At 39.1% G+C, this 107,189-nt stretch overlaps 9 protein-coding genes and 2 pseudogenes across 17 annotated transcripts; 7 read left to right on the forward strand and 4 right to left on the reverse strand.

The window, feature by feature from the left end:
* Positions 1–2,242: 2,242 nt before the first annotated feature.
* On the reverse strand, positions 2,243–3,210 carry LOC103704648 (60S ribosomal protein L29-1-like). The gene is made up of 3 exons (XM_008788018.4): positions 3,062–3,210; positions 2,780–2,883; positions 2,243–2,545 (listed from the first exon to the last, which is right to left on the reverse strand). Exons 2-3 carry the CDS (start codon positions 2,879–2,881, stop codon positions 2,459–2,461), a joined length of 189 nt encoding a protein of 62 aa, XP_008786240.1. The 5' UTR covers positions 2,882–2,883; positions 3,062–3,210; the 3' UTR covers positions 2,243–2,458.
* Positions 3,211–4,662: 1,452 nt separating this feature from the next.
* Positions 4,663–11,145, forward strand: LOC103704647 (GTP-binding protein SAR1A-like). The gene is made up of 3 exons (XM_008788017.3): positions 4,663–5,100; positions 5,270–5,401; positions 10,614–11,145. Exons 1-3 carry the CDS (start codon positions 4,972–4,974, stop codon positions 10,932–10,934), a joined length of 582 nt encoding a protein of 193 aa, XP_008786239.1. The 5' UTR covers positions 4,663–4,971; the 3' UTR covers positions 10,935–11,145.
* Positions 11,146–14,632: 3,487 nt separating this feature from the next.
* Positions 14,633–15,847, forward strand: LOC103704646. Its single transcript, XM_008788016.4, has one exon. The coding sequence runs from the start codon at positions 15,184–15,186 to the stop codon at positions 15,667–15,669; it is 486 nt and encodes a 161-aa protein (XP_008786238.1). The 5' UTR covers positions 14,633–15,183; the 3' UTR covers positions 15,670–15,847.
* Positions 15,848–16,714: 867 nt separating this feature from the next.
* On the forward strand, positions 16,715–17,955 carry LOC103704730. The gene is made up of 2 exons (XM_008788143.1): positions 16,715–16,929; positions 17,358–17,955. Exons 1-2 carry the CDS (start codon positions 16,715–16,717, stop codon positions 17,953–17,955), a joined length of 813 nt encoding a protein of 270 aa, XP_008786365.1.
* A 3,160-nt stretch (positions 17,956–21,115) lies between these two features.
* Positions 21,116–22,006, forward strand: LOC103704729. Its single transcript, XM_008788142.4, has one exon. It carries the CDS (start codon positions 21,229–21,231, stop codon positions 21,802–21,804), a length of 576 nt encoding a protein of 191 aa, XP_008786364.1. The 5' UTR covers positions 21,116–21,228; the 3' UTR covers positions 21,805–22,006.
* A 1,003-nt stretch (positions 22,007–23,009) lies between these two features.
* LOC103704645 (serine/threonine-protein kinase TIO) lies at positions 23,010–39,970 on the reverse strand. Of its 2 annotated transcripts, none has more exons than XM_008788015.3 (23): positions 39,869–39,970; positions 39,173–39,313; positions 38,988–39,062; positions 37,945–38,037; positions 37,765–37,839; positions 37,604–37,696; positions 35,083–35,146; positions 34,370–34,454; positions 32,903–32,975; positions 32,747–32,815; positions 32,560–32,640; positions 32,326–32,434; positions 32,099–32,245; positions 29,647–29,785; positions 27,641–27,812; positions 27,375–27,473; positions 26,747–27,277; positions 25,190–26,335; positions 24,882–25,115; positions 24,456–24,599; positions 24,256–24,336; positions 23,825–24,013; positions 23,010–23,531 (listed from the first exon to the last, which is right to left on the reverse strand). In XM_008788015.3, exons 2-23 carry the CDS (start codon positions 39,260–39,262, stop codon positions 23,271–23,273), a joined length of 4,050 nt encoding a protein of 1,349 aa, XP_008786237.1. In that variant the 5' UTR covers positions 39,263–39,313; positions 39,869–39,970; the 3' UTR covers positions 23,010–23,270. The 2 variants fall into 2 exon arrangements, with proteins under 2 accessions (XP_008786237.1, XP_038973803.1); XM_039117875.1 differs by having other exon boundaries at positions 39,173–39,305; positions 39,869–39,921.
* Positions 39,971–41,841: 1,871 nt separating this feature from the next.
* LOC103704644 (calmodulin-binding transcription activator CBT) lies at positions 41,842–65,709 on the reverse strand. 7 transcript variants are annotated; one of them, XM_039117877.1, is made up of 13 exons: positions 65,555–65,709; positions 64,908–65,066; positions 59,757–59,872; positions 55,175–55,263; positions 51,786–51,831; positions 50,374–50,560; positions 49,868–50,002; positions 49,739–49,797; positions 47,964–48,413; positions 46,220–46,938; positions 43,255–43,816; positions 42,706–43,014; positions 41,842–42,236 (listed from the first exon to the last, which is right to left on the reverse strand). In XM_039117877.1, the coding sequence occupies exons 1-13, from the start codon at positions 65,616–65,618 to the stop codon at positions 42,204–42,206; spliced, it is 2,928 nt and encodes a 975-aa protein (XP_038973805.1). In that variant the 5' UTR covers positions 65,619–65,709; the 3' UTR covers positions 41,842–42,203. The 7 variants fall into 7 exon arrangements, with proteins under 7 accessions (XP_038973805.1, XP_026659467.1, XP_038973806.1 ...); XM_026803666.2 differs by lacking the exon at positions 41,842–42,236 and having other exon boundaries at positions 42,281–43,014; positions 64,941–65,066; XM_039117878.1 differs by lacking the exon at positions 41,842–42,236 and having other exon boundaries at positions 42,281–43,014; positions 49,877–50,002.
* Positions 65,710–72,004: 6,295 nt separating this feature from the next.
* On the forward strand, positions 72,005–78,968 carry LOC103704643 (acetate/butyrate--CoA ligase AAE7, peroxisomal). Its single transcript, XM_008788010.3, has 3 exons — positions 72,005–72,315; positions 74,871–75,461; positions 77,754–78,968. The coding sequence occupies exons 1-3, from the start codon at positions 72,094–72,096 to the stop codon at positions 78,648–78,650; spliced, it is 1,710 nt and encodes a 569-aa protein (XP_008786232.2). The 5' UTR covers positions 72,005–72,093; the 3' UTR covers positions 78,651–78,968.
* A 1,971-nt stretch (positions 78,969–80,939) lies between these two features.
* On the forward strand, positions 80,940–84,745 carry LOC103704642. Of its 2 annotated transcripts, XM_008788009.4 has the most exons (8): positions 80,940–81,133; positions 81,263–81,332; positions 83,149–83,208; positions 83,567–83,620; positions 83,698–83,745; positions 84,135–84,191; positions 84,356–84,418; positions 84,513–84,745. In XM_008788009.4, exons 1-8 carry the CDS (start codon positions 81,057–81,059, stop codon positions 84,516–84,518), a joined length of 435 nt encoding a protein of 144 aa, XP_008786231.2. In that variant the 5' UTR covers positions 80,940–81,056; the 3' UTR covers positions 84,519–84,745. The 2 variants fall into 2 exon arrangements, with proteins under 2 accessions (XP_008786231.2, XP_017697657.1); XM_017842168.3 differs by lacking the exon at positions 83,567–83,620 and having other exon boundaries at positions 80,950–81,133.
* A 9,318-nt stretch (positions 84,746–94,063) lies between these two features.
* On the forward strand, positions 94,064–97,571 carry LOC103704641 (annotated as a pseudogene).
* Positions 97,572–103,932: 6,361 nt separating this feature from the next.
* Positions 103,933–105,793, reverse strand: LOC103704728 (annotated as a pseudogene).
* Positions 105,794–107,189: the final 1,396 nt, after the last annotated feature.

The raw sequence follows: 107,189 nt of genomic DNA on the forward strand, positions 1-107,189 counted from the left end.
AGAAACTGCATATACTTGATCGATGTGACAAAAACATGTAGCAACTTTGATCCATAATCAGACCACACTAAATGACCACTAGAGAAATCCAAATGAGAAGTTAAATCTTATGTCATAATTTTATGCCAGATCGAAGGAATAAACATCCTTCCACTGTAGCACAAAAAATTCTCAGTCTACCACTTCTTCCATTATCTATTGTTTTCATAGTCTCAAAAAATTTCCAATCTGCACCTAGCCTTGGTCACTCTATCATGCTAACTATACAGATCCGGTCTCTTCCATGAAATCAACCTCTAAAATGACTAGTTAGTCTATGAATCTCAGTTATTTCTTGACAGTTCTAATCAATCAACTTTGTCAAGAGGACTGCCAAGTACCTATAATGAACCTACATTCATTCACAATTAAACTCTTACTGCCAATGCCCACCAAGAGCACGAACGGAACACCTGATCTGCCAGCTGATGCTATCGCATTAGGACCATAGCACTTCATCTTCACCTAAAGAAACAATTTATACAATAGCAAAAGAACTAACCATCCCCAACAACAGAAAATTCCAAACAAGAATAAGCATAGCACTTGAAGTAACCAGCATGCATTAAAGATGCATTAGTAATAATGACTATCACCAGATACATTAGTAAGAATGTTTATCACCAAATCTTCTCTCGTTAAAGCTTCCACAGTGATATTTTGATGTCTTAATTACAGGTCTAGATGGAAATATTGAAAAGTTATTAGACTAAATATTAGATGTCTCATTCAAACAGAGATTTTTGCTGGTGACAGAACCCAGACCCAGCAACAGTTGCCATCAAAGAGTACATCCAGTATTCCACAAAATAATCACCAAATAATGTAACCAAACATCTACAAATTATACACATCCATACAACAAACAACCTGTTGGTGAAAACATTATTGGAACATATACCAGCCATACATTAATTTAAATATCAAACAAGATAATATGAATAGACAACTATATATCCATCAGGTTGATGTTCGTATCTTGAACTACATGGAAATGCTGTAAGACAGTATATGTTTATCGAGAAAAACCTAAAAAGACTAACTCTAATCACACGTGCACAACTAGACAATGTTCTGTTTGGAAGTTATAATGCCAACAATAATGTTCAGGCTCATATTATTTGTTTCATTAAAGCATTTTCACCGAAACAATGCAATCCACTTGTTGACAAGTAAGAAAACCTTAAAAATATGATATGTACCAGCATATGATCTTAAAAGCAAATAAAAGGAAAACCTTTGAATCTAAGTTTTGATGCATAGCTACTGAAAAAGATCATAGCTTCCCATGTCTTTGCACAATGCTAGAAATGAACATTCACCAGAAATCAGCTTAAATTAATCGCTACGCATTGGAAGCATGCCGAGATACTACACGGGTCAATCTGACCTGAGTTTTGCACTACCATACTTCCCCAAGTAACGTCTTCTTTGATGAGAGAAACCAATGAGAACAAGAGTAAATAGTGTCCTCATTAAGGAAAAAGCTTATAGATGACATGTAAAAAATAAAATAGGAACATAGACTTCTGCAGCAAAGCAGCCTATATGGCAGCTGTAAGCCAAGAACATTTTGTTTGGAATTATAACCATACTTCCATGATTTTAGTTAAAGGAAACATTCATATAACAACAAGAGAAATGATGGAGCAAAACCCCGTGTCCCCCAACAGTCACTAATATTAAGCAGCATACTTCCCCAGTTTCTTTCCATGAAAGAACAAACAAGAATTAAAAAAGTATACCACAGTCCACGACCACATGAAATCTCCACAAAAACATCTAAATGCCAACAGGCATGGCTCAAATGATTAAGAAAACTCGCAAGTTTTCGAGCTAAACTGAATAAGAATATACGTTAGCAGCCTATAGGATAGATAGTATATCAAAGCAGTGTCCAGAAGTGAGATAAAACTTGTACCAGTTATCGCTATCCACACCCAAAATGGGTGAAATCTAAGAACCATTGCGAAAGAATGATGTATATCCGACTCAGCACTCAGCATATGAAGTTAGGGTGACTTCTTTCATATACTGGTTACACCCAGAGCCAAAATTAGTTCACCGCATGGGAAAATAAGCCATCTAACTTCACCACAATTACAGGCATTTTCCTTCACATGCAAGAAACCATCACGATAACCTTGTAATTGGAACTCAGACTCATCAGAACCAATAAAAAGAAAAGGAAAGAAAAAGATAATTGGCACAGTAAAAAGACTCAATATGTAACTAAACTTTAACAAAAATAATTGCTGAAACAAGTTCCCAGTATCAGCTGCTAGTGCATATCAAGTTGAAATAAAACGTTAGCATACGCAATTTTCAGAAGAATTCGCGAGTCAATACGGAGGTGCAATTAGAACAAAACTCTAGTTTGCGACAATTCTAAAAGAAACCCCATCTTATATTCCATGCTCTACTCCTCAGCTTCAGAGCCCGACGCTCCGTTATTCTTGTTGTGCTTCCTCGCGTACCTTTGGTTCCTCAGAAACTTCGGATCCATCTACGAATATATGAAATAAAACAGAGATATAAAATCAAACAAAAAAATAAAAGCCATAGAAATAAGCGTTGATAAAAATTAATAAAAACAGGAAAAAAAGACAACGTTTTTAGATCTATCAAGTAGACAAAAGAAAAACGTGTAAATAAAGATCCAAGATGGCGAACTAGAAAAAATGAAAAGTAGAAATAAGAATAGATTAAAAAGAGAGGCAAAAGAGAAAGAGAGCCATACCCCCTTGGTGGAAGTTTGCCTGTGCCTCCGGGGCTTCTTGATCCCGTTCTTATGGGCCTTGTAGGACTGGTTGTGAGCCGTGTGGTTCTTCGACTTCGCCATTTCTGAACCCCCCCCCCCACAAAAAAAAAAAAAAAAAAAAAAAAAAAAAAATCAAATAAAAAGTAAATACAAAGCAAATTCGGGGGGGAAGAAGATCGATATTAGAAACAATAATTTGCCATCTTGCCGCATAGCAGATCTAACGAAGCGAAAGAAGGTGGATCGGATGGAAGGTGATACCTGAGAAGGCCGAAACAAAGCGTAGATCTCTCACGGAACCAGGTCGATTTCGGCTAGGTTAGGGTTTTGGAGTAGAGGAAATTATTTCTCGGTACCCTTCTTGAGCTAGCTAGTCACGCAGGAGGCACGTGCCAATGTTTAGTAATTTTTAGTCCGTAGAGGGGGTTGCAAGCAAAATACCCCGGGGCGAGGGCCAGCAAAATGTGACCCAATTGTTGTTTCGACCCAGGTTCAACCTGCAATAGCCAGATTGCAATTTAAGTTAAGCAAGTTCGGACCATAAATAAATTATTCTATTTAAATTATTTAACAATTAAATTAGGTTCAGATTACGATCTTCTAGCTCATTTATATGGGCCTATTTTATTACATATGCTAATAGATTAACATGTTAGATAAATCATATAGATTAGACTAACAAGTTGAGAAGATTACTTATTTATTAACTAAGTTGGATTTTTTTCGTGACCCAATTGCTATCCCTGTATGCAAAGGACTGCTAATAAAATAAAGTTAAAATAAATGTTATTAATAAATATGATATGCTGATAATGAAATTTCAAATATGTGAGGAAGAGGAAATTGAATCAGCAAATAAATACGGTATATTTAAAAATTAAGATAAGTTGGATAAAAATTTCAGTTTCTCCCGATGGTTTTTGGAACCAAATTTCCGACCGCTCGGACAATCCCGAAGGGCTGTGAAAGATCGCATCAACTCGCCTTACAGCGTTGACCAAAAGTCAAATAACACGTCCGCTCCCTATTTCAACACACGTGCATCGCGTGAGTCAGACGCCCACGTCATGCAACGATCACCTCGTAGATCCCAAGGCCCTTCCAAATTTCCGATACGGAATCCCCACCGCCCAAACAAACTCCAGAATGACGACTCCGTTCCTCTGCTCCCCAGGAATAAGATCTCGGATATACATCCCCACATCTGTGCGTCGCTTGTCGAGTTGTCGTTGCTCATATGCAAAGGCAACGGGCCGCATATTTTGTTACTGCGAGACATTATAACCCACGATCTCGCCGGATTCTACTCAGTATTTTTTAAAAAAATGACTTCCAGCCGTTCGTTTCCAATCCAACGTCTCAAGAGTTCCTTTAGTTGTCAACTTCCGGGTAAGCGTCGAAGGTTGATGGTTAACGCTGTCATCAGATGATCTAAAACATCAGTAGTGTCATCTATCTAATGAACGATGGTGATTGATGCTTCCACTCAACACCCGCTTTCTCACGGGCCAATTACATCATCCACCGTCCGTATTGCATGGACCGTTTTGTGCGGTCGTTTGATAACTTTTTTTAGGGGGACTGGAGAAACTGACTGACGGAAAATATCTATTGGGACCTAAAAGAAATTATGCCGTTAGATTCTAAATGGACGGAGGTGAATTCGGTTGATGACGAGGCGCTCACCCGTCCTCGCTTTCCTATTGGTCGCCGACTCACGACCACAGGAACCGGAACTTCCCGGTCCCCAACCGGTCTCCAGCGAGCGAAACGGCGAATTCGGTCGAGGTACAGTGGATCGCGAAACCGGCCGATCAAGTCAAGGGAATACAGCTCACCATTTATAAATGGCCCTAAAGTCTAAACAGAGTTCGTAGAAGGCCACGTAATCTCCCACCTTCCCCCTGCGCGTTCGTCTCCATTCGAAGCCTCTCTCTCCCTCTCTGTAGCTCTCTCTCTCTCTTTAGGGTTTCGTCGCTCTGCGGCTCTCCGTCTCCTATCGTTCTCGGGTTTTTTTTTCTGCTGGGGTTTTCTTGGATTTCCGGCGATCAGATCGGGATCGGAAGGGCCTCCGATCGGCGGATCCGATCTCATCCGGCCGAATTTCCGGCTGAGTTTTTCGGTGACTTGAGCGATCCGTCCGCGTCGGTGGTAAATTCTCGCCGGCGACGATGTTCCTTATAGACTGGTTCTACGGCGTCCTAGCCTCGTTGGGACTCTGGCAGAAAGAGGCCAAGATCTTGTTCCTCGGCCTCGATAATGCCGGAAAGACGACGCTTCTCCACATGCTCAAGGACGAGGTTCTCTGAAGATTTCTTTTTTATTATTTTTCTTACTTTCTTCTTGATTTGTTTTGATCCGGTGGTTATTTTTAGTTCTTGCAGACATTATCAGTTTTTCAGATTATTTAGTTTCTCTTTTTTTTTGGATTTTTTTTTGGGAAATTTTCTTGGATATTGGTATGAGTAGAGACTGGTTCAGCATCAGCCGACCCAGTATCCGACGTCAGAGGAGCTGAGCATCGGGAAGATCAAGTTCAAGGCTTTCGATCTTGGCGGCCATCAGATCGCACGCCGTGTCTGGAAGGATTACTATGCCAAGGTTCGATTCTCTTCTTAAGCTGACCTCAAATATGTTTCTCTCAGGCTTATTTACGTTATAGTTTCTGCTGAGTTATGTGATCCATGTTTTGATTCGTCGGAAGATTGGCGTTGTTATTTGTTGATTTCTACTTTTTGCAACGGTTCCGTGGATTTGTTTTCTTTAATATTGACGATTATTATTTAAAACGATCTTTTTGAGCAGGAGTTCTTTAAGAATAAGCAGCGCCGTTTTTATTATTTCCCAAATTCTCACAGAGAGAGGGCTGCAATGTTAGTTTGGTCACTAGTTTCCTATGAGCTTTTTCGTATATACACAGTACAAAGGTGGATTTATTTCCCTTTACCATGACCAGATGCTGGTGGAAATTGTAGATAGAGATAGCAACTTGAAGTGTTTGTGGTTCTTTAAATTTTCTCATTCTCCACATGTTTGGTATATAAATGGTATATAAACGTGAAAATTTGCTGTTTCTATTACTTTTCTGCTCTGAAAAGACATTTTCTTTTCTTCCCAAAGATGCAACTTCATTAAACTTCTTAATCAACATGTCTGACTTGTATGCAGCTGCTAAAAGTCAGGCCTTTGAGTTTAACCACACTGAATTATCGTATTCTGTTTCACTGGTGCTCGATAGGCTATAGATGATTAATGTTTGGAAGTTAGGAGCATGAGTGTGGTGTCTGGTGTATGTATTTGTTAAATATCTGGATGACTGGATGTAGTTATGCAATAGGTTATACCACTAAATTGGTTTTGTTTTAAAGTCATTTTTTTCCCTCATCATATGCTTGTCTGATCTTATAGTTTTCCCCCAATTTTGCTTTTCTTGTGTCGATGCCACCTGATAAAATTCATTTGAATTGAGTTATCACTTAATTTTTCCAACCTCATTGCATTGCAGTCGCTTGTGCCCAACCTTCTTTATTAGCTTTGAAGCAGGAAAAGTTCAAGTTGCAACTATGGTAGACCATTCTTGTTTTATTCTCAAGACTTAATTAGGTTAGACATTTGCAACAGTGCACAATCTTTATTTACTTATTGTCATAATAAGCAAAGCAAAGTTTCATTGATATAGTAAGCTTTGCTTTTTTGCCATGGTGAAGACTTAAGCCAAGCATTCACCTATATATCTCTAACTTTTCCTGAATCTAGTGCTCTATTTTCTCCAAAGTGGGAATTAAAATCTATATCTCAATCTTAAAAGATAATATAAAACCTCAATGAAAAGCCTTATCAAATTGTGTTTTGGTTGTGTTGACCAAATTTACTGTTTCTTCCAATTCAAGGCCATGCCCTTCAAAATTGGAAGTGTTTTTCTATTATATTTCATTGTATTATCCAATTTTGATTTCATCTTCCCCTTCTATATCAATTTTTTTTCACCTTTGAGATCCTTGATTAAGTGCATCTATAGTGACACTCATCAATGCTACGCTCAACTTCTTAGATGCCTGGAGGTTGGGGGAGAATGATATTAATGGAGCAAGGGATAAGTCCTATGCCACTTACAATTTAAAGTAACACAAGGATAAGTCCTATGCCACTTGCAATTTAAAGTGACACAAGGAATGTCACCAAGGGAGTAGTCTGATTACATCTTTGTGGCCACTTGCCCCAATGGCAGTGATGATTCATTTTATAGAAATTGTATTGATGTTATTTGATGCTTGGATAAAATATGTGTCTGCATCTCCATATCATCCATCCTTTAGAGATATCCTCTTTCACCCTTCCAATCTTTATGTAGAATATATATCATATTGATAGTATTTGTTGGGGTAAGGGTAGTCTTTCATGAAGATATTCTTTCGTTTGTATATTCTCTTTAAAAGTGCTCAACTTCTATTTTTCTTCTTGTTGGGGCACATCTAACCTTCTGAGGTATTTCTAAGCTGTCAGGAAACAATAATCTCTTGATGAGCCTAAGGTTATCTTCCATTATGGTTCTATGGCTATAGTTCCTCAGAGATGAATCAGTATTTATATATTGAGCCTCAATATAGAGTGTGTAATGAAAAGCTAGCTCTTTATTATCACTAACATTTCTTTCTAAAATTTTATAGACAAGGCATTAATTCTATACTAATTTACAGGTGGCAGACATCTGGTTCATAGTCAAAGTTTGCAATTCTTGATTTCATACTGTGATTTGTACAGCTGGGTAATATTATGAATTAACACTGATCACCTAGCCTTATCATCTATGTTGCTCATCTCCTGGGGTTTCTGACGAATATTTTCTGATCTTATCTCTAACTTTATCCTTCATAATCTCTCATCAATATTTGTTCGCTATTATTTTTGATGCACTTCTTTTATGCCTATGGACCTTGAATGCCCAGCATTCTTCTCCATACAGCATAGTTAGTTTTAGAATTTTTTAAATAATCATTGTTACAAGATGTAGGAAATTCAATTGCTGTTTAACACTATGATGTGCATTTCCATTTCATGTATTCTTTGGAGAAACTTCCACTCATCTCTAGCTGTTCCTATACTGGATCCAAGGTGGTCTGTATTTGGGGAACCTCTTGTTCCAAGTGCTAAGTGCACCTTTAACTTCATATATTTTCTAAGAGTTTGTACTTGATGTAATTGGTATTGATTTGAGTACCTTATTTCCAGAATTTTTTTCCATTGTGCTAACATAGTGTTTTCTTTCTAAGTCTACTACATGGACAAATGTTCGGGGAGCTTGAACCAAAGAGAATCCTGTTAGATGTCATCATTTGGGTTTCATCAGTTATTTTGTTCATAAAAAATTCAGGAATTTTAAATGTTACAATGCCCAAGACTGATTGTCACAAAGGGTGTAAATGAGCTGAGATGGAGCCAGTTAAGATCGAGTCATCTCATTAAATTTTGAGCGTTACTCTAACTGATCAGGAACAGCCTCTTTAAGAGATACAGCAAGAGCCTGAAGTCCCTCAAGGCTCTGCAAGCGCTCGTGCACACACACACACACATAGAGAGAGAGCTTTGGCTACTTTCTGCTGTTATATTTCAATGTTATAGTTGAAGGACCTGACCTATATATGTATATATATAGTTAATTAACTATATATATCGTTAAGATACATTCTTTACATGTAAAAGTTTTCTGTCTTTAGTAAACATCATAATAATATATCAATAGATAAAATAACTAAAATAATATATAAAATTATATTGATTAATGATTTATTCATATTTCAAGCTTAAGTGGGCTGGCTAAAGCAACCTAGGTCGGTTCTAGCTTGGTGTGCTTCCTAATCAAGTGAAGTGGATTTTGAGCTGATCATAAGGGTTCCTATCAACAGCTTGCTCATTCGATGGTCCTCTCTACAACCTAAAGTAAGCCTGCTAAGATGAAGGTCTGTTGCCATAAAGGGTTCCCTAATATCTCCCAAAGTGGGTCGTACACTTATAATTGCTTTGACATTAGCACTTACCATGCTTGTCCAAATACAGTCTATAGACCTTTCCAGATCACTGGACAAATAAGTTTTCTTGGTCCTTTGTAATAGATTTATCATAATTGTTTGCCAAATAATTATTTGAATAATGTAAATTACATGATCTTTGTCTTTTGAAGATGAATATCCATTTTGTGGAGTCAAATGACTTGTGCTGTCACCTCCACTATTAAGTATTTTCATTCATTATATTAAAAAAATATGGTGCATAATTGCATATTTGATTTTAAAAAAGAAAATAAGAAGAAGAAGACATGGATTTTGAACATAGAACATTGTTATGGTTTATTAGTTTATTTATTGTTGTGTCACAGGCTTAACTATTTGGAATCTTTTGTCTTCTCTTGTTCGTGAAGTCTTCAATTTATGTCAAAGTTCTTGCTGTGTTTCATGGTAAGACATGTACGAGGCTTCTATAAGTGCTATTGTTTTGCATCTTATCATGTTTGAAGCATAGGCTAAAAACTAATGCCTGCTTTAATGTTGTAACAACCATTCTGGCAGTTTTGGAGGAGGTCCAGTATGTTATTTACATGCGTAGTGGGTAAATAAATAAGGGCTATTCTGATTGTTACTCAGTTATAACAGTTGTTATATAATGGGAATAATAGTTTTTATTTAACACTTGCATCGCTTACTCAAATAAAATATTTTTTTAAAGTTCAAATATTTATACATACAAATTTAACATAGAAGTTGTTTTGTCAAGAGATATCCTTTGAACATCCAAGTTTAACAATGACCCAGGTTGAATGGTTTGTATAAGTTAATGACTCTTTGTTTGTCCCGCTGCTGGTATCTTGTTTATCCCCCATTGGTTTAATCTGAGGATATCTGCAGAAGCGATGTATCTGATTATAATACTTAAGATTCTAACTATACGTCTCTTTATTGCAATTTATTAAAAAAACTCTTAACACCTTGCTGAATTTGAGCTTTGGAATGACATAGCAAAAAGTAAGCATAATAACAAGTCTTGACTTCTGCAGCAGGAAACATCTCTCTAGGGCATTGTACCCACCAAGGAAACTCTTAGGAAGCTCGCTATTGTACTTGCTTCCTAGGTTTTTCCTCCTCTCTCTCTCTCTCTCTCATCAAAAAAAGGTTCAAGGGATGCGCTTCTTTGAACCTGCACCCAGTATCGTCTCTGCATCTGCTCCCACTTTAGGTAACTAGGGCCTTGAACCATGATCCGATGATGTTTGTGTGCTGCAAAGGTCAAATTAAGCATTATAATAAAAAATTCTGTAAAACAACCAACAATAGAGTGATTATTTTAAAAGTTCATAAAAAGTTAAATGTAGAGATGAATTGCATGATGGGTATACCATAGAACCCATGGATGTCTACAATATATGTTCATTGTAAAGCTGTCGAATAATGTTTGAACAAGCGTATGGCATGCTAACTCTATTATATATGCTGAGTTACAAGGCAATCGTTGGCATTTGGTCTCTCATTTATATGGTCCTACTTACCTGACCCCGAGGGAAAGGTTAGATGGTTGTGGTTGTCGTTATGGTTCTTTAGATGGTCCCGCTTGCCGCTGCTTTTTGGTCAAATGATCTTTCATGTCTCTTGCACAGATCAAGCTTCCTATGTGATGATCCAGTGGGATCTTTTTTATGCCGACATTGGTTATTCCTTCTGCAATCGTTGCCTGTAGTTTTGGCCCAGTGTTGATTCTGAAGTGTTGCAGGTTGGTTCTTTGATTTCCATGTCTAAAAACAGTTGGTGCGTTATTTTGTTGGCAGGTGGATGCGGTGGTTTACCTAGTGGATGCCTTTGACAAGGAGAGATTTGCAGAGTCAAAGAAGGAGCTGGATGCCCTCCTCTCAGATGACTCCCTGGTGAACGTGCCGTTCCTCATATTGGGTAACAAGATTGATATTCCATATGCAGCATCCGAGGAGGAGCTTCGCTACCATCTAGGCCTGAGCAACTTCACCACCGGCAAGGGTAAGGTGAATCTGGCGGACTCCAATGTCCGCCCCCTTGAGGTCTTCATGTGCAGCATCGTGCGCAAGATGGGCTATGGCGATGGCTTCAAGTGGCTGTCACAGTACATCAAGTAGACCGAACAAAACCTCACAACCATCGTCTGCCATGATTTTTATCAGTCGGGTTTCGATTGAAACTGTTTCTTTTCTTAGGCTTTCTGCTTTCCATTGGGTTGTTGAACCAGCAGTTGCGACGGTACGGTATATTTAAATGGAATGTCAAAACAGTGTAAAGTGTCATGTAATGTTATTTCTGCTGATGAGTCAAGTTGCTCATTCATGTTTATTTTTTCCTCCTTTCACGGACACAGTTTTGATGGCCCTTGCATGGTTCAAGGTTTCAATCCCCTTAATTTTTTGTCCACAGGCCGCTACGCATGGCTGTTTGGACGTAAGCTGCAGGCATGTTTGAGCAGGGGTGTGCGCTGGTTGCGTCGATTTAGAGGTTACACTTTGAAACCCAACCGATTTTAATTGATTTCATAAATTTGAGAGTTGAAGATGATTTGGATATAGATTGTATATACTTTTGTATTTATATTTTTTTATGATACAAATATGGATATTACATAAATATCAAAATAAATATTCATAATGAACAAGGATATAAATTAGATATATTTGTTTTAAATAAAAATAGATATGAGTCGGATATTAATTATATTTATTTTTTCATCTGAATATGGATATAAGTCGTACATCATTTGGATATAAATTGGATGTCCACTAGAAATTCAATATGAAAAATTAAATAAATGACATAATTATACATGATGGGCATAAAATTTATTATCAAAAGATAGCAAATAAAGCTCTAAGATGTAATTAACATAATTATTAAACTTATTTGGAGATCTATTTGACCAAAAGTTTGGTTCATGGATCCAACCTGATTTGTTTTAAAAATATATTAAGATTTAAAACTACTAAAAATATATTAAGATTTAAAACTACTTAAATGACATATATAATATATAAAGTATTAAAAATATATATTAAATGCTATTATTATCTTTTAATTGCAGCATGAATAAAAGAATCATGATTTATCTGTTTTTAAGTAACGTTAAAAAATATATGGCTATAGAAATATGTTGAAATTATTGATATTTTTAGATATCAATACAAAAAGATTTTAGAAAGGAGACGATTAATTTTTCATAAAAATTAATTATTAAACTGTAAAATACCATAATATATTTAGGATTATCATATTTTATGATGCAAACAAGTTTTGAATCAGTATAATAAATCATAATTATATGCTAGAAGTTAATGTTGTCATGGTGTTCACGTAGCAAGCAACAATCCAAGAGATTTTGTATGTGATCCCTTGTATAAGTGTATATAGAATTTTCCGGACCAGAAAGTATAGCCACCAATTAGATCAGAAAGATACCATCTTTAAATATATGTACTTCCTATCAAAAGAACTTAAAAGTTGCATCTATTTAAGGTAGAGATATCATTTGGATCTAGGAACTATACCTTTGTAGTCCTTTGCTCTGGACACTCAAAAAAGGAAAATCAAATCACCATAGGAGCGGAATTATCGGATCTGAATTCTGAAGACTAGGGAAGATAAGCTGCCATACCTCCGGTCCATCTACAATCAAGATAGCTATAGCTCCACTCAGAAGTCAAGTACGTAGTTGTTTCTTCACCAAAGATTAGCAAGGAGGAGGGATTTCAAAAACGAGCTCAATAGTTCCTCGAGAACATGAGAAAGGTGCATCAGAAGGTTACGGCATAGCTGTATAGATCACAAATATAAGGATTGACACGATAAATATGGTGTGAAATGCAACTTCCAAGAGTGGGAGCTAGTTTTATATTGGATGAAGCTATTTGGTCCTATATGAGATGCAGACCAAGGCCAGGAACTACTACGATCAGCTGTGGATGATCTACTGGTAGCGCAAAAAAAAGTTATTAGATGATAATTGTGTCATCAAGAAGAAGGTCACAGAACTCAGATGAAGGAGGATTGGGCCTTTTCGAATGATCAAAAGAGTCAGTTTTCAAAGAAAAGCTAATTGGTTCAACTACAAAAATCAAAAGCAAGTGTTTTTCTATCTCTAATTCTAATTTAGCAAAAGCTAAAATGCCTTAATAAAAAGAGCCTTGATTTAGAAGGATTATTGGATTTAATATAAATCACTTTGGCTAGTACGGAGAAGATTAGAAAGTCCAAGAGTAAGATTTGCCGTATCAAGATGTCAAATCATATACCAAATTTTTGGTGGCCATAATTTGCTTAGGCGTCATTCAATTGGGATGTTCTTTTTTTGAAATTGATAATTTTTCGAGCTCTTTAAACTTATTATACATTTGGCGATCAAAGCCAAATTTTTTTTATGTGGATCTTGAAATTGGCCGGTCAATAAAAAAATTGATTAGGCGTATCTCCAAGACAAATACATTCTTTCCTTTTTTTTGGGTGAGAAAATGTTTTCTTTCGCATTCATTCTATATGCATTAATTTGTCCCGGATGTGGGGGGTGGGACACCCACCGGCCCGATCAGATGTTCGGGAGCCACTTGCGGAGCGGATACGGTCGCTGCCGATTCCGGGGCACCCCTTCTCTGACGTCAGAGTTTGAAGTTCCTCGAGCAGGACTGGAGTCAGAGTAGCCGATGTCCTCTACATGGTTCATGATGGTGGGCAGTTGGGGATGGACCTTGGTTAGATTTGGCGGTTGGGGCTACACCCTAGGGTGACGTTATTTCTTTGAAAAGTTACCTGGGGTATGCTGCCGACGAGACTTTTGCTGTTCGAGAGGGCATAGGTATCCACCTCCAGTGCCCGGAGTGCCAGACCGATGAGTCCTTGGACCATGCAATCTTCCAGTGTCACCGGACTAGACAGTCCTGGGGGCGAGCGGAGTTCCCCACGGAGCTTTGGCGGCATGCGGAGGCCTTTCTCCAGGTTCTTTGACGCCTGTCCGAGGCCTCGCAGTCTAGACCAGAGGCAGTGCGGGCGACCTACACTGCTTATCAGATCTGGCCTGTGAGGAATGCATGGACCTTTGGAAACAGTTGCCCCCCACCGAAGGTGGTAGTGGAGAGAGCACGATTGCTGGCGACGGAGGCCTCTCAAGAGATCTGGTCGGATAGACCTTCAACAATTCGGGACATCTGGGGCTCTACATTTGCTCGTGAAGCGCCCCGCTTGGTGTTTTCACTTGGGAGCTCTCACCCTCGAGTTTCCTCAAAGTCAACTTCGATGGATGTGTCTTGCAGGACGGTAGAAGTGGAGGTGCGGGTTTCGTTGTCAGGAGCCTGGACTCTAGGATGATTGCGGATGAGGGTTGCCACTTATTTGATACCTCGGTACCAAGAGTGGAGCTAAGAGCGGCCTGGCTTGGCATGCGGTATGTTTGGTGTGCTATGCAGGGGAGGGATGTCCTCTTGGAGGGGAACTCTACGACGGTGATTGGATGGATCATGCAGGTCTCGGGGGGCTCGATGATTACCACCCCTTGCTACGAGATATCCGGGCCATGGCTTGTGGAGGGCTGAGGATTCAGGCAAAGCATATTTTCATAGAGGCTAATGGGGCGGTAGATTGGGTGGCTTCCTTTGTTGCCAGCCATTCAGAAGATCTCCTGTGGGAGGGAGAGGCATACTTGCCTGCCGATTTTCGTGATGTTTTGTTTTTTGACTTTCTTGGCTGTATCCGTATACGTTATGTATGATACTTCCAATTTTAGCAAAAAAATAAATAAATACATAAGTGAAAAAATATACTATAATCTAAATATTGACCAATAAGATTACAACATTGGTCCAATATTCTCATTTTAAATTGTTGGGTGCATTTTACATGTGTAATACTAGTGCACGTCAAACTCAACATTGGCTTTTGATGAATATAAGTCACACTTTCTGCCATTTCCTCGTGTCAGTCCGAAGCGGAGCCGAACAACGTGAGAAACAGCACAAGAAAAAGCAGGGATTAAGCGCGTCCAAATAAACCTCTCTGCCACATTAGAGTTTGGCCGACGGTTGACCCCGGTCTCTCAAGAAGACACGGGAGACGTCAGAGATCTCCACTTGACCGCCAGGCGCCAGCAGAGCAAATCCTTTTCCACTCCGCGGCCTCACCACTAGGTTTCCACACGCCACTCTCGCTGCCTTTCTCTTCCTCTTCCTCTTCCTCTTCCTCTTCCTCATCCCTATATATACTCTACCCTCGTCCCCAACTCCTCACCCATCTCCCAAGCCGAGCTCTCGTCTTCACAGCTGAAGATTCGAGATTTTCCTCGAGAAGAATTAAAGCTAGAGAGTAGAGACTGCTAGAGCACGGTCTTCGAAAATATCCATGGGCAACCACGCCTCGTGCATTCCGAGGAGCACCAGACCGCGCACGGCCAAGCTGGTGGATGCCGAGGGGAATCTCCGGCGCGTCGATATTCCCGCCGTCACGGCAGAGCTGATGCTGGAGGCCCCCGGCCATGTGGTGGCGCGTGCCGAGGAGGTGGTGAGGACGCGACGCGTGTCCGGTCTCCGGGCCCACGAGGAGCTGCGGCCCGGGGAGGTGTACCTGCTGCTTCCGGCGGAACGCGTCGGGTCCAGGCTTTCCGATCTGCAGATGGCGGTCGTGGTCGGGGCCGTCGAGGGTGGGCGGAGGAGGAGGAGGAGGAAGGGAAACAAGTCCCTTGGGTTTGGGAGCCGGGTGCTCCCGGAGGCAGCCGGTAGAGAGGAGGAGGGGTTTTTGGAGGGGACGGTCACCGGATTTTCCGGTCAAAGGATTGGTGGTTACCGGCAGTGGAGACCCGTGCTTGATACCATCCACGAATCCAATTAGGGTTTTTCCGTCTTGGGTTTTCTTGTTTACATGTAGAACATGAGAGATTTTTTATTTTATCTTGCATTCTTTTTGCTTCGCAATTGTACAGAGGATGATGGGAGCCCAACTTATATGTGTTATTTTGTTAGAACAACGATAATTATTAACACGAGAAAGTAGCAATGTTATTCTATAATTATCCTTTTGTTTTCTTTTTTTTTTGTTGAGATTTTTACATGTTAGTCCTCTTTTCTTCTTCTTCTTCTTCTTCTTCTTCTCTCTCTCTCTCTCTCTCTCTCTCTCTCTCTCTCTCTCTCTGCTAAGGCAGGTGGATTATACTTGACGAGTACGGATGCACCCGATAAAATCAAAAAACAGAATACTCGGAGTGCCAGAAGCAGCTCTCCATCACCAACCCACAGGATACTACTGGAGTGATTGGCTACATAAGCAGCCACCCAAACTGCAGCCCTATTAGCTTCATGAAAAACATGCTTGGCCTGAAACGCCCCTCCGTCCCTCCCCATTGTCCAGATATCTCGGAGCAAAAGGTGGACACAACCATTACCCCTTGGGCCCCTCTGGATCCAACTGATGACAGTGGTCGAGCCTCCTCCAGGGCGATGGAGCGGGCTGTAAAACACACCGAGTGTGACGAAGGCCCGCCCAAACGGCCCGCAGCTCCGCACCTGAAATCGATATGTCGAAGAGTTGAGTGCCCCCTGCAGCCACGACCCTAGCAGACGAGTTTCAAATAATAAAACCCGCACCACCCCTCGTACTTCCGTCCAAGACAAACCTATCGAAATTGATCTTGAGGAAACTCGAGGGTGAGGGCTTCTAGGTGAAAAACACCGGGATGCTGCCGCAGCAGAATGGGAACTTCAGATGTCCCAAGCTGTCAAGGTCCCTTCAACATGTATGATAAGACTTAGCTCCACCGCCTGCACACAAGTACTCTCTACTACAAGTCTCGACGACATTCTGCGATCGCCAAAGATTTGAGCGTTGAGCAGCGTTGGTGCTTCCGGAGATCAGATGGGCTATTGGGGACGGGTGGTCCATGGATGTTTTGGAGGATAGCTGGGTGACTGAGCAGCCGATCAACCAACTCCCGACCATGGTAGACTCGACGAGGATTGCTGGATATAGGGTTTGCGACCTAATGGACCCAGATGGGGGCCGGTGGAGGGAGGAATTGATCCAGGAGGTGTTTAGGGAGCAGTTGGCAGTGATGATTATGGGTCTTCCAGTTCCTATTCGGGAGGTGCCTGACAGGTTAGTATGGTTGCGACGGGTCGGTCGCAGGTACGAGCCAGGGATCTCCACACTTTGATTAGTAGGGCACCAGATTGGCAAATCGAGGGATGATGGATATGGAGGATGCGGGTTCACCCACAGGTGGCGCTCTTCGTCTAGAAGATGGCATAGAGCTGCCTAACGACCAGGAGCCTGTTAGCGAGCCGGGGCATGCAGATTTCTCAGTACTGTGATTTGTGTACAAATACAGAAGAGATCATTGATCATGTTCTATTACAGTGCCCCAGGGCCAGAGAGATATAGAGTAGGTCTCCTGTTCCACTTCCTCCTTCGGTGGAGTCGGCACAGGACCTTCTTCTTGTGCTGAGGGCATCAGTGCGGAGCCCAAGTTTTGTTGAGGCAGGCATTTTATTCACACACTTGGCTTATTATATCTAGTTGGATAGAAATGCTGGACTCTTTGAGGGGAGGAGGTGGTCTTCGAGGATGGTGGTGGATCGAGCTGTGTTACATGCAGGGGAGGTCACCGGTGCTACCGCTTTGTTCTCTTCTGGGATGGCTAGGGACATCTGGGATACTCTCTCCGCTGTTACAGCGCCCAAGTTCGCCCTTGTTTCATGGGTGCCCCCACCCCATGGTCATCTCAAGGTAAACTTTAATGACAGTCGGTCGATGGACGGTGGTTCTAAAGGTGTGGATTTTGTGATCAGAGACTCCCTGGGCAGGTTGATAGCTGCTGAGGGCCGTCGCATGCCAGGGCTCACCGTTATTGGGGCAGAGCTGCGGGCTGCTTGGGAGGGCTTATCCTATGTGATGAGGGTCCTCGGTGCCGTGCGGGTGCATCTCGAAGAGGACTCTTCTGCGATGATCGACTGGATCCAAGATGCGGATAGATACGGTGACGGTCACCCGCTCATCTTAGAGATCCGGAGATTTGTTCAGGAGATGGGTGATTTTCAGGTAGCACATATGTACCGGAAGGCGAACAGAGCAGTTGACTGGGTCGTCTCCTACGTCGCCCGGCACTCCGAGGAGTTCCTTTAGATATATGTAGACATTCCCACCTTTTTGTACTCTTTACTTTCTTTGGATTTGGCTGGATGTACTCAAGTTAGAGCTATATGAATTGCCATTTTCACCATAAAAAAAAAGTTTGAGCGTTCCTAACTAGCCATATCTGGTAGGATGTGCAAATCACTCGAACCGCCTCCTGGCAAAGTAGTGGAAACTCCGAAAATCGGCGTCTGGCCTGTAAGAATAGGTTTCTTCGGCTCTGAACATATTAGTCCTCCTTTCTTAGTGTCCTAGCATGGTCCACCTTTTTATAAAAACAAATTCAAAATCAGACATTTGTAAATAGGACAAAATGGTCTCTATTTAATGAATAAATTTATGGATTCAATAAAGTTAAACAAGGATTGTGACCTTTGTGTATGCGACTTTTATAATCCTAAAATAATGATAGCGGCGACGTGGTCACCAAAAGGAGTATGAGTTTCTATGATAAAATATCAACACTGTATTTTTCATATAATATAAAAATATTAAAGGAATGGATCATTAATCGAATGTTAGGGACTACCGTCCCATCAATCAAATATTGATCTATCTCTTATTTGTCATTTTACTAGAGATTGAACTATTTTGGTATTAGACTGAGAAAGAGTGAGTAATCCGTCAAAATTCCTTCATTGATTAGGTGCAAAGGTAATCGTCTATATCGATCCTTTTTAATATATTGCTGCAGCTTGTAAGAATATCTGAAGTTGTCAACTTACCGGTAAATTTCCATATGGCTATACCATGAAGTTGAATTTGAAGATCAGCTTCCCCAAGATTGAGATGATTGGGAGAATTATAGATATTGGAGACGTGCTAGGTCCCATAATGTAACCCACTGTTTTAAGGCGTGAACTAAAATTCCCCAGCCCATGACCTAAAAGCGTGTTAGGATTGGATTTAGCCAAAATATGTAAAGCCCATAAATTTACCATCCGTTGACTTGGACTAGTCAATTGCTTTTTAGGATTAGATCGAATTTGATTTTAGCCAAGACAAGAACTTGCCATTCTAAGTCCAATAGCTTTGGTGGTTGTTGCCACCCTAAGTTGCTTACGTTATATATAATTTGTCATATATTTATTTCTAAAATTTAAAAATATTTATGATATTCAAATGTTATCTATTTAATTTATTTATGATATCATGGGTCAATGCATCAATCCATGCTCCTTCTGTGCCTGAATCACTAACTTATAGAGACACGATAGTTGGCAACCCACCCAAACCAGCCCCCAAAAAGAATGAAAAAGAAAAACAGAACTGAAAAGAACAAAAAAAAAATACATTCGATTCTTCAACATATATAAATAATGGCGGGATTAAAATCATGTGGAAATTCCAATGCCAAGTTGAGATGCTCGAGTTAACATTTATCATGTCAAACCTCAAGGTCTAAGGCAGAAAGCTCATCACAAGTTTTAGCTTATGAACAAGTGACGTGCAGAGGCTTGATAGTTCTTCTTTAATATTCTTGATACAGATCTGTTGTTTTAGGAGCATCATCCTTGCATAGACTCATTCCTATTCTTCTCTAAATTCATTAAATTGATGGTAAAACTTTGAATCTGTCAAGAAATTACAAGGATTTGGTCTTTGATATTAGTACATAGACCGTGATAAAAGCATAATGGTAATTTAAGTGCAATTGGTTGTATGTCAAAAAACTATTTGCTAGTCTCATCAATACAGATCCTTTTTTTTTTTTTTGCTTTTTCTTCTTAAAAAGGAACAATTATGTGTTTCCCTACCTTTGAAGATCAATTAAAATGCTGGAACTACGGATGAAAACAATAATTGGTTAAATTATCATAGCTAAGGGGCAGCTAAATATATTCATCAGCAATTTCACAAAAATGTAATTAAAGCTACTTCAATCTCAGCTCTATGCAATTTCAATTGCCCACTCTCTATGAGCCTGTTCGTTAGTTTTGGCCATGCAATTGACAGTTTAACCTACCTATTTGCATATAAAAACTATCGCGTCTCTCTCGTTGCGTAGATAACAATAAATTCTTCTATAAAACACCATCAAAGTTGTTGGGCAATTAGCCTATCTACAACTTGACAGATCTTTCCCTCGCGATATTACGTTCGCAATTCTGAAGGAGTCTACAAATCGAAGGGAGTTGTTGGATCGGGAGAAGCTGTCAAAGATCTTCTTCTCGTTGGATTTTAATATCCTAAAACTCCAGTACTCGTGAGATTCACAGCTTCCTCACCTCCTCTTTCCACTTGCGTAAGTGAGGTGTTTTCGATACCAAATGCACGCGTCCAATCAGGACCTTCGTGGATTTTCTACACGAAAAAAGAGCATGCATACTGTGCCCTTCCTCGAGTCCACAGCCTCTAAAACACGGTGTCGAGAAAGAAAAGTCATGGCGTCCAGAAGCCAATGCTTGTTCTGTGGACACTGTTCCAATGGAAATGGAAGTCTGACATTTCTATTCTATTATGGAAGTGCACCGAACTCGCCAAACATCCAATTATGATCATCTCAAGGATCAAATCCACCAACCCGAATTAATACTCAGTAGGACGTCGTTCTCAGGCCACCTAAATTCCCAAGGCAAAAAAGACACGACAAACCACGGTCTCCTCCCGCTCCATTGCCTCGACAGCACGCCCCGGGACTCGCGGGTCAGCCATGGGACACTCGTGGAATCCGAGCACCGACTCCATTTGTTTCCGCTCCATCGCATCGGCTGGTCCACGACACAACAGCAAATATCACATCCACCCAATAATAAGCTGACACGTAACCACGATTTCCAGATTATGGGCCCGCCAAAGGATTACACGTGTCATGCGGTGGAAAGCGTGGGCCAATCGTCGCACCCGACCCACTCACGAGTGCACCGCGTCGACGACTAAAAGGAGCAGTTTAGCGAACCCCCGACCAACTTGAAAGAAAAAACAAAACAAAAAAAAAAAAAAACGAGACCGGTTCAGACTGCGAGTCACCCACCAGCAGTGGATTCCTCCAATTAGAAGCTGCCACGTAACCAAGACAAGACAGGTCGTGTCCTACGTAACTCGGCAGCATCTGCTTGGCGAAATTTATCGTACGTTGAAAGGTTCGGCTTACCTTGGACTATTTCCCCAACTAAACCGATGAACGCGTTCAACTCACACCCTGGAGCACTTCAAATTTAATCACCCAGCGGTGCTTGCACGCTGAACAACCGCTCCCCATATTCCCTTTTACCCTCTCCATTGCACCACCACCTTGGCTTGCTTACCTTCCATCCCTCCTCCATGGGAAACTTTGTTTCCTGCCGGACACTGGATGCTGGTGGCGGGAAGGTCGTGCTCTTCGATGGGACGATCCATGAGTTCGACCGCCCGATCTCGGTAGCGGAGCTCATGCTCGAGCACCCGAGGCAGTTCGTGGTCGACATGCAATCGCTCTCCGCCGGCGCGACCAAGGTGACCCCGTTGCCGGCCGACCACACGCTGGACACCAACAAGATCTACCTGATGCTCCCTATGACACGCAGGAAGGTGTCGGCCGACGAGGCCCGAAGAATCCTGTCGCTGGCTCGGTCGGTGCTGCGGTCGCGGTCTTTGCCGTTTTGGGCGAAGAACCATGGCCTGGTCCCTGGCATTTGCATGGAAGGTGTGGGTGAGAAGGAAAAGGCGGTGCCTGCTGGGAGAAAAGACGACAGCTTGATGGAGAGAGAGGAGGCGGGAGGGGCCGAAGAGTCGCCGGAGGTCTTCGGGGCCAGGTCGGAGTTTCTCGGAAGGACGGTTTCAGGCAAGGGGTGGAAGCCAAGTCTACGTACCATAGAGGAGAAGGCCTTGGAGAGGAAGGTGTCTCACTGGTTGTTCTGAAGAGAGCGGGGAGTTGACCCGTTAAGATTTATGGAGTTTATGAAGGTATTTCTTTCCCAGGTGCCGGTAGTTCAGGGTTATGTATGTACAATGAAGAAATGCAACTGTTTGCTTACCAAAAAAAAAAAAGAAATGTAACAGTTTTTAGAGTAGCCTCAGAGATGTACAATTGGCCAGAGAGAGAAATGGTTCTCGCCTATTATGTCTGTTTTAATGCCCATATCATGATCTTTTTAAGTTATAAATATTAGGAGTCAAAAATCTGCGGCCCGCCTAAGTATTAGCTGGAAAATTTCTATGCAGGTGTGGATATTACAATTCGCAAAATACGTATATATTAGTAAAGTAACAATAATAAAAACCATGCAGGTGATGTACCAGTTATCTGCATTGCGCTTGTGGTACATCTTGCTGCTGCATGGGCTGGTTGCATTGTATCTTATTTCACTGTACAATGGAGCAATGCGAATACGAGTTGAACAGTATGGAATAATTAAACCATAGACAATTTCTGTGGATCGTCCAGAAGCGTTTTCTTAGCATCCTTGATTGCATTAGTCACAGGCACACATGAAAGAAAACACCCATGGGTCAGAATGATATTTATACCAAGAGAAGTCCTCCAAAAGTCGAAATGGTATGCCTGTAAAATTCTGCACGATGGCTCAAATAGGCTAAGCAAAAGGGTAAGTGGCAGGCAGTAAAGTAAGCGAGCCAAACAGTCATGAATAATAAGCCATACACAGTGAGAACGGCTCAAATGTCCTAAAGTTTCTTCAATAAAAAACTATCAGCAGTTAGTAACAAGACAGACAGACATGAATAAGAGAGGAGACAGACTTGGAGAGGAAGAATAGTTACAGGAAACAGGCAGCAAATCCCCAAATATCTTTCAAAGAAAGGTTGAGAAATAGTAAGACAAATCAGGAAAAATATTAATAATATCTGCACTGTGGTAACTGACAAAGGAATGGTAAAAACAATGTGCAGTGCCACGCTTTGATCTTGAAACAATGTTGCTCACTAGTTCAAGATTTATATAAACTTAATTGACTACTATAGCATACATATGAGACGCTAAATAGATTCACAAACTGGCAGCATTCAGTGAATTTTACAAGCTTTCAAGTTCCTTTCAATATCAGGACATACACTTCAATCCAGGATTCTGGAGACAAAGGTACATGCATTCACATGCAACAATCTTGATGTAAACCAATCATTCTTTTCTGACCATTATTAGGGAGCGTCTTCCATTATGTTGCACGTGTAAGTTTCATGCTTAATAACAGACAATACCATATACACAATTGTCAATAGTGGAACCAATGCAACAACATCTCTGTGATCCATGTTCTTGCATAAGAGCCTTAGATCCAGTATGGTACAAAATGTTGATTGAGAGTGGCAATAGTATGCGTGAGTATATTTACATTGTTAGGCAAGCAGATAGCCGTTACTACAATTTACTCATGGTCACTATGTTTGGGGGTGGCTTTGCTCATAATAACTGAGGCATATTCAGCAATGGTTGAATCAGGCGACCGCTTTAGCTGAGCAAGGTGAGGGTATAACTCAGAAGAACGGAGGAAGCATCTGCAGATAGCATGGTCACACATTTTACGTAAAGCAAATAGAACGATCTTGAGAGGCGACTCATTGAGAGCATCCCCTCTGGTTGGGCTCAACACTACAGTGGAATAGTTGCTAACCAGCTTCAATAAAGCCTGAGAGAAACACAAGAGCAGTGAGTGAGAGAAGCTTGCTCAGCAGTGCAATAAGAAAATTATAACAGCTAGTCAGCTACTGAAATAGGTATTTTGCAGCCGAGCAATCATGTTGTGGCCCCAGGACAACCTTATAACTAGAGCACTATGACTAAGATGGTAATTATCAAAAACACATACAAACCAGATCAACAGAACTATGTGACGGTTAGTAGATGATTAGTGAAACATCTTTTAAGATGTCACAAAAACCCAACACAATCAGGAAAAAGGAGCCACTACTACGGACGAACCTGCATGGCACCTTGGGAGATGATGTCTTCACATAGAACATTAGAATTTCGCACAAGGTTACTGAGTGCACCAGCAGCATTGGCTTTGGTTTTATCTTCCTCAGGTGAGAGTAAAAGTTTTGTAAGCTGAGGTATGGATCTTCTGAGCTTTTCATATAGAACATCATTGTGGTATGCAGCATTTCCAACCTGGAAAGAAACAACAGTAAGCTAAATGTGACCAGATAACATTATGAGCATGTCCCCATTAAGAAAAAAAGTTAACAAAAAAAAAAATAAAGCATCAATTCTTGAGTTAGCATACAGTTAATATTGCCAGTTAAACCAATCTTAAAGAGTTTCTGAGGCATTTATGCCTTCTCTATGGTTTACTTTCAATAGACACAAGTTGTTTTTATTGACAGACAAAAGCAAATCTGACAGAAACTTACAGCAAAACATGCAAATTTTCGAGTTCGTTTGTCTGGGTCAGCACATCTATCAATAAGGAGATCAATGATGCTATGCCTTGCCTGGCAAAAAAAAACATAAGATATATCAACCACTACAAGACATTCCACATAATAAATCTTACATAATTTGTGAAAAATTATGTTAAGCACTGAGAAACAATCTACATAATAAATCTTACAAGTGAGATATAAAAATAGGGACTGTGACGGCACATATTTCCAATAGCACTGCAAGCTTTTGCACGGATATCAGCATCATCATTGATTAGGAAATCTTTCAGAAACTCTAGCAAGCCTGCCTTGTCGATGGGTTCATAAAAATCCTGTAACAATAAAACAAAAATCATTTTATTGACATTTTATTGATAGTGCAATATATATAAAGATTGTGAAAATCACCAGTGCCTTGTCAGTTATAAGCTCATAAGCATAAAATTAAGCTCATTGCCTTTGTTAATTTTTCCCTTCTTTATATGTCAAAAAGCTTTTACGAACCATGGCATAAGTAAGAAATTCAATAGCATTCCAGACCAGACAACTGAGTTGAATGGTTGGAAATAACATTTCTCTTGACAGATAACCATTACAAGAGCTTAAGTTTGGACCTTTGACATTCGAGCAAGATCAGAAATTGTCATTAGGAAGTCAAGAACAGCATCCTTTGGAACTGAACTGTCAAGCAGTTTTCTCACGTTGTTTGGATTTAGAAGACCTTCTCTAAGAAGCTGCAAAGCCAGTGGACGATAGCCCACCATTTTTGCAATGATAGCTACAGACCTTGTGATATCGTTCAAATCAATATAGTCCAGGCCCCTAAGAATGCGTGCCGGGAATCCAACCTGAAAGTCAAACATCTGTTAGAAAAAATGTTGACAAACAGTAAGTGTAACAACAGTGAAAGCTTTGAGATAACCTCCACAAGAATTTGAACATACTGAGGCAAATGTGCCTCGATTGCTTTTAACATTTCCTTATTATCCACTCCTATTCTCCCACCAGGTGACCCAACATTTAGAAGGAAACCACTGTTGATGGACGCAGATGTTGATGGCATGTTGGGAGAGTTCTGTACTGCAACAAAAGGAAATGCCAAAAGATCAACCACTGCATTTATTAGATCTCTAACCCCATTGTTTCCACCGCCAAGCCCTCTCCAGCTTTTTATTGCCTTAAGGTGTGCATCAGACATCAAGTCAGTTATGAGCTTGACATGTTCTCTCCTAAACAAGATCTCACGGAAAACACCACCACAGAGGCAATGAGACAAGGAAAAAAGTGTCCACACTACACCCATTGGTGATAAACCAACATGAAATTTTGCAGTATCATTTCCATCTGAGGCATCTTTCATAAGCCCATCAGCCAATAAATATATAAGAAGCTGTGGTATGCCATTTGAACATGCTTGCTCAATGGCTAGTGGTCCCCCCCACATTAGTCTTGTTTGTAGCAACCCAACACACCCATCCCTGAGGCCATGCCAATTTGACACCACCCCATTATAATTTGCTTGTGCTTCACTGTCACCTGATAACCAAAGTTTGAGGAGGGTACGCAGTGTTGCCATGGGAGGAAATAAAGCCAGAGCAGTTTCAGAAATAGAAGACTTTGAATGCCCCCCATTTTCAAGGGATAAAAGAAATGATAGTGCCAACATAGCTGATGCATTGTGTGGTTGAATGGAGCTTGTCACAGTATCATCAGATGAAGATAGGTGTGCAAGGACTGAAAGCCGTGCTCGCTGTTTTTTCTGGGAACTAGTAAGAATATTTGATGCCGAACATTTTCCATCTGACCTCAAACAATTAGCAATTGTTGCCAAGGCAAGGCAACAGTGTAGCACAAGGGCACGAGGATTGGATAATTTACATTTTTGGTTACGCGTTTCTCCTGACTCTTTGTTTAAGCATGACGCACAAAGAGATAATAAGGAAAACATATCTGATATAATGGTTCCATCTCCAGCCACATCTGTTTCATTAGCAGCAGTCAAAGAATTTGGCAAACCGCAAAGCACATTGCAGACTGAAGTATTTGATAGACAGATCCTTGACATAAGCTGAAAAGAAATGGATACAGAGAAATATGACAAAGGTCAAAATATTACAAAATTAAAAGCTTTCAATAGTCTACAACTTCAATTGACAATAATTTCACAGAGTTAAATGACAAAGTTTCTGCTTTCCAAGGTCTAAAATATTATAAAATATTCGCAGATCTCAAAAATACATAGTGGTCAGTCAAATATTTAGTACTACACAACAGATTTGTAGATAATATAAAACAGCACCGCATGTTGTAAATTCAGTGGTTTTGTACCTATATTGGTATATGACAAAGTGTGTGGTTACATGAATACAAAGATCAGGTATTTGTATAAGTCCAATTAAAATCCTTTTGGATGGGTGATTACAATTATGTAAATTCAAGGTATGTAATATAAAGAAATTAGAGAGAGAGAGAGAGGGACCTGAAGAGCAGCATGTAGTGCAGATTCTAGACCATTGTGAAAGCAATAATAAATAGCAAGCTGCACAGGCTTTGATTCAAGAAATAATTTTACAACCATCTCAATTATTTTGGCTGATTCTGTATCAATCCATAAACCTTGGTCATGTGTCTTGACATCAGGCTGAGATAGAGGATGCTGCTGTGAATAAACTAATGGAAAGATATAGACTTGTCCTTTCACAGAAATAATCTCCAGTGCATTGGTTAGATACCAAATGGCTTTGCATGTTTCACATGCTGCTGGCACCATACTGGAAGTTCCTGACATTAGACTTGATCCTGAAGCTGCTAAACATTCAAGCAAGAGTTCAACAACTCCAGATGTTCTGGCATGATCAACTATCTGATGGAGAGTTTCGTCCACTGCTTTTGATCCCTCAGATGTCATGGATGTTTTAAGCCCCCAAACAACACGAGATAACATTACGGCAATGCATGCAGTGGACTCATAGTGGATCCTTCCAGAAGCATCTCTAATTGTGACTAAAATCTGCAGAATAAAGTTGCAACAAGAAAATATATAAACCAATGACCATAGATTTAATGATAATAGTGTAAACATCAGTTACTGGACAACACGAAGCGACCTGTGAATAAAGATCACTGAGAGCAATCCAGTGGCTACTATAAGAACTTCCAATCCCACTTCCACTATTATCCAGTAATTTTTTTAAAATGGAAAGACTCTGCAAGAATAAAAAGCAGTAGCATCCATCATAAATTGGTTAACATCTCCTTGTACATGGTTGTAAATAAATTGTCCTATATATACCAAAACCCATCATCATCATGGAATCAAAGAGACAACCATGAGAGTATCTGAGAGTCCTATTTAAACAGAGTTTAGAAAGACCTTCACTGCTAAACCATGAGCATCAGAAAGCTTCAGTTTGACAATGGTAGCTGTAAATTCAAGAAGAATGCATATCATTTCATCTAATGCTGCACAACTTTGATGTGCACCAGCAGCAAGCAAATTTGTAAGAATTCTGAATGACTGATTTACAGAATCAATATTCAGATCCCTGTAAAGATTTGAAAAGTCGATCAGAATTGATTAGTATGAAAAAGGCTAAGTAATATAAAGCACATAACAATAACTATAACCATCTAGTCTTTTCCAAACTATCTGAGGTAGGCTTTATGGATCCTCACTCAACAAGTCTTCAACATAATGAAGATATAATTATTAAAAAAAGGTAATCATTTGATACAGAAAAGACCCTCTATGTAGGACAAAGACTCAGCAAGCAATTTGATAATATATTAATAATATAGAAAAAAAGATAAACGAATGGAAATGCATCAGTACCGTAAATAGACCGGTATGCTTTAAGGGTATGAAAAGAATTACTTTCAAATTTAATTTAAATTAACAATTAAATTTGGGTTATAGTTACTTTATCAAGAATTAAGATCATACCAACAGAAAAGAGCCAAATCACTTCTGATTTTGATTGAAATGTTAAGATCAAAAACTGACCACAGAATGGAATTTTAAAATTAAAAGCTTGAACAATGATCCTGCTTAGTCTTGGGAATCAAATGATGTAAATCAACCATCAATCATCAGATCTCCATATAGTATAGATTAGACTTTCAAATAAGATCTTGAAAAGAAAATTTAAAAATAGATTGGGATTACAATCACAATCATGGCGGAGAATTCTCTAAACTAGGAAAGACAAAGTCAAAATTTTCTATCAACCCAAGCAAAAGAAAAGGGGGAATGTAAGAATTGGAACCCAATATAAGTCATCTTTAATCTCTTGAGGATATTACCCCTTAGGCCTTTGACTTAAACTAAATATCGATTTTATCAAGTCAATCCAAAAATCAACCAAACTGGTGACCAGAAAAGGACACTTATATTTCTAATCATGCCATGGCAACTTCATGCCAACATAACTTTGCGGAAACAAAAACCTGTTTGGTTCATCTAAGGCATCATGGATGATCCAGATAAATCAGACTTCCTAATCTTAAACATGAAACCTAAAATGTACGATTATGATTAGATTTCAAATTTTTTTTAAAAAAGCAGAAATATAGTATCTGAAATCTAAACCTAAAGATTCATCTTTCCTTAGATACGTCAAACCAAAACCTTGGCAAGAGATCCCTCATCTATATGCCTATGGCTAGTATGAGTAACTATGGTGAAACAAAGATCTTTTCTTTAGTAAAGCAGTCGAACAATTTTTCACATGAATAAAAAGAATGATGAAAAAGTAGTTCGTCATAAGTAGCAATTGTTTTAAAAACATCATAAGTAGCATTCTTAGGTTTATTCAGGGCAAATTTAATCCCGAATCTCATAAGGTTTTGCAATATGTTCATATCTGACATCAAGAGCAATTATTTGCAGTTTCTAATGCATGTAAATTATGTAGTTATCTTAGGATCCATTTACACACTCTGAAACAATAAAACATTAATAGAGAAATTGCAGACATGTTTCTTCAGCATGAAACCATTATGCAGAGCTCAATTTATTGTTACTGCCTTAGAATGACATGATGAAGCATCACAGAGAGAAGCACTGATCAATAGAAAATATTGCATTTCAGCAAAAGACCTGACAGGCCCATCACCAGGTGGTTCTAAAAAATTTCCTGTAAAGGATTGTATATGATCTCCAAGCAATGTTCAATTAAAAAAGTCCACTCAGCACTTCAGCCAAACAAGGTATATTCTGCTATGCCAGGACCGTCAACACAATCACTGTCAAAGCTGACTACAAATGTTGTCCACTAAATCATATCATGTTTATGCAAAATTCCAACTATTCCATTCCATGATTAATTAATAGTTCTGCTGGTAAGGTACGTAAAATCACATAAGAGACTATAGCTTTACCTGAAAGAACTAGAGGATCTGTTGGACCAACTTTTCAAGGGATGCAGAATAGCTGATATTGCTTCATTTTCTTGACCAATATAGTTTGCTCCTTTCACTGTACGTGAATTTTTTTCCAGCGTGTCTAAAATTTGGCAATCTGAAAGCAGGCAACAATGGTTAGATTGTCATAATATTATTAAATATGGCACAGATTTTTCATATAGAAACTTAATACTATTACCATATGCAGCTTAGTGCCATTTAGCAAGTAGGCTACATGTTTAAACATACATGTTTTCTCACTAAATTTACTCATCTAGATCAAATATAACTTGAAATAGCACCACTGGGTTTACTATCTTCTAAATATCTACCTTCAGCGTCTTAGAATACTGCTAAAGAAAATGCATCCATAAATTTGATAGCAGCACTAACATATTATACCATGATATGGTTGATGCAAGCTTGCAATTCTAGAAGCATTGTGGCATTATATTGATTTCAACAACTGGTAAGCAAAACCAAACAGCAAATATAGACATTAGTAGATTAGTTTTAGTTTCTGTTTTGAATTATATAATTCTTAAATGAAATGATGCAACCAAGGTCATTTTACCAGACCCAAGGCCAGCCATGTCTAAATTAATAGAAAAGGTGATAAGTAACTGAAGAAAAAAGTCAAGAGCGGTTTGAGAAAAAAAAATACTCTCAGGATATCAAATAAAAGTTAAGCTTACGATCCAAGAAATATAACACAAACACATGCATGCAGTTTCATATTCTCATATATCAGCTTTAACTAGTTCATAGATTTAGGCAGATATTGCGAACCAAATGTTTTACCACAACCAAATACCATTATAAGCTGATTACAATCAAGCTTTTTCCTCCAAAAGAGGAGACAAATATTAGAAGCCAAATATCCTAATCGAAGTAAGAGAAACCGTGTTGGTCTGTGGGAGAGAAGAGGGTGGTAGATAGAATGAACAGTCGACTGCTATGGGAGAGAGAATCAGCTAGAATACAGCATCTCCTGGTCCCTTCCAACCATTAGAGGTATGTGCTTACTACAGACAGTGTGGATATTTTTTCCCCTTTTTCTACATAAAGGAACACTAGAATTAGTCCTGGTCAACTGGAATTTGTATTATCCGTAGGCGTATATAAATTATCAGAAGTCATATACAAGTCAGAAATAATTATAATGTTGGGCATGCCTAGGTTTTCAATAAAATTGTTAATATGCCATCAAAGACATACATGTAATTGGCGTTATTTAGCATGATAAGTTTAGGATGGACTCCTAGTCTTTTAACTTGTTATCCAACGAAGAACTGCAGAAGTAAAAGAGACGAGTATATCCACTACCAACTCCACATAGTTGCAATTTTGTGTACGCACCTTGAAGAATATATAAATGACCTCATTTGAAATTCTAATGCACATAAATCATGTAAAAGAGTCAGATACTCCTAATACTTGATCTTGGGCTCAAATTTTTTGCATTCCAGTCTGACTTTTATATTTTGTCCATCTTCAATGTTGTGATGGAGAATGCAAGTTTCCTTTTGTGAAACGAAGTATCTTGATAGTCCCAAATCTCTTAATCGGACATTGGCCAAGGAAATATATAAAAGTTGCAAACTGTTGTACGCCACTCATTTCCCTCATTAGGATCTTCATACACATAGAATAGGATACTTAAAGACTCAAAGGTGCGCTTCTAATAATTAAACCTATTGGACATGATCTTCATAACCATCTTCTATTGATAGTTATGAAAAGCTTAAATACTTGATATGTTTGAATTAGTCATCATTTTACGTTTTTGAGACATCATAGTGGCAATAAATATTTTAAAGAAAATAGTAAAACAAATTTTAAATTCAGCAATCTCTAAAGCTAACACTTTATGCTAGTTTTAGAGTGTTCACTTATATCAGATCATGCAATATCGCCATTATATGTTTTTATGTGACTCTAACAAATGCATGTGTAATTTGTTTTAGCTTTGAAAGAACAAAGTTATAAATTTATTTTTTTCCAGGTTAAATCTATCTTAAAGTGATGATATCTAGAAATGACAATAAGTTTCAATATAGTGAGAAACTTATATACAGTACCGGTATAAGGTGCATCTAAGGGCTCTAATAATGACATACTTGAACATTATCTAGTGTTGGCTGAGATATTGACACCAATCAATGAATTATCTTCTTCGATAAAAACAGTTTTTCTTTTATATAGAAAGCATTTATCAACCATAATATGTGACATTCCCAATTATTGAAACTTATCACCATATTAATGAATATACCCAGCATTCAGTTTTTTCGAGCTTCTTAATTGAGTAAAAGGTCAAAACACCAACAACTTTGCATGAACACAGACATACATAATCCCAAACACTAGCATGAAAAATTCAAGTTTTGTGCAACTAGCTTTTGATCATTGTGACAATATGTCCTACCTGATGGAAGAATGCCATCAAAAACCGGAACTGTTGAAGAAACTTGATGTTGATTGTCAAGTATTGGTGTAGACCCATCTACTTTACCATCATTTGAGAGATTTTGAATTTTGTCGCTCTCAAGATGAACAGGAGAATTGTTTTTACCTGTCACGGAGTATGTTATGGGTCTGAAGTCTGAAAAGTATGTAGCCTGAGAAAAAACAATGGGTGATTTAATATCAGACCTTCAGGATTGGCATTAGATGATTCAGTCGTTGAAGCAGGAATGTTGCTCCCCTCTCCCTTTGAGACAGCTTCAGATCCCCTAAATGCAGTAGCTGTTACACAAATTTCCTGAAATATAATTGGTAAAATTAATAGTTCTTTTATGAAGACATAAAGTCGGTTGTGCCATTGCGGGAAGGGCATCATGTTGGAGAGTTCAAATTCATTAAACTGAGAATAATAAGAAAACTAACCCTGGCCTCGAGCTCATCCATGTTTTCTTTGACAAATGGGTGTTCCAGTAATGCTGGCCAAGTAAGCCTATTTTGAGGCACCTAATTTTGATAATATATGTGACCAATGTAAACATTTGACATAATAAGTAGATAATGATCAATCAACAGCTTACTGTGGGCATGTAAATAAAACTTTGATTAGAACCTTATTAAGTAAACCCTTCAAGAAGCTTTTAAAATTTGGACTCATATTGTCTGGATATTTTACTGGATCCTGGCATATGGCACAAGAAATAAATATTAGATATCATGATTTACTTCCACATTAAAATGCAAATACAGGAATTGTAAGCAGGTATACCTTGACTATGTGGCGGATTAGTGCATACACTGAATTTGTATAAAATGGGGGCTGACCAACAAATAATTCATACCTGGCCATTTTCAATAAAAAATATTTTATTTCCATGAGTCGACACTACAGTACATAATGGAACAACGGTGATATGCCTATGCAACTCTGCTGGTAAGGCCCATAAATACTAGAAGTTAGAATTTACTTCATTTTTACCAAAAAGTTGGAAGTCATTACTTATCCACTCATTGCCCACAAGTCTTACCTAGCTACAAGGTAAGCTTAGCAAAATCAAACAGCTTATTATGACATTTCTTAGTAAAAAAATCCTCATGCCAACTCAGATCCAAAGTTGTTTTATTATGGCTAATCCAGCATATTGGCATAGATCAGAACGATCGAACCCAACGAGACCTACAATGGACCGTATTCGAGTTTAATCGCATAAAATGCAATGGGCCATGACTGTGCAATTTTTCCCATAAATATAGTCACCTTTCAGTTTTCATTCAATTTGTATCATGCGAAAACATTGTTTTTTAACAGATAATTGGACCAATCAAAATTAGCACTGGTACTGCTTATTTTGTTGTTCCTTTTTAATTGCTTATGAGGGCTTTCTTTGAAATTTGTTTTGCATCATTTTCATTTCATCTCAACTAAAATGCATGACTCCAATCTCTAGTAGCACTGCATCGAATGTTCCTTCCATTAGATGTTATGAATATGAAACAAACAGGTTTCAGGTGCAAATATTACTTGCCAGATAAACTTAGGAAAAAATGTGCATTTTGTTTTAGAATAATAATTTATATCTAACAAATAACTATTAAAAATGCAAAACAAGTCACACCTTTATAAAAATTTCCACCTAATGCCACCTCAATAACTAATGCATAACCTTAACTATTACATTGATATTAAATAATGAAATGAATATTAATCCAAACTACAAACCCAGAAAAAAAAATTAGAATATGAGGGGAGCAAATATATATGCAACCAAAGAGTAAATATAAGAAAACAATAGAAAGGATAGTGAAGAAACATTAGAATGGGAGTGCAGGCATGTAACCTGCAACAGTTCATATTTGAAATGACTTTTGAATTATATACAATTTAAGATTGCATCCAGGAAAGCAGAATCAAACATTACTGGGTTACGTTTGGATCCAGTTACCATTTTCAAATTCTTATTGGTTAATTTGCAATCTTCATAAATTCAATTGCCCAACAATGATATCACATAGATATGAAGTTCTAAGCAACATAGAAGCTTGTGCAATTAAAGAGGATCTGCATCCACATTGAATTTGGTTTGTAATGAATTGCAGGGCCTCCTCAGAAATCCTTTTCATTGGTCAGAGACAAACTCTAAAATAGATGGTGTTGTACATGAAGTATAAAAAACAATAAAATTACAATGAACAAGAATTAAATAGAGAACATTTTTAGCAAAAATATTTCACATACAGAATAACTCCAAGAGACCACAAATCCGCTGTGTGATTGTAGGGCTGTTCCCGCACCAATTCTGGAGCCATGTACAAAGGTGTACCTACACATTCATAAGCATATATCAAGCAAGAAAAGTTAAAATTAACTTCTACATGCATGATGCAGATTATTAAAGGATTTTTTCCCTGAGAGAAAGGAGGGAGACCACCACTAGCTGGCCAGATCCAAATACTTGGACACACATCAGCCAAGACATGAACTCAGAATCTCTGCTTGTTCAGCAGAGAGGTGTGACCACTAGTGCAATGCCCAGCTTAAAGATTATTAAAGGCTTGATCATTCAATAATTGGTTAAGTAAAAGAGCTAACTTAGATCAATGTCCTCACTTAAGTTGCCATGACACCATCAAGGCCAACCAAATGCTCTTTTTCCTGTGATCATTTCAGGCCCAACTTTCAAACAACTAAACAAGAATACCAACTCATTCCGCTTATTGTGGCGGCCAATCATTTGAACTCATGTTACTTTAGCATCGCATAACCATATATTGGAGAACAGCACATAAATATCTACTAAACCTTGTTCTCCATGTAAATCATGTCAGTTTTCAACCCAAATTACTTGGACTAGCAGATGTCTGATGCTAAGGAGACGCATGCAAAATGAACTAAGAATATTCAATTCACCAGAAATTCAAAAGTGAATCATGAAATTATTAAAGGCTTACCTTTTATAGAGCGCAGAACTACAGTATTTGCTGACATGGCACGTGCAAATCCAAAATCACAAAGCTGTAAGAAAGAACGTAATAGTTATGATGGAACCAACTATCTATTGAGCCCAAGCAATATTCTTAAAACAAGAAGAAGAATAAAGAAAATAGAATTAAAATGTGTTCAGGTTAGCCTTCCTAGTTTAGCATCTCAAAAGAGAAAGATCAAGTTCATATACCATTTCCAGAAGTAGGTATTAATAAATTCAAATCCAGGAACCATGACTAATGTAAACAAGTATCTTGTATGGCTATATCAAAGAGAAAAAGATTTGAGTGTCTTTTATAATAATACAGTCCAAGATGAAAATTACGTGTCAAAAGAAATGGGCCCAAAGGCAAACCAAATAAGTATATTCGTACATATCACCTGGACTAGCTCAGTAGCAAGGAAGGTCAATGATGCAGAAACTCAGGTTTCTAAACTTAGCTGCAATTTTTATTTCACTCCAAGGTCAAAGTTTCAGCAAGTTCAGTTCCAATTGGTCATTTAAACAAAGTCAAAAACTGTAAAAAACCGAAATATAAAAATCGAGGAAAGGAAAATCCAAAAAAGAAATTATAGCACAATATATCATTAGCAATAATCTAAGACGATTGAATCCACTAAGTATCGAGTCTACCAAGGGATCAGCTCAAGCATAAATCAATAAATAATTAAACTAATACATATGTTAAAAAAAACAAAAAATAAAAAATTTATTTGGAATGACATCAAATATTAAATATGAAATTGTATATAAAAAATCCACTATGACAAAGTATGGATAAGAATGAGTGCAATATCAGTGTTCATAATTAGGACATCCCATCTGCTTCCACAAAAAAATACCCATTACCGCTGAAATTTGAAAAAAATTAAATGTTGGATTTTCAAATTACTATATAAATGTTACCCAAAGTATGGAGCTTTATCAAATGCAACAAAATTTGCTTGTACACAGGTTTAAAGTTCAATAAAAGCTCGAAATTTTCAAATTTTTATTGACAAAATAAATCAAATTGATTTTTCTAATTTATAAAAAGATATATCTTCCCAAATTTAAAATTACATAAAAAGTAAGCAATCTCAAGAAGAAATACTGCCATGGAAATAATTTCAAAAAAGTTATGTTACCCTAGAATGTCTTGTAACCCCAGATTTACATGTTAGAGATATCAAAACTCACAAACTCAAGTTTTATCTTGCACAAAATTGCTTTTGAGAGGATAGATCTGCAATCCAAATTTAAGATTGCATTCTTGCAACTCCAGAAATGACAAAAAGAATTAAGGAATAACCTCAAAGTAAGGCTGTTAGCCTTATACATTTCAGTTCATTTAGAACCAATTGATACTCTAGAAGTAGGAATAACTTATGGCTGAACTGATCTGATTCAGTTGAAACTTAAAATCATCGCAAAAATTAAAGCCTGTAGTCAATACTGTAAATCAAACAGGCACAATTTCAAGATATCAGAATAATCTCCAAATTCAAAAACAAACTTACCATGAAATTGCTGCAAAATCTGAAGGATGTGCAGCTCGGATATTTGACATATCTTTTTCAAGTACATGATTATATGAAATAAATGTTGATTTTCGATAGAACAGAAGTCCCAAGAAGTATATTATTAGTCTTGGAAATTTCAAATGAAAATTCAGAACTACCAAAACACACATGAAGTGAGTGTCTTAAATGTTGGCCATTTTTCTATGGATGTAGTAGTTAGAGACCACCGAACTAAGATGGTGTAGGCATGTACATGAGGATCTGAAGAAGAATTGCTGAGATGAAAGACCTTTTTTTTTGGAAAGAAAGACTAAATCTGTGTTTAAGTATCAAAAAGAGAAAAGCAAGGACTGAAGTAACTTGGCAGAAAATGCAAGGAAATACATGGAGAAACTGGAAATTACAATGTGTCTGTGCATGTGCATGTGAGGTGTGTATCTTACAGAAACAGATGGTGAGAAAGAATATGCAGAAAGCCAACCAAAAATAGTCCAGTATAAGCTTGTTAAGCAATTATGGTTATGGATGTTATGATGACATTGCTAAGAATGCATATCGCTGTTGGCAATAATGTGTGCATTGAGTTCTTATGAAAGCAACAAAATTAGTCAAAGCGTTTCACAAGCTTGCCCTATTTACTTACCATGCATGAAAAGAAATAGGACAAGATGCAACATCTAGATCTTATCACAATGCATAAATAGCAAAAGAATTGAGAGGAACCCGTTGACATTGGTGTAAGAAAACTCAAAAGAGTGTAAGAAAAGATAGAGAACTAAATTAAGCAAACACTACCATGTTGCAACATATTATCCACCCAGAAAATATATCTATGATGACAACAATTACTCAGAAAGGTAACAGAAGTACTATGAAAGCTATTCTGGCTAATAAGGTTTAGCTATCTAGGACAATGATATTTTCATAAGCATCAATGACAAGAATATTTGTATTTTCAAAAATCAGAAAAAGGGAGAAGACCACCTTAACAACAGATCCTGCCCCAATGAGGATATTTTGGGGTTTCATATCCCGATGGATAATACGATTGGAATGTAAGTAATGTAAAGCTCTAACCTGGGAAAAAAAACACAGAATATTACATGGAGAAACCCAAGTGTTCATAGAAAAGCTATGACATGTACCAGTTGTTTAGCTATTGCTTGAACTTGTTCTTCTGGGAGGCACTTATCATCCTCAAGAACTTCAAATAGTTCTCCCTGGAAAAGCAAATGCAACAGGTGATAAAACTGACTAGGTATTGCAATTCCTGGTACTAGGAAAGCATGAGAGAACATGGACATATTGACACTAAATATCAATACCTGAGCAAATTCTGTAACAACACAAAATTCTTGAGGGGTTTCAAATGCATCAAGCATTTCAATTATATTTCCATGTTTCAACTTCCTGAGGATCTATTCAATTCCACAAAATGGAAAGAAGAAGATGTTAGCTTCCAAGACATGACAATAAGAAAATAACTTATAGCAGACACTTAGAAGAGGGTATTACAAACCGTGCCACCAAAATTATTGCTTTATAACCTTTCAGCAAACTGTGATGATCGAAAAACACTTAATTGCTAATCAAAGCTTCAGATGCTTTAACCTTGAAAGAACTAAGCGCTACCTATGAGCACAATTTATAAACTAGGTACTGCTATTGAGTACCATCTACAGTCAGCTAATGTTTTTTCATAAGTTATAGAATTTGCAGATGTAAAAAACTAAGTGTATAATCTAAAAAGAGGCATGAGATTTTACAGAATTGTCCTCCATTATCAACTTGCAATAAAGTAACATGAACACCAAGAATAATTGTTGCAATGAGAGTGAGCTGATGGAACAAAGGATTTGGTGTACTTTTTCTAATGGAATGCTGAAACTATTTTGATTTCTACAACTTCCAGGTGTAGAATAAGAGTTCAGAGGTCCATACTGGGCCTATATATACTTGTTTAGTACACAAAACAGAAAAAAGAGTTAGTAAACTATACTAGCTAAGGACAAGAGATTACAATAATTGCCTTTAGGGGATATCATAATAATTGACTGCATGAAACCACAAGTCACCTTATCCAAGTTAGTAACAGCAGCTTAACTACCATCACATTATTTCCTTTACAGTGCACCACCTTACCGGCAATTAAGGAAGCCCACTACCTTTCAAGCATTTGGCAAATTACCAAACAACCTTACCTCTATTAAGAAGGAAACACCAGACAAAGACAAGCAAGAAAGAAGAAAAGTAGCTAGGCGAAAACAAAAGTGGTGGTACGTAAACAGAGAATTTGATAGACAACAGGACCTATGGGAAAATAACATGTTCTAACACAAGAATATAAGAGGACTCGTTTCATCAGTACCTCAATTTCCTGTCTTAAATTATGAATGTCCTTTTCACTCTTCCCATGTTTAAGAATAAACTTCAATGCAACAGTCTGGAACAAAAAAATTATGACAGATTCCACCATCAGCATCTGGTATTCATCCTACAGAGAATTAATTGCAACCCAGAAATTAGCGATCACAGGCTTCAATAGGCACAAACCTGTCTTGTATACCTGCGTCGTCCCTTGTACACCTTCCCAAAAGAACCTTCACCAACCAGCTCTATCACATGGTAATCCTCTACCCCCATCTCTCGATCTATCGATCAATGAGGCACTTGCAGCTCAAAAAAACTGTACACCTTCAATGTAAACCAGAATCAAACCAAGAAGTCATAACCTTGCAAGGTGCATCTCATTAACTACATTCTCGCTTAAATGTCATGTCAAATATAGTTTTAAAATTAGACACTAATAAATAACTATCACATTAGATTCTTTTCTACCAGATAGAATAACGCTAAATTGAAAGTTAAACTTATAAATCACTAGTTTAACAGCTAAAAAATGAGATCTAAAAGAGGAGCGAAGAATCTTTAAATTGGAAAAGATTTTTGATTCCCACGTGGGAAAACTAGGGTTTTAAAACCAGATCCATTTCCAAGAGGATAGGGTTCCTCTCAAGCAGCTTCTCGGACCCCGAAGCGAGGATCTTTAGAGAATAAAAGAGCCGATACTGGAACCCTAGAGACTGATTTCTTCCCCCAATAGCCGAGCCAGATCGAACACTGGCACCAAAAATTTCCCGAAATTTAAGAAGGAAAGCTCGAGATCGGGGGGCAAAAGTTACACAAACACATCTGAAGTAAAGAACCGGAAAGATTATACGCTAGAACCGGAAAGAAGAGCGAGCTTACCTTACTCGGCTCTCTCACGCGCTCTCCAGGGCTCGGCCTCGATCGCACTCCTCCGGTGCTTTTAAATTTTTCCCCGCCCAGGGGTCGGATTCGGGTCGGGCATTATGTGGATCCGGATCTGCCGTATAACATTTAACATATAATTTAAATAACCACTATAACATTTTGTCGTATACGCACAATTAGTAAAACTTAAATAATTGTCATTATTTAATTATATTATAAACTATTTTTATGCAGCAGAAACAACCGACCTTTTCATTGTCTGTCCATGTTATATACATAAAGATAATCAAATAATTTCATTTTTTGCCATCGTTGCCCATTTCTTTATGTTATAAATGCTAAAAATGGAGTGCACATCGAGCGAGGCCTGCCTGTTGCTCGATCCAACTTGCCTTTCAAATGAGTTGGTTTGAGTAGCTATTAGGACGGCACTTGATCATGGGCTTGAAGAATATGGCGTGCCCTACCTCAAGCTTAACCTTGGGCACCAATTTGTGAGCTTGATGGTCGGACCAAAACTTGTCTCCGCATACGTAAAATAGAAGTAAGCACTCATTTACATCTTAGAGTTCGTAGGTGTATATCAAATTGCAAAATAATCCAATGATTCCCAAAAATTATTTATCTAAAAAAATAATTATGAAAAAAAATAAATTTTACTATATTTGATATGAAAAATAATATCAGAAAAAATTTAATATGATTAGTTAGAATTAATCTTATATAAAAATATTACCAAATTTTCAATAATATCTTTGAATAAACAATTCAAGTAGTAACATTTTTTCTCAGTCTATTTGTTGGTCATTTATGGCCCACCTATATAAACATCATTAATATTAGTTATTTGGAATATTAAAATATATCTACACAAATTAATAAATATTTTTAATTTAATTATAAATATATTAGAAAATATATTTCTTATTATAAATAAATCTTAGTATATTTTGGTATATAAATAAATATATTAATTACTAATAAATACTATGTTAAATTTATTAATAATTAATAAATACTTGTTTATTATTTATTTAATAATTAGTACTCATTAATAAAAATATTAATATATTATTTATAAATATTATCAATCAAAATACATTAATATCTTTATAATACTAATATAATGTAAGTGATGATATTTTAGTCAAGAAATAACAATTTCAGATTACTTCTACTTAGTAATCTTGTCTGGAAAAACAAATACCACGCCGGGTTGTATTTGTTTTCACTCATCTCTCCGAAAAATAAATATAGGATCCATATTTATTTTACCATCTCCTATATCTATTTTTCGTATCAAATATGATAATCTGATATAGAATTTATTTTTTTATGCCAAAATACCTCCAACCAAACGGGCTCTTAGAATCCTCTAAATAAATAGAGGAAAATTCTTCAAGCAAGAAGACTAGGTGAACTATTTTTGGGTGCTCCCATGCTCCATTCAGGTTCGGCCTGTCCAAACTATTCCAGTTCAGTTTATCACATCAAATGCGCATGCAAGAGCATGTTAAGAGAGATTGTTAGACCAACTCCATGACTACCTTCAGCATCACTTATGTTGTCCAATATATGCCCTGCATCATCTTTATTTTAAAAGATTGAGCCTAAGGATTGATGGCTGGGCGAAAAACATCCATTATTTCTCTAGCAATGAAGACAAGATAGCAACCACTAAAAAGGTTATCCAACCACAAATTTCATTCAAGCTGTATACCAAGGGAGAAACAGTACCTCATCCCTTGGTCATTAAGAAGCTGTTGATCCACGGCGCAACTACAGTTCATCGAAATCTCGCAGGGCATACCCATCTAGATTAAGGGCACCTTCCAGTCGGGTGGGTCACATCCAATTAGTAGATGGAACAAGCCTTTGGCTGACAAAAGTTGTAGGTGCAGTTCATCCACATGTGCGAACATCAGAACGACTGGGAAAGAAAAAGAACTACCATAATGATGTGAAAATAGAGCCAGGTCCTTGGTTAAATGTCACAAAATTGCAGCAGCCCACTCAAGCATGATAAACAACACAACAGATGGGGCGTCATTCTCAGCTTCGCACTAAATTAAACAGTTTTCATAAGCACTATTACAACATTCTCTTCGCATGAGATGCCAGTTTCCATGGATCAGCCCCAATAAATATACAGCGTAAAACAATTGTCATATGGCTAACCAGAATAAAACAACCCAAATTCTACTTAATTAGCTCAACTGAGTACACTGTACACCTATTTGAGCATATGGAAACTAAAATCTTTGCACAGAAGTAGATATCTCAGAAGAAAAGCTACCCATCCTGGACAGCTACAGCTTCAAAGATCTGCCTATGGCCATTGATCTAGCTCATTGAATTCCAACTGCACCATTACACAATAAAGGAAACTTAGATTTGACAGCACAATTAACATAATAAGCACAACAATACCGAATTTATGTCCCATTCATTAGCATGAAGCAGGTTCAAACTATGCAACTGGCTCAACAAATTCAACCGCAATTTACATATACTGAAGCAGAGGGCTTCAGTTTGATGGATGACATTTTACTTATATGTGCATTCGAAAGAACATACTCTCTTTCAACAGAGGCAGGATAGGATTTGTTAGTGGGCAATGCTTGATGTAGCCGCTTCTGACGCCACCCAAACCCCCACTTGGTCAGATATTGGGCCCAACATCTGACAGGGAGCAAGTTTGTCACCAGAAGTCAGTCTATTAAGCATCTTTCATCAGTTGTGACCTTAAAGATCTTGCTGTAGGCATCATGATATTTTAAGTGAATTTATAATCAAAAATAATTTAAGATATCTCCTTTAAGAAGCACTACATTTGCCTGCTCATGGGCTAGCTTCATTCTTCGGTACTCTTGTTGAGCTCGATGTGAACGAAACATGGCCTGGACCCGTATGACTGATCTTTTCACACGTTCTTCAGCTTGCTCCCTACTAATTCTGAAAAAATCCTCTTCAGTGCTCTCTTCTTCTGTATCCACTTTCATTGCTTCTTTCGATTCAACTTGAATACCACGTAAGCCTTTTCTCTTCAAACGCCAGCGCAGGATTGCTTTCTCAAGCACTCCAACTGACCATATTATTTTGCAGTATTGCTTTCTCACTTGATGACCTCGGAATACAGCCTGAGAAGAAATTCAAACTGAATCAGATGATCAAGAAGATCAAATGGGCAACATGCTGCATGATATGATAGCTACCACATCACAGTTTCCAAAAACTTGACTGCATCATTTCAAGGACTGTTGCTTCCTTATGGTAGCAGATGACATAAACAATAACAGAATTGACTCGAGAGGAGAATAATATTTACACTGCACAATATGGTTAAAATTTCTATTGGCTAAACCCAAACACAAGATTACCTGGATCTTGATGGCTTGTTTACGCATGTTAAGGAAATGTCTTCGAATCTTCCAGGTACGGAAATGGCTTTGTATTCGTGCAGCAGCCTTCAACATCCTTCGTCTACTGTGGTTGCGGAATGCATGCTGAATCTTTAGTGCAGCAACTATCTGGACTGCTTCAATCTCAGGTTTATCCAACTGAACTGCTTTTGTTTGTTGCTTCAAAGCACGCTCCCTGAATGCAGCTTGTATGCGGTCTGCTGCATCAGCAGCATTTCGATAGGCAGCTAATGATTCTTTTAGACACAGTTCTTGTTCTGTAAGGTTCTCAGCATAAACATTTTCAGAGCTCACTTGGTTGGTTGAACTTGGTGACAGGGGCACACTTATGTTCCCAGACAAGGACATAGCCTGAAAATGGGCAGTTAATCCTTTTTCTGCAAGGTATGCAGCCAAGCCTTCATACCCTTGATTTGATGCTAAATCAGCAGCAGTGCATCCTCCAGGGAATTCTGAAGTAGGATCCGTGACCAAGCTTGGATTTGCCCCAACAGATAAAAGGGCAGCAACCATTTTTTCCCTGAATCAACAAATCCATGCATGTTCATTTGAACTTGACCAGGACAATGCAGGAAAGGAAAAAAAAGCAAGTGCAAATTAACAATCAATGTTTAAAGCACCTGAATTTCATGTGAATATCCAGATCAATCATGACAGTCTATAACTTGGTCGAGTCATGTGAGATTTCATGTACAATATGCATAAGATGTTCAACATAATAATGTGATCATGGTGTACTAAAAGCTACATATAGAACTAAGGATCACCGAACTGGAACCGGTACCGGTAGGCATACTGGTCGGCCACCGGACCGGTTCGGACCGAACCGAACCAATACCACTGGTTCGGCCTAGTTCACGCATCCAAAAGCCCAAAAAAATTTGAAACCAGTGTGAACCAACCAGTTTGGGCCGGTTCCTAGTCGGTACGGGCCGGTACCGTTTTTTAATACCGGACTGGTTCAGTACGGGCTGAATCGGCCGGTACAGGCCGGTTCAGCATTCCTTGTATATAACTAGTTGTATCTAAAATAATATCCATAGTCAAACAATTTGGTCAGTATTGTTTTAAGGATTGAATTTATGCCTACTTAGACACATTTAAATAGCAATTGTTGCATTGCCAGCCGTTGGAATGCATTATAGACTCCTCTCATGTTGGATCCTCAAGCCACCAAAGGAGGGATATATGGATCCACCACCTGTAAATATTAAGAGTTGCTCTATATAAGACCATAAGCTTTCCCTTCTTGTTATATCCACATTCTATATATATAACATTCTCCGCATGTTTTTGCTTAGGATGGGTCACTTAGTCTGCATCTAAGCATCAGAAAGTGCTGCAAGCAAGTTTGAAGAAACTAAGTTCTTGATAGGAGAGTTTCAGTTCCATGAAATAAAATGAACATGCGAAATCGACTAAAGTAGTTCCTTGTCAATAATGTTGATTATAGTGACAGAGCATAGTTGGATGTCCTGTATAAAGCCTGAGAAGCTACAAGCTTAGTGATAGCATACTCCTGATAAAGCAAGCAGTCATGATGGAAATAGTGTCTGAGTCAACATTTGGATGAATTTGCACTAGGTATGAAAAGTCACTGACAGTCCTTGAACGCACTGGCACCTAGCTTGATAAGAAAGAAGTAACCAGGTCATTGCTTAGAGCTCAAACCCCCCAAAGAAGGCATCATAGTATAAAGCTGTTAAATACCCCTTTTGCTCACCCCTCTAAGTAGATTGACATAGAGAAAAAACTTTTGAGACTTGCTCAACTTACACAGAGAGGTCACAGAGGCAGATGCATATCTACTAAGCAATCTGGAAGTGAGCTACATATGGAAGAGATGTCAGTATTGTCACCATTTATGCCATCAAGTGAGAGAATAACCACTGATCAGCTTGATGCCATTCGGAGACAGAAAAAATATTGGATGATGAAGCCCATGACACTACACTTGTCCCAATATAATAGGAGAGATAGATTTAGGATCAAACTCAGAAAGCTGAACCTACATATCTATTCCCACTAATTAGCATGCAGGTCATCTTGTTAAACCAGCTAATTTCTTGCAGCATTAGGTGAATACTAATGGTTGGCAAATCATATGGTCAGCTTCATATTATGATAAGCAATTTTTTGAATGTCACACCATGCTGGTCTGTGCTCGTTACACCATGCTGATCTATGCTGGACCATTGTCAGCACAAAGAATGCATGTGTGCTAGGGTACCCAGCAAAATGGAAGGGCGTCAAACCATACTTCCCTGTATCGAACCATGTTGATAGCAAGGCTCAATTCTGACTGGTACTAGGCCCAAAAAAGTTCAAAACACTTTTTCTTAACCATTCATTGCATTGGAGAGGGAATGGGAGGTTGTTTGTTGGTTGTAAACAACCTATGGCACAACATGAAGACAACTGATAACAAACATTATTTACATGAATACCATTTAAGAAAAAATATCATTTGCTTCAAATCAAGGTTCATTGTACCAGTGTGTACCATCCCATATCGGGCATAATATCGTAACATATCAGTATCGAACCAAGACTACAGGACGTGTGCCGAGTCTCGATATGCCAAACCAACCCCCATACCGGGCATACCAATACCATACCAGTATGGTATTGGTACAGGGTCCAGTACCAAGATTGCAAACCTTGCTTCAGATATTACAAATAAATAAGAAACTGCCCCCCTTTGAGTTCAATAAAAATAGTCCAAAACTCAAATTCCATCAAAATGATATGGTCAACTCCCCTGCTCAAGAACAAATTCCATAACCATATTATTTCTTGACAACCATTAGATCCTCTACCAAAAAATTAAAAAAGTTTTTCCTAGATGTGAACACAATGGAAAACATTTAACAGAAAGCAATTACATCTTCCAAATTTAATTTCAATATTGAAAAAATTGTACCTCCCAAAATATGCTGCCCAATGTAGTGCTGTCCAGCCAGAAGCATCTCGAAAATCCAAAGACATGCCTGACAAGGCAAACAAACGAGCAGCCCATGCATAATCTAGAATAGCACAGAGGTGGATGACTCCTTGACCTTGACTATCAAGGGAAGTTGTTTTACAACCTTCAGCTACCTTCTCCAAAATCCATTCTTGTAACTTATTTTTCAGAACCAGCTCAAACAAGTCTTGGGTAGCTGGTACATGGAGGGCTTCACTATTGCTGCTTAGCCTGAGCAGATTCATCCAATCCTTTGCCATTAAAGGAGATGTGGCTGATAAATATCTTTTTGCTTCCTTCAGGGATTTTGATTGTATCCTGTTGGACTGAATGGAAATATTGTCGGTTGTAGAGAAAAGTAAATGAGCAAGCCTTGCCTGCACCTGAAATTCTTTCCACTTTAGGTTGTTATTGTCATCTTCTGATGAAGTAACCCCTCCATTCAACTTAACACTCGGCGCTGATCGATAATCAAAACTCAGAACTTGGCTAATGGGTGTATAGCCATCCAAAGTCATAAAAAAATTCACTGAGCCAGGTGGATGTGGCATTGCGGTGCAGTGGTAGACACCAGCTTGAATCATCTCTGCAGCAGCATGCATCTCCCCAAAGACACAATAAATATTGGATGTCATGAGATGTTTGTATGGTTCATTGAAATGTCCTACAACCAGAACCTGCATACATTCCTTTTGTCATTATATTACAAAGAGACACAACCAGAATTAAAATGCTGATGCAAGTTTGAATCCCATACAATAAATGCAAACTGAACGTTCAATAGCAAGATCAATCTGAAGAGTATCAATCTCAGTTCTGAGACACAAGGTTTCAAGAATATGAATTGTGGATTGAAATATTACTTCCCTGTTAGAATAATTATTAGACAAAAGATTTCCAGTGGTTATTGTGCTCTACAAGAGCTCATTATCATATCCATAAATGACATTTTACTGCCCTAGGGGCTAGCAAGTATAATAAACTGTATGAAGCTCATAAAAAGGAAAGATTTCATCTCCACATAAGACTGTTTCAAGTCACGCAGATCTTTGACAAATTCATCCACAAGTAAAGATGCAGAATTGCAGATACTTGCTATTTAGATCGAACCTCGCTCATCAACTGAAAATTCTTATCATCTGTCAGAGCAGTACTTATGTTTTCTTCATGATGTTCATATACTTAAAAGAAGCATTCTTCATAACTGTTATGCCTACTTTTTCACATCAACCAGGTGTTAGAACACTTCTAATGCTTACCTAGCCAAGTCACATCACCTTTCACATCTCTTGATAGTAAAGATCCTTTTCATGATCTTAAGAAAACATTAAACTGATTCATGTCTTACAGATAGTGATACAGATACAATTTAAGTGCCGAATGCATACCCATTCACACCAGCTGTACAAGCAACACAAGCAACATACCAAGCAACATCACCTCATTTATGCTGTGCCAGCACCAAGAGGTGTGCCATGTGCCCATATGGTACTATGCCATACTCTACCAGTACCAGTACTTCAACCCTTGATACAAGCAATTAAAATAACTGGTTTCACAAAACATGTTAGGCATTAAAAATCTTTATAAGATGCCAGCTAATTGCTATTGTCAGTAGCTTCATCTTCTAAAAGAAGAAAGGCACCTAACTACCTAAGGTTAAGAATAAAACAAATGCTTCGAAAAAAATTAAGAAAATAACCTTGGTTTCCTCTGTGGAATAAGCCCATCCAGGCGAGATGTCAGTAATACTGAAAACTTGTTCCGCAGTTGAGGACTGATCCATTATTGTAAAAGCATTTGATTTGTCGCCACTCGAATTTAAGGCTTCAAGTTGATCAGCCACAAAGCCAAGGGAATCATCATTCATGCAATTCCACCTTCCAAAACTATTCTGAGCAAGGAAAACATCACCAGTAAAAATATCTGGACTCGCACTGCTATGAACAGAATCTAATTTGATGTCTGCTACTTGAGAAGTTGGATTCATAGTCTTGAACAGCGGTGATGGGTTCTCCTGATTCTTTGCCGTTTGAAAGTAACCACCATTTACGTGGTTAACTCCAATGATCCCATTACCATTAGTAACATCAGTTGGATGTCCAGAAGAAGTTACTCCCTCAACCACATCATGAGATGGAAGAAAGCTATGCTGTGGCACAATGAACACTAGCACTTCACTGCAAAATCTTACGAAAAGAAAGATATAGACTATACAAGGTTGGCAAAAGACCAAATAGATAGTTTTCTTATCATCTACTTAATCTCCTCATGTATCTTAAGCTTCAGAAGTTTTCTTATCATCTACTTAATTTCCTCGTGTATCTTAAGCTTCAGACAAGAGAAAGGTAAACTTCTAATTATGCAACTTCTAACTGTGAGCTAACTTACATGAACACTGACAACACATCTAAAGCTTATGAGATAAAACGGATCTTGGATAAGAAGTAGATGTCAAAACAAGGACTAGAATGCTTTTACATAAATAAATAGGCGCCTTGAGTACAACTTGTGATAATGCAATATGTAAGGTCAAGCATTCTTCACAAGTGTTAGATGCTAAGGCATTAAATTGTTTCTACATAGTCAATGCATGCACTGTACTTGCATACTGTATGAGACGATAATAGACAATTGAAGCTGCATATGGAAACACTTTTGCCGTCTTAGCAGTTCCATTGCACCACTGCAACTCATCCAACCTAACTCCTTAGTGTTCATGGGCTGGAGCCTGGAATGGAAGGCCTGGGACAATAGTGAAATTTTCTAATACTAAGCTTCAATTACCAATCTAGATTATGGAACAACAGAAACATGTTATGCTATATTAGTTTGATGAACCAAGGCACAGACCAATATTATTCAACATAAATGTGAATTGGTTGAAGCACAGCCAAACCATTTTCTTTATATTAGATGACGGAATCTACTTCACTACAAAATCCTTCCAAATTCATTTTGCGCTGAATCCGAGTTTGATAATGCATTTGAGGGTGACAAGTGAGGAGGAGGAAAAGAAGAAGAGAAAGAGGAAGACAGACAAACACAAGATGAAATTGGAGGACGAAGGAAGCAAACAAGGTGAGAAGATAGGACAAGTTTTTCTTTCTTTTGAGTTTTTCTTTTTTACTCTAATATGTAGAAAAAATTCTTACCTTATGGATGCACCACAGAAACACAGGTGGACGGATGCAATGAATCAGACCAAAACTTGTGGTGCTTTTTGGAAAAAATAGCTCTTTTCCCAAACGCATTGATGTTGAAAATAACCCACAGAAGCTCGTCTATAAGGGTTCACATTTTTAACATGCTGTTGAATGAGGTGGCATCTATACATGCCTTGAATAACTTGTTATTATCAAATTAATTGTAGAACCTTTTTTTGGTAAGCAATTTCAGGATCTATTTTCCCATCACAACATATACTTTTGTATAACTTTTGCATCCACAAAGAATTGTGCACAGCATGTTGCTTACATTGTTCACAGAGTTCCTAAAACCATCTGGCATCTGTTGGACAGAGGATGAAGCAACACCTGTAAAATGGAACCATGGTCAGGCTTCTGTTGTAAAAATCCAATTTTTATCATGGCACATAAGTCATACCTTCTCTACCTAACATAGAAACAGTGGAAGTCTGTGGCTCCACTAGATCTTCCCAGTCCAGTGTGTTAATTTCATGTAGACTTAACTCATGATTCCAAAGTTCATTACAATTGTCAGCCAGAGATATACCAGAACCTGCAGGAGAAGAAAACATTGAAGAAATGTATTATAAACCAAGATGTGCAGCAGCGACATGAAAGCATTATCTCAGGGGTGAATTAACAAACATAAGTGCATCAACCACCATGCCTACAATTTGAGGACCAACGACACTATATATTTGGATTTTTTTCTTTTGTAATAATACCAGGCACATCTAGCATCAATGAATGGAAGAAAATAAGTAAACAAAAATAACACTTTAAAAATTCAGCTTGAAGTAAAAGTAGGATGTATTGAGATTCTTCAAACAAGTTATGAGCTACTTTATCTTGACAGAGAGGAAGAATATTATAACAGATTGAGCATATATAATCATCAAAGACCAACAGAGGGGTCTGTCTCACCAGTGTTGATTGCATGATCCTCCCTTGAGTTGATTTCTTCTGACATAACAGCAGATCCAGACAACTCTGAATGAGCTGAACCAGAAGAATTTATTGGTGTTGATGGAGAACCATGATGCATCCTGTTTGTCAAGGATAAAGCTTCTGTACATTCCACCGGTGTTGAAGGGTTCTGAGAAGCATTTTCCTGAGAACACATATAAATCAGAGGTGCAACAAGTAAACAAGGTGGTTTTGTATTTTAACTTTCACAGCTACATCCATAGCATATCGTACCGGCCTGAACCGGACGGGACGGGATGGGACATACCATACCATACTAGTTCAGTACCGATATCTGATACAGTTGACATACCGAGTACCGATACTCGGTACGCTAAAAAAATTTCATACCGTACCGTACCGATGCTGTGCTAATGTGGCACCATTACGGGGTTCGGTACCGAGACGGTAAACCTACCTACATCCGTTGGAAAGATAACATCCAGAATCTATAAAGTCATTTAATTGCAAGCAATCAACAGATCAAGATAAAACTAATGGAAAATTTAAAAAGTGGTGTATATTTTACCAAGCTTTAAAATCTGCATAAAGATCGAAGGATATATATAACAAGGTTTGCCAAACCGGCCGGTTCACCCCGTATCGAAGTGAACCGATGGGGAACGGATTGATTTGGCCCTAAATTTTGAAATCCCCCCTAAACCGCCCTGAACCGGTGCGAATCACTTCAAACCTGGCAGTTCCAAGCGGAATCGGTGCGAACCGCTCTAGTTTGAACCAGTTCAATCCCCCCCACCTCTTTAAAAGACTTGAATCATGATCTACTGAACCGGGGTGAGCCGTCCGGTTCACCTCATACCAAACTGAAACTGTACCGAACCAATAGCCGACCGCCATGGGTCCCAGTACCGATTTAACTAACCTTGATATATAATAATATATCCTACCATGTTAAACTTGGCATACAATACCATACAAAATATTGCAAAAAATCAAGCCATTCCTTCCACTGGAATTAATATAACTCAAGCCTATGAGCATGCATCTCATGTTAGGCATAGAATATGGCCACAAGGCATGAACTTTAGATTATCCACCTAACCTTGAGCTTTTTGTGTGTTTCTAAAGAACCTCACCTCGTAGCAAAAGGCAATCAAGCATCATTAATGCAGAATTACTTGAGCACATAGCTTTCTTGTTAAAGGTTGAAAGAGTTTCAAAATAAAGAAAAAGAAATTACAGTACTTTGAGTCAGAAGATTCAGGTCCACAAAGAAAAATACATGCTACAAAGAATTTCATCTACCTATTAAGTAAAACTCTTGCTGTTAGATGACTTTTGATTTGCACATAAAAATGCTTGATGCAAAGAATTATAATAAATCTTTGACAGGATAGAAAGAAAGAAACCTCTGAAGTTTGACGATAATGTACAAGAACTATGCGCTCCAACTTCCTGAATAAGAAACAGTTATAGTATCATTTCAGTTGGCAACTTTATAGGATATCAACATAACTTGAATATTTGTATAAACTGGACATCAACATTAACAAAATGTTGAAACTACTCATAATCAACTTCAAATAAACCTGTTGGGCACAGCGCCAGATGTCAATCTCATTAAGCAGTCTATTTCATAGAACTAGAAAGGAACAGTTGTAGAATAACAAAACTGCATATCGTAATTATAAAAAATTATAAGAAATTAAAAAATAAATAAAAAGGCACAATATGAACCAACATGCACCTGGTCTCTTTAAGCATGGATCCAGATTAACTGATGCCCTCCCTAAATTTCCCGACAATGCATTTGGACTAAAGCCTGGTAATCATCCAATCTACAGGGAAGTCAAGCATTCTTCAAATGTTGATCCAGTCAATATTAAAGCCACATGCAAAGCGCCCCCTATGTTAATGTTTGAAAAGTCGGTTTTCATTTTGGCCAAGTCCCATGAGTTTAGGTTTCAATGGTTTTGGAAATTTTTGTTCCTTGTTTTGGGCCTCAGTCAAAAAATAAGAAACACAGAAGAAGAAAACAAAGAAGCCCAAGAAACATCATTACACAACATTTTAGAGCATATTTTGTTGTCTAGGTTCTCTATTTTGGAGTTTTGACAACCTTAAGGTGAGGTTAATATTGCATATAAGTGAAATTAAATATGCTAGTGTTTTCTACTGTGAACACGTACAAACAAACATATTTTTCATTTTTTTGGACTTTAGTTGTTCAAAATTTCATTATATTTCCATTTACCGGAACGATGCTATGCTTATTTTATATAAAATGATATTTTTGTGAAATGTCTAGTATCTAGTTGTTCAGATTAGTTTTTATAAATTATTATAACAAAGGTTTTCTCTAAGACCTCAGCCTGTCAAGGGTTAAATTTTCCATATTATCTTAACTTGTGGAAGGAAAAATTAAAAAATATCTATATACCAAATAACCTACATAATTAAATAAAGAAAGAAACGAACCCAATATGAATGGAGACACCAAATAAACCTTAAAAGAAAGCATGTATGGCAAGCTTTGGTCATGTTTGGCCAAAATTAACAGAGAGCACTGAAATTAGGTCAAAATTGATTTGAACTATCAAACCTAACAGTAACCCAAAACTGGAGGTTGATTTTGGTTTGCTCTCAACTAAAACTGGTCAATTTTTGCTGAAACTTAAAAATTTTGCTCCATATGGCATGTTTATACCGGTAACTATGAAGGACCAAGCTCCCTTCTTGAAACATGCAAATAACATCAGTCCATGGTTCAAGTATTTTGCAAACACATCATGACATGGAATGGTACCAAGATTTAGTAAAGTGCGCCGAACATAAGGTGACCACCTGAAGGAGAATCTGTATCACTGTTTCAACAGCAGTAAATGCAGCTGCATATGCAAATTTCATCCCCCAACAATAACACATTCCTATGAGCAATCACTATATGTGTTTGCGCTGCATGTGGGACAAACAGGCAGCCCATATAGCATATGCAATCCCACTTAGCATATGCAATCCTACTTAGCATTATGTGGCTGCATTATGTGGATGCATATGTGCTCCGCTCCTATGCGAGCTCGTGCAAGTGATGTGTATTCAGTCCACTGGTGACTAGAAGCAAGTTATGGCTAAGCTTGATATGTATATTGCTACTGATGTTAAAATTGTTAAAAATGTTTTAGTTATGGCTATTAGGTATTAAGTAGTAAGTATCAATTGTTGTCATTGTTATTAATGTTGCTATCATTATTATTACATTTATTATGTTTTGATGTCTATTATTTATTTTACAATCTTAAAAAATAGCAATAACACTAATTTTAACACAAGCTCCATAATAATGGATTAATGCCTCAAAGAGAAGTGGCAACTCACTCTCCCTATGCCTCGAAGAGAAGTAGCCACTCGCTTGCCCTTACAAACCATAACCAAGAGGAACATGCATATTCTTCATCTCTCAATGTTAATATAATAGTCAAACAGGCTAAGGATAAGTTAAGGCGTAAGCCCAGTTAACCTAGCCAATTGGGTGATGCACACAAATCATTAAAGATTACATGCTCATTCCTAACTTACATGCTGTCATGTATCATGTCTGAAATTATATAATTTTGATAACAACATCCTAATTGAACTATAAATCCCCTTCCCCTCCCCTCCTCTCATTTTAAGGTAACAAATCTCTTCTTTATTCCTGTTCTATTCTCAACCTGATTCTCTTCCCTTTGTGCATCCCTCCAAGTCCTCCCTGCCTTCCATGTATTTCTCAATCTCCCTGCACTCTTAACAGCTTAGCTGGTCAAGTTAGTATGTGTTACTTTCCAAGCTAATGGCAAGCTCTCTTTCCTGCATGTACAAGCCTATTTTTCCTGCATCTATAGGGCCCAACAAAAGGAGAGGAAAAATTCTTCGCCATTCAGGGGGCTTATGATTTTACAAACCAGGTAAAAAGAAACAGGTTTCAAGAATATGATAAGCTTCATGCTATATTTTTTAATTAAGTTGAATAGAAAGTGGAACTTTAAAATGGAAAACATGCAGTCCATGTTACAAAATACTTGAGAGTGAAAAAAGGTTGTGACCATGGTCTGCCGTACCGGTCCGTACCGGCTGGTACGGGCCGGTACGTACCGGTCCGGCCTGGGACCGGTACCGGATCAGCGTAAAATCCGGTACCGGTAATTTATTGTTGAAGGACCGATACGGGACCGGTTCGGACCGGTACGGGACCGGTTCGGACCGGTACGGAACCGGTTCGGACCGGTACGTCACCGGTACGGGACCGGTTTCGTACCGGTCCGGGCCGCCACCGGTACGCCGACCGGTACCGGTACGGCGGACCTTGGTTGTGACATTTGTCTCCAACAATTTGGATCAAATTTTTTTCTGGCAGTTAGGATTTTGCAACATTGACTTTTTGACAAGGCATTCAGAAATTCTAGATGAGTTTTCGCACCCACACAGTGCAGTCTTCGAGAATTCCAGTCCTCGGCACTGTATTGTGTTCAAGTGTTTAACAATCTAGAATTCCTCAAAGTAAAGTTTCTAGGTAACATGGCTGAAAGCTCTGAACCTCAGCTTGGTTATTAGATTGCTTCATTGGTTTGTAGAAGGAGTTGATCAAGGCCAAAGGATACTGGCTTCAGCACGTGACCATGTTTACTTCCAAATGGGAAGTCAACGAAAAAGCTTCACAACATGCACTCATCTTGTCCTTGTATATACATAGCTTATGTGCAATATGAAGTCATTAAACCCAAAACAAACTTTAAAAGGATAAGCATGAAGAACTACGCACTTATCAAGCAGCCAATAACACCTACGGTAGAAGTTAGGATCATCCTCACTGCGAGCATAATAAACGTGGATTCTTTCTTCATTCCCGATCTGTAACAAAATTGAGAAGAATATCTCAATGATTGTCTTTTTCTGAAGCAGATTTTGAAATTGGCAAAGTTACACTACTGAGCGAGCCAAAAATAAGATTAAGTTACACAAAAAAAAAAATGACAGAACCAAAGGTGATTTGAATTAATACAACAAAATATAAAAGTTTATGCATCTGGGTTTGTTCTTCTGTAATACATGAATGATACAGCACTACCCAGGTACGGAAATACCTAGAAAATAACAACCATACTACAACATCAAGCCACCTAGTTTGTTTCATCAATCATATTGCCCGACTAAGATTGGCACAGCAATCAGCAGTCATGCTGTACTGTTCTCACATGAAAGGACAATACACAAATTCATGCCTAGGCACTATCAGCAGTGCAGACCATATGTAAAATGCAAGTCCTACATGTAATTTAGGCATGCACAAGGACCAGCCCCCTAGTGACTTAGTGGGAAGCAGCTCACATAGTTACCCCAATCAACAAGTGGACTATGTTCTGACTCCAAAAGTGAATGTATGACATATTACTAGCTGTATGAGAGCATATAAACAAGCAATAAAATATGTACCCAAAAAAATAAGCTGTAAAATAAAATGTTTCATATTGATTCACATATATGGTTCTCAAAGCATAGGATTCCAAAAAAACTATCACTCAGAAGTATGGCATTCACATGATCTATGCCTTTGTGGCACAGAGGACCTCTATTCAAGGCTCAATATTTATCATTGTTGTTCACATACAAGAAGAATTCTTCATGGTTATACGTTGGAAGAGGTTGGTTGCAGCCCTCCTAGAGTTTCATGCCATCCTCATAGGGTTTGTCCAGTCCACTGAGCTAGAATGGCCTGAACGACACTACATGTGCTTACTTTGCACATTTTACATTACCATCCTTAGTGCATGTCATTGTCATGCCTTTCTCGAATATTATCCCTCTAGTAACACCAGAATATCATTGCTCATCATTTCATAGTGTGGATCTTAGTGGCCGCACCTACTAACACTGGCAGTAGGTCGGCTTGCATCAGGTTCTAATTGGGTTGAGAAAGAGGTAGTAGAGGAAAACTACCAACCCAAACCCAACATGTTTATTAAACAGGTCAGGGATTCAAACGTGAACCCATACCATTTAATAAACATGTAACCCAACCCAAACCGCATAACCTGTTTAATAAGCAGGTTGGGTCAAGTCAGGTATACAGTAACCTCTTAACCCAATTTGACACAAGTAACTGGTTGTAAATGGGCATAAACAACTCATAAATGGGTCGTAAACGGGCTGACCTGACTTAACCGGATTATCAAACAAATCTAAATAGGTTAAATGGGTAGTCCAAAACCGAATCTGACCCAATTAATGTATGAGTTTAGTCCAAGTCAATCTTTTTACGACCCAACATCATTTATGTCAAACCTATCACAGGACGGGTTCATGTCGGGTCGGCAGGTTGGGTCATCAACTGACATCCCTAATACCTACCTTGGTTTCTCTATAATATTTAAGGTAGTATCTATTGCACTGATTTAAGATAAAGGACATTCTACTCTCTTTGGATTTTAAGGTTGCTTTGTCACCAAAGGTTATATGTTTTTGTAGCAAAAGATAGACCCCTTGTCTATTTAATGATGTTGGCTTAACCAATAATCCCACTATCAATATGTCCACAAAACTTCTCCCAAAAAGTCATATGCTACTAGTGGTGGGCCACTTGTCAAGCACACTTGGTCTCACTAGTTTGTGAGTGATCTCTTCAAAATAAAATCTCTTCCCTTGGACATCTGCTCATGTTGGACATTTGATGAGCCACCATATTAGTCCTCAAATGGAAGGACTAAATTATTGTGTGCCTCACCCATGTCGATCATGATGCCATCTTGTGTCAATCATGAGCCTTATCATATTTTCAGGCTTATTTCAAAAAAAATAAGCATGTGCGCTAGTCATAAAAGTTCAACAATTACATGTAGACCACCATAAGTTGATATAGGATAATGTGGACCATACTTGAATTGGCCCATATAGTACATGCCAAGGTTTTCCATCTCAATACCAAGTCCTAAACTGGTAGCTTACTAGTATGGGCCAAGTTAGTACAATACACTCCCATATCGCCATAGGGTATGTCACTAAGTAAGACAACAGCCAAGGTAGGCCGAACCGGACCGAACCAAGCGGTTCGGCCCGTACCGAGCCGACCCGGTGGGGGACCAGGCTGGTTCGTCTATTAAATTTGGTTTCGGCTCCAAACCGGCCAAAACGGATTCCAAACCGACTAAAACCGGCCGGAAAATGCCGAAATCGGACCGAACCGGACAGAAAAGGCCGAAATTGGACCGAACCAGCCGGACCATTCGAAACCAGCCGATTCCGTTCGAACTCGGTGCGAACCGTTTAATTCGCACCAATTTGACCCGGTTCGAAACTGGGCCCCTTCCCCTTTTCTTTCTTTTGTTAAAAGATGTTGGGAAGACTGAACATCTTCTTCTTTGTAGCTCCCCCTTCTTCCCAATGTGCAAAATCACACTGATTCAACGCGATTGAAGGATGATCCAAGACTAAATAAGATGTACTTCCTCTCCAATCTCATTCCCTCTATTTTTGAGGGGGCTCCAAAAAATAGCTCGAATACAGATACAGATATGGTATGTCTAAGGCCCGGCGGCTATTACCTTACGCAGCCCGGAGCATCTTACGGATCGAATTTTGCTGTCTGCTTATTCGAATGGGCCCTTTTACAGCCATTTTATCGGTCATTTTATCAGCCAAAGAACACTTCTCAGAGCCAGAGCTTTGGCAAAAAATCCAAAAGTGTTTATAACCCATAGCGGTTCCTTATGGGATAAACATACAAGACTACAACGCCGCTTAGTTAGAGGAGTGGGCTGATCTGCCTCCTAACTATACTAATGATCCAAATATCTATGAAGGACAATGCCACTCGACGAGATTTTAGATATCGATATTTATATTGTACTTTAAATATATGTAATTAATTGTGTTATTTTATATTTTTCACCTCACTACTTGATTTGAGGATATTTCATGTTGCTTCTTGTAGCATGCAACATCACCCTAATCATTTTATGTTTTGTATCATTTTAAAACAACAAGATGCATCATTTAGAAACATCAAAAAATATCGCATTAGACTTAAAATTATTGCAAAAGTTGAAAAAATTGATTACCAATTGATTGAACTTGAAAACTCAAAAAAAATTAGGCATGCCGGTTCAGAACCGGGATGCCCAAGCATACCGTGCCGGTACCGTACCGACCCGTCCGCCGACCAGTACAAGTCCCAGTACCAGTTCGGCGGACCTTGGTAATAGCTATACTATAAGTTGGTGCGGTATCATATCGAGCCAGGTACCACATCAGTACCTTAGCGGGTTGGTACTATATGATTGATACCGAGTTAATAGAGCTCGGAACAGAAAATCTTAGTACATACCATATGGCATGGACTAATATGCACCTGCACCCAAATCCTAGCAATTAGTTCATTATGAAAAACCTTATGCATTTTTCAGTACCTTCAAGAACCATTACTCAATCGCTCTTCTTTTCAGTTGCCCTTACATAGAATTTTAGGATTTGTTTGATGTTCATCAATCAATACTACCATCAATTTATGTACCACCACTAAATTTTGTAATCACGGGCCTTTCTCTTGAAATTTGAAAGAGATAAAAGATGACAAATTTGATGACTTCAGCATCAAAGCCTAGAATCACGTAATGGCCCATGTTGCAACAACAAGAAGTTTGCTACTTTGCTTATTTGCTCTAACATAAGTTACTCGAGCAGCACACTTTTGCGAGTCTACCACTTTATTTGACACTTCTAATGAACTAATCATAAGCTTTGATATAAAGACTAGAAAGAGTGGTTTCATCTATTGCTATATATATTGATGATTGATTCAGCATGAGTTTAAGCAAGGTTGTTAGAGTAAATGAATAATATTATAGATATTTTTTAAGAAAATGCAAAGTATTGGTGTTCAACACAAAAATACTACCTGAGGGGGCTATTATTTATTTAGTTGGATATAGAATATCTCCTCTCTGAGTTGATTTTTGCATCTTTACAACAAAATAGCACTTCCTGTTCAACCCCCTCTCCACAGCCTTTTTCACACTAACACTATTCATTAACAATCTAATGCATTGCTAATTGATATCACTTGTTAAGATAATATAAATAGCTAGATGGATTAGCTATCATGTGCTAATAACTTAGTGTGCACATTTGGATATGATAGCATGAGCTTGTCATATGTGTCTAATTGTGATGCTTTACACACGCTCAACATTCAAGTGACAACTACATAAGGGTGCCATAAAAAACATACTGCAAATTAAAACATTCCATATGACATAAAAAATGCTATAAATTGGATATAGTTGCATAGCAAAAGTAAACAACATATATGATGATGATACTGCTAAGGTTTTCTATTGAAGAAATCTCACTTTTAATTTTTCATGGGCTTCTTGAACGGTCTTCCCATCCTTTTTCTTCTTCCAATTATGGCCATCTTTACGAAAGTTCCTCAGCATCTTACGGTCAAACAATAGAATGGTTCCACCTAAATCATATATAGCGGAAGAAAAAAAAAGAACATCAGAAAAGTTAGCAGATATTGATCATAGGCTCACATAAAAGCAATTAGATGAAAATATGGCATGCTAAGCACATCAAACAACACTAAAGAAGGGCCAATAAAAGCTCTAAATGCTTGCTCATATATATATATATATATATATATATATATGTCATATCTAAAGCTCAAAAAGTATATGATGTAATTATGCACTCTTATATAGTCAGTTTAGTATAAAGAAATTAAGCATATTGATTTTGTTTTTATCCTTCTATTGGCAATTAGATGCATTTAGCATGATAACTAAATGACTCCAAAAAAGCTAGCAAACATGCGAGTAGATAAGCATTTTTGTGTATATACATATATATACTGCTAAATGCAAATATGTAGCAAACTTAAATGTCAATCATTTTCTACCCGCCATAAGTTTTATAAATTCACTAGAACAAACCCTTAACGTAGGGGAGAAAATCTGGGTAAAAAATGATTAGATTAATCTGAAGTTTTCGATTGTAACTAAAATTGTACCACTAGCCTTGATAAATTTTGCTTTGAGGCAATAAACCAAAACACCTCAAATTGATAGTTCCCAAAGCTAACTTCAAAAAATATTAATTTCTTGGCTTTCATTCAAAAATAAAATTTTAAGATACAACCAAAGCTAGATAACTTGCTATTAAAGAGAACTTTAGAATGGTTTCCAAAAGAATCATATACTTATAAAATAACTCAATGCATCACTCCTACCTAGGGTTGTCAAGCGAATAAGCCATTTGCAAGCAGCTAATGTTTGGCTCAAAATTCAGCTTGACAATAGCTCACTCACATAGTAAATGAACTGAACATGAGCAGGACTTTTGAGCTTGAAATGTAAACAAGCCAAGCATAAGCTAGATTTAGTTTGCCCGTGTTCAGCTCGATATAACGAATAATAAATATATAATCAAGGGCCGTCAAAACAACCCAAATCAAGTAATTCAGGGTACCGAGCTAGACCAGTTGGTCACCGAGACGGTTCACCCAGTCGATCCGATTCCAGAACCAAACCACTTTTTTTTAATAAAAACCCATCTCGAAGTCTCGATCCTCTCTGTCTCTCCAATTCAACTCTCTCTCTCTCTCTCTCTCTCTCTCTCTCTCTCTCTCTTGATTCTCCTCTCCCGATCTCTCAATCTCTTGATTCTCCTCTCTCAATCTTCCTCTCCCCTCTCCCCTCTCTCTCGATGATCCATGATGACAAGAATACCGGCTAGGATTAAGAGTTCTACAATGATAACAACTCCATGGCTAGGGTTAAGGTTCTATCACTGCAGTCAATCAGGTATGCCTCTCTCTCTTCTCCCTTCTATCCCTCTCTCTCTCCACCCTCTCCTTCCTCTCCCTCCCCCTAGTTACGTTATGCCTCGGCTCAATACAGTATGTACCATTACCTGCCAAATCAATTGCTGGCCATAGTTGTTGGATATGAAATTCGGTAGCTACAAATTTCATTTATTGGTCAATATTGTAAAAGTTAGACCATAGATATGGTGGCTCAAGAGATTGGGTGAAAGAAAGCTAAAGATTGAGCCCTAATCCCCTCCCCATCCCTCTCATTTTCTGTAGTTGCGTCCCATCCCTCTCTATTCCCATTCTCTCTCCCTCCCTCCCTCTCTCCAGTCCTCATGAACTACCTCATGCTAGATCCTGTCCCTTACAACAGTGTTGGATCCCATGGTTTCCATGGCTCTCAAGCAAACCATCTATCTCTCCCTCTATCTAGAAGTCCTTTCTTCCTCTACAAAATCCACCTCTCCCTCTCTCTAGAGCTCTCATGCTATCTGCCCCAGTCAATTCGAGCTCGAGCTGGTTCACCATGAAATGAGATGGGCTCTCCTAGGTTGATTTGATCTCGAGCCAAGCTCAAGCTAATGCTGAGCTAGCTCACGTTTGGCTCATCTACACCCCTACTCCTACCTTGTTGGACTCTAAAATATGATTATTTTCATGGTTTAAGAGAGTTCCATGTCATTTTTGCCCATGGTCTAAATGCAGCTTATTGTTCATCTGAATTTTTTCAAAGTTTAAGAGAGTTACTGTGCCTACCAATACAGTAACAAATTGTACCAACACATGATACATCTCTTGGTGCCTACACAACAAGTGAAATACCGTGTACCAACAAAATACAATACAAAAGGGCGTACTGGTATCTATGACTTACCAATACAACTGATGTGAACTAGAATGCAGCAGTGCTCAAATCCTTGGTTAAAATGATATTCTAATTTTTCAAAGTTATACCCAACCCAAAAAATGTTTGGAAGCTTTAGAGATGCACAAAGGGCTTTTCTTAGTTTTAAGCGCAACAAAAATTAACAAGTAAATTCATTTTAAATTTTATAGTCTGAAAAGATTTTAGCTACTGTAGGGTGCATGTCTACCAAACATGAATCAACTTTATGGACAAAGAACTGGAGAAAAAAAAGATTTGTATCCCCAGGGACAAACTACTATAGTGCCTCTAACAGTCTTTGGGCAAGAGATAAGACTTCCAGCTCTTTTTTTTTGGATTCAAGGGTATTGGGGCAATCTAAAAAGAGGGGTTCACACACCCACCATGACAAAGGCAAAGGAATAGGACTTAAGTTACCAAGGGATTAAACATATTATTGGCTTTTAGAAATAAGATGTCAAGTTTAAAGATATTAATAAGAACTGAAGGGGGAATAATCTAGAACTCATTAAAAACATCCAAATAAAAGGAAATAAAACCAGAATTTTTACAAATCTGCTTCCCTTAAAAATTACAAGTAGATCGCTCAAGCACAGGTTCACTCAAATACAACTCTGTTCTCTATTTTTTTAAAGATAAAGTTAAAAAAAAAATAACAACTGCATCTTGCTAACCTATTTTGGTTCAATGTATTTGATATTGGTTCAAAAATCTAAGAAACCTATGTGGTAGAAAACTTTTGCTTCTAGAATTTTTGTTTTTCTATTGCAAAGCTACTACCACCGAAGCAACCACAAGAACACCTACAACCATTATCTCCACTCACAACCTCACCCATCACTCCCCACACCAAAAAAAAGACCCTCGCCACTCAAACACCACCACCACCTTAGCCATCAACTTCACCACCACCCCATCCTTGGACTGCCTTGCCCCCCACCATCCAAGCTCCAACCGCCTCCACCCCCACAGCACCCATACATTGTGGTTGCTATAGGTGCCATCGTTGTAGCTGCCACTACATGCCATTTTTATATTTCATGAAATGCGAGATAATTTTGAATCCCAAATATGTTAGCTAATATAAAAAATTGGAAATTAAATAAACATAATTAGATTATTTCCTAAAAACAGTAAAACTAGGAATAATGCCAAATGAACCTAAAATTTCCATTTTCATGTAGTTATATATAATAAAATTCATTGTGAGTATGTTATAGATCATATATTACCATACTACATGAAAGAAAGAAGATAATTGATACACATAAGTGTGTGTTATAAATAACTTTTTTAAGAATTAAAAATGTTATTATAGAGTTCTCAAGACATACTCAACCTACGAAACTATTTTGAAGAAGATTTTACATACCATAGGACAGGACCATCCCTTTTTTTTCTGTGTGACAAGATGCCCTACATCCTAATACTAGGATAGTGGATTTCCCATGCCATCCTGGTCCATTTCCCAACCCGTCCCATCTAGACACTCTAGATGGTACCCCGTCCTAGCACTCGGGATGGTGGGATGCTCCGTCATCCCACCAATATTTACAACCTTGGTTGTGAAGTTACAAATGTGCATAAAGAGCTTGGCTTAGCTTAAGTGCAACACAACCTAATAAGGTAGATTTATTTTAAATTTCACCGTGTGGGAAGATTTTAGCTACTACAAGGTGCATGTATAGAACACATATACCAACTACTAGTGAGAGAATATACAAATGGAAAAAGCACAAAAAAATTTAACAGACATGTATCTCAACTATTATAGTTCCTACAACACACTCTGAAGGGGAGGCATATACTTCCAAGGGATTATAGATGATATATATGACTCTTCTTCTAGGAACGATGGAAAATACTGATATTCGTTTTTGGAAGAGCGCCACTAAAATGGTGTAATGACTGGAAAGAACAGAAAAATGTTCCAAACAATGTGTAGAATTTTTGAAAGAATTTAGAGAAGTCATGGGTATTTTGAGGAAGGCAACTTTAACACAACTGCCAAAAGGTTATTTCCATTTTGACGATTGCACGACTAAATTAAGAAAAGCAGTTTGAAGGCTTCCCTTTCAAAACTTATTACAAAATGTCTTTTAGGGTTCTTCCTGTTTCTTTTTGCATAATTTTCATATTATGCCAATCTTAAAACATAGAATTAGCAAAACTTGAAGCTTTAACTGGTTAACAAGAAAATGAAATCAATTTAGTTTTGCAGTTATTGTAATAATCCAATTAGATGATTACCAAAATAATATATGATTAAAATTTGAAATGTTACTGCTTACAATTAGCAAGCAAAATGATGGCTGCCAACTTCGACTATGCAGCCAGACTCACTTGCTTTCTTTTGAAGATTACATAAGCAGGTGGTGAAGTCTACTCACAGCTAATGGCTCATTTATTTGGTTAGCGAATGAGTACTAACTACCAAGACACCACATGAACAGATTGCTCATATTCAGTGACTTACATGAAAGAAAAGGGAGAAAATAAAGCATGCACTTTGACGCATCCCCAGAAAACATGATCCCTTGTGAGTTTGAAAACATGAATCTACATAAGGTGATGTTTAAAATATGTAACTAAAAACTTACTTGAACAATATAGTTAGAGCATGTCAAGGGGAAAGAATACAAGCAAAATAATGAAATACATGGATCAAGAAAATGGAGTAATACTGCATGTGTCTGCATGGGATTGTGTGCCTGAAAACTTCATTAATCAGGTATAGGGAGATTCAGGTTTTAAAATATGCATTGAATTAATACTCAACTAAAAACCTTTATACATACATACAATCTTTTGAAGGCAAAAGTGCAAGGGTTATACTTCTTGGATTCTCAGTAGGTTGGGGTTGGATTTTGAAGAGCGTGTAGTTAGACAGGATTGCATGAACTTCATTAGGCCGAAGCCACCTTGCCGAGGCATCTTCCATTAACTTCTCTATACGCAAATCTGTTCACAGAGCACAAAAATCATCAGAACCAACATGTATCAGACAAATAATGTAAACATCTGCATTTACGATCATTTTTGCAAGCTAGAAGAATTGATGATTGTTTGTTGCACTAAACATAGATATGCAAATTGACAACAAGAAAACAAGAAAAGAGTGTCACTCGATACTTTAACATCAAGAACAACTTTAAGGAGTGAAGTTCCAATGTATCAGGAATCCTTTACGAACAAACGAAAACACAGTACCGCTGATTTTAACCTAATAAGAGTTCTACAACAAAACCTCATCACCTACAACAGCAGAATTTAACACCATAACAGCATAAAGAATAACACAGAACTGACTAGAAGCTGTGCAATCTTTATATTCCGAGCCAAAACCCATAGAAATCACACAATACCTAATACCCGAAAACTAATCTAAAACCGGCCAATAAACCCTGAAACTCGGATCCCTCGACACAGAATCCCGTCCAAACCCGTACCAGCTTTTGTCTGAAAGCCGTGAATCTCCGTTCCGTCGAGCGACGCCGAATCCCCGGCTTCCATCGGGAGCAAATAGCTCGGAAAACCCTAGATTGAAGAAGGAGGGGGTGGGGGGGGGGTGCGCGAGAGGGGAAAATGCAACAACCAACGAGATAGGGAAGGGCGGGGGCAGTAAAAGTAGGGAAAGCGAAAGTGAGAGAGGTGGCCCCCGTGAGACCAAGAAACAGGCAAATGGACGGAACCAGGAAAAGATGCACTCACGGGGGACGTGGGGGCCGATTTGCGTCCATTCAGGCTCGTTTGGTTGACGGGAAAAAGGAGGTGGAAAAGTGTGGTTCAACAAAAAAAATAATGATGAAATATTTTTTATTTAGTTAGAATTTTAAAAAAAATGAAAAAAATATATTCATATGAAAATATAATTTTTATATTTTTTGAAAAAAAAATTATGAAAAATATAGAAAAATTATTTTTTTATGAGACGGGGAATCATTTCATTTTTATTTTTTTCAAAAAAACCCTACAACATTAAAGAAGCATTAAAAAGATATTAAAGACTTAACTTTTATTAAGGGTATAATAGAAATTATATATAACTTTCTCAGAAATTATATAACTTTTATTAAGGGTGAGAGATATCAGGTTCTTCAGTGTAGGGCGGTCAAGCAAGCAAGCCGCTACTGATGAACCTCTGTTGCTTGATATAAGCATGCTCCACGATCGAGTAAATGAGCCAAGCTCAAAGTCAGCTTGTTTAACTTAATGCATATAAATATGTTTAAATACTATGTACATATATATTGGAAAATTACAAACTCCATATTATGCATGCAGCTGGCAGAGTTAGTTACACCAGAAGTTTGTTTTTTTTGTTGCTAGTTTGTTGTTAACAGCTAGGAAAGATAGTCACTAGAAGGATCATCGGCATCTATATATAGAATCCTTGTATACTGCAATGAATAAGAAGAGCCCATTCCTTTTTTCCCAACTTCATTTCATTTCTTTATGGTATCAGAGCCACGTTGAGGACGTTCAGTAGATGTTCTTCTTTCTTTCTCTTCTGAGAGTTCTTACCTCACCATGACTAACACATTTGTTTATCCGATGAATGATCCAACTAGCCCTTTTTATCTCCATCATAGAAAGAGCCCCGGTCTTATTCTTGTTCCTCAGCCACTCAATGGCAACGAAGATTATCATGCATGGAAACGATCCATAACTTTGGCACTGGAAGCAAAAACAAAGTATGGGTTCCTTGATGGTTCTATCAACAGACCTGAAGAAGGATCCCCAACGTATCTCGCATGGCGTCGCTGCAACAACATGTTCATGTCCTGGTTAATCAACTCTTTGTCAAAGGAAATAGCCTCAAGTGTACTTTATCTTGAAACTTCAGAGGACAATATTTTCTCAGAAAAATGGATGGTCAATCAAATATAAGCACATTGAAAATTTGTTACTTTTTCATGATCAACCAAACATATCCTGTTCTTAGGAATTTGTTTTCCAAAAATTATATTTGTAGGAGGAAAAATACTTTCTGCGAACCGAGCCTGCGGAGTAATAAATTCATTGACAGAAAACGTACCAACCGTGGAGTTCAGAAGGTTGGCACAAGGGAATATAAATGCCCCTCCGTCTGATCTCGTCTTGACGGTTGATTGAGCTTAGATATCTCTTGGAGTTGGTTATCCGGAGATAAGTGGAGCCAGCCGCCCGCCGCGAGGACCGAGAAGCAGGCAGTGCCGGGAGGGAATTCGCCTTCCGCGGGGTCCACCGATCCAGCCGCACATTTAACCATGAATCCATCAATCAAAAACACCCCTAATCTAAATATTTTTAATTTTAATTAAATTTTCAGCCTAATCCAATAAAATTTTTAAATATGCTTTGATAGAAATATCTTATCTACACGAGAATGAGAGTTATTGTATGTGAGGTGGAAAATTTGTATTTTATTTCTATATTACATGATTAATTGGTGCTTTCTGTTAATGCGATTGCCAGCAAACATAAGTGATTTATTGGAGCAGGAGTTGGATTATTCTAATCCATTTGTTCAATAGTTTTTGTGTACATACGATGTGAATGAAATTTTTTGTGAAGTAATCATCCTTTTGTCATTGCATTATTTAATTAAGAGTAGACATATTGCCTATACTTGTTTGTTTTTCCTTTTTTTTTTTTGTCTTGATACGGCGGCAAATGTAGAAGAAAGATATCAGCATTGACAATCCCAAGCTACGGCTTCAGCAAATATTGAAAGGTGGAGGGTGTAGCATGCTTCCATGCTAAAAGGATCTGATTAGCAAGAATGTTGCATGAAAAATGTGAACTGGATCATTGGTATCCATATTCGAAGGCTTCCTCGAAAAAAGAAAAAATTTGAAAGTGAATGTACAATTTGTTTTTATTTATCCGTCCACGCGTTGGGTCAATGTCATAGCAGTGGTCCAATTTAGATTTGTATATATAAATCCTGGGTCAATGTCATAGCAGTGGTCCAATTTAGATTTGTATATATAAATCCAAGCCAATGTCTCTATCATGACTTTGATGTTTAAATCACCATGGTTGTACCGGACATGATAAGCCTGCACTCATTGCAAATGTGTCGGCTCGGATCCGATCGGATCCTGAGTGGCCCGATCCGATCCAACTTTTTGTTCGGATTCTAATTTTGAATCTAGATCGGATTGGATCTATGTATTTTTATATTCAATACTCCACTATATAATAGTATAGAACTGATCCAAAAAAATTGATCGGGTCGGGTTCGGATCCAGATCAAAATTAGGTGGACCCGACCCAAAAAATAGAACGGATCCAAATTTAGGATCCGGCCCAGCCCCGCGGATCCTAAAATTCGAGTCGGATTGGGTCTTATACGGGCCGGATTGGGTCATGGGTAGAACCCGTCCCACTTGCAGCTCCAGTTTTTATTGGTGGCTCATGAAGTTCTCGTGTCACTTGAGGTTCATCCATTCATGCACTCTTATACATGTTCAAGATTGGGATATGCTTATATTCCATAGTCCCTATCTTTAATAATAATAATTGCCCTGATATTCTGTTTGCATATTTTGGAGTACATACTTTGGTTTTTTTGTCCAAAGGATCCTTCTTTTCATAATGATTATGAAGTTTATCACTGTTTGGTGTACAAAAGTGGCCTCCCAATTTGGATCTAACACAGTTAATTACTGACTAGCATATAGCCCGCATGATGCTCGAATGCAGTTTTTTCTTCTTTATTTTTCAACCGCTTTTTAAATATAATATAAAATAAATATAACCGATGCAAGAGCCTAACTATTTTTCTAAAAATAAATTTTTGATATTAATTTTATTATATACTATTACCATACAACATTCTAATGGTATTGCATATCCATTGATATAGTGAAATAATATATCAGCATAAACTAATAAGATCAAATCCAACTTGTGCATAATAAGAAATAGGAAAATATTGTGTTTAGAAGATATTTAAAGGCAATATAGTAAGATCATTAGCATATGTACTTTCACTTTTGAGTAAGATCATGATCATAAAAATATGATAAAACATAATAATATTAGTGTAATCTAATGATTCACATTGGATATGATAAAAGAATAGAACTAATGAAAAGCATTTTTCATTATTATTAATATATTAATAATAATATTATTAATTTTTGCACTAATTCAATAGTATTAATGGAATTTTTTTAACATGTTCGATAAGCTAACCAACTTCTTATTAATTATATTATAATAAAGAACCGTATTAAAGCTCTACTTATTATCTAAAATAAAACTCTATTAAAATGCTATTAATATGGTATCCACGTGGCCAATGGAGAGTTTAGAGCCCCAATTTTTCTATATTGATTTAGTGGTATTAATAAGCTAAGAAGCTTTTTATTTTGGATAATAAGTAGGGCTTGTCTTTAATACGATTCTTTATCAAAATATAAAGTTGATTAGTTCGATAAAATATACTAAATAAAGAACTTTTCATTAGTGTTACTAAATTAATACGCAACTCTTATTTTGGATAATGAGTGTGGCTCTTATTTTACATGTTTTTTGATCAAAACACATAACCATATTAAATAAAAATTTTTCATTACTACTACTAAATCAATACACAAATTAATGACATTGTTAATAACTATATTTGCTTAATGTATGTTGGTATTAGTAAACACACTTCTCATTAGGATTATACCATGCCATATCCCGCCCGAATCATTTGACTACACAAATATTTTATTTATTATTTTACATTTTTATGATCATGATCTTGCTTAAAAGTAAAAGTACATGCACTAGTAACCCCTCTACATTGCTTTCACATATTTTCTAGATGCAATACTTTTTTATTTCTTAATATACACAGGTAGATCATGATTTTATTATTTTTATAATACTATATTATTTTATTAGACTGATATATACACACATATACTATTAGAATTTTGTATACCAATAGTATATCATAATTAGCCTATATTATATTATCTTTCTATTATCTATTCTATTATAAATGGATGATATTTCATGAATAATTTAAAAAAGGGAAGGAAAATTGTATCCTACACATCATTATGGGTTATATGATGGTATTTATAGAGAGCAAAATTAAGTTGCCGACTAACTCGCTTCCGTTTGGAAGTGAATTTTAGTTGGCAGATGGGCGATCAAATTTTAGCCAAGTTAAATTTTCTGATATCAGATGATGTTTATGGCTCATGCTTCCTAAGAAACTTCGACTACAAGAATCATTTTGTTTGGCAGGGTATATCATGAATTCATGATTAAGCTCTTATATCTATTATATTCTATTCTATTATAACAAAATAATATTTTATAAATAATTTTTAAAAAATAAAATTATATTCTGGGTTATATGCTAGTATTTATAGAGAGCGGCTGGCTTCAATTTGAAGATGAATTTTAGTATGCAGATGGCTAATCAAATCTTAATCAAGTTGATTTTTTTTTTTTGGTACACCGGCTGTTCACATCTGACGAGTGTGAAGATGGCTAATAAAATCAGTCTAGTTGAATTTTCTGATGTCAAATGAATTTTCTGATGTCAAATGATGCTTATCGTTCCGTTTGGTAGGGCGTAACGTGTCCGAAACCCTAACGACCATCAATTTGCTTGGAAAAACTTGAGACAACTAGATTGATGGGAAGCTTTCAAATCGCGCATGATTCAGCTCTTATCTAACATCGCCGCCCATAGTCAAATGCACAACTGTTCATCTGGGAATAAGACACAACTCAATTAATTAGCGACAATCCTTTGATCGTCAGGGACCACTACATACACCAAAAATAAAACCCATCATCGTCAAACCCAACTATGAGTCCCGCAATAAGAAGTGGGACCCAAGAAATCTAAGCTCGGGGTTTTCCTCCCTGGGTCCTTTTTCATCGAGTTTTTTAAGCAATTTCTACAACTACGGCTGGATAGGGAAATAATTATAATCTTCGTCGCCAACTAGTTGGAGCGACGTCATTCACCATCAGCGATAACGATATTTTATTATTTCATTCCTTCCAAATAAGCTTGAGGATGGATCGGATATATATCCATATTTTTTAATAAATATAAATATAAATACGAATATTAAATAAAAATTAAAATTAATATATATTTCTTCTATATGAATATAAATTAAATACTATATATATATAAATAAATATAAATACAAATTGAATATTAAGTATATTCATTTTTTTATTCAAATATAGATATAAATTAGCAATTATTTTGGACATTAATCTGAAACTTCATTAAAAATAAGAATATAATAATAAAAACTAACAACAATGATATAATCATAATGGATATATTTAATAAAAAATATAATTTCAGCAATTATTGGTCAAAAGCAAGGAGCTAAATTTTCTTGAAAGCAAGAATTCAAAAATAAAAACTACAACGACACATTCAGAAAAGATAAATTTAATTATAAATTATAATTTTAATAAATCTTTATTCTAACTAAAAAAATAATCATAATGCAAAACTTCATTAAAAACAAAAAAAGTAGATCATAAAACTCTAAGATATTGAAGAAGAGAGATAATATATATTTTATATTGAAAATTCAGATGATCACCAGTATTTTCTCTAGTCAACATGAATACATGCTCATCAATACTAGAAGTATGTAAATATAAGCATGAAAAAAAATAAGAAAGTCAATTGATATGTATGAATATTTTGGAAAATAGTAATTATCAAAAATATATATTTATTTACTTTCTATATTTTGATTTTATTATAATAATATAATTACTATAAGGAGAGGCTTCGGCGTGAAAATAGATTATTTGTTAGCCGAAAGCATCACGGGCCGTTTGTACCGGCGGACCCGGTAAAACGTGTCGCTTTGTCCACTGGCCCGGCTATATATACTCGCTCTCTCGAGCAGAAACTCCTCAGCCTCTTCAATTCCCCTCCCTCCATCTCACTCTCCCCAACTCCCCCACCCCGCCTCCCTCTCTGTCTCTTTCTCGTTCTTGGTTGTGGGAAATGGCGGACGGGCCGGAGAGGGATATTGACGAGCTTCCGAAGAATCCGGCCAACTACACGGCGCTGACCCCGCTGTGGTTCCTGGAGCGAGCCGCGCTGGTCCATCCGGACCGGCTCGCGGTGGTCCACGGCCCGGCCCGGTACACCTGGGCCGAGACCTACCGCCGGTGCCGCCGCCTCGCCTCCGCCCTCGCCAGCCGTTCGATCGGTCCCGGGAGCACGGTCTCTCTCTCTCTCACCTCCCCCTCCTTTCTTGGAGACTTTTGTTCATTTGTTTATTTATTTATTTATCTATTTCCACTTGCGCTGACCGTCACAAAAAACGAAGGTTTCGAGATCGTGTTCAGAAGTATTGATGCAATTAGTAAAATATCATGAGATTCTGAAATTTTAATTTTTAACGCGTGAAGTTTATTTCAGTAATTATTTATGATCCACAATTATAAATATTAAATTTCCTTGCATGTGTTTTATTTTACGTTTTTAATACGAGTTTTATTTTTTTTAAGTTCGGTAAAAATAATTTGTTGTTGTTCTGTATAATATTGCTGAGATTTTTGCTGATTTCTTCATTTTTGGAATCAAACTTATTTATTAAAGACAAATGGGAAATTTTAGCATAGGAGCTTAAAGCTAGGTTCTTCAACGTGGAGGAGATTATTAGACTTCCTTTCCTCAACCTAAGAAAGAAAAAATTGAGCGGATTATGATTTGCAGTTGGAAATATTTAATTTCCTTAGTAAAATGTTTAACTATGATTCGTAGTTGGAAATATTTAATTATGATATTGAATTATGTTTAATTATGTGCAGTAGTGATTCGTAGCTGGGCACATTTAATTTTCTCCGTATCCATTTTCTCAATTAAAAGTGTTAGAGTTTTAAAGTCAAAACTTTTTAGTAGGTGCTTGATCGTTGGAAGACAGAAAGAGGAAGGCCAAAATTTATAGTTATAAGAATGATAGAGAGGGCAAAATCATAAATTAGGCAAATTCTATGGAAAAGTATAATTTCCTAATTCCATGATTTCAAGCTGCTGGCATAGCATTTATCTATTTGCTGATCCATTTTCATGTATCTTTGGTTAAATCCAATACAAAGTAAGAACTTTACGTAGAGAAGTCATGCACGATATGTTGCCATATATAATCACATAACACTGACTTGATAATGTATTGTTCTGAATTTCTACATCAAATTAAAATTGTATTGCCTTGAAATCTGTAATGATTGATTTATTCATAGAAGAGTATTTGGATGTATATATTGGCAAGTTGAGTAGCGCAATTTGATGGCTAACCAGAAAGGGGGGTTTGCTTGCCAGATTTTATGCCAGCCATGAAATCCTTAGTTAAGTGGCTTGCTAATTTTGTAGGGACTCTCAGTTCCTGTATGGTATCTTTTTTAGTTAGTTGTGATGGTATGGTGATGATGGTCTGTTGTGGGTAGTTGTGCTGCTGTGCAGTGCTTTCTGGTCGAGATAAATTTTCATTTTCTCGATAAAGGAAAACAAGCGGTCCATACATTGGCCTTGGTTTTGTCAATGTGCCTAACTTTTCATGTGATGATATGGATTCCTTGGGTACCCATTGCCTTCACTTGCCTTGTGACATATATTCCATTCTTAGACCATCACCATGCATGAGTGTCTGCATGATTTTTTCCCCTAAACCTTTTTAGCTTTTGTTTTAACATTCATAGACCTTGACTGAGACAAGGCTGATGGTTATGGTTGTGGTTAAAATAGCTAGTGATATGAAGGGAGGGACGCATATCAGTTGGTGAACGTTCAAATTGATAAGCTTCTTTCATGATCTTTTGGAATATTTGGATCATCTTATTTTGATCCCCTCCTCCCGCTCCACCCACTTTCTTAAATAGGTAATAGGTAGTTTCAAACAGAGGGGGGAGGGAAAATAGTAGGTTCAACTTTCTCAAGAGGAGGATAACAATCTAAAACAGAGGCTTTGGGGGTTTTCAAACTTAAAATTAAGCAGAGGGTTATGGAAATGATTGAAAATGCCTCACGTTTTTATAGTTCTGATTTTTTTTTTAATATTGATATGTTGATGCCAACAATATATGGTTGCTGAGAACAAGATTCTTGCATATTAATGAGCACTGACTCATAGTTGCCTGGGAAAGGAAATTAAGGAATGATTCAAATTTGCGTAATCTGTGGTCCCTAGGTATGTATGTCCAGGGAGTTTAGAAGGATGGCAAAAGATTGGAAATTCATGAGCTCTGGTACAAATATGTGAAAAAGGTTTAATTTGGGATGTATCATTGTGCTCTTATTTAGATGTTATTACCTTATTTGGCATAGGTGTGGAGTTGCTTATGTAGGTGCTTCAGATTCTTTCTGCAATGACCCTCTTTTCGTCTAATTTAAGATAATAATTATGCTTGGGAGTGAGATGAGCTAGTTTCAGGTCAGATAGCTGAAATAAATCTGGATGTCATTTTTCCAGGCTACCATTGTATGTAGATATATTTCCTATCAACTGAATTTCTAGTTTCTGCTATAAAATTAGTGATAGTGATCTCATTAATGTACACGACATGCATACAGTTTTAAAACATAGCCAATTTTTTTATCCATTGCTTCTTTAGTATTGTGTGGTCATTATTTTTATATAGCTGATGAAGTCTAGATATATAGGATTGCAATTTATTTTTTTTGAAATGACACTGATTATGTGACAAGAGATTCTCAAGTTGATGTTTGTTGCTATTAAAATATTTAGCTGAAAGAATTTGTTTTCTTGATTTCATTAGGTAGCTGTAATTGCACCAAATATCCCAGCTATCTATGAAGCTCATTTTGGAGTTCCAATGGCTGGAGCAGTGGTGAACTGTGTCAACATTCGGCTAATTGCTCCTACAATTGCCTTCCTTTTGGATCATTCTTCAGCTGAAGTTGTTATGGTGGATCAGGAGTTCTTTTCATTGGCCGAGGAATCTTTGAAGATAATAGCAGACAAAACAAAAGGGGCTTTCAAGCCTCCACTTCTAATCGTTATACGTGATGAAACCTGTGATCCTAAGTCTCTTCAAAATGCTCTGAGAAAAGGTGCTATTGAATATGAGAAGTTTCTAGAATCTGGTGACCCTGAATTTGCTTGGAAGCCACCAAAGGATGAGTGGCAGAGCATTTCTTTGGGCTACACTTCAGGAACAACATCCAGTCCAAAGGGTGTGGTATTGCATCATAGAGGTGCTTATCTAATGGCTCTCAGTGGGCCTCTAATATGGGGAATGAATGAAGGGGCTATTTACTTGTGGACTCTGCCCATGTTCCATTGCAACGGCTGGTGCTACGCTTGGTCACTGGCTGCTCTCTGTGGAACAAGCATATGTCTTCGCCAGGTACCTTTTTAATGTTTATTTATTATCTGGAGTTTGCTTGTCAGGGCCTGCATTGATGAAAAATTGTTGTCAGTTTTCTTATTTGCATTTTCTTGATAATAATAAAATGCTTGTATTGTGGTTCAATAAAATTAAATAAAATGATCGAATCAGTTAGTCAAGCAGAAAGCCACTTGCAGTTCAATGCATTCCAGAAGTACATATACACTAGATTACCTTTTGGTAAAAGTTACACTAGATTACCTTTTGTTAAAGGTGCCACAAAAAGATGTAATGGACTTAAAAATCATATACAAATATTGCTTAATATTGGTAATACATACATACCGCTGTTTTGTACAGGAACAGTTAGGGAAACAAGCATACTTCATTGATATGCTGTCAATTCTTCGCTGGCCAGGTTTCGACTTGTTTAACATGAAGATGAGACCAACCATTCCCCATCCCCCTGGAAGAAAATATTTAGATGATACTCTGCTTGACACACTTTGAGTAATGCCAAGGGGGATAAATTGGTGAGTAATCCATTCAATTGGTCTTCTTGCAATCCCCTAATAAGGAGAGAGTCTGTGCAAAACAAACAATGAAGGATGAAACAAACAAGATATGAACAATTCCATATAAGTGAGACAGGACATTTTGGCTATGGCTGTTATTTCTTCAAGCTAAATAAAAAAGTTTAAAGAAAGGTTATCAAGTGGACGTTGTTCCGAGACATGGATATAATATATTTTCTCCTTATTAATAGAAATCTGTAAAAAGGTGACAGGCTGTGTATGTTTTGATCCTGAGAAGATCATCTAAAATGGATGAGAATTGAGAATAGAGTTGCAGAAAAGAAAAACTCATAGAGATGGAAAAAAGACTGGTATAGCAGTGAAAGGCAAAACAAGCAAGGTATGAACAATCCCATATAGGCAAGGCAGGAGTTGTTGGTTATGGTCATAACCTTTTTGCAATGGAGCAGTCATCCTTCAGTGTTCTCGAGATGATTGTTACCATATAGATTACACATCATGCACATCTAGTAGACCATATATTTGAGCATTTGTTGACATAGCGTGGTCATGTTTAAGAACTAAAAAGGCTTATTAGAAAGGTCGCCACAATAACTGAAGGGAAGTTTGTTGGGTTATGGATTAAAAAAATGGGTCTAAATGTTTGAGAAGGCAACAGCAAGACCTCAAAGGTTTAGATAGAAGTGGTATCAAGCAGGCAATTACAGCTACCTCAACAGCATGACCTTTCTTAGCCTCTTTTGTAGAGTAGGGTTCTCATCATACGGTATTATCACGTATGAAGTAATTTGAGGTGGCTGTGGAAGGGCAGAAAGGTTATACCTAAGATAAAATGGATAGGACTTGCACAGGTAATTTATTTATTAGACAGGATTGACAACAGATCTAACACTTGGTAGAAATGAGTGGCTCACAATTATCAAGATACACTTACTTGTTATGGTTATGGTAATATCAATCTGGCATTGCTGCACTCAATCTTCCATTCTCTGTTTTTACACCTGGAACTTTACATCTTCCAGCTATATTGTATGTCATTCTCAGCTCCTGGCTTTGTTCTTTCTTTTGCTTACCTTGTAACTGTTGAATTTACTATTGGCTCGTGTTCTATCCTCCCAAGTAATCTGGGTGCAATTTTTTAATTCTGAGCACAAAACTGTCATCATCATTCTAGCACAACTCTCACTGTTTAAAGATGAGGGGAAAAAGCGAAACCTGGTACCCAGTTCTCTGCTGAAAGCTACTGGTTTTTGTACTGGTATATATTTGCATCAACCACTCATCAATATTGATGTATATGTATTTTTGGGTCCCTTTTCCTTTGCTTATAGAAACTGATGTCATATAACACGTCAGCTTAGATATTTCAATCTCTGTGCCACTATGTTATTATTATTACTACAGATCGTGAAATATTACATTGATGCTCAAAAAGGAAATCTATATATACTTAATCTGCTGGTAGTACGGTGTCTCTTTTTTTTTGGTGGTGGTGGTGGTTGGGTGGGGGGGGGGGGTGTTATATAACTGTCTAGATGCCCATGCTTCGGTTATAACTTTAAACTAAACGATAAATTATGTCCACTCTTTCATGAGAACCCACATAAACAATGTTTTTGTTTGCCCACTGAGCCTGCTGAGATCGTAGAGATTGAAAACCTAACAGAGAGCTTGCTCATTTTGTGCAAATGTAGTCTTATTTTCTTTGTTCCTTTCATTCTATCCATAAATGGAGTCTTAGTTTCTTGCTCCTTTCATTCTATCCATATTGCAGGTGACAGCCAAGGCCGTCTACTCAGCAATAGCCAACCAGGGTGTGACCCACTTCTGTGCTGCCCCGGTTGTCCTTAACACCATCATCAACGCCCCTCCAAGTGATTCCATCCTCCCCCTCCCCCGCGTCGTCAATGTCATGACCGCTGGTGCTGCCCCACCCCCATCACTCTTGGCTGCCATGTCCCACCTTGGTTTCCGCGTCACCCACACCTATGGCCTGTCGGAAACCTATGGCCCGTCCACTGTGTGTGCTTGGAAGCCTGAATGGGACCACCTTCCGCCCGAGGAACAAGCCCGACTCCATGCCCGCCAAGGTGTTCGCTACATTGGCTTGGAAGGCCTTGATGTCGTCAACCTAAAAACCATGCGCCCCGTGCCTGCTGATGGCACTACTCTAGGAGAAATTGTTATGCGAGGGAATTTAGTTATGAAGGGCTACCTAAAGAATCCGAAGGCAAATGAAGAGGCCTTTGCGAATGGTTGGTACCACTCCGGTGACCTGGGTGTGAAGCATCCGGATGGATATATAGAAGTGAAGGACCGAGCAAAGGACATTATTATCTCCGGTGGTGAGAATATCAGTAGCCTGGAGGTGGAGAGTATATTATACTTGCACCCTGCTATTTTGGAAGCTTCAGTGGTGGCTCGGCCTGATGAGCAGTGGGGGGAGTCGCCATGCGCCTTTGTGACATTGAAGGATGGCGTTAATCAGACCAATGAGCGAGCATTGGCAGAGGGCATCATGAAGTTTTGTCGCGAGAAGATGCCGGCCTACTGGGTTCCGAAGTCCGTGGTGTTTGGTCCCCTGCCGAAGACAGCTACAGGGAAGATAAAAAAGCATGAGCTGAGGGCAAAGGCCAAGGAGATGGGACCAGTGAAGAAGAGCAGATTGTGAGTTTCTGCTGCTGCTGCTCTTTGCTCACTGTGGATAGGCTTGATAATAAGTTTCAGGGTTGCTGAATGATGAGTCCTGAATAATACTATATTTCCAGCAATAGTTATGGGACTTTTTTAAAAGGAACAGTTGTGTAATGTTAAACTATAGAAAATACTCACTGGTTTTGACCTTTTGATGGCTACAGATGAAGGTGAGTAGATGCTCAGTGGTCTTGCGGATTTCTGGTTAACTTGAGCACTTGCACTTTGGGTTGTTAAGACTTCAATGCTTTAACCCAAGGTTCATCCACATGGTGATATGGACTTAGACATGAAACTACCCTATCCTAACTGCATTTTTGGCCTATGGAAAATGTCTTGAATTCAGTTTGGAACTAAACATTACATTAGTTGTAAATCTACGATATGGGTTGCGTCTGCCATGAAAGAAATCTAGTTCAATTTGAGGATTATTTGTGGTATATGCAAAACTTTAAGATTTGTGGACGGTGTATTGTAAAGAATTTAAATCAGAAACTTGGTAGTGCACTGCCCTTATCTTTGAAGTGAAAATTTACTGGAACCGCGACAGCTGATCTAATGAAAGAGTGGGTGGCCTCCTATAAGTTTGGTTGCACTGTGGTTAGTGCTGCTATTGAGTTCTTCCTGTTATGTTTTGCTCTGTTTAAGTGGGTCTTCCCAATCCTATACAATCCTCGGTGATGCAGAGTAAGAACTTGACTGGGCCTAGTGGCCCTAGACATCCTCATTTAAAGCTAGTCTGCACTGAGTGAAACATACAAGCCAGTCGAGCTATAGCATGTGCTGTTGCATTCCTTTAATTTTAAGGAGCAAGGTGGCACCAATATTTTTCTGATTAATCAGCAAAAAAAATCTTTAAATGTTTAGGGATCAACAATTTTGAAGCTTAAACATTCTTAGAAAAAGAAATAGAATGTACAAGTGTATTTAAGAAGCCGAAGATCTTTTATCTTGATAACCAGACAGAAATAATGGGACAGCCTCTTGATACCTGAAAACTAGTTTTCTTCGGAAAAGCAGCTTGTGGATGACAAGATATGGATTGCCGTGGGATTTGTTTTATTCATGGAATCAAACCAAGATGAGTGAGGAAGATTGAGAGAGAGACTTTGATCGGCTATAATTAAAGTTCATTGCTTACTATGCAACAAAAATTTAGTTATTGAAGCTTTCTATTTATTATAATTTATTATAGTATTATATTATATTTTTACAAATAGTTGGAAAAAGAAAAAAAATCATACCAGGTGAAGCCGGTATTAATAAAGGGAGTTTCTATACAAAGTAGAATTTTTTGTTCAGTGTGAAATCTGATATTGATGACATCAGCAGGAGTTTTTGCTTGGTCATGATCATCAAAGTTCATTGTTTAATGTGCAACAAATATTTTGCTATTGAAGTTTTCTGTTTATAATAATTTGTTAGATTGCCATGTTGCATTTCAAAAACAACCGGAAAGAGGAGAAAAAAATCGTATGCTATATGTTGGATGGGTTATTTGCTAGTATTAACTAAATCTTTAGCCTTTCTGCTCATCCAACTAGAATTAAAATCAATATTTTAAACTTACTTATATTATTTTAAATAATTTTAGCTCGAGGCCAAAACTAGACTGTATCATTTCCCTTCCAACTGGCAAACCGAATTGGATCCCGATAGTTGTATGCCTTCTCTATTTGAGGAGTGTCTTTATGTTCCAACCTTGGAAGGTGGTAGCTTTAATTTTAATTGCATCAGGTATTTTTATGATGGTACCTTGATTCTTATTCTCTAAGAGAAAGACAAAAAAAAAATCGAAAGACCATAAGGAGCAAGAAGTCTTGAGAGGGGGGGGGGGGGGGGGGGGCATCCGGCTACAGCTATTAACCGAATCTAAACCGGGCGTGCCAGAACAGACTTGCATCCTCTAGTTAGTAATTTGCCATCTTCTGAAGGAGCCTGGTTCTTTCAGTATCATGCATGTATTTCGGGAGGCGAACAGTGCGGCGGATTGGATTGCTTCCTTCGCAGCACATTATTCTGAAGCTGTCACATGAGGGACATTGGAGCATGTGCCATTGGCACTAGAGCATATTTTGTACGGTGTCTATTTCGGATACTTATGGCTGTATATAGTGAGATAACGATGCACCGGAAAAAGAAGAAGAAGAAGAAGAAGAAAGAGAGAAAGCGACGGGGGAGAGTGTCGGCTGTGCATACTACCAGCACGTGCGAACTTTAGGCTCATTTGGCATGAGCTAACAAGCACCAATAATGACTTAACCCAGTTTTCTTTCCTTCCTCTCCCTTCTCATGACCCCCTAATTACATTCTCATTTTTTTTAAACCACACTCAACCCGCTCTTCATGCCTTTCTTTAATTCCTCCCCCTCATCACTATATTATGTTCTCTCCACTCTCTTTTCCCTTCCCATCCCCCTCCTCCTCACTCAAGTACCAACCTGTCTCTCTAGTCTCAAGGTTCTCTCACCACCCTCACCTACCCATCAGTTCTACTTAATTCCCATAATTCAAAGCCATCTCGAATCCATCTCAGTTTTCCTTTGTATTGCGTTTTTGTAGACTGATATGTATTCCTTTTTTATGTAGAGAGAGAGAGAGAGGAGGATTAGAGATGGCTTGCTGCAATGGAGAGGATATGGCTTCCCAAGGGGAAGAGGTAAGCTATATCTATTTTTATGACTTGAATTTTTTTAAAATGGTTACAAACTTCCTTATTGATGGTTCTGTGAGATAGCTTATGGTTCAAAAGGTATTCTGGTTTTAAATTTTTTACAGAAACCAAAGATGGTTTGCTATCACAATTATTCTGTTTATTATGTTTTGTTAATTCAAATTTTCAATTAAATAACTTGATATGTAACAAAATGTGAGGTTTCCTTGCAAGTAATCAATTCGGGTAACATCGTTTCTTCAGATTTAGAAGGATAAGATGCTAAGTGTTTAATGAAATAGAATTTACAATAATATGTGGCAAATAATTGGTCAATCCGGGAACACACGAAGATCTGTTCAAAGAAAGAATTGCAATATAGGAGGATTGGTAGCAAGAAATTACACTTTGAAGAATTACAAACCTAATTTGATGTGGTTCTTATTCCCTTAAAAAGATTATGTGGCTCTTAGCTCAGCTTAGAGTTCACACATTGGTGCATCCCTTTCTGTGAACAGAAGGATCAGTTGTTTCAATGTTTATTATCTCCTGGTAGCTTTTCCTTTAGAGAAGAATAATTAACAAAAAGGGATACTACAATTGGATGATTTAAATGTTAGTTGTTTGATGGTTTCTGTTCTTTCATTAGGCTGCCATCATGAAAGGCTTGCAGGTGACTAAATTAATGACTGTGAAGGTTCTTGCCATTCACTGAAGGGTGATCTCCACATCACTTAGTGCCTGAAATTTCAGGGTAGGGGATTTGGTGCTCTCAGAACTTTGTGTGCTCAGCATGATCTTTGTCTGAAGAAATTATTCATGCTACACCAATTGTGGACCCATAATAGCAGGCGTAACAATTATAATGAAAGTCTGAGGGAGCCTTTGTGAGAATTCCAAAGTAGCATCAACTTTTAGAACATTGGTCCACCACAAGATCCTTGATAATCTCTGACAAGACTTTTAACAACTTTGAATAATTGAGATGAATGTCCTTCCAAATTTTCCCCTCCATTCATCTTATCGATCTCCTGTACTAAGGGGAAATGTAAGATCTGCACAAGTATTAGTGGAAAATATCCTTGCTCATTCTAGAATAACCACATGACCTGCTTTCGTTTTTTTTTTTTTTTTTGCTTCACAGATATCTTTTATGTGCTATGTTATAATATTTGATTTTTAGATTTAAACTATGTAAATTTATGGCGACTCGATCAATATTAGATGTTTTTACTATTTCCAGTGTAACAAAAAACAACAATGTTTTGCCTATATTCAATCATTTTACTTGTTAGGTGAAACATCCTCATCAAAACTGAGGGTGCATTATTTGAATGAAAGAAACAGATTATAAAGGCTATTAAATGGCTCCACCCTTGTCATCATAATCACCATCAGCATATCATCTTTTAAGATACTTAACTGTTTGTCTCATCATCCCAAAGGAATGATTTGGGTTGGCATTGCCCATCTTGCTTTCGAAAAAGGAAAAAAGAAAAGAAAAGAAAAGAGAACATATTATTTATATATGATCAGAGTTATCTTCATTTCTTTTTTTTTTTTAGTTTGAGGGAACGGGAACGGTTATTTTTGTTTTGAAATGATGAAAAGCTAACTAAATGACATATTACTGCAAAACTTCATATTGTGAGCTACCTTTCTGCTTGTTTCTTATATGTCCTGATTTTGATCCTTTTTTCTTTTAGTCTAAATCTTCATATGAGAATTTGGTAGAATAAAACACAGATTTAATAAAGTCTATGTTTTATTTTTGGTTGGTGATTCATTGCTTCTAAGTGTTAAAGTATTTGCTTAATCTCAGGCTTCACTGGAGAAAAAATATGGTGGAATTGCGCCTAAAAAGAAACCCTTGATATCAAAGGTGAGTTCCATTAGTTATAAATGTAGAATTCACAGCAAGAATAGGGGTTTGAAATAATACAGAGTTTGGCTCTGGTCTAACTGTCAAGACTTTTATGGCTTTATAATTCTGTGATTCCATCATGGGCCTTATAAGAGAAACCTCTAATTAAATCTCTGTTCCTGTTTATCATAGTAAATGTCTCCAGTGTTCAAAACTATCTTAAACAAAACCATATAAGTTGGGCCCCTGACAACAATTTAATAAGACATTTGCCATTGGACCACACTGAATAAGCTCGCGACAGGAGCCCTCATACTGGCTTGCTATCTACTAAGCTATTTATAGACTGTCCATGATTAACATGGTGCATTTAAAGGCAGGAGAAGCCAATGGAGGATGCACAAAGAAACGAACTCTCAATTCTGAAAGGGTGACCAGGCTACTTTTCTACATTTTTTCCATTTAAATTATTAATTTGTGCCATGATTTTATTACAATTGGTTGCAGGACCATGAGAGATCCTACTTTGATTCTGCTGACTGGGCCCTTGGTAAGGTGAGCACAGTGTTACTTCCAGCATTAACCCTGCACATGATGGCAAATCTAATATAACATGGACAAAGTCATCTCAATGGAGAGATGGGAAGTAGCATGGCCAAGTCTAGTCAAATTGTCTGGCTACCATTGCTGACAATGGCATGCGCACTCTGTTCATAAAAATGTCTAAACCTAGCCAATCAAACAGTGGGTCAGACTTTGTTCATGATGGATAGTGTAGGTCTTGAGCACCCTTATATGAGCTTTAATAAAGCTTACGGGCTTGAGCCTGATCCTTGATAGGTGATCCATGGACTGGCTCACATCTTTATTCATAAAACATCTAGAGAAATTTCAGTTAACTTAATTCAAAAGTATAATCTCTTTTTTTTTTTTTTTTATTTTAGCAAGGAGCCAATCTTAAAACAGGAACTGCCATTGAATTGCTGAAGCCCAAATTGCAGGCATGTATATGTTTTTCCTTCTTATATGAACAAATACTCAAGTACATAGTATTAATTATATAGCGTCTAGATTTTTTTAGCATCAAATGCAATCATCATGCAAAAATAATTCATTTCTTCTCCTCTCTTTCGATATATTTATAATTAAATGGTGCTCCCTGCAGCGGACACCTCATCATCAACTTCCCCCTCGAAACCCTAAGTGCACCTCTTCAGGGGAGAGCAGGGTAAGATTCCATTTTGTAGCATGGCTTCCTTTTTTTTCTTTTTTCTTGCTCCCTTGGATGCCAGTACAAATTTGATTGGCTAATTGATTTGCAGGCTTAGTAGGTCCATTCAGATTGAAGAGACTGCTGGTGTGTACAACTCTGCAGAAGTCTATTCAAATGAGAAGGCATGTACTTTGTTCAAATGAGAAGGCATGGACTTAGTGCTAGGTGTGATGTATATATTTAGTCATCTGAGTTGCTGCAGTCCATGGGCTGATTCTAAACAGTTGACCATATTCAATAGAAATCCTGCATTTTAGTAAAGCAAGTTTCTTTTATTATTTAGTGTCACTTAAGTAGAATGGCTACTTTTCTTGGTGATAAATGTCTGAATTATATGCAGCTACTTGGTTTTCAGTGGACCTCTCATTAGTTGACATTTTATGGGAGAAAAATGAGCTTGGTAGGACTAATATGATTACGACAATCCGATAGTGGTATCATCTTTTGATAGCTAGCTCATATTATGGTTAGAGGTTAATTAAGATTTTATTTCAAGCCTGCAATATGAAGTACTAACTGGCATTTGCTTCTGAGCTGATTGCCCACTCTCCTTTGGAGTTCTTTCATGCTTCCATTTCATTGTTTCCCATGAAATGGAGCTGCTGGGACCTCGACGCTTCTCCTCAAACATAAGCAAGAAGCAAAAGAAAATAGGGATCAGGCCTTTGCAGAAACATGGAAAGGATCGAGGATAAGAAGAAGAGGAAAACATGAACTTGATAATTTCTACTGAAAGTAGAAGTTTTTGATTTTGTGTTCTTAGGATCTTTTCAAGATTTCATGGTAGAACTAAACATCCCATATTATAAAGTCATGATTACTAGTTTTAAAAGTATAAATTATCATTATTTTTTTTTTGAGATAATAAAGTATCATGGTTTTCGGTACATCCAGACACACTCTCTAATACATATGAGGAATACATCTTTCGAGGACAATATAAATTTACCTCATACTTGCTAACAAATGCAAGCAAACACAATGCATGTCTGTCAAGCCAAAAAAAGGTTTCTAATGGCCCCTTATAAATTGCAGAACTTCATCCAAAATATGGTAATGGGGCAATACAATTTAAAAGGGGCTCAAGATCATGCTCTATTGCTCCTATGTCATACATTCTACTTGCTACGAGCAACAATTATTTCTAATGCCCTTAATCTTAGAATCTATAGCATCTTCTTTCTAGAAATTGTTCATCGTTCCCTTACAAGAGCATCACAAGTTTGCACAGAAGCAAACTCCTTGCTTGTTATGCTGCATTTCTTGGTTGTTGTCAGCAATGCCTTTAGTGAGCCATGATTTACCTCAGAACTTAGGTCCAATTATGGTACTTAATTACCAGACAATGGATTAAAAAAAAAAATAGTGTAAGAGTATCCAAGCTTTCAAACCAAGCTTAACTTTTTTCTTTCCTTTAAGCCAAAGACAGATCCACTGAACTTAAAACCATATTTTTTAAACCTGCAATTATGTTCTCGATCATAAGAAGCAAAGGAGCACTAGATGCCAAGAATGAACTGCCAAAACTCAAAGAGCTCTAAAAGAAACTCTTACAAAAACAGTTGCTAGGATAATTTTTCCAACCAAAACCATCGGATAATCTTTGGAAGAGCCATTTCAACGCAGAAAGAAACCCCACCAGACTGCAGAAGAAAAAAAGCCACCAATACAAGGAGAAGGCATCTAAATGGAAAGACAAAACTGAAGGGTGCAAGGGAATGCCTTTTCTTATAGGAAGGATGCTAGTATTATTGCTATCTTTCTGTTTCTGCGTGCCTTTCAGAGTAAAAGGGGGGTTGCCGTTAGTGGTGGTGAAGGCCCATCCCAACCACACTTTATGATGTAACAGCCTCTCTTGGGGAGGTGATGGGGCTCAAAGATGGTTATCAGCTGGTTATCCGAGTCCATCCTATTGGCTCTCATCCTATCATGGCTCTTATCCTATCATGGAGGAATTTTAAAAGGATGATTTCCACTCTGAAGTCATTCAGAGCTACTCATTCTTTTTAGGAAGGTGAACAGAGCTGCAGATCGGGAGGTTCTTTCGTGGCCAACCTTTCATATGCTATTATTTGGGATTCGGCTCAGTCTTCAGCTGCGAGATATTTTGCCTGCTGATACCAGTAGTTGTATTTATTCTAGAGCCGTATAATTATTGCCGTCTAACCAAAAAAAAAAGCCTCAGCCCAAAGAGCTGGGTGCTCTAAATGCCCCAGCAACAGGGAGCCCTACCATGCCCAAAATAACCAACATGGAAAATGCCTTGGCAGATCAGCTTGTTTGCTGCAGGTTAGAGGTGGTCTCATTTCGAGCTGGGAGGAGGACAGGCCTCGTCCCAGCAAAACTCCAGCACTCCATGAATGAGGCCAGCTTGTGAGTTGGTCTACAACTTAGATGGCTCAAATGATATAATAAGGCAATATTTTGCTCAATCTGCGAACAGATCAATCGAGATCCACATGTTATGTTACTACAACGAATATTTTTTTCTTTTCTATTTTCTTTCTTCTTTTTTGACAAAGAAAAGGTGGTGAAACTGCCTAGTTACTGTAATTCATGCTTGCTTTTCAGTTTTTGCTTGTACAAACTTAAAACATAATGAATTATCCAGTCATTCCTTATGTACTTAGTAAAAACTACTCATCTTTGGTAGCTTGAAAGAAGAGATGTTTTTGTGTATTTGATAATGGAAAATGCTTGTAGGATTAATTCTAGAGTCACATCCATTGAAGGATGTTGCTGTTTTCTGTTAGCCATGAGCCTGCTAAAACAGACAAGTAGATATATGTCACACTCTACGGTTGATGTGACTCCACAGTACATATAGTATTAACTATTTCTTGTACCACAGGAAATAGCAAGGAGGGCCTGTTAATGCAGTATAAAAGCACCGGTACATAAGTTAGTTGCCTTGTAAACCTCAGCTTTTTTTCTGGTTATTGGCAGGGCTTGATGGCTCTTATCATGATATCATCTATCTGATCTCCATCTGCTTATAGGCATATACATAGCAACATAAAAACTTTGTGAAACGACCACAAAGGGATCGAACCGAACTATCTTGGATTCTCGGGCAGGCACATGAATAATTTTAAGGGATCCACCGAGACCAACCATCACATGAAAGGGGAGGGTCCACCATCATATGGAAAGCAGAGGCTGTGATCAATAATTTCCCCTAAAGAAGTGGGAGTCTGTGAAGTAGTAGTTTTATGAGACAGATAGCTTCAAAGATGAAAGCCTCCAACCCTTTACATTGCCATGGAGATGGAAGTAGAGCAATCACACCATGTGGCCAGCGAAACGGCTGGCCCTTTAGACAATTGCCTACGTCTCACGCTGCAAGACTCATCTTCCAAATACCATACGAAGGTAATTTGTATACTATTTTGGACAAATGTCAATCTCTTTGTAGTATTGGTGGGACGCATGTTACAATCAAATTTGCAGGCATCACAAAACGGGCATGGTCGAGGGAGCAGCCCACCAAACAGCTCATGTGGGAGACCATCAATTAGTTTGGGAGAAAGCAAAGCTGGAGAAAGGAAGGCTGACGGGCTTTGATAAAGAGAATATATGGATACGGCTCAAATGCTAATGTTTCACGCATTCTTATGAGAATAACAATTCACAGCTTAGTCTGTCACCTGTGAAGAGCGGCTGCATTGATGCGATGACAACTCCTGCAGATACTCTAACTCACTGGTCCCTCGCATTGGTACATTCATCCCACTTTGTTGTTGTTCTTGCGTCACCTCTCTCACGTAGTTATATGCTCAAGAGGCGAACTTCTTCTGGAAAAAAAAAATCACACACAGAGAGAGAGAGAGAGAGAGAGAGAGAGAGAGAGAGAGGAGGGGGGTGGGCGTGCAAGCTACGCTACAGAGATTTTGCTTATAGGAAATTAATAATACAAGTGTTTCAAGCCTTACGAAGTAAGCTAGAAAAGTTACCATCAAAAAAAGGAGGCTAGAAAATTTACGCTGATATTTTTACCAGGAGTATACTCCTCCACATGTGCAGGTAAAAAAATAAATCTATGGGGATCTTTGTCGGGAGACTTGCATTGAAATAGGTAGGTAATATTTGTTCAAGGAGATTAGGTGGGTAATATGCCCAATTCAGGAACAAAAGTTTGCTTGAGTTTGCAACTGATGCTAGAGATTGGACATTGGATAAAGAAATATCGAAGAACAAACAAAAAGATAGGATTGCGTGATCAAGTCGTCTTTCCATAGGATCATAGATGAATCGGGAATGCTAGGGTTACAAAGCGTGGCATTTACTTGAGACAGAATAGCGAAGGTAATAAGATTCTGATTGCTAATTGACTGACCAATTCTACCTAATGTTGATATGTAATTTGGAAAGTAATATCTAATACATGGTAATTTGCAAAGAAATTAGTGCATAAAATGCGCTTGAGAATTCCAATTTGATTGAAGTAGAACTAGTTTTACACGGGAAAAATCAACTATTTTATTTGTTCCTTGACTAAGTATGATAACATAGAAAAAAATACCCCTTGCCTATTGTTATGTATTTACTATAGTTGGTACAACCTTGCATATATCAAAAACTTGCATTTATGTTTTTCCTTTCATGGCAGTTGAGCCCAACCAAATTTGAACGAAACCATGTGAGCGCCGACATGGAAGGATAGCATAAATGATAAATAAGGCTTATATACTGGTTAGCCAACCATTCTATAGCCCTACAATACCCTACAATAATAATTCACAAGTAGGTCATACCCATTTTATAATCCACACCTATCATCATCATACTGCATCCACATCTACTTGGGCAATCAATTCTATAATTTCCACCATACTAATGTTTCGTCTTCCATTATTATCATGACAATATTATTTACAATCAAATAATCCGAGCCACCTATTGGCATCCTGACCTAATGCCTCTTGAAGTCAAAAGAGACGCTACCAACTCAGTCTTATGATGTCGAACGCTATTTTTTTTTTTTTTTTTTGACATGTCTACAATTGCAGTTACGAGATCATTAAAAGCTTAAAATTAGTAAAGAGTTATTACATCAACTCCATAACATCACCAAGATAAAAGAAGCAAAGTTTAGTATATATCAGAATATTTTTGATCATAAAAGTTAGGATGTTACTAAAGTTTGAATCCTCTGGCACTTCTATTCTAAGGTAAATGGTACAAAAGCTTAAAACCAAGAAATCATATATTTATGATTCTTTTTGAAACTTTAAAATTCAAGCTACATCTAACTTGGAAAATTCCAAATTAAGCATGCAACTGTTCTATTTATGTTATCTAAATGTTATCTAAGTTTGGACTTTAATAAAGATGGTGTTGGAAAGCCAAACCTAGCAACCCTATCCAAGTTGTTACTAATTTTGGTAAAAGTGCCAACTTGTTGCTGGTACTTCAGGATCAGCCCTAAGCTTTCTAATTCTTTTGTTTATGGCATTTGCCCCCTAATCCCTATTGCCAGACCTACCTTGTTCCCCTACATGGTGGTGGTCCCCACAATAAACCACCGCAGCCACCAGTTGGCATCCACGTGGAGCATTAATGATGTGGCAAGCACGGCATGAGGTTGGGCCCCACCTAACAAGCACGAGATCTGATGACCTCCCCCCCGGGGATGGTTAGAGGACGGTCGCCCCATAAATGTCCCTCCGATTTTTTTTTTTTTTTTTTTTTTTCGCTAAACCGGGCGATCTATACAACACGTGTACGGATACACCCAATAAAATCGGAAAACAAGACGTCCCGGAGCTCCCGAGGCAGCTCCCTGTCCCCAGCCCATAAGGTGCTACCGGCATGATTGGCCACATACGTGGCCACCCAATCCGCAGCCCCATTGGCTTCTCGAAACACATGCTTCGCCTGGACCACCCCTCCGTCCCTCATCATCAACCCGATATCGCGGACTAAGGGATGGTCGGTAGCACCGGCTCTCAGACCCCCCTGGATCCAACTAATGATCGTAGCCGAGTCACCCTCCAAGATGACAGATCTAGCTGAGAGCACATGCTGAGCGTGTCGAAGGCCCGCCCAGGCAGCTCTCAGCTCCGCTCCGGGGACCGTACAGTCAAATACCTGACAGCCTCCTGCCGCCACAACCCTGGAGGTAGGGTCCCGAATAACAAAACCCGCTCCACCTATCGTGCCACCATCCAGCACGGACCCATCAAAATTGACTTTGAGGAAGCTTGGGGGTGGGGGCTCCCAGGTGAAAAACACCGTATGAAAAGCTGCCGAGGCAGAAGGGGAACCCCAGATATCCCGAGCTATCAAAAGTCCGTCTAAGGAGAAGAGACCACTAAACTCTGCCGCCTGCGCCCGGGCGCTCTCCGCCACGAGCCTTGGCGACTTGCTCTGCTCACCAAAGGTTCGAGCATTCCTAGCAAGCCATATCTGGTATGCTGTGCAGGTCGCTCTAACCGCCTCTTGGCGAGTCAATGGGTTACCCGACCACCAGCGGATAGTTCGTAAGAACTGGTCCCCCTGGGTCCAACCCTCCCATGGCAGCCCCGCCGTACACCACGCCGCCCTCGCCCATCTGCACTGAAACAGTACATGGTCCACCGACTCCTCAGCTCCGCATGCCACGCACTCTGGGGATAACCTCAAGCCCCGCTCACTCAATACTGCTCTTGTCGGAAGCCGAACCCAAGCGACCTTCCATAAGAACAGTGCGACCCTCGGATGGAGGCCTAGGCGCCAGACCCAGGCACAATCCGGCCCTGGCTCATGCTCTGGCCGGAGCACACGGGAGAGGTCCCCCACCCTCACTCCGGTCCTACACGACATGCTCCACACCCGGGTATCCGGACCCGCATGCCCCGGGATCGGAAGGGACCTAACCCTCTCAGCCAAGTGTGCCCCAAACATGTAACCCACCCTCTCCTCATCCCAGGCAGCCCCGCCCGGGACAAGGAGGTCACAAACCCGCAGTCCCTCCACTGCCTCGGTATCAACCATAGTCGGCCAACGTCTCAAGGGTAGGGTACCCACCCATGAGTCACCAACCACATCAATACTCTGCCCATCTCCTATCAACCATCTAGTGTTCTCCTCAACCATGGGAAGGTATCTGGCAATCTCTCGCCCCATGAAAGAGCAGCGACGCCCACTGCGGACCGCCCCTGCAGTGCCAGTACGGCCATATCTGGTAGCCATAGTCTGACTCCAGAATCCCTGTGGCTCCAGCGTGAATCGAGCTGCATGTCGGGCAATCAACGCCTCACGTCGCTCCACCAGAGACGAGACCCCGAGGCCACCCTCTCTCACTGGTAGGCAAACGCTCTCCCATGCCACTAGATGCACCCCGTGACCCCCTCCATACGACCCCCACAGGAAGCTCCGAAGTAGCCGCTCAATCCTCATAAGCACTGTTCTCGGAACTACTGTGTTGGCCATAAGGTAGACAGGCATGGAAGCTAGCACTGACCTAATCAGCGTCAATCTACCCATCATGGAAAGTGAAGATGCCCTCCACCCCTCCAGTCTGCTCTGGATCCTCTGCACCAGACCTGAACACTCCGCCACCCGTAACCTCCGACCCGTGATGGGTACTCCCAGGTAACTCCAGATCCCGTCCTGAGCCGGCATCCCAAGTAACCCCCGAATCTCCTGTCTGACCCTATGCTCAGTGCTAGGGCTGAAGGAGATTGTTGACTTCTGAAGGTTAACCTTCTGACCCGACATAGCACAGTACTCCGCCAAAACTCTCCTGAGTACACGTGCATCCTCTACCTGCGCCCTGGCCAGGAGTAGGCAATCGTCTGCGAATAGTAGATGCGATATAGACCGAGACCCTGGGGCGGGAACAAACGCCTCCAGCTCCCGGTTAGCACAAGCATCCCGCAGAGCCCGAGACAGGACATCTGAACAGATGATAAACAAATATGGGGATAACGGACATCCCTGTCTAAGCCCCATCGTAGACCTAAAGAAAGGGGAGGGCGTACCGTTGATCAAGATGGAGAATCTCGACCCCTGGACACACCCCAACACCCACTCAATCCAGGTCTCATGAAAACCGAAGCACTCCAATGCGCATCGTAAGAAACTCCACCGAATCCTATCATAAGCTCGTTCCATGTCCAGCTTGACAGCCATCCCTCCGAAATTTCGGCGTCTCACTCAAAACAGCAAACATAATTCCATCGGATCAAAAGCAGTCCTCAGCCACCAAGTTGGTAGCTCAGTGGAACCGAGTGTTTTTTTTTTATTTTTTTGCTAAAACAAAATGGGGTAGGGAGAGTGGGAGGAAGGAACAAGCCCATCTCCACATAGCAATTCTTACTGGGCCTCCGTCCTGCCAGGAGAATGTTCAATGCGGGCAGAAATGGCTGTGTGTTGGGCACCCTGACCGGTTTTGCTCATACCCTCCCCACCCATGGGCCCGGCTCACCTACTCCTCTGAGCTCTGGCTCGAGTTTCACGTGTGAGTACGTCACATCCAGCACCACCCCGGCTACTAGCGGTTCAAGAGCGGTCCTACACCACAAGTTCAAGTAGTGGCCAAAGTAATGAGTTCTGGTCCACAATTTAATCGTCACCGCAGCGATTCGAACTTGGGACCTCGTGGTTAGAATTGCTGCCCAGTACCACTAGGCTACCACCTTGGTGGCTTGGAACCGAGTGTTTGTCTCCAATAAAATAGTTCCTAAGGCATCACCCTTTTGAGGTGTCAACTATTGGAATAGAGCTCGGAACAGTATAAAAAATATTATCTATGCAAAACTAATATTAAAGATGGAGAGCATTTTTCTTGAAAGGAATTCAGCTGCAGTGATCAAGGGAATATGAAATGAGAGGTAGATGAGGATGGATACTTGTTGTTGTACGATATACGTTTGTTGGCGACTAAGTATAGCGCTTCTCAGGCCTTACATATATACCGCAGGTGAACAGGGTGGCTGTGTTGCCTTTTTTTACTGCTCGTTTTTTTGAAAAAAATTTATCAACATGTCATGTAACTGTTTCTCAACTCTTCAATATTTTATTTTTTTATTTTTTGGTTATACTCATGTTAGGTCTGTGTGGGTTGTTCGGTTAAAAAAAAGGGAAAAAAAAGAGAAGGGAAAACCAAAGAACGGGTTTGCCGTTGAGAACGGAACGGCTAGAGCTGAGCCCACAACGGCGCAGGGCCTGAGGTTACGGGCCCCACTGGTTGTATTTATTAAAATGTCCCACATTAAGAATTTAAGAGGCGAGGGTAAAGCGGGAATGAACTAAATATATAATATTTATTAAGAAAAAAGTAGAGAAAGTGGCAGGATTCTTGTGGCTCAAGCCGTCGGTCTTCAATAAATACACCTCCCAAGGCATTAACTGCCATCCCCATCCACCACCCAAACGCCCAAAAAAAACTCCGACATCAGAAATGGGTTCATCAAATGAACGGTTCTGATCGGTGAATCAGACAGCATTTTGGGAAATGAGACGGAGCCGTATTAAAGAAGGGACTCTTTCCTTCACTTACCACGCTCGCGATCGCCCTCGGTTTCTTTTTTTTTTTTGCGTTCCCACCGTCGTAACCCGTGATGGGAGAGCGGTGACCACCGTGACCGCAGTGGCATTTTACCGCGTGGGCCCCGTCGGGCACTCTTTATTTTATATCTCTTTATCTCTCGCTTTATTTTTTTTTAAGCTTGCTGAGATTGGGAGAGGCATCTTGCCAGCGAGGAAGTTTTAGGATCGAAGCTTTCCCTGGAAGGGAAGGGGCGAGAGAGCGGTCAAAGCTGGCATTTTTCTCTCTTTTTCTGCGATTCTTGAGGGAGTTCGGGGCTCGCCCTTATCAATGGCGCTGAGTGCGAGTGAGAGAGGGGCGAAATCTTAGAGGTGTGGGGTTTTTCCCTCATCGTTCTAGCTTTGCTCATGTGTTTTTGGATTGGAGGGGAAGGAAGGTGATGCGCTGGGGACAATGTCGGGTTCGTCTTCCCTGTCCGCGGAGAAGAAGCACTGGTGGCTGAGAAACAGGAAGGTGGGTGGAAGGTTTTATCTTCCTCTCGGTTTTGTTCGGATTTGGCTCTGCAGTGGAGGCTCTGGGATGGGGCTTTGGGCCATTGGTCTTGTTTTTTTTTTTTTTTTTTTTTTCTGGGTAGTTGATGAGTTTGGATTCCAGGAATGGTGTTGGGTAACCCAACTTTGGAGTTTCTCGTTGGGTTTTGCTATTCGGTGAATGGAAGTTGGTATATTAAAGATTTCTGCTTTGGTTTGGATTCTTTGGAACAACCTCTGTTTTGTTTTGGCTTGGCTTCAGCTACTATTTCTATCAACAGAACAAGACGACACCCGTTTTTTCGCCGCCTCCGTTTCTTAACAAACTTACTGCATTTCTCTTCAATTTTTTACCGTATTGATTTTATATTTCTGCAAATTTTTTTCAGAGAACAAATGCAAAGCACAAAGGAGAAGTTCATCGCCATTAACTTCTTCCATTCTCTTATATTAAGCCATAGAAGCAGAGTAATTTCTTAATCTCATAAAAACAGCCATCAAAACTCTTCGGCATTTATTTCATTTTCATTTTTTTTTATCATTTTAATTGCTTATATTTTCAGTAAAAATCCAAACTTCCTCTGTTTTGATCAATTTTTCTTAAAAAAGTCGCAGTGCTTGGTAAATCCTCTGCATCCAATTCCTATCTCCAAGTTTTTTCTTTGTTTTCTGAGAATACTGGGAATCAAAATCTAATTTTTTTCCCCCCCTTTCGACTGTTAAACTCTCCCTCAGATCGTCGACAAGTACGTCCGAGACGCCCGATCCCTCATCGCGACGCAGGAGCCTTCCGATGTCTCCGCCGCCGTGGCCCTCCTCGACGCCGCCCTCGCCCTCTCCCCGCACCGCGAGGCGGCGCTCGAGCTCAAGGCTCGCTCCCTCCTCTTCCTCCGCCGCTACCGGGAGGTGGCGGACATGCTTCAGCAGTACATCCCTAGCTACAAGGTGGCCCCCGACTCCTCCTGCTCCTCCCTCGGCTCCTCGGCCGCCGACCATTCCGCCTCGCACCCTCTCTCCCGCGAGCGCGCCAATCTCCTCTCCCCCGACCGCGAGCGCTCCGACGGCGGCCGCTCCTTGCGCTGCTTCTCCATTTCCGACCTCAAGCGCAAGTTCCTCGCCAGCCTCTCCAAGAGCTGCGGGAAGGAAGGCCAGTGGAGGTAATCTCACCACCCCTTAATTCCTTATCGCTTAGAGCGGTAATTGGATCCAGTTCAACGCAACTCTTTTTCTGTTTAAAAGTGTTTAAAAAAAAAAAGGTTATGGTGGCTGCTGGAATCTTGGAAACTCGAGGGACAGAGAGATCACGGAGGACAATTTCATAGGTCACAAAAGAATCCAATGCAAAGCCTATGCTGGATTTCCTGACCACAAAATAAAAGGAGCCACTAAATCACCTAGTAAAATACCAAATTATCCTTTATACTAAAATTGTAGTAAAAGGGCACTACAGTCATTTAAGCCAGGATGTTTTGGCCCGTCGCATCCATAATTTTGGCCACTTCCTCACCTGAAGCAAGCATCAGCCGTCCTTACTCGGCTTCTCATTGAACCGTCCGGTCCAACCGAACCGTATGGGCTTGTTCTTTTTGTTGGTTCGTCGATATATGAGCACCTTCACGTAAGCTCACCTCGATGCTTTTGCTTCCAGGTATTTGGTTTTGGGACAAGCCTGCTGCCATTTGGGCCTAATGGAGGATGCGATGGTCCTCCTCCAGACCGGTCGTCGCCTCGCCTCCGCCGCCTTCCGTCGCGAGAGCGTTTGCTGGTCCGACGATAGCTTCACCTTCTCCACCGCTCCCTCCTCCACTGCCGCCGCCGCCTCCTCCGTCACCCCTCTCGCACCTCCCACCACTCCGCCGCCCGAGTCCGAGTCCGCCTCCCACCTTTTGACTCATATCAAGCTTCTCCTCCGCCGCCGCGCCGCTGCGCTGGCCTCCCTCGACGCCGGACTCCCCGCCGAGGCCATCCGCCACTTCTCCAAGATCCTCGACAGCCGCCGCGGCGTCCCCCACACGTTCGCCGCAGCTTGCTTCGTCGGCCGCGCCGCCGCCTACCGCGCCGCCGGCCGCCTTGCCGAGGCCATCGCCGACTGCAACCGCGCCCTCGCCCTCGACCCGACGTCCATCCCGGCCCTCCGTGCCCGCGCCGACCTCCTCGAGGCCGTCCGGGTTCTCCCCGATTGCCTCCGTGACCTCGACCATCTCAAGCTCCTCTACGACTCCATTCTCCGGGACGCAAGCTCCCGGGTCCGCCGTGGAGGCCCCACCATGATGTCCGGTACCGCGACATTCCAGCCAACCACCGGGCGCTCACTGCTCGAGTCCAGCAGCTCCGAACTCGGGTGGCGGCGGGGGAAGTCTCCAACGTGGACTACTACGCCTTAATTGGCGTCCGGCGGGGGTGCACCCGGTCGGACTTGGAGCGCGCCCACCTGTTACTCTCATTGAAGCACAAGCCCGACAAGGCGGCGGCGTTCGTGGATCGGTTGGAGTTTGCCGATGACCACCGGGATTTGGATGCAGCGAGGGACCAGGCTAGGATGTCGGCGTTGATACTCTACAGGATGTTGCAGAAGGGGTACGCTAGCATTATGGCCGCGGTGATGGATGGGAGGCCGCCGAGAAGCAGAGGGCGAAGGCAGCCGCCGCCGCCGCCGCTGCTGCCGCGGCGATTCAAGCAGCAGCAGCGACAGCAGTGGTGCCGGGTCCCGAGAAGACGAAGGTGGAGAGAGTTTTGGGGTCAAAGGGGTGCGGCGTGGGTGGGGAGAAGGCGGCGCCGGTGTCGGTGGTCCAAGGGGTGTTCTGCCGGGACTTGGCGGTGGTGGGGAGCTTGCTGTCGCAAGTGGGGTTCAATAAGCCGATCCCGGTGAAGTATGAGGCGCTGAGCTGCTGAAGGATGTGGAGGATGACGCCATGGAGGGAAGGGAGCAGCGGGGAATGGATTTAAAATTTTGTCCCAAGTCTATTGTTGTTACAGTGCAGTTAGTCTATGTATTCTATTGGTGCCATTATCTCTCAATGCTTGTACAGTGAAGCTCTTTCTGAATGTCCAGACTTCATTGCTTACTATCTTGTTAGAAATATTAATGCTTTGTTGATAACTCGTACAAGTATTGCATGGTTGTAAGGTTGGTAAATGGGGATGGGAAAAGTAGCGCAGAAGCTCTTCACTTTTAGCAATTCCTTTTCTTCTTCTTTAAGCGAAGGGAGGAATTATCCATGTCTAATGCGTAGTGGAAACACCACGACAAGACTTGAACCTACAATTGCTTTTTATCTGGAGGGGTGTGACCTCACACTTTCTAGTTCATCCTTCAAACAACACAGGAAGGCCCAATATAGCTCATTATGTGGTGCTAAAATTACCAGCATGGCTCTCTTCTATAAGCTACCGTGTTTCCGTCAAAATCCGATCTCATGCTGATAAAGATTGATGGTAGTTGATAGGTTTGCTAGGAGAGAAAGAGTTCCGACCTTCCGAAAAGAGAGAGAGAGAAGAGCGGAGGATTGAATGTTGCCGAAACTGATCCAGCAAGAAGCCCTTGGATGCCTAAATCAGAAAGAGCTTTGGTGGATATTAGGAGGTATAAAAAGTATCATAAAAGATTAAACATATGGGTGATCTGAGATGAAGATGAGAACCTGAATCTCCTGGCCCTAGTTATATAAAGAAGGCGGCGTAGTTCCATTAGAATTGTACTTCGAAATCAGGGGAAGAGTTTTTGTGGACTTTACTTATTTGGATTTTCTGAATCGCGTGGGCTAGTAATAACCTTCCTAATCTCGATCCTTCTTAAATTTAAATTGGTTTGAAATTGGTCTTCCCATGCCCATGTATTAGGCTGTTAGTGGGTGTAAAATTCGAGTTGTAACCATCGCTGGGCGTTGAATCCGGGCTGTAATGGACACCATGACTTAAAAGGTTTAGATTCGCTTAGATAGTGACATCATACTAATATATAACACCTCACTAACGATGCTCATTTTTTTATAATTCTGATCATCATCATATTCCCCATAATCTGCAGGGAGCTTGCAGTTACTCTTTCTACCAAGCTGTAAAGGACACAGACCAGCTACTATATCATATATAACATGCAGACAATGGGTTAATAACACGATTCTACCGACTCCAATTGATCATAACATGCTTCTATAATTTTCATACGTTCATGTTCTTTGTTAGCAATGAGATATTCTTTCATTCTAAAAGAAGCCACCAAACTCAATTCAACGACACTGCAGTCTGGAGTAAGTGAGTAACTGTACTCGGCTCCCATACATCAGAAGCATTTCACGTTCCAATGCTCTACGATTGCCGGAGGGCGAGGGGGACCAAATTTTTCTACACCTCTTTCCAGCAGCAAAATTTGTGAAAGCTACCATTCAAACCGTACACATAGGTTGCTGGTCCCCAAAACCATGGCATTCTTATCTTCAGTTCCTTCGTCCCCTCCCTCTCTCTCCCTCTTGGAAAACCTTTGCTTTCGTGGGCAGTCCTGCGGTTTATTCGGATAAGAACTCGCCAACCCCACACGGCCCTGGACCCACAAGGCCTAAGGTTTTGATACGTCACAGACATTCAATTAACAGTGGCACTGGCCACCTGGCTACCACAAGAAAGTTGTCATCGTGGCCCTGGCTACTCTTTTGTTGACACGCTAGCTGTCGCAGGGGACCTGTAATGCGGTACACTCTTGGCCAGGTGTTCCAGCTTGAGTGGGTCCACCATAAGCCCCGGTCTTCTTTTAATTGATCAGTTAATAATGGTTAAGTCTCCATCGTTTTCAGAGATAATTAGTGGGGTATGTCTGCTGTTATCTCATTAAGGGGCGTAAGAATCGAGGTGGGAGAGAGAATGGTTCACGTCTCGGTTCATGAAAACGAGGATATAAGTGGTAGTTCGAGAGTCGTAAGCCTTACCTAGCGAGAAGCGGTGATGAAACATGGTCCGTGATAGAATAAACGTCTTGTAACACTGGCTGCTGGTTCTGCTCGTAAAGTTGGAAGTTCCACGCCATCCAAAGATTCCTTCTACTTATGGAAAATGCTAGGGTCGTATCTTTCCCACAAAAGAATGATTCATCTCTCTTTGTATGAATCACCGCATCTTAAGATAATGCGATTCAATGAGCGACACAAACCCCTGCATTATACGCCTGGTCGTAGCGTATAGCAACTGATCAAATTATTATATTATTCTTCTCTTACTATACATCATTATTTATTTGTTGTCAACTTGGTTGATGGCTGCTTAGTTGCATGCTTGTCTTTCTCTCTCAAAAAATGGAAAAAAAATAGCAAATATTATAAAGGATTTGAACATTATTATTAGCGAGTATTTGTCCACCATGGAGTTGATTTTAACAATTCTTTGTAAATCATCCTGGGCATATAAAAGCTGCTTATTTGATATTGTTTTGGTGAAATTTTAGTTATATTCTAGTAAATTACGCATTTGTAGGAAATTCTTTTAGCTTGTACTTAGAGAATCAACTGTTAATCAATAAGATACATCTAAACACATAAGAGATTTAATAAATATAAACCCCAAGACCTTTAGCTATCATGATTTTCACAAATATAACATAAGGCTAAAGTAATTTAGAAGACATATTGGAATTCATGGGAGTAAGTCTTCTTGTTGTTGTTGAATTTTTTAGAGTAGACACTCTTTAGAAAAATGATTTCTCTCACTTAGCCCTCAATTTAGATACACCAAAATGATGAAGATAGTATTTATTGATAGGACGGAGAGAGGGCCACATTTCTAACCTTTTACATACCATAAGACATTCCACCATTTTGGTGATGGGCCAAATTGATGTTAGCTTTGAGGGCTTTTTGGGATATATTTTTTATAATGAAAATGGGGAACCCAAGCATGAAAAACAACCCGAGAAATATTTACCCATAACTCGATCTTCTTAGTTCACTGTTAAAATATAAAATAAATAAACTGACAATTAACTTATTACTAATTATTTAAAACTTTTGTTCTATCAAGGAAAAACGCACTGCACGGCTCCCGGGGAGGAAACCCCTTTCAACTATTCCGGCGATCTCGACTCCGTAAACACCCACCATCGGTGGTTAAATTACTAAAATGGCACTCTGAGCATCCACATGACGACCAGGCTGTACGAATCTAGTGAGAGGATTATAGGAAAGATTCGCAAATACCCTCAGATCTAGTCCCTTTCAGGGCTATGATTAGGGGTATATTTGTCATTTTAGGCGGTGTTCGAGCACCGGGGGACAGGGACAAAGCGAAAGGAGGAGGTCACGTCATGTGGTGGGCGATGATGGGAGGCACGTGAGGGCGCGAAGCGTATGGGTCATAAAATTATTTTAAGTGCTATATATAGTTAAAAAAGTTGGTCACGGTACGAAATTTAATGACTTCACCGAGTGGAGTGCCGGTTGACACGTGCATGGCTCGGAGCACACATGGGCTCACGTGAGAAGGAGGTTTTGGGAAGCTGGGCCACACGTGCGAATCTGACCTTGGTTGGGGTGCTCCTTGCTCAGGATTGGTCGGTCAGGAACGTAGGAATATATTTGTGAGGGCTAAAGAGGAAGGGAACTGATCACACGAATGATGAGCAGGGGAGGTGTTTGCTTTAACTTCATTGGGCGTTTATGCTCGACTTTACCAATGATTTGCTTGATTAGACTTTGTTTAAATGGTGCAAATCGATGATTCAGCTGCTGAAATATTGTGACAATGTTTATGAAAGTTTAGAACTTGCATAATTGGTCTATGTTTATGCTGATCATTGTTTCTTTTCAGAACATCAGAAGTTGTACACGATTTCTGAAGTTCCACCATGGTTTATGTAAGCCGTTCTACAAAATTTTTCTTCTTTTGATACACGTAGTAAATTACTCTATGATTCCAAGCAGAAGCATCTTTTGGTAAGATAAGTGAGCTATATAAGTGAAAAAAGTTGACGAGTGGAAAAATGGTTCTTTTAGTTACATGAGCTACATTCATCTACTTGGAGGCAGCCTCTAAAGTTCTACCAGACTTAGATAAAAATAGTAGGAGGAGGCAAACACTATTCTTCACATTCGTCTCTCTAAATATCAAAAAGTAAAGAGAAGCAACACTGGATTTGGGCAATTATATATTTGATCATCAACTATTTTGGTTCATGTTTTTATGCAAAAATGCCCCTTTTCCCAAATTCTGAGTTTTTAATTATGTATTAAGAATGATTTTCTTGCTTGCATTTGTACAACTAAGGCCTACCTCTAAAGTTCCTTTAAAGTTAGAATAAGGGGGGAAAAGAAAAAAAAGAGAAAAGAGAAAGAAGCAGAGGGCGAGCTCCAAGATGAATAATTCTATTCATATGTAAAGGCAAAAATGTTAGACAAACTCGAACAAAAGCATCATGTCCAATTATATATTTGATATATCTCTATTTTTAGTCAAGTTTGCATTTAAAAATGTCCCTTCACATGATTGCATATTTTCTCTCTCTCTCTCTCTCTCTATATATATATATATATATATATTTTGTGTTTATAAGTTTAATCTTGGCATTTCTGCATAAATCATTGCCTTAATTATAAATATCAGTCAATTATTTCCACATAAATCCAAGGCTTCTTTCTTATTGAACTCTACTCAAATCTTCATTATGCCTATGTAAAAGATCAATTTTTCATCATTTCCCTCCCTCAACCATGCAACTCTTCCACTTCTTTAATTTTCTTGCTTCATATCCACACTCGTACCTATCATGCTAATTGATTTGGCATGAATCTGTCGTTTCCTTGCTCAAGCGTTCAAATTATTACAGGCCCATCAGGCCTCAAATGGGAGGCATTGTGCGTGTGGGCCTGGGCCTTGGCTTGTGGGTTTTATTCGTCAGTTCCCAAGTAAAGGTGGAATATAAGAGAAAGAATCATTTTTTTTTTTTTCATTAGAAGAGGCACACAACAGGAGATAAGCTCCTCCAGGTATTTATAATCCCCAAACCTGGATAAAGAAGCCCAAGATCAATATAAATTTATTTACTTACTCCGGTACACGTGTCCATTTTCGCGAAACTAGAAGCAAATCAGTGCAAAATGATTTAGGAATTGAACAATAAGGTTCATTTAATGAACTAATAATTGTGATAGACTTCCTCTTCTTGTTTCTAACTCTTAAATTTCATTCTTCTCATGCATCATCATGCATGCTAATCTTTCACAAATCAAATTAAATTTTGATATTTAAGTCATATAAATAAATAAATAATTAAATGATTGAATAAATAATTCTTTGTTCCTCCGGATGAACTTATTAGGGTGTGTTTGGTTCGCAATCGGAATAGATTTGAATGAGAATCCTTAAAGGCAAGACAATCTTGGTGGCCAGCTCAGGGAAGAGGTAGAATTTTGGGGTTAATTCGATCACCTTCACGCCCATGGCAGTCTAAGGTAACCCCACCTCCCCTGCTTCTCATTAATCTCACCTTTATTTCATACTACTTATTGTGATGCAATACGTTGGTCTTGGAGAATTTTATGTTCTTTTTTTCCCCCAAACCTCTTTGTTTGATTCCTGGGTTAAAACTGCTAAAGGCTGAAGGGAAAATTATGGATGATGTGGTACGAGTGACACAGTCAAAATGGAAGAATGCAGGGAATAGGGCTGCAGATGACTGAACTTGTTTTCACTTTAAACATTTTTTTCACCAATTTCTTTGGAGTGGGATAGGGTTCTCTATAACAAGTTAGGACACGAGCAATCTATCCAAAATTTTCAACAATTACTTTTAACAAGTTGCATGGTCTATGTTGCACTTGGAATTTTAGCATATTTTAGGAAATGACAAGTTACATAGGCTTTTGGTAGAAGTTGCAGACAAGAATTTAGCATGGAGGGATGTGATTATTTTGCGGGCCATGTTTCGATGCTTGAATCCTGAGCTAGTGGGATACGCTGCACCGATGGGCAGGGCTGAAGGAAGAAGGTGCTGGGAAAGGGAGAAATGGCTAGGACTGGAGGAGACTTCTGATACCACAACTCCTATTTTTTTGGGTGATGATGTTATCTTTTAGGGGATGATTTCGGAGTTCCGACATCCAAGAATCTTGTTCACTTCTTCCTCTTCCATCGTATGAGGGAAAGCTTCTAGCTTTATTGAATCATGTTATCGGCTTGACTCACTTCATTGGATTGGTTTGAATAGTTTGGTTAGTTTGTCACTATTATGTCAATGAATATCTAGAAATGTATTCCTCAGCCTGAAAAAGTTTCATTGCAAGAAGCTGAGATATTAATGGCAAATACTCCGGCACTGTTCTTCAAAGATATTTCGTCACTAGACTGACATGGTTCAATCCACAAGATGAACATTTCTTCTCCACCATGTTAAGCCACATCATGTGATGCAATGATCCTTTTATTTATTCTACCAAGCACGATTGTGCTCCTTGTTTGGCTTATAATGCCACATCCCAAGTTACAAACTAGTCGAGCACGATTGTGCTCCCACTAGGCTCCACGCTGCTCTCGATTCCTGCACTGAATGACCGAAGGCTGTCGATAAAGGGAAATAAATCATGAACCGAGGCAACAGGGTCCTGAATCTACCTTCTCAGTGCCTTTTGAAGTCATGAACTGTCTGTATGATGGTAAAACTGCCTGCAACAAAGGTTAAGATTAATAAGAAAGAGGCAGCAACCACTGATAGGCTCACCCATGGGCTGCTGCAGTAATTCCTTCTAGCTTCGGCCCATCCATCTGTTCTTCCTACGCGAATGATGGTCTGTGACTTTTACGAACACGTCATGCAGGTAATTTTTGCCCGGAAGCTGCAGGGCCTTGAGGGCAGATCCGCCTGAAGAACTCGGCCACCTTCTTGTCGGTGCTCATCTTGTTTATCACAACCCCATTCAGGTGAAGCAGCCTACGTCTTCCTCGCCATGCATCAAACAGTTTACGAATGCTACATAGGAAGTAATGTAGGATCCCCGCGTTGGGAAACGTAGTGCTCGAAGGCGGATGAGGTTGCTGATGATCGGGGCAGTGGAATTGTAGATGTGCAACCTGGGCATCTCCAAGAGGCCATTATGGAATGTTATGTCCACGATGCTGCTCGCATTCTTTTTCACCCTGAACTTGACCCCAGACTCCTTGAGCTCTGTAGCGCTGGGGAATCCATGTTGGTCCGCTGATGCTCGACGAAAGGGTCCTCTGGATCCCAACTATCAGAGCGCATTATTTGATCGTACGCAGCAGGAGCAACAGACAAGTAGAGAAGATGAAGTAAATGATGGACTTCCTCGGTCGATGGGGCGGGCACGTTCTTGGCTTGCACAGATGTAGATCATCAAAGAATTTCAGCGCTAGACAGATTAAGGAAGAGGGCGGCATGTCGAAGGGCTGGATCAAGTCGAACAGCGCTTGGACGACAAAAAAGGAATCTGGTTCTCAAGCTTAAGCAAATCGAGCTTGACTTCATTTAACTTCTGCTTGTCAATGGGTGGCCTCATTTGCTTCTGTGCGCTCTCTCTGGACTTGACACTTCTGTCTGCCTGTTCCTTGTCATCCGACTTCTCCGATTGGCTTAGGAGGAGATAAATGATGAAGCAGCCATCACGCAGCAGCACCTCCGAGAAGTGTTCGCTGTCCATAAGGCGGGTGTCTTCAGAGTAGCAGCTCCGCGCCTTACTCTCCAACTCCTTCAGTTTATCATGGCACTTTGTCTTCAGCTCCTCTTCTTCCCCTCCATTTGGAGCTACAGAGAGCAAATAGCTGATGCAGTCTGGCTTGTGAGCTTCCATTTCTCTGAAGGCAAGCCGCTTGTGGACATGATGGTATGGACCTATGGGAACAATCATTGGCTCGTAGGCTTTCTTATCGTGCAGTCTGGTGTTCCCAGGGACTCTATGGATGGTGCACAGCCCGTCATGCTTCCCGGAGGCATCCCAGTTGTTCTGCAGGCTTAGCCAAATCTTAAATGCCTTCTCTAGAAATCGGTCGATGGCTTGTGGTGCTTCCTCTGCTTGAGCTGCTCGGTTCTGGACCTTGCTCTTTGCCCATTTGCTGCATCCTTCTACTAGAACCGACTGCAGGCGAGCATCCCTGCTGCGCCTGGAGCCATTCCTCGATCTTCAGCGATATGGCTTGCGATAGAGCCTCTGTTATTTCTCCCTCTACATTGCATTTGATTGCTCTGCAATGTTTTCCATTCACTTGTCTGATGTGTTCCATGACTTTCTCCTTGTGTTTATGCTGTGCTCCTCTGCTAGAACTCCAGCCCTGGTTTAGTTCTCGGACTTGTTCTCCATCTTGCTGTCCTCTGCTAGAAATGTTTAGACTCCCTGAAACAGACTGCAATAAAAAAAAAAAAAAATGAAAGAACTCCTTTTTGTGGATCAGTTTTGGATGTTGGACTTGTTAATTTGCTGTCAAGCCCGGCAGAAATAAAAAAGAAACTCTAGTCATCATAACGGAGCCTCTACATGAGGAGCTACAATATGTATTTTCTTCTTGTTCTTTGTTATTCCCTTTGAACATCTTTCATGCTTCATTTGTCTGTTTTTCTTTCGGTACCTTCAAATAGAAGTAGAGTTCCTTTATTTTTGGAGGTCGCTATAAGATTTTTCTGATGTTGATAGATATCTGAATTTGTCCTTTTCATGCTTTCATTTCATCTAGTTGCCTTGCAGAGAGTTCAATTGAAATTTCCTATTGCGAATTCATTGCACTTGCTCTGCGCATGTGTGTTTAGTCAGGCTTTCCTAGTGACTACAGGGTGCAAATTTCTTGGTATGCTTTTTTCTGAATAGCAATAGCTCTAATGTTATACTATGATGATGTTTATAGCAGCCATTCTACTTTGTGACATAAACATATGGAGAGAGAAGTTTTGGAACTATATTGGTCAAATAACTATTATATGCAAAAAGTTTGAATCTTCATACAGATTCTGAGATATATCAACTATGTATTATTTTAATACAAACTATGGTAGTTCAATACGACACATCCTGAAAATAAAGTAAGAAGATATAATGTTTTTTTTTTTTGGCTGTTTTGAGACAGACAATTTTTTTCGAAGAATGAAAAACAAAGAAAGAAAGAAAGGAAAAAAAACACTAGTATAATTTTTTTAAAAAAAGGGGTCAAAATCAGTTTTTAAGCCATGACTACACTGGAGGTTGTAAAAGTTACGTTTTGATGTCAGAAAACATATAACAAAAGAAGCACTTCTAGCTGTTTTCTTAACATCGTTACAAATTTTGGGCCAAAATTTTTTGTAGTCTGTAGCTCAAATTTTATTCGGGCACTTACCTTTTAGCCTATTATTTGTTCTCCTTTCGGCGGGCCCAACGGCTTTGTATTCTCTCCTTCCAGAAAAGCAGTAAATTTGACTTTACGGATGGGAAAATTGCTTGTCATGTTTAAATTGTAAGGAAATAGTTTCTCAAGATGTTTGATATCTTTGTTAATCTTCCACAGGATGCAAGGAAGGAATATGCTATGAACTAATCTTGTTCTCACAATGAACGAGCTATAGTTTAACTCTCCTCATGAGCTTACCATCTCCAAGTACTAGAAAACAAACCCTTCTCAGAAATGACTCAAATTTTCTTTATGACTTGAGATTGACTCTCTCATTTTTATTACTTTGTTGTGCCTCCTTTTAACCATCACCACTATTCTTCTTAATCTTTTATAAAAAAGTCCGAAAAGAAATGGGGCAAAAAATCTGAAATGA

Source organism: Phoenix dactylifera, unplaced genomic scaffold (assembly GCF_009389715.1).
Source record: "Phoenix dactylifera cultivar Barhee BC4 unplaced genomic scaffold, palm_55x_up_171113_PBpolish2nd_filt_p 000283F, whole genome shotgun sequence".
NCBI lineage: Eukaryota > Viridiplantae > Streptophyta > Magnoliopsida > Arecales > Arecaceae > Phoenix > Phoenix dactylifera.

Bases quoted from the DNA above. Each gene is read 5' to 3' on its own strand.
- LOC103704648 (XM_008788018.4), bottom strand. From the start codon at position 2,881: ATGGCGAAGTCGAAGAACCACACGGCTCACAACCAGTCCTACAAGGCC. The intron at 2,546-2,779 runs GTATGGCTCTCT...ATATATTCGTAG, and splicing joins GGCAAACTTCCACCAAGGGG to ATGGATCCGAAGTTTCTGAG.
- LOC103704647 (XM_008788017.3), top strand. From the start codon at position 4,972: ATGTTCCTTATAGACTGGTTCTACGGCGTCCTAGCCTCGTTGGGACTC. The intron at 5,101-5,269 runs GTTCTCTGAAGA...TGGTATGAGTAG, and splicing joins TCCACATGCTCAAGGACGAG to AGACTGGTTCAGCATCAGCC. The intron at 5,402-10,613 runs GTTCGATTCTCT...TTTTGTTGGCAG, and splicing joins GGAAGGATTACTATGCCAAG to GTGGATGCGGTGGTTTACCT.
- LOC103704646 (XM_008788016.4), top strand. From the start codon at position 15,184: ATGGGCAACCACGCCTCGTGCATTCCGAGGAGCACCAGACCGCGCACG.
- LOC103704730 (XM_008788143.1), top strand. From the start codon at position 16,715: ATGGATGTTTTGGAGGATAGCTGGGTGACTGAGCAGCCGATCAACCAA. The intron at 16,930-17,357 runs GTTAGTATGGTT...CTAGTTGGATAG, and splicing joins ATTCGGGAGGTGCCTGACAG to AAATGCTGGACTCTTTGAGG.
- LOC103704729 (XM_008788142.4), top strand. From the start codon at position 21,229: ATGGGAAACTTTGTTTCCTGCCGGACACTGGATGCTGGTGGCGGGAAG.
- LOC103704645 (XM_008788015.3), bottom strand. From the start codon at position 39,262: ATGGGGGTAGAGGATTACCATGTGATAGAGCTGGTTGGTGAAGGTTCT. The intron at 27,474-27,640 runs GTCTTTCTAAAC...TTATTCTTGCAG, and splicing joins CTCATGGTTTAGCAGTGAAG to AGTCTTTCCATTTTAAAAAA. The intron at 24,337-24,455 runs GTAAGATTTATT...TTTTTTTGCCAG, and splicing joins CCTATTTTTATATCTCACTT to GCAAGGCATAGCATCATTGA.
- LOC103704644 (XM_039117876.1), bottom strand. From the start codon at position 65,618: ATGGAAGCCGGGGATTCGGCGTCGCTCGACGGAACGGAGATTCACGGC. The intron at 65,067-65,554 runs GTACGGGTTTGG...CTCTGTGAACAG, and splicing joins CGGCTTTCAGACAAAAGCTG to ATTTGCGTATAGAGAAGTTA. The intron at 48,414-49,738 runs GTAAGCAACATG...ATTGTGCCACAG, and splicing joins TTAGGAACTCTGTGAACAAT to CATAGCTTTCTTCCATCTCA.
- LOC103704643 (XM_008788010.3), top strand. From the start codon at position 72,094: ATGGCGGACGGGCCGGAGAGGGATATTGACGAGCTTCCGAAGAATCCG. The intron at 72,316-74,870 runs GTCTCTCTCTCT...TGATTTCATTAG, and splicing joins CGATCGGTCCCGGGAGCACG to GTAGCTGTAATTGCACCAAA. The intron at 75,462-77,753 runs GTACCTTTTTAA...TCCATATTGCAG, and splicing joins CAAGCATATGTCTTCGCCAG to GTGACAGCCAAGGCCGTCTA.
- LOC103704642 (XM_008788009.4), top strand. From the start codon at position 81,057: ATGTTCTCTCCACTCTCTTTTCCCTTCCCATCCCCCTCCTCCTCACTC. The intron at 83,746-84,134 runs GTGAGCACAGTG...TTTTTATTTTAG, and splicing joins CTGACTGGGCCCTTGGTAAG to CAAGGAGCCAATCTTAAAAC. The intron at 84,192-84,355 runs GCATGTATATGT...TGCTCCCTGCAG, and splicing joins TGCTGAAGCCCAAATTGCAG to CGGACACCTCATCATCAACT.